This window comes from Amblyomma maculatum, chromosome 10, assembly GCF_055883805.1.
Source record: "Amblyomma maculatum isolate TAMU_Amacu chromosome 10, ASM5588380v1, whole genome shotgun sequence".
NCBI classification, from domain to species: Eukaryota; Metazoa; Arthropoda; class Arachnida; order Ixodida; family Ixodidae; genus Amblyomma; species Amblyomma maculatum.
In genome coordinates this window covers 17,780,567-17,908,959 of record NC_139353.1, presented here as the reverse complement: position 1 = coordinate 17,908,959, position 128,393 = coordinate 17,780,567, and the positions used below count along the sequence as shown (strand labels likewise).

Sequence of the window (128,393 nt, the reverse complement as noted above, 5' to 3'; positions counted from 1 at the left end):
ACTTGTTTCCTTGTTCAATCTTTCAATGTTTCGAAAGGAAGATGCCAGGTCACGTCCTAAAATGAATTGCAGAAACGTCCGGTTAGCTATTCACCTTGTCGTAGGTGCGGCTACATCATTGACAGAAGAGACAATAAAGGTATGCGGTGGTCACGCTTTCCCTTTGTAGCGGGATATATACTACTGTGCTGAGGCGTTACAGAGACCTTGGCTCTTGGAAGGCCTATGGCACAGCAATTATCTCTCTAGGGAGTGCGTGGTGTGCATCACGCAATCCCTGCATACGTTGTTAGTGAGAAGGGGCGTCTTTGTTGGTTTTAAGCGAAAGCTGTTGACAAAACCAGCCGTGGTGGATTATACTTACCGCGGAGCTGTCGGGTGAACACGTGCTTGCGTTCAAAATGTTTAGCAAGCGGAAATATTCTAGCATTTGTTATTCGGCGTTTAGTGAGAGGCACGTCCACCACAATTACCAGGTTGTGTGGGGCTATAATATGAAATCGTCGCTGCATACAGGACTATTCATTATTAGCAAAAACGTTCATTAAACAAGAAATAACCTTCGGAACCAAAACGCCAAGCTAGTACAGTCGTGCCTCGTTAATATGGACACTTTGGTTCCCGACCAAAACTGTCCATAAAGCGAGTCATCCATAATAACGAGTCATGAATAAAAACAAAAAGGATTTTATTGAGAAAAGAGAATTGTAATTAACGACTGCTTTTGTACATAACGGTGTGCACTGGACTCAAAATTTCACAGAACACCGGCACATTTGAGTGCATTATCCTTGTCATTGTTGTCTTCGAAAAATTGTAATGTAGCCTGAAGTGACTCGCTTACCATGACACCCGTGATGTTGGGCTTTGTGTTGGTCGAACTTTCGAGCACGAACTCATCACTGGCTGATGAATCAGAGTCTGATTCTCTACTCACCGCCACTTCCAAAATGTGCTCTTCACTGAGCTAAGTAGCCGCTAAGTAGCTGCTTGAGATTCTCCTGAGGCGAGGAAACAGCTGAGCTGTCGATACTAGTCCCTTGCAGCTTGGATTGACTGAGATGGCTTTTGCCGCTTGTATTCACAGATTTCTTCGCGCCTACGTTCAGCTCTGTTCTTTTGCGTTTAACTCCCGCCATGCCAAAAGCCAGACTCAAGTTCAGGGCTACAGGCTCCTGATGCTGTGCACTTTTTTTGCCTAGTTAACCTTTCTGCCTTTCCGTTCTTCTGATTCTTTTTTTGCCTTGTACTGTTTCTGTAAGAAAGCGAAGGAGTCAAGCTGGCAAGCTGCTATGCAGAGGTAGCAGAGGGCTATCGAACATCCCATCTTCTTGGAGCCGTTTTTATGTGTTTCCATAAAACAAACACTGCAAGCTGAAGTACAGTTTAGAACGACGGCTAGCCGACTACGAAGAGCTCAGACCTCGTCAAGGCCGCATCGTTGACTCAAAGCGGAGCCGACATACGGACCGCCTAGTGGGCAAAGTTTGGCCGTTCGACAGCGCAACAAGGACGAAAACCAGGAGCATGAGAGGGAAGCGCGTCCAGGACGGGACGCCCGGTCCGGGTTGCGTGTTCGTACGTCGCCTCTTTTGTCGCTGTACTTTGTGAGCGTGTCTTAACTCTCACCGAAAAGCGTTAACGGCTTCATGGAACAAACATTGCGCTTTGGGAAAGAAAACTTCAGTTCCCACCGCCACTGTAGGCACTTGTCTTTTTTCCTGTCATTTCTTTTTTACGCTTTTACCGGCCTCTCTGTTCACGTTCAGCAGAATTTATTGCAACCACATGTTGTTGCTTTCCCGACTGCGGCGGCACTTCCGCTGCACCCAGAAGCCTCCTGGTTCCCCCTTTCGGGGTCTTTCTTACGCTGGCCCTCGGTTTGCTATGTACGCTCCTCTCCGCTCTTGCGCTCAACCCCCCCCCCCCCCCCCCCCCCCCCTTCCTTAAACGGCGACACGCCGGCTTTGGTTCTTTCCAACTCCACAGGACTCGTTCAGGCATCCCGCCGTTTCAGCTGTCGGGTAGGTTCGCGGGCGGCGCGCCCTTCTTTAACTTGCGTTCAGACTCCTCTGCTTTTTTTCAAGCACTGTCCATATTAACGAGACAAAAATACATGGGCCCAAGTGGGGCGCGTGCATTCTTCCCCTGTCCATTGTCCGGACAGCGAGTTTCCATATTAACGAGGCATAAATACATTGAAAAAGTTTCGTCCCCAGAAAAACTGTCCATAATGCGGGTCGTCCATATTAACGGGGGTCATATTAACGGGGCACGACTGTATGTCTGTTGCACCCACTGTGTTAAAACGGCAGAGAAGCAGCAGTCCTGATGTTCTTGGAGCTTAGGGAAGCACTATCTAGATGATTAAAGAAAACGTTCGGAAATTCTTCTCGCTGTTGACACGTGAAGAGTTTAGAGGGGGAGAGGACGGAAGAGGTGAAAAAATTAGCGAAAAAAAGTTTGGAGGCGGCCTTTAAAGGTATGACGCCAAAGAGGTGATGCCACACGCCTGCGGCTCCACTTGCGATCCTGGTACGGGCGCTTGCACGTTGTTACCCGCTTAGTCCCTAATGCCATAATTCGCGCTTCTGTTATCTCTCACACACTCGCCAGGATAAAATCGTAAGCTACCTTGTTTTGCGAGCCACCACCAGACATAGTTAAAAGCGCCGCTGTAACCATGCTTTTAGAGCTGGGTTGCGTCCCCCGGAGGAACACCAGGGGTTGGCGCCCGCGGGGGTGTGCCAGCCAAGAAAGGGGGTAGTCCTCCAGGGGTATCTCCGGTTTGACTCTCCTCTAATAGGTGCTACCTAAGATAGGAGTTGCTGCAAAATAAGTCTTGTCACGTGGTACCGTGACGTCGCACATCTGACGGGTCAGTCAGTGCACGGTCATCCCTACCAAAGTCAGATTCGCATTTTTTTTTTGCTCTCAACGCCCCAACGCCGACGGCGGGTTTTCGCCTGAACGAAGAGCTTATTAACGCTATCGCGTGGAAAGGAGCGCTGTGGGGGCGCACTGCGTAGTATAGTTTTGTTTACCAATGATAATTTACAGTATAAAGCAAAACACTACGTACATGCGTTCCCAAATTGCCCCTAAATTGCAATGAGACCGGAATGACTCACAATCACGTTTATATGCTGGTTGCTACTAGATTATGTAATTGTTAGATTTAAAAGCTAAAAACCCCGTTATTTTGTTTGACAGACTCAATAAACATGCCTTACATATATATCGTTGTAGAATAGTTTTTGTTTTCAGCACCAATATTTTGACAAAATTTTGAATCTCCCTTTGTTAATTGAGAAGCTTTATGAATGTGGTGATGCCGACGGGCCGAAAATAATTTGCATGGGATATTTCGTATACGGTCTCAGAAACTATCTGCTCCTATCGTCACAGAAAGACAGGCCTCTTCTTCAAGTGGCTCATTTCTGCTCCGGGGAATGTTTGTGAGACATTCTTAGCTTACGTTCGACTTGCCCATGCAATATACCACGCATTTGCCGAGTGTATATTTTTTTTTCGCTCAGACAGACTTTCTATATTGTCGCGTAGTGGTGACGAGGTCGACGACACAAATGAAGGGGTCGATAATTGCACCAAAGAAACTCTTTATTTGGGCTGACTTGCGCCCGCAAAAGAACTAAGCAACTCGGCGGCGGCGATAGAAACATGCTCGTCGATCGTCGAACGAAGAATGCTCGTCACACTCGGCAACGCTCAATTTAAATGCTGCACAGAACAATCTAGATAACGTCGCAAACAGCTACCAGCACGGGCTGGAACATTGTGGAAAGACACCCGAGTGGCTGGAACCTTCGAGACAGATCTCGGTGAGTCTTGCGCTACAACAAAACTGATAAAGGTGTGACTCGCGACATCGAGCAGTAACAAACAAAGATTACGGAACTGATACGCGGTCCGGAATCAGAGTGATAAGCCTGTATGCCGGCGGCTGTTAAAAAACAACAAATACTGTTTTGAATGTTTCGCGGCATTACTCCCCCCTTAAAAAAAACATCGCCTCGATGTTCCAAAACAAAGAAACTTAAACAAACACTGCAAAGTTTAAACACCACAGATTCTTTAACGCGCGTAATATGGCTTCAGTCGTACAACATGTACAATTTCTGGGCATGCGCGTCGCCGTTGTGATGCTGATGTTCCGTCGGGAATGACTTCATAGTCCCGTGGTCCGACGCGGCGAAGGATTTTGTATGGCCCAAAGTATCGACGCAACAACTTTTCACTTAATCCGCGACGGCGAATTGGTGTCCAAACCCACACTTGGTCTCCTGGATTGTACTCTGCGTGGCGTCGTCGTAAATTGTATCGTCGGCTGTCGGTGCGCTGTTGGTCTTTAATACGCAGCCGTGCGAGTCGTCGGGCTTCCTCTCCACGCTGCAGCTAGGCGGTGACGTCAAGGTTGTCTTCGCTGGTTACGTGCGGCAGCATTGCGTCGAGCGTCATCGTGGGCTCCCTGCCGTACACAAGCTTAAACGGGGTCGCTCTGGTCGTCTCCTGGACTGCCGTGTTATACGCGAAGATCACGTACGGCAAGATGGCGTCCCAGGTCTTGTGTTCAGCGTCGACGTACATAGCGATCATGTCTGCGATCGTTTTGTTCAGGCGCTCCGTAAGGCCATTGGTCTGGGGATGGTACGCAGTTGTTCGTCGATGGCTTGTGTGACTGTATTCCAGGACGGCTTGCGTCAACTCTGCCGTAAACGCCGTTCCCCTGTCCGTGATAAGCACTTCTGGGGCGCCGTGTCGCAAGAGAATTTGTTCGATAAAAAATTTGGCGACTTCTGCCGCGGTACCATTTGGTAGTGCTCTTGCCTCGGCGTAACGGGTAAGGTAGTCAGTGGCCACGATGATCCACTTGTTACCCATAGACGAAGATGGAAAGGGGCCGAGGAGATCCATCCCAATTTGTTGAAAGGGCAGGACTGGGGGCGGAATCGGGTTTAGTAGTCCCGCTGGTCTGTTCGGCGCCGTCTTGCGTCGTTGGCACTCACGACACGTCTTCACGTAGTGGGCAACTTCGGCAGGCAGTCGCGGCCAGTAATACTTCTCCTGGATTCGACGCAACGTGCGCGCAAATCCGAGGTGGCCTGCTGTGGGCTCATCGTGCAACGCCTGCAGAATTTCTTGCCGAAGGGTTTTAGGCACTACGAGAAGCTGCGCGGTCTGGTTGGGTGCGAAGTTCTTCTTCACGAGGAGGCCATTGCTTAACGTGAAGGATGATAAATGTCGCCTGAACACACCAGGAGGGGAAGCGGTCTTTCCTTCCAAGTAATCGGCTAGCGCTTTCTGCTCAGGGTCTGATCGCTGTTGTTCTGCGAAACTGCCGGCGCTTACCGGTCCCAAAAAGGCGTCGTCGTCATCGTCCTTCGGGGGAGCATCGACCGGAGCGCGGGATAAGCAGTCTGCGTCGGAATGCTTCCGGCCCGACTTAGAGACTACAGTCATGTCAAATTCTTGGAGTCGTAGGCTCCATCTGGCAAGGCGTCCGGAAGGATCTTTCAAATTAGCCAGCCAGCAGAGCGCGTGATGGTCGCTTACCACCTTGAATGGTCGGCCGTATAGGTATGGACGAAACTTAGAAGTGGCCCAGATGATTGCAAGGCACTCCTTCTCGGTCGTCGAGTAATTGACTTCGGCTTTTGTGAGGGACCTGCTAGCGTAGGCGATTACTTTCTCCTGTCCGGGACTCTTCTGGACGAGAACGGCTCCTAGGCCCACACTGCTCGCGTCGGTGTGAATTTCGGTCTCGGCGTTTTCATCAAAATGGCCAAGTACAGGAGGGCATTGCAGGCGGCGCTTAAGTTCGTCGAAGGCTTCTCCTTGCGGCGCTTCCCATTTAAAAGGTACGTCAGCCTTTGTAAGCTGCGTCAACGGTTCGGCGATCCGAGAAAATTTTCTGACAAATCGTCGATAATAAGCGCACAGCCCAAGGAATCGGCGCACAGCTTTCTTGTCGGCAGGCGGTGGGAATTGTGCGATTGCAGCTGTTTTCTCCGGGTCTGGGCGAATACCGTCCTTGCTAACGATGTGACCTAGGAACCGGAGTTCTTCGTAGGCGAAGTGACACTTCTCTGCTTTTAGCGTTAGTCCCAATGACTTTATGGCTTCAAGCACTGTCTGTAGTCGTTTTAGGTGGTCTTCAAAGTTTGACGAGAAGACAACAACGTCGTCCAAATATACCAAACAAATTCGCCACTTCAAGCCTGCCAGGACTGTGTTCATTACTCGTTGAAACGTGGCTGGTGCGGAGCAGAGGCCAAATGGCATCACCTTGAACTCATAAAGGCCGTCCGGTGTGATGAATGCGGTTTTCTCACGATCTCTGTCGTCGACCTCAATTTGCCAATATCCGCTGTTCAGGTCCATCGATGAGAAGTACCTTGTATTGCAGAGTCGGTCGAGAGTGTCGTCGGTGCGGGGAAGCGGGTAGACATCCTTCTTCGTTATGCCATTCAAGCGGCGGTAATCAACGCAGAAGCGAAGTGCACTGTCTTTCTTCTTGACAAAAACGACTGGTGCCGCCCAGGGGCTGTTCGAGGGCTGGATTACGTCATCACGCAGCATTTCCTCAACTTGATCGCGAATGGCCTGCCGTTCTCGCGGCGATACACGATAAGGGCTTTGGCGCAGAGGTCGGGCGTGTTCGTCCGTTATAATGCGGTGCTTGGCCAGTGGTGTTTGTCGTACCTTCGATGATGACGAGAAGCACTCCCCGTAGCTTCGAAGAAGACTGAGAATCTGGTCTTTCCGGCTGTGGGTCAATGCCGGGTTGATGTCAAATTTGGGCTGACGGAATTGGTCCGGTGCGTCTTGCAGCGTTTGGTCGTGGAGGGCGAATACATCTTTGCAGTCGGCTAATTCGTCGAGAAGTGCGATCGTCGTGCCCTTGTTGAGATGCCGGTATTCTTCGGTGAAGTTTGTTACCAGCACCTGAGCTTGACCTCTCCGGAATTTCGCGATGCCTCTTGCGATGCCGACACCTCGTTCTAAGAGCAATTGGATATTTCCTTCGACGATGCCTTCAGCGGTTTCGATGTTTGCGCTACCTACGCAGACTGCGATGCTTTATCGGGGCGGGACGGTCAATTCTTCATCGAGGACGTTTAGAGCTATGTGTTGCATCGACGTTGTCGTAGCAGGAATGGCTTTGTCTGCAGAGAGCTTGATGAGCTTGGATCGCAGGTCGATGATAGCACTATTTTCATTTAGGAAGTCCATGCCTAAAATCACGTCGCGGGATCACTGCTGCAAGACCACAAAGCTGGTGGGGTAAGTACGCCCATTTACGGTTATTCTTGCAGTGCATCGTCCCGATGGAGTAATCAGATTGCCACCTGCGGTGCGAATCAGCGGGCCATCCCAAGCGGTGGTAACTTTTCTGAGCTGAGAGGCTAACGGTCCACTAATGACTGAATAGTCAGCTCCGGTGTCTACTAGGGCAGTGACTCTGCGACCGTCGATATCAACTTCAAGGTCACTTGTTCGCGTCCTCGCATTGCACGTGGGCCTTAGTGTCCGATCTGGGCTCCGTCGTTTCTTCAGGTCATGGCCGGGGCATACCGTAGTTACTGCGCTGGGCGGCGTTGTCTGCTTGCAGTATGGTCGTGATGTCGTCGATGACGTCGTGTGGAGCGGCGGTGAAATGGCTGCGTCGTCGTTAGTGGTCGTCGGCGGCGGAGGATGTTCGTCTTTTCGCCGTTGAGCAACCTCACCTCCAAAGGTTGCTCTATTCAGTTTCCCCTGCGCGGGTTTGGGGACCTTCCGCGCATACTCTCATCATAGGTACGGCCTGGCGACGTAAAGCGGGCCCTGTACGGCGATGGAGATCTGAACCGACGGCTTGGTGGCGCAATCTCACCGCTACGCAGATAGTTGTCAATTTCTTGTGGTCGTTTACCTGGGCGTGGTCGTGGAGCGTCGACTGCAAATCCGCGGAGACCGATTCGTCGGTACGGGCAGTGTCGCAGAATGTGGCCGGCCTCACCGCAGTGGAAGCATAATGGCCGGTTGTTTGCAGTCCTCCAGGCGTCGCACTTCCTGGGGCTTGGGGGTCGTTGGTAGGCTTGGCGGGCGGGGGCCAAGGGGCGGCTTTCAGGAACAGCACGGTAGCGGCGAGGGCTCGGAAAGTCATCACGTCGGGGCGCAGGGCGACGTAATGCACCAGCGTAGTTCGTTGCTGTTGCCATTTGAGCTGGAACAGTCGCAGCCGTCGCTTGAGGAACGCCCAGCGCCTGCTGAACTTCTTCACGGACGACGTCCGCGAGCGTCGCCACCTGGGGTTGTTGCGGTGGTGGCAGCATTCGGTGGAGCTCCTCTCGCACGATCTCCCGGATTGTGTCTCGAATGTTCTCTCCGCTTGCAGATGCGCTGGGGTAGTGGAATGAGTAGTCTGGTTGAAGTGGCCGCTCGAAGTGGCGCATCCGGGTGTCCAACGTCTTCTCGATGGTCGATGCTTCACTTTCAAATTCTTCCACAGTTTTCGGCGGGTTCCGGACAAGCCCCGCAAAAAGCGACTCTTTAACTCCTCGCATTAGGAATTTCACTCTCTCACCTTCGGTCATGTTAGGGTAGGCGCGGCGAAACAGGCGTTTCATCTCCTCTACGTAGACCAGGACAGGCTCGTTTGGTAGTTGAATTCTTGATTGGAGGAGGACCTGAGCTCTTTCCTTTCGGACAGAACTTGTAAAGGCCATCAAGAACCGTGCTTTGAATGTCTCCCAATCCTTGAAAGAAGTCTCGTGATTTTCAAACCAAATTCGGGCAGGTGCTTGAAGAACAAAGTAGACCTGCCTGAGTTTCGCAGCGTCGTTCCAGCCGTTGAAATCTGCCACACGGTCGAAAAGGTCCATCCAATCTCCCGCATCTTCATCCGGTAGTCCATGGAAGCAGGGGGGCTCACGGGGTTGGACGAAAACAACCGGTGCTGTAGGCTGGGCCATTGTCAGCGTCGATGCCTTCCGAGATCGAATGGGGTCAGGCAGCAGACCGTGTTCAGGTTGTAGGCCTTGACGTCGGCGGCTGGCTCGGTGACCTGTAGGCTGGTCTTCCAGGGCGTTAGGAACACGGCTTGGGTGTTCGCTTGAAGGATCAAAGGCAGCACCTCCACCAGATGTCACGTAGTGGTGACGAGGTCGACGACACAAATGAAGGGGTCGATAATTGCTCCAAAGAAACTCTTTATTTGGGCTGACTTGCGCCCGCAAAAGAACTAAGCAACTCGGCGGCGGCGATAGAAACAAACGTGCTCGTCGATCGTCGAACGAAGAATGCTCGTCACACTCGGCAACGCTCAATTTAAAGGCTGCACAGAACAATCTAGATAACGTCGCAAACAGCTACCAGCACGGGCTGGAACATTGTGGAAAGACACCCGAGTGGCCGGAACCTTCGAGACAGATCTCGGTGAGTCTTGCGCTACAACAAAACTGATAAAGGTGTGAGTCGCGACATCGAGCAGTAACAAACAAAGATTACGGAACTGATACGCGGTCCGGAATCAGAGTGATAAGCCTGTATGCCGGCGGCTGTTAAAAAACAACAAATACTGTTTTGAAGGTTTCGCGGCAATATTATAGCGTTTTCTGAACAAATCAAATCGAGACAGATGAGTCGCTCCTAAGGATAAAATGAATAAGGTAATGCAAATAAACGTAGGAAAAAATTGAAATTTCATTTGCAAAGGTGGTAGAACGGCTAGTTGGTAATTTATATTTAGACAAAACGGTGCGCCCTTAAGAAACTGGCTCAGAAAGATGGGACACCACTGCGCTATAGTGTACTTTGACTGTCCGTATTTTAAATTTTTTTCCAAAGATGCCATTTCTAAAGCAAGTCGGAGAAGAAGGGCGCGAGAGCGATTTAATTAGACAACGCTAGCTGAATTTCAGGAATAAAGAAAGCCATATCGACTATATAAACTGTATTGGCATTGGTCATATAACGCTCGCCATCAAATGCATGCAGCTGCCGGCGGTTGTGGCGCTCGAGGAACGGGCTTTTGAGTGCCCGCTCTCTCAGCGTAACTCTTTGCACCTAAGCCACATGCGTACGTTATCATTTAGAAAAGAAAATAGCTAATAATACATTATAAATTGTCGAAGGTATTACAGAATTTGCTAAATGAGAATTTTCAGTTATTAAATAACACTTCTTTTTTTGACGTGTCTGGGCACTATTTTCTGGTGCGGATGAATTGCGTCTTTTCGAGCTTTTTTCAGTGGATGAACTTGTTAGCACTCGCACTTTAATCACCATCTCAGAGGAAGGCACAGTTCAGCTGTGATAGTTCGACATGCTGAGGAATTCCTTATGCCGGCTGTGATTTTGAGTGCTTACCTTGGCTTGCTGCAAAGGTGGTGTAGTTTAGACGTAAAACCCGTTCGGTTTTCGTTGCTGCCGTAAATACCGCTAGGTAGAGATTAAAGAGAAATCGTTTGCATTATGGCTAGATGACGAGTTTCGGTCGAGATAACAAGACACAGCCGGACGTTTTTGTCTTTGTTGCATTATGTTCTGGTTACATTTATACCGTGCGTATTTATTGGAATACTTACAGACTCACAAGACTGTATTTTTGCCTGCAATACAAAAAGAGTTCAATAGAGAGCTGGTTTGGAACACTGTCAATTTTATGTATGGCGCACACGTAAATAGAGCATACGAGTGAGCGCTACTGCTCATGCGTGAATTATGTTTTTCGTCATGCAGACGAGGCCCATTTCTTATATGAAGACATCCTCAAGGATACATCGTGCGTGGGTGATGCTTCAGGGGTCAATGGTTCCTTGGCTCATCCAAGCCAACGACAAGGCGTAGTTCCTTCATAGTTGTGAACTGTTGGACGTATTTACCAACGTATTAATGGTCCAACAGCTAAGAAACGAGTGAACTGGCCATTAAGCATAGGCTGTGATGTAGCAAGGACATTTTGCTAAATGATTTCTGTGGATGGCGGCACTGACGCCAACGCCAACCTGGAGCACATCTTCTACAAAACAATAAATTTTCAGGGTTGGCGGGGTCTCTTTTGCCTCTTGTACCATTAACAAGCACGAGAACATGAAATTCGGTGCTGAGGTCGAAGCAATCTTCAGTCTGAAATAGAAGGCTCATTTGTAAAGAAGGCGAACTTTATATATATTTAAGACTTTAGTACAATACGTACTTCGTGCCCTTGGTGCAGCTGATATTATTTATAGTCATCATCATCAGCCTGACTGTACCCACTGCAGGGCGAAGGCCTCTCCCATATTTCTCCACTTAACCCGGTTCTGTGCTAGCTGCATCCACTTGACCCCTGCAAACTTCTTAACCTCATCCACCCACCTAACTTTCTGCCGCTCCCTGCTACGCTTTCCTTTTTTGAGGGCCGTGGTTTTATGGAGCTTATCATGAGAGGTTACAGCCAATTACTGCACCAGGGTGGCCAACTTCTGTTCTGGTGAGGGAGTGCGTTGCCGGAGGTGCTCACCAGCATCAGGTCGCACTACAAACCTGTTTATGAAATAGAAGGCTCATTTGTAAAGAAGGCAAACATCATAGTAAATAGCATGAAATGCGACAAAATGCCTCGATTTCGTGCTTAAATACAGGTGTAAGTGCGTAGTTACTGTTGCTCTTCCCACAAGTGTCGACAGGGAGGCCCCACATTTCCCGACGTCACAGACCAATCACTCTAATGTTGTGTTTACATTGAACACAGGTCAGGTGCTGTAATGCCTTCTTAAAGCTTTTATTCGCCCGTGCGACGAGACGTCTCGCTCTTCTCTCTTTTAACCACCCCTACTGGCGTCACATTGCTGACTACCTGCATCTAAATAACGTCTTTGAGAGCCTAACGGTCGTGAATCAAGTCGAGTACGCTTCGTGCGGCATTTGGATAGAGAAGAGCGCATTCGCCACCACAGACGACTGAGCGGAAACTCGCAGTTTTGTGGACAGAAAATAAACGAAATCACTTCTCCACAATGAATGCGCTTGCAAATAATTTTTATTTCAGCATTAAAAATTCAAGAACACATATTTGAAATAATGAACAGCGCAATTGTCCATGCAGCCAGTATGTTTTCACTGCCTGAATCCTTAAATGTGCCATTTTATTAAACTGTGAAGAGTTTTCAGAAACAAAATTACAAAATTACCCTTCAGCGCTGCACTTAATTTAATTTTCTAGCTTCTCTCACAAATAACAGTAGCAGTGTTGGATAAGTGTTGCGAAGATATTCACCAAAAGCGTAGTTCAAAGAAGCTGGCAAAATTATTCGTTTAGCCAGTGAGGACGGAAACGGCTGAGGCGCATCCGTTACATGTGTAGCCGCCGTTCTGGTCGACAGTAACTATGCTATTGGCGCCGCAGGGGGTTGTCGATTTTCGGGTGACACCTGTGTTGCACAGAGTGAACAAAAACAGAGAATAAATGAGTTAGACAGAAATAGTTTGGCCAAAAAAAGGCTGCAAAAAGGTGCATCTGTAACTGTTTTGCGCGTCTTGAGACTTGTGGTTAATGTAATGCTTGTTTCCATTGTAGCACTCAACAGGAAACGATGTAGTTGAAAGGCGACGTTAACGATTGCATTGCGTCCGGTTAAGGTTCTGGCCGCTGCCGGGTTCCTGTCGCCATTAAAGCTTTAGGTGGTCATTTCGGATTCGGCTTGATAAAATTATTTTGTTCTTCATTAATAATGTATCACACACATATATATATGTGAGCTACCAGGGTGAAGCATCCCCTCTCATCATGTGATGCTGGAGACTAAATAACATGTTTGCCATCAGAGAAGATTAAGCTGCCCACTCTCGCCCCCCCCCCCCCCCCCACCTCATCGCCCCCCCCCCCCCCCCGAAAAAATTATGCCCGCTTTTAGCGCTTCCTAAGCGACAATTTATTTTACATTGCTGTTGACAATGGGTCATACCAAGTACCATTGGGGTGCTTTATGGTCTAGTAATGAAGGCAAAAAATTTGTCACTTTCTGAATTGGATATTTAACGAAAATATTGGCCCGTACATATGAGATCTCCTACATTAAATAACTTTCAAAACAAAAATGCAGCTCGTAAAATACAAATACGATGTGCTTTGAAAAAGACAGCGTACCTCACAAAATGACGTATCCACGCAGTTAACAAAGTTGTTCTCTATAGGAGGTAGCGCCGGTGACGTTAGGAGCGCTAGACAAAAATCAGTGCTTTACATAAGCACTTACTACCGCACTTAAGGTCTAAACTAGAGACGTTTTTTACCAGTGCCGGAGAAAAAAACAACAACTGGAGAAATAGCAGCTTAAACAGGATGCAGCGCATCTTCAACCCGCACCATTCAACATCTTAGCCGCACATGGCAGCACCTACATCAAGGGACACAAATATCCGTAGTGCGATAAAATCCATCTGCACACAAAAGCACTCATTAGAGAAAGTGAGGAGCCATCTCGCTTTCTTGCTGCTAGCAAGCCTGCCTTTAAGCAGCATGAATCATGTCGTACGACAGCATACTTCGGCAGTGTTCAACACGCGATCACGGCCATCGCGGAAAGATCACGAACAAAATTAATCTGATATGCTGTTTTGCACCAGAGTTTCTGTTGTCGCCGTATGTTGTGTAGCAGTCGAGCAGCCTGAACAAACCCCCTTTCGTGCTATGAATCCGTGGCTGAGAAGGATAAAATGCGCAGAATTATAACGAGAAATATGTATCGGTATATATAAGGTGTGGTTACTCATTAGCCTTTACCTAAAACAATGGACATGCATTGGCACATACAAATCGCATGTCGAAAGCCTGCACTATAAACTCAAATTACACTAATATAAAGGAGTAAAAAGGAAACAGATTGTGCTTTAGCGCACACTCTTGTAGCGGCGTCGTATTCCCTTCACGTCATGGCTAGATTATCGCCACTAAGTGTACTCAACGCTGCTCTCTTGTGAACAGAGGCATATTTCCTCCTCCAATCATAATTCTTTGACGTAATTAGGCATCGAAGAAGAATTTCAATTACCGTACAAAAAGGTAGGTACCGTACCAAGAGGCGGATCAAGTCCGTCCGTCCGTAACGCTTTCATTATATGGGAGGAGATAGCTGGCAGGTGACATGGCCGAGCACTGACTCGACGAAGGGTTTCTTGACATTACGTATGGCAGAAGCTTCCAACTCGGGCCTCTCCTTTCATATGAGAGGGTGATATCAGAATCAGCCTGTCTAGACCCTTGTATTCACGTTATCCCTAAGCAACGCAGGCGCTTACATACGGCTCGGTTAAAGCGGGGCATTATGTGTTGGCTAGTTGCCTACTCTATCGCGTCATACCTTCTCCGTGGACATCTTAATCGTATCGTAAGAAAAAAAAGAAGGAAGGTGGAAGTGAAAACAAAAAAGAGAAAAAGAGGTGCCGCAGTGGAGGGCTTCAGACCACCGCGCGATAGAGGCTTGAGCCTCATCGCAGTTTAGTCATTTAGGGTGCCTCCTAGAATTTCTTGATATTAAAACATAGAGGGCCTTGAAATATCAGTTAAAATGTTATTATTGCCAGACCTTCGCATGTTTTCAGAAAAAGTACGATTCCTTTTCTGTATGTAGTATTCCGCAAATCTTGTTATGAAAATCTACACCATCAATTGGGAAGTTTACGTTGACCCTAACAGGGAGCGCAATAGCAGACAGGCTACATTTTGTCGCCCCCTTACAGTGTTATTGAACGAGGTTTAGATAATTAGGTGCGTATTGTGTAAATAATTTGTGTCCAGCTTCAGGCTCACGAAAAAGTAATTTCTTCACTGACGATCAACATGCGAGTAACGTTACACATTTCAGTGGGAGCAGCTCAGCTTCACTTTTATCGAGGAACTTACAGACGGCTTTGTGCGTCCCGTAACAGGGGCACCTGATGCAAACCCGACCAGTTAACTTGTATCCGCAGATCTGTGTGCTGAGGCACGTGGGAGCCTGCATAAGACACGGAAAAACGCACATGTTAACTGAAATTCTCCACTGTGAGTTTCATGGTTCTCGCTGTAGCTGTGGTCTCAGCCACCACAGTGCGTGCGGGTCAGCGGTTCGATTCTTAGTGCCGTCGGGTTCTGTTCTCAACGGTAATCCATTTAGGGCAGACTTTCCCCTGGCATAGTGCTGAGCTACTTTAGTTTTGGAGCAGAATGCTTGACTCCCAGACTGTCTAAAAAGAAACTCGCTCCCGATTTGACGCTCTTCGGCCAAAGCTGCTCCTGCGGCATAGAAATTCAGTCATCATCAATGTAAATGCCACGCTGTTTTTTAGAACAGAAAGCCACGCCCAATGAGTAACAAGACAAAAGAAACAGGAACATGCTCTTAAAGCGCGAATTACTTAATAGTTTGCTTCTCGGGCAGCGGTTTCTTTTTTTTCTTAGTGGGTAAAAACTTCAAGGCTCCCTTCTTCTTTCTTTTTTTCATTCAAGCACAGCTTTCCTTAATGAATGGATAGGAATTAAGGAATCCTGAGAAGAAATGGATAACGAATGATATACTGAAATTATCTCATCAAAAAGACAAACTTTGGAGTGCGTATAAACAAGATGTCGGGAATCTAGCCTTGAAAGAGCAATACAGGGCACATCGTAATAAACTTACTGCTGCACTGAGGCTAGCAAAGAAGCAATATTTTTCTGCGGAATTTTCTAGGTGTAGCAAGAATAAAAGGAAAACCTGGAATCTATTAAATGGGTTATTAGGTAGACAGAAAAAACCTAATTTGGATGAGAATTTGCGTTGTACTTTCGGAGAAGTGGATTCTGCGATCGTTGCGAATTCTTTTAATGACGCGTTTCTATCATCCATTAGGGAGCTGAAAACGCGAACTAATGATTCTACCATCCCCTACCAAGGCAAGAAAACAATCAATTCGGCTGCGTTTCCACCTGTTGATGATGAAGAGTTGTGGAACCTTATTCAGACGCTACCAGATAGTAAACCACCAGTATACGATAGGATTAGGTTGCGTGATTTGCGGAGCAATTACTCCATACTTAAAGAAGTACTTTTACATATACTCAATGGTTGTTTTAATACAGGAGACATACCGCCAGGTCTTAAGATATCAGTTTTAAGACCAATTTACAAGTCGGGAAAAAAGTCGGATCCAACCAACTACAGACCGATTGCCATACTGCCGGTCATTAGCATCCTGATGGAAAAAATTGTCCACCAATATATGACATCTTTTTGTGAAAAGTATTCATGTTTGAGTACTACACAGTATGGTTTTCGTCGTAATATTGGTACGGTTGAGCTTCTCGAAGATTGCTGCGATTTTATCAATGGTAATTTGGATGAGAATTTATGTGTTTTTGGGTTATTTATGGATTTATCGAAAGCATTCGATACCGTAGAACACTCTGTTTTGTTAAAAAAATTGGAAAGTGTTGGATTCCGTGGTCCATATCAAAAATATTTTGCAAGCTATCTGTCTAATCGTAAACAAGTAGTAAAAATTAATGAATCATTTAGTACCTTTTCTGATATTCAGTACGGCGTACCACAAGGTTCTGTTTTGGGGCCCTTCTTGTTTAATATTTATGTAAACGATATGGTTGACTTAAAATTAAATGCAAGGTTATTTCAGTATGCTGATGATACGGCATTAGTAATATCCCATGAATCAAGCCCACAGGCACTGAAACTACTTCAGTACGATGTCAAAAAAATAGTAGATTGGTTTTCTGGAAATCAAATATACATAAACAAAAAGAAAACTGCGTTGATATGTTTCCGAAATCCGCACAAGAATGTTGATCTTTCCGCGTCGATTCTTTTGCATGGTAGTGACTGTGCCAATTGTGACTGTTCGCTGCTGCCCTACTCGAACAGTGTTAAATATCTCGGCCTGTATCTTGATTCTAATATGTGTTGGTCGTCTCAAATTGACCACTTATTAAAGCGAATGCGTTCCCTTTCTGTGCAGCTGTATCGTATAAAATACACTGCACCTGTAAAGTTGCGTCAGACTGTGTATAAATCTTTGGGAGAATCTATGCTTAGATACGGCATTTCTGTCTATGGATCATGTGCGCCCTGTAAGATTAGGAAGGTTGATAAGTTGTTGTGCAGAATCTCCACTAATTTGCTGTATGGAACTGCTTATGAGAAGGCTGACTACAACACCAGGATGGCTGAAGCAGGTGTTAGTCCCCTGCATGACTTGTACGTGCAAGTGGTAATTCTAAGAAATTACTTTTCAAACCAGTTCAAACAACCAGATAAAAAACCAGAGTCCCTTAGGCACATAGCACGTTACAAGGTACCAAGGGTTTATACCAATTATGGCAAAAAAACACGACAGTTTTATATTCCTTACTATTTCAACAAACTACCAGCACATGTGTTGGGTTGCGATTCTATGAAGGCTACTAAATCTGCACTGAAAGCGTGGATTGCAGGTCGCGAAGAAAGCTATCAAGCTTCTTTGTAATTTATGTTCGTTTTTTTTTTCTTTTTTTGCCGATTTCATTACGTTTATTGACTACAGGTTTCAGTGTCTTTTAGCTATTGATTGTACTGAGAAAACTATATATGCATTGTACCAGTTTTTGTTTGTTTTTCTTTTTTGACTGACTGTGTACTATCAGCGTTTTTATATTGAATGCATACCGCTGTGACTGCCGTTGCCCGCCCACAAGCGCTTGCGCTTCTGCGGGCACCCGATATTTTTTGCATGTATATTTCTTGCAATAAAGTTCATGTATGTATGTATGTATACATACATGTTACAATTGTAATTGTAATTGTAAAATAGGAGCGTCCCATATGAAACGGGGTGATGCATTTCGCCACCTTGCTTGGCTCCCATAACTTTGGCTTTTTTGTTTATAAATTAGACCTATACACTTGTAACCTTATGCCACCTCAGTGCTTTTGAACCACAAATCTTCCCATCGAATTTTGCGAACTTAATTCTACCGAAGCAGCTCACCTTATGATTCTTACCTCTAAACCCTAGGGCCTCTTTTTTTTTTTTTTTTCACATCTTCATTGCATTTTGATGTTGTGTCTAGGCAAGTAGCTTATAATTTAGTTTATTTGATAGGGTTTAAAACACCAAAGTGGCTCAGACTATATAAGAAAGCCCGTCACGGAGGGCTCCAACTACTTTCGGCCACTTCCTTGGACGTGCAATGACATTATACAGTGCACGGGCTCCTTACTTTACGTCTCCATCGAAAAGTGCCGAATGCGGCCGAGACCGAGACTACGTTTTCGGGTCCAGCATCTACCAAGCCACTGCAGCGGGGAAAATGGGCAGCTTACAATAACACGCACTGTGAAAATAAATTTTGTTATAAGTTTGCGCGTTTCGGGGGAGGGGGGGGGGGGGTGCAGTGTCCTCCAATCCGCCACACCCCCTGTCATGCTAAGAGATCCTTCGGCTTTGAAGTTACACTATCGCCTTCTAAATCACACCCGGATATCTTCATTCACATCACTTATCAATGCCATAGTTATATTGCGAATTTCTACAGATTGCATTTATTCACCTTTTTCAGCAATAAGAAATATGCAGAAATGGAATTTGCTGAAGTGGTGATTGCAAAAACGCATTTTCACCAGGATACTCCATCCCGATAACTTTGAAGTTTTGGAGTGGCTAGCAAAGACATTCAATAGACAGACAGCACCAGTGGCATAGGTTTTGCCAAAACCTAACCGCCCTTACCATGCCTTTTATTTGCGTCATTTGGGCACATAAGTGAAATCTAACATTATATGTGCCCTTTCCCCCTGCTTTATAAAACTGTCCATTTGTTCGAGGAATTTCTGTTAGGGAAACTGCTTAAATTTGCGGTATTTCAATGACGTGATCTACTTTTGATGTTACTCTATAATCTCACATTTGTTTACACGGGCAGTCGATGTTACCGTGTTTGTAAATAGCAGCTGACTCCCAGGGTGTTGCGAAAACCGTTGTTTTACGTCCCAAAAGATGTACAATGTTAGGTAAATATCGACGTCAATCCGTATCCCAAATTTGTCGTTCTGCTTGATGCAACATTTTTCAAAGTGTCCGGCGAAGACTCGCGCCTACATGGCTGTAATTGTAGTGAATGGACTTCCGAGAACAAAGAAAGGAACGTACCTGGGATCCTTCACATCTGGTATCCTGGTTCTCAATAATCACGCCTGCGAAAATACCATAAATTGATTCAGAAACATATATTCAACATGCTGTTTAGAACAAAACAGTGTTGCGTAATATTTCCTGCGTAATTCATAGCAGGCCTTTGTTAAACCGTTCTGCGATTTCTGTACCAACATGCTTTCAGTTTTAGAGCTCAGAATAGGAGATTTAGAAGGCATGGAAATATTGGAATACTGCCTTAACGATCTCAAGACAAAAACAGCTGTTACCAAAGTGTATTCCAGGTGGGTTGCTTACAGTTGATGACTGTTATGCACTGCTTCTCCAAAGTATTCAGATATCACGACCTGGCGAGGCTAACAGAGGAGCACAACGGAATTCCGTGCAATAGTTACATGCACTTCTCCACTGACCACAGGTTAAGCCTGTCATCGCTAAGAAATATTCAAATGCGGGACAAAACATTCATCATCCTGAACAAAGCAACGTACTATATCGGCGAAAAGAAATTCATATAGCGGATTGGGCTGTTTCCCGTGTAGTCAGCGCAGTATAACGTTGGCCCGCTAGTCAGCAGACCCGCGTCCCACTCGAAAATGTCTTGGGTGTCGCTAGGCGAATGGGTATTTTGAATAGTGGCCGTCGTGACACTGTAACCGCGTCCAGGGCACAAATAGCTTTTATTTATATTTCTTAGTGACACCATCGCATTCCCTGCGTGTACCGAGAGTCAGTTTTGAACAGCTTAAGATAACCCTTCCAATCGTCCGGAAAACCACGCCGTGAGTTGCTTGTATCAAGGAACGATACAATCAACGGCCTCCGAGCAGAATATTGCCGCTCTTTCCGTTAATGTTTGATAATATGTAGTGCGCTCTCATGTGGTGTTCATTAATGCAGAACGTATTGTGAAAACAATTGAGGGAATCGAACGCCACATATGTGGATTTTGGCTTTCTAACACAAAATTAATATTCGTTAGTAACTTTAAATATTAAAACGCATGCTGCACTACAGCACTTACATTCATATGGCGAGGCTGGACAGTCCTTCAGTCGGCACGTGTATCCAGCTTTGCACTGTTCAAAACGCGCAGAAAAATATTCACTCAGCTATTGCAGTGTACGCTTTAGAATTTCCCAAAGTAAAGCGCCTGCTTCTCGTTTAACTGTTGTTGAGATTTGTTTAGATGGCATGCGCGACTAAAGGAAGATCAAAACGTCATGCAGATATGTGTCCTAGAAACAACGTGTCCTGCAGCCAAGCTTTTATGATTTCTGTCAAACGCTATATAAGTACAGAGAACAGCCCACTTCTATTCTCGACACTCATATGCACAAGGGAGCCAGATGCCATGTCAAACAGGCATTAAATGAAACGTGCCACAGCACTCGGACATAAAGAAGGTCAACGGCTGCAGAACATGATGTGGGGCTGACGACGCTAAACAGTTTTTTTTTTTTCAAATATTTTCAGAGCGTGGAGTGAGTGGAACGACGTTGAGGCTATAAATGAAGGATATGAATACGTATGCGGATGGTTCGGGTTTATGGTCTATGAGGTTTAACGACCAAAAGCGACTAAAGCTATGAAAAACGTTGTACTGGATGGCTCCGGAAATTTCTACCACATGGGGCCCATATAAAGTGCACTGCGTCACAAAGCACACGTGCGCCTTTCTTTTCGCCTCCATCAAAAAGTCCATCCCGCGTTCTCGGGTTCAGCAGTCGAACGACCTATAGCCACTGATCCACCGCGGCGGGTATCTCTGAAGATGATATGAACTTGCCATGCCCGTGAAATAGTAAAGGCACGCCCGATGAATTCTTGCCGATCGATTGTTGGCTGAAGTGCACGTTCAGGAAGATGAGTACGTCGCTTAAAACGACGACGCTGATAGCACACAAGTCTCGTTATTCTCTTTATTTTACCTGAACTATTATTATTTCAACTTTATTTTTATTATTACATAGGCAGAATATGACAGTGCGCCCGCCGAAAATAATTCACAGCGCTATGAGGCATTATGAATCACTTCGAATATGTACCCATACTTGGAGGCATGGTATATTAACTGACTGTGTATGCCATATAGTATATGGAATGGTATATTATTATGCCATGCTTCCAAGTGTGTACATCTGCGTACATACCACGGGAGCTCACTGACAGCGTGGTATTCTATTACTACTGTTTCTCGGATTTCGCCACTGATGTGGCGGTAGTGTTCTGGTGGAAATACAATGCTAAATATGGCCGTATAAGAAAATTTCGGCGTAATTTAAGGACCGTCAGTACACGTGTACATGAAATAAGTGGTATCCATACCTTCATTCATACATCACACACCAGGTGGGTGCAACATTATAAATCGGGGAAGAAATGTTAAACAGAATAGACGCGCAAAAACATGTGTTTCGCTTTGTCAAATCCTGGCTTTGATTCTTGTTCAGAATTCGACGAAGACGGCGACGTACAATAGAGAAAGGAGTGGAAGTAATACATTCGATGTAATCGGCTGCGGCGATAGCTATATCGCTCAGTGCTCACTTCCAAATAGAGTTCTTTTTTGTTTGAGTGTTGCTATGCTATTGCTATGACAAGCTGACAAGGTCACTTGAAGGACAAGCGACGCACCGTACCGGTGAGCCGGTCAGACATCGTGAAGTTGTGCTTGCTCGCTAGTAGTAGTAGTAATGCACTTTATTCAGGACTCAAATTAAGCGTCCAACAGAAAATAAATGCATTGTTTTACCATTCCTACCGCCACCCATCACTTTGCGGATTCTTCAATTGGAGAATGGTATGTTTACAAATGAATTTTTTTAGATGTTGATATATTGTACTTGGAAGTTTGCATAACGAGGTAAAATAAAATGCCTTGCACATGCCCACGAGTACGTTCCTAATATATTTGTCCACCCCGCCGTGTATTTTGCTTGCTAATAAGACCTTGACTTTCTGAACATCAGCTTCTTGAGCTGAAGGACGAAGCTTACATTTTTGTTCTTAATCATATCACAGCGCTCGGCCGTGTTCTGTTGTGCGCGAATCCATGATGTACGTTATGAATTTAGAGGCGTGCTTCAGCAGACGCATTCCAGCCGCATAGCAGGTTTGGCTTCGTGGAATAGGACTCCAGCGTCTAAAAAAATTCCACAGACCACGCGTCACTGCCGAATAGAAATTAAAACAGCAGAATAAAAGCTGTGTGGATTGTAGCATTTCATGCAGTCGTATTTCTCTTGAGTTTCCGATAGTTTTTAAAGGGAGAGGGTGGGGATCAGCCTGGTTTTAATGAAAAGCGTAACAAATAGTGGTAAGCCAGAGTTTAAAAAGTAAACAATAGTAGCTTTTTAAACAAAAAGGCATGCAAAGTAGTTTAACTGCAAGGCTTAACTAACTTTCTGGGCTACATCATGCATCACTGTCGTCGCTTAGTTGCGGCGCGAATAGTTGGGCTTCGCCCCTGTATATCAAGGACGACTACTTACGGAGCACGACGTCTGTGATACACTGATGCCTGAAAGAACAAAGAGCAACATCAGTGCGTGAAAGTGAAAGTGCATGACAATCCGACTCGGCAAGCCACTAGTCAGCTGCCTTTTTCTATAGAGTAGAAACAGCTAATTCGTAAAATATGCTTCTGACGTTCTCCTCGAAAATACATTTCTGAATGGCGCAGGTAGAACTGGAATACGTTTTGGAGGTAGACATAGAAAACCGTCAGATTACAATGTCTGTCTTCAAGCCATTACGTCAAGCATCAAAATACCTTAAAGGGCAGCGTCAGGTTGAGCCTCATTTATATATAATCCAACAGAACTACTGGACGATGTTAGTACCTCATTTATTTCTGGTGCCAGATGTATCGCCCTTATTTGCAGCCTTCTCAAGTTGCTTACTTTTTCTGTTCTTGTTCTCTAATTGGAGACAATAAACAGGTATACATTTCATAAATACTGCATATATGAATCATTTTGTTTTCGGCACTTAATACATGATTGTAGCGGAACAAGAATATTGAGGTGGGTTAGCCTTCAGAATTTCATTAATGGAGAACAGAAGTTGCACTGACTTCCGACAAAGTACTGAAGTAACGACTAAAGTGGTGTTACAGTTCACCTTTGTCGGGAAACTGTCGGAAACTTAAACTCTATTGAAACCCGCCCTTCGGCAAGTTGTCCTCACGCTTGTTTTGTATACATCTCTTTATAGAGAACAAAGCTTGAAACGAGTCATGTTCTTCAGAAAACGCCAGCGTGACATAACTGTAAACGCACTCTAATCCTGGGAATTTATTCCACTAGCCCTCCAAAGTTACACCCTAAAATGATCTATGAAATGGCGAGAGTCGTTTTGTTTGTATGCTTGTCTTTGTAAGGAATAAATGTCGCGACTCCTTAACAGAGCTCACGTGCGCTACTTAAAGAACATTTGCTTTATAGTTTACGGCTAACAGCCCATATTGCTTTAATACACTTGAACAACATCAGCAGTATCACCCCTGAAGGAACAATAATAGAGTTGAACGTTGAACTAGTTGGTCGCACATCTTGGAAGAAGGCAGCAGAGCAGGTAACAAAACAAAACGTAAGATGTTTGTGTGGGCTTCTTATGTTTTGTTTTGTTGCCTGCTCTGCTGCCTTCTTTCAAGATCCTCTGAAGGGACTGAAACGAGAAATGATGAAATCGAATATGTAAATATTGATGAAAGCATTGATTTCAACTTACAGTATTTGGCTGATTCGCAGTTCGCACTGGATGCGTAGTTATAATGCACAACGCAACGCTTCGCGTTAGTGCAGTCAGCATCCTGCATTCAGTGTGAAAGTTCAAACGGTCACAAAGTAAATCATCTGCACGAAAACCGAAAACAATTCCATTAAGTTCATATGTCAGTAAAAGAAGTGCGACACTCCATTCAACGTTTAAACGCAATTCTATCAATGAAGACAGACTTGATGGCGACATAGTAAAGTAGCTGCGATCCCTCATAGCAGCTACCAATACTTTGTCTAGCTGTAGCAGAGTGAAACGCACTGCGACTCGAGGTTCTGAACATATCATTCAACGCAGCCTTGAATGCCGTGAAAGTGTTTGAGCTGGTGATGCATATACTGTGGGATAACATCGCTTTCCATTTCGCTTCTCGGAGAGTCTACGAAACCTTTCTTGTGGTAACGTTATTGCAGACGGTACATTGCTATGTTCGGCATTTGTATTTTTCCTTGTCTTTTCAGCGGGTTCTGTGCTGGCCCATGCACGTTACCACCCTACCTTCCTCTTATTAATAATTTCCGCTGTCATCTACATAGAAATAGCTCGTGCTCTTCAGCTGATTTTTATTTTTTAATTTTAATTTTCATTCCATTAGGGGCAGTCATTTTATAATTGGAAACTGAACGAAAGTAGTAATTTGTCGCTTGTATGTACACTTCAACAATGGCCGCCAGAAGGCAACCGCTACATTCAGCTAAAATAAATTGGTTCGTAAATTACAGCACCTGTCTTTCAACTGTTCATTGTGAGCGCCTTTCCGAACTTGCGGAGCTCAAGTGATGAAAGCAAATCACAAGCGCATGAAGAAAAGCGCCTGACTAAGGGGACGTGCACATGTCCGGTTTTAAATGTACTTAGCGGCCTTCAAACTTTCCATCACCAGAACTGCCAGCTACACGCCTCTTCCCTCCCCGCGTTTCCAGGGGACGTAATATACGCCGGCACATTACCGTTGGTGTTACATTTAAATCGCAGCTTTGGTGGTCGTTTTTAACTGCACCATTCAGCGCTCAGCTCATTTATTTACAGCTTAAACAAACCTACAATTAACCAAAGAAGTTTACCATCCTGTTTGTATCACAGGATGCCTGCACATAATCTTTGAACACTTGTGCAAGATTACAGTACGCTGTCTTTTTGCGCCCAATTAAATTGTTCTAATACTCACGGTTTGACACGTGGTGACCAGTGAGCAGAGACAGGACGGGACCGCCGCTGTCAAAACAAAACAAAGTGCAATAAAATGCTCTGTCAGCTCATGTAGAATGAAAACGGGAGACAGGAAGCCACCGGCGGACCGGGTTCGTTCAATGCAACAGGAACATAAGTTTAAGCGCAAAAGTATTGACGCCTAAGGGCAGTCTCTTTAAAATCACTCAGGATAACGACAGGACGATTATAGACACTTAATTAAGCTTCCGGTTGTCACACACAGAATAATTAGTCGCATTAATTTTGAAAAATGTGCTTTTCTTGAGAGTTGTATGCTGCACCCGTGATAATGTGATAAGCGGAATATTTGAACATAATCCTTCTGTAGCGGCAACGTTCATTCGCAAGTAGTAGGATAAATATTATGATTCGTTTGTTTGCTGTTTCTTCTTCAGTGGAGGCAACAGATGAGAGCAGAAAATGTTGTTCCGGAAGAAAGGAAAAAATCTTCACCCAATTACGAACAACAAAACCTACACGCGCATTTAAAAGCTAATGATAGGTGTGGACAGCGTTTCACCCACCCCGTTAGCGAAGGGTTCGAAAAAACAAACAAACAATAAATCTAAAAAAAAAAAGAAACCGCAGTTGCTAAGTAGAAGCAAGCAAAGCTAATTAGCGTTGGCGTTACAGCACGCATAATCTAATATTGATTCAGGAATTAATTAATTACCATCGAACGTCTTGGAGGCGTGTGTCCAGCTTCAAACTCAACGACAAATGGCCAGATTTGAAGTTTCACTCAGAAGCATTTACCTGTACTCAGACTAAATCATCAAAAAAGCAACAGCGGTTGCGCACAACCGTACGGGTACGTCAGAGGCCAGCGAGAGGCGCGTTGATCAGAGCTGACGTGCTTTCTACAGGCATGCTGTCCGTTTGCACCGATTGCGGAAATACAACAAGATGTGCGGAAAGTGCATTTTTTTTTGCTCTACCAGAATTGTTTTGGATAGGGGCCTTGGCTACTCCGTACAAATTTCGGGCTTTAATGTTTCGCGGAGTTCTAGCACATCTACAGACGCTTCAGTACATTTACAATTTCTTAGGCTTGAATGAAGTAAAAACACGCTTCCTTGATGCGACCGACAGCAATAATGCGCCAGTTTCATTCCTGCAGTTTGCACCTGATTTTTTAAATACGCGGACCATTTGAACATGCAGTATCATTTCTTGTTCCTAAAACTAAAGATCCAGGTATCCATATTATCAAGAATGAACCATCAAAGATATAAAAAACCTGAGAGAACAGATCGAAGGAGCTAATGACCACAAAATATCAGCATACATTCTTATATGATTCTTGTAATTGACGCTTTGGTTTCCGTTATTTGCTTCATAATTGTATCGTATTCTTAAGACTATAGATCAGAAAATATACAAAGAAGCGGAAAAAATTGAGCTTTGGTTGCAGTCTCATCACTGGCCCATTTCTGATCAACATATTTGGTTTAATTGCAGACTGTTTTCGACTCTGGACAAATGCAGTTTTTCATGAAGTCAGTTAGTCGCATATTAACGCTTCTATTGCGTTTATCTGAGAGCCCCTTACTACTCCCTTGCGTTACAGTGAACTGGTATCCAGGTGTCATCAACATGTCCTTGTTTCACCACGCTAAGCGACGAATTTGTGGCTGCTGCACGTACAACGTAGACAAGATTAGTTCACCAAGCGTCATGGTGTTCTGATTTTCAACACCATACTGATCACACACACAAAAAAAATCAGCCCTAAGAGCTCACCAATTATCTGCAAATAGTTAAACGGTATTAAATTGTCTCAAATGGTCCCACTTCACACTGTGCGCCACTCACATGACCATCTACGCTTGCTGTGTGCCCCGCCGGTAATAATGCCAATCTGGCAAACTATTTAGTACAGTGTCATGTCCTAAAAGAATCGAGACATTTGCAGGTCTTAGTGAAGCAATAATAACTTTTGCGATTTTAAGTTAAGCATGTACTATGTGTCATCATCTAATAGATATTTCAATGAGATTATTGTTCAGTTTAAACATTTTTCGACTGTGTAAAATTGAGACTTACCATAGGCAAACACGAGAAACACCAACACTGACACAGAACGGGACATGACTACCGAACAACTGAGCAGTGTGTGGTGATGTGCAGGATGTGTAGGGACTATGCCTTTCCGTAATGGTTTTTAAACAGGGCTTCAATTCTAACGGAGCCCTTTTCGATGTGTTATGGCTTGTTCGACCAAAAATAAGCTGTGATACGTAGTTTCACTTTGCGCGCATGATCTTTTTTGTTATTTTTGTAGCTTCCGCACTACCACGTGCGCGAACGGGCTCTCACGGCAGTTCAGTTTTACAGGAAGCCACACAAGGCCGACGCCCGAGAACTGCGCAGAACTAAGCTGATGCGACTACCTTTCTTTCCAAAAAAAGATTTAGCCAGATGTCTCGCACGCGCTGCAGACCATGCTCACTGGAAAAGAAGGTTACTACTGTAAACAAAATCGGTAGAAGGATATAGTTTATTGAGGAAGGCTGAAGACAGTATTCCCTTACGAGGGTTGGAACTATGAGTACCCTTTTAAGCAGTCATGACACTGTTTTTTTTAACGATATTTATTGCCTCAGGGCATCAGTCGGGTATGAGATGAAGGATGAATGAATGATTAAATGAATGAAAAAAGTTTGGCTGATTCTAACTCTAGTTCGTGCTCATGATTTATGCGAGGTAAACACAGCGACATTTTTTTATTGACGTTTAGGGCAGGAAGTAAACGGGAATGCAGAAAAAGTTTATAGATTGGAGAAGTTGTTTTGTTTTTTAGCGCAGAAGCATTTTTTATGGGGTAAATTGAGAAAACAGGACGTATCGGTGAAGCATTGACCTTTGACCATTGACCTTTGAGGAGGCCTCTGGAAATTGGTATTTCGCATATGACACAGCCGGGCAGTGATTGGACGGCGGTTTCTGTGAAGTCACGAAACCACATGTGACGTCATAGATGGCAGGCGCTGCCAATTCGGCTGCCCTATTGAGATGGGAGGGCGAAATCCAGTCTTTCAGCACCCTTGCATTCCTGGTTAAATACTTCAGTAGAGTTAGTTGTTGGGATAGTTGGTATTCTTCTTTCCTTTGGCCGCGTGCCTTTGCGCTGAAAACTATGTCCTTAAATCTGGTTAAATACGTTGTTCCTAGGCCACGCTGGCACGTTCATGGCTTGGTTAAAGCGGGGCTTCATATCTATATCACTCATGGCAACTTCGGATGCATAACTTGCGGTCCTTCTCAGGACGGCACCTCTGTCCATTTGTAGTTGTCTGGTGACATGTACGAGCCCTGAATTGCCTGCAGATTCTACACCACCGGTCATAAAGTTGCTTCCTTATGTTTGCTATTATGAAACTTGCGCGTGGATTCACCCGACTCGCGTGGTGAGCCGGGCGAACTCGGCTTGCTTCGAAATGGTTACCGAGCCTGGCCCTTCGCGGCATTTGACGGAGGCTAGAATACGTATCTCAAAGCAGCGTATATAACAGCGATCGAGAAGGTTGCTACAACGTTATCTACACCTATCAGGACAAACTAAGCCAAACTAGTGATTTAAAACGTTATACTAGGTTCAGCCACGTGAAACAGTTGCAACGCTTTCTTTTGGACTCTGCACAACAATATTGGTAATTTAATAAGAAATTTCTACGCGCTGAGCGCCTATTTCTTGCAGCATAACCTAACATAACAAAAATCTACCTTTTATAATACACACAAGAGCAGAGAATTTTAACAATACCGGCCGCGCATGAAATTTTCGAGCTTGTATTGAATTCCTATTCTTTTGTTTTTACCATATTGTGTTCGCCGGTTTTGCCCCTTTTGACTGCTTTTGCTGTCCAATAATATTTTTTTCATAAGTTTATACATCCATCCATAGGAGGTCCCGATACAGCCTTGAGCTCTGGGACCTCCTTCTGTATTATTTATGTAATACCTGTTTCATGAATAAACAAACTTCTTCTTCTTCTTCTTAGAGAATGTCAAAAATTAGATCATAAAAAATGCCAAAGCTGAAATCGGTGGCTGAATGAAATTGTCTGTGTGATATACGTCGGGGGCGTCGCAAACATTTCCAGCCAATCTTAGCCACGAAGACTGTTAATGACCTAATAAGGACATTATTGATGACCTGATCATGAGTAGCGTAACATGACTAAAAACAAACCGCATTGTTTTCTTCGCACCACAATCCGGAAGCAACTTCTACTACCGAGAGACGATCGAGCGCTAGGTTACCTGTAAAGTGCATGTGTGCAGGTATGTAGTGGGACCATTTCCGGTGCACATCATCACTGCGCTCCATCACTACTATATATAGAGACAAGTTTACAATTTTTAACCTCCATTCGCTAAAAGAAATTGGGGCATTATACATGTCTTTTTGGCAAAGTTGCAGTGAAGTATTGTTTGTTTACAAATTTGGTGATTGATTTTGCCTAATAAGTCGAATATCAACATAAAAGAACCTCGCCATTTGCATTCCACCCGATAGGGCAACATCGTTTCGCATCTAGGATATTGGAGATAATGGTGTGTGTGTCATTGACGCATGTGATTGTAGCAGTGCCGACGCAATGGCAACTTGGCCAAAGAGCACAGCGTAGGTAACATATCATTTTACACATTCGTTTATTATCTTGAGCCTGCTTTATTGTCATGGTTGTTTACAGCCAGGTACTTGTTTAAAGAGTACTTCTGTTTTTCAGTGCTTCAGTGCCCAGCTCTCTTTCATTTATCGCGTACTAGCTTTGAGCCCAATAATGCCCTTCTAATGGATACCCTTATCTTTAATTTCTGTCTTTCCTTCATAGAGGACTAATAAATTGCCTAAAATCCCCCCCCCCCCCCCCCCGCAGCACGCATATACTCAAACCGAAAGGCCACTGCGGTGGTGTGCAAAATGAGACGCCTTCAGAACTCAGCCTGACCAACCATGAGAAAACAGCTGGCACTTATCCATGAACGTATATGATATGCGACATACCAAAATTTGAAAAAAGAACAGCTTATATGCTTGAACTTATGGGAATTAACGCTCGGGCATGGTCCTGTGATGCAAGTTTCATAGTGCTTTTGGAGGATCTAGTGCGTATTAAATGGGAGCACATAGCATTTTTGTTGTTAGGAGGACAGAAGAAGTGTAGAAAAGGGCATGTGCGTACTGGTATATGGTAGTTTGAAGGAACTGTGAGAACTAAGTGTGGAGTTACGGGTAATTTACTGCCCGCTAACATAGCTAATATTATAGTAATAATGATACGGTGGCGATTTCCATATGTTTGATAGGAGGCATAAACTGAAGGTGACACCGTACTATGTACCTCTCTGCGTTGTTGAAACATCAACCGACATGTGAAATCCACCATTAGTGTAGTAAGAACGCTTGATACTGTACTCTTGGATGATCTCAATACTATGGTAGGCAAAACGCTGGTTGATGAACACGCTGTAAATGACTATGCCAAAAGCTCTAAAAACAGGAGGATGGAGTTATTGCAAGGGCTCGCTGAACAAAACATTTTGCGGATCATAAATGACATTTTCCGCAAACGGAAAAACCTGACATCCACGCCGAAGAGCCCCAATGAGAATACTAAATTAGACCTCATATTGTGCGCTCGCTCTGGCACGTGCATGATGCGGAAGTGCTCGACAAGACACAGTGTAGAGTCCATGTGGTGGCGAGATATCGAGTGCAGCGCAGAGAGGAGTAGAGTCGTCTTTACTTCATGACGCGCTCTAAACGTCCTACTCACGCAAAGTCAGCGAAAGCTTTTCTCTGCAGATGCAACGCAGTCAGGATTATAGATTACAGCGTTTGAAGGCGCAAAGCTGCTTATGAGAGACGCTGTATAGGGGAATACTTTTGGATAATTTGGACACCTGGGATTCTTAACGAGCATTGAAATCGTGCAGCACACGATTGCATTGTTGACTTGCGATTTACCTCTATCTAAACTCGGCCGCTGATTCGGATCGAACCATGGTCTCCTCGCTCAGGAGTCAAGTGTCCTAGTTCATAGGTCACCGCAACCGTGCAGTCAGGATTTCCCTCAAATATCCTCAAAGCAGGGGCTGAATCATTGCTAAAAACAATGAAGCTGAAGTAGAGAACGCGAAGTGTGTGATAGGAAGCCTGGTCTTATAAACACGTGTTTGCAAAGTTTTGCACAGCCTCAAACAATTAGTGTTCTGTTCCAAGGTGATCGTTATGTTCAATCCTCCTTGTAGGCTGTCAGACCTGAGCGCAGTAGTGAGAGCAAAAGAGAAGAGGCGAAAAAGTATTATAAAACCAGAATGCACCAAGAGAGATCCATATTCGTTTAATAAATTCACCCTGTAATCCATGGAAGCGGGCCTTCTTTCAACATTTTAAGACATCGCTCTTCGCGCTTCTTGTGCACGTCCTCTGCTGCTTTATTCTGTGTCGAGTTTGTGAATGATGTCGTGCGACACTCAGTGTGCTTACTATCTCTGGATAATCGCCTGCTTTGGTTCCGAAATTGTATTCTCATAATGTTAATGATGTTAATGGGAGAGGAAAACGTGCAAATTTTCTTCCTCTGAGAGGAAAAATCGAGTTGAAGCTTTATTCTAAGTGCACTTTCATGCACTTTATGAGTGAGGCCCAAAAACAAACATTTGCCGTTTCTTTCAAAAGAACCACTTGTGGTGTGTACTTCAGTGTTTCGCATTGCGGCGGTGCTTAAATTTGACAGTAATACGTCTCCTGATAGCCCGCCATTCCACACTTTACAATATGGTGCTTTTTTTACACCAAGCAATCACTTAATAAGCATTTTCACTTTACTGAAGCTTTCAGATTATTGTTATATGTCAATTGATCTATCCAGAGGTTTATTCAAGGGGTGCAACTAAGGGGACAAGGGCACTGAGATGTCCAGTTGGTGGCGTTGTTGAATGGCAGCTGTTTTTTCAACATTCTCTCAAAATTTGATTTTGGCTTCCGTTTCGTGTTCTTATGGTAAGTGGGCTTGCAGTGACGGAGACCTTGTGAAGGTTGGAAGTAGGTGGAAGGCAGCGTTTCATAATGGGTAGAGATCTTGTAAAAAGCTGATGGATGGCGCCTATGGAAGGATGAGCGATAGCGAGGGTGGGTTGAAGATATACGTAGGTGGGCACCTCCCAATCCCGGAAGTGGTGAAATGGTGTCTGGTGCTGCTGAATTAAGTATAAAATGTGAAGCTGGTATGCTCATTACTACAACCTTCGCGGTAAAAGGATTCAATGAAGTTTTGGGTCTCCTAAGCTCATCCTTCATTCAAGTTACGCGGTAACGTTTATAACTCCCATCTGCGACTCCCCTTGCGGGTACACTTTTACGTGCATGCAGTTTCCACCTAACTTGTTCACTCATTCCTTATCTGTACCTGTACGGTCTCAAGCATAATTAGCATAATGTTGTCAGCTACCCCATTGTGCGCAAGTGCACGCTATATAGATATAGATAAGATATAAAGGCCAGTGCCATTAGCCACTACCTGTATTCAGAACGGGTAAAGACAAAATGCCTTCATCCACCCAATATAACATGTTGATTTTGAGAAGACGAAATCGCAGATGCGGAAGGTATCTGGCTTTCTTACATACAATCTGAACTCTACTTCGTCCCCTCCTTTACGCTCAGATGCTGCTCTCCTTCCTTGGTTCATCGCACATACCCGCGAGGAGGAATTGACCTAGGTTAACTGCACCCTCCTTTCTCCGATGCACACCTCTTTTTTCTCTATTCTACCATGTTTTCGATTACGTTCCAGTATGTCTAGGGCTTTTTAAAATCGTTGCTCATAACGCAGGAACACTTAAAATCTATTTATGTCACCCGCAAGATTACCTGTTATATCGTGACTTCTGTTTTTCGGTTTCGGTTTCATTAAGTTCATGTTTCGCTTTTCAGGATTGTATTTTACCTATATATTGGTTTCTGTGTATTTATTTGATACGTCTGGTCACGTGAACCGAGCACATGGACACGTGTGTTCGCTCAATAAATGTCAGATTCGTCCTCTCGCTTGTCGTGGGAACTCACGACTGACTCCCGGCTCCATTCTTCACGGCCGCCCCAGCCGACAGGACATTACCGCCTTGTCTCTTTTATGACGTCGGTTCAAAGAATTAAACAGCTAAAAAATAGGCACAGAAGACCATACGATTATATACTTTCGCTACTGAATGAACTGTAACGTTATTTGATCACATGAAACTTGAAGCCATCCTTAAATGTCCAAATAATGACCGTCCGGGCAGCTTCTCCCCTTGGCTTCCACTGATATTTATTACCGAGGAAGAAGAAAGCGACAGTGGGCGCACGCTCTAATTGTGTTCTCAGGGGAAGAAGCACTCATGCCACCGAAGAGCAGGGTGTTGAGTCACGGCCGCTCAGCTGCGCTAATTTCGCAAGCAGCATCGGTGAGTGGAACAGTTTTTTTAAAGCTTCTGTAGACCTCGTATTCAAATCAGGAGCCAATAACCTATAACTGGTGTCCATAATGAAAGCATTGAACCGTTTAGTTAGGTAGCGCTTGACGGAGGTTGCCAGCAAGCAACGCTGTAGTACCTTATTGTATTGGTATTTTGCGACTTTTACCAAATGCTTTGCGCATCTATCTTGTGGTAGATAGGAAAGTAATCTGTCATTCCTTTAATAGTTCAGTAGGGTAATTGGTGGGGGGTCACTGGGTTTAATGTTTACCACGCCATTCCGCCAAACACAATGCTTTGCGCGCCGGTGCTGTCGGTAATCATGAGATTGGTTTTAAGCCCTTTGGACACACCAGTATTTGTTCTCACTTGATTAATTTTCCAGGAATGCTTTTTGGACAGGGCGTACTTGCAGCACTGTCTTTAAACCGGTCTTTTTCTAAAGTGAAGCCTGCCTCTGAGACAAACCCGTAAATTACGTAGGTGGTGGGTTTATATTATGGCTCCGTTTGGAATATCTTTCTTTTTTTGCGTCTTCTTCTGACTACTGTCACCTGTGCCACCAGGATTGGCTGGCTACAACAAGCAGTGCTGACCGCTCCAAGCAGCTTGAAAGGCAGCGCTGATGATTCATGGGGGCGTGGCCGCGCTGCTTACACCCTGTGATTGGCGGGTTTCGACTTAAGTCGCTTGAGCTAGTTACAAAGATAACAAAATAAATACTCAAATCAGGCAGTGCAGTCAAATAGATTAGGGTGTACCTATTCTAGAGTCGTAGCTTGCAACGTTTTATTTTGTCTTCCTTCATTTCCTTAATGTGTCATCCCTCCCGGCTTACTGGTGATGTAGGCCATTCTGGGCGACGCCGTGTCTGGACACACACACACAAAAAAGGACAACCATGAAAACACAAAAACCGTATTCCGTTGTTCTCTACGATAGCACGTATTTTTTTTTTTTTTACGCGCTTTTCTATAAGTGCTCCGTTAAGACGCTGTGGGCAACAGTCTATTCCTATTGGTTTCACCGCGCTAACACATTGAACGACAGAAAAGACAAACACCACGGAGCGCGAACTAACAACTGGTCTCCGTGGTGTTTGTCTTTTCTGTCGTTCAATGTGTTAGCGCGGTGAAACCAATATGAATAACCAACTAGGCCCAATTCTCGCCATTTTAGCAGTCTATTCCTAATTTTGAATATAATCTTGATTACACTCTCATCTCGTTAATAGTCATCAGCTTTAAAAGGAATTGTAGCATCTTGCGCTATTGAAATTGGAGCTAAAGCTTATATATTTCTTTTCTTGCTACCGCGGTTTATTGGGCCTACGAAGTTCCGCAGCTATGCGCATTTGGGACGCAGCTCTATTCTACTTTCGTGCCGCAACTTCAGCCTAACGCTTTTACTAACGCTGTTTTGCGCCGAGCTGCACTTTTATTTTTGTGATTTCTGGACGTGCTATTTCTTAACCTTTGACGCTTTTCTTAGTCGTACGTAACGTTCCAACGGTGAATTTAAAATGTATTCACAGAGCACATACCGTGTTTCATGGAACTCGGTAAGTTATAGCTATATGTTAGGAAGCCTATTGAACTAACGTACCCCGCTACCTGTGGCCAATATATCACGAACCCAGCCGATATAAGCAGTGTTCCTGCAGTGCAAAAGGGCACTTTTTCTTACTGGCTTACACCCTCTTATGAAAATGATGCGTGTTTTGTATTTTGTGGTACAGTTTTATTCCTTCACAGGTGTAATATTTAGGCGATTTCATTCAGAAAGTACAGTTTCCATTGTGGTAATCACAAAATGCACTACACCGCATTGATAAGAGTAATAAATTTAATTATTCGTTACCGCATCCCAGTGCCGTTGTGGATGCAACGCCTAAAGCTGAATAGAGGCTCTTCACTGGAAATGTTTTTTTTTTTCCAGTGAATTCGGTTCTCGCGCTCAACTCTGTCAATAAAAATTATGTGACACTCCCAATGCATTAACTTTTGTTATCGCCTTGATCCCAAGGCGATCAAAGGCTTGAATCTATGGAGATAAACTAGATTAAAATTATACAATAAATTCTGAATTCAGTTAGAGTTTCCGGCAATATTGCTGCCGGGAATCTAAGCATGATGCTAACGGGATATGTTACAAATGTTTCACAGCAAAATCTCGCATCGGGGATAACCGTAATCCGGCCGTCATGCCCCTGGAACGTCACCTGCGTTCTGTGCTTCCTGATGGCAGCCGCCTCCGGTTCATGCGCCGCATTCTACTTCGGCGCAGGCGTCTTCAATTGGCTGCTGCCGATGCGTGTCTGCCTCACTCCCGGATGCATCAAGCTGGCCGACCACATCGCAGCTTCTATCGACATGGGTACCGATCCGTGTGACGACTTCTACCTTTTCTCTTGTGGTGCTGCCGACCTCACGGTCACGTCTCCGTCGTCCAGGGATCCCCGCGAGCGCATCCTCACTAGAGTACGTGCTGTACTTGCTAACTGGGCGCTTGAATATGGAGCGCCAACGCATCTTCAGAGCTCTGCTTCCCTCTACCAGGGATGTTTGGCCGTCGTCAGAAAACAAGTGAAGGACGTAGGCCCTCTTTTGCAGTTCTTGCGGAAGCAGAAGATTGACATCGCCAAGGACTATGCCTTCGCCGAACCTCTAGGCCTAGTCTTGAAGCTAGCCGTTCGTTACAACATCAACACTCTGTTCGAGCTGGCGGTCGAAAAACGGCTGCTCGCCATACGCCGTCGACTAGCGCTCGGTGAATGGACCTTGCAGCGCCTGGTGCTTATTAAAAACCAGACGTACGACGACTACATGGCAAATGCATTTTCTCTACTCGGCTTTATAACTGCCGCTAGGAATAAAGTTGTGGTCGGGTCGGTCTGGCATGCTGAGGACGTGGTTCTCCGGCTGTTCTCCAAAATGAAGAAGGATGATGAGACGTTGGTGTTCTTCAACCTCACCGAACGCGGAATCCTTGACCGTCCCGAGTGGAAGGTCCACTTGGGGCGCTTCTGGGACAGGGTCGCTGTCAAGGGCCCATCCATGGCCGCGTTCCTCAACCGAATCTTCGGAGAAATGACACCATTGTCGGTCACTCAGTACGTCGTCTGGGAGATAGTACGACAGCTCGGACCATTCACAGACTTCCGCTTTCGAATGCCGAGCGAATCCGATGCCGACACCGAAGAACGCTGCTTTAACGCTGTTTACGGCATCGCTGGTCTTGCACCCCTGGCGGTCGTCATGGCTCAGGACATCAGCTCCGACAGTGTGAGAGCAGCCGCCATGTTCTTGAAGAGGATTTTAGGAAACTTGGGCGCCGCCGATGTGCCCATACGAGTACTCGACCCGAGACAATTTCTCGAAGAGGAGTTGTCCACCTCTGCACCAACTGTTGATATCGCAGAACTCAGCATCAATGATTCCTTTTTGACGTCTTACCTCAAAGCACTGATGGCCTATAAACAAAAGGAGCTGGACTCACTCGAGTCCATTCAGCCCGTCCTTACAAAAGAACACGTTCTTTCTACCCGGCCCATAGTCGAAGGTGGTCACGTCACAATTCCGACCTCCTTACTCAGTCGACCTTGGTTTTCGCCCGATTTTCCAAGAGCTTTCAACTACGCCGGTCTTGGCTTTGCAGTCGTCGAACAAATGACCCAAGCCGGTATCAAGCTCAGAGTTAAGCACGCACCACGACCCCGGATGCCGTGGATTCAAATACCAGTGACACCAGCTGGTTGCAGATACAACTCTAATCCTTCAGCTCGAGCAATTCAAGTTCTGCTGCAAGAGCTTGAAGTAGACAACGACGATCGCACTCAGTTGCTACCTGGATCACTGGAGGCGTTCAACGAGCGGCAACTTTTTTTCCTTGCCATCTGCGCGAGTGGCTGTGAGCGAAATGCCACTGCCAGCCGGTGCAACGACGTGCTCCGAAGCACGTGGCAATTCGGCAACACATATGAGTGCCTCGCGGGCGAGTACATGCATCCCAGAAATGTGTCTCGCTGCTCGCCGGCGCCACCAACCACCTTGCAGTCGCTTTTCACGGGAGAGTTAGTGAGAAGTGCTGCTCAAAAGCTGTTAAAAAAAGCTGCTACTAATAGAACCTTGCAGTACCTACGGCCCCTGTTGAAACATCAGGACTAATACGTGGGCTCCACAGGACGGTTTGTAAGTGCGGGGCAGGTCGTTCGCCTTCGATGTTTTAGTTCACAGATTATGTTAGCTTTGTAATGTCTTCATTCACATCCTCGTTTTGCTTCCACTGTAACAACTTTCAGAATAGTGATGGACTGTGCGTCAACAGAGTTTTTATTAGGATATCTTTGCTGTTCTCCCAATTCTTATTAGTTATCTGCCCAGTGAAAGTTTACATAAGAGAATAAAATAACTGCATACATGCTTTGTGATGTTTGCCTATTGACCTGTGTTGAATTACGAGTATATAAGTATGAACTGTTATCTTTAAAATGGTATGTCATCCTTGGGAAGTGAGTGCACTCTTTAAACATTTTCCTTCAACTGAAAGGCTGCATCTAATAAGGATTGGGAACACTCAGTTCGTTTTGTGTTGTAAACGATTAGACGCTTGTCACATTTGTTTTATTGCCAAAATCGCCTGTCGAGTGGTGACGCGCTCATAAGATGGGGAAGCACTTTAAGGGGTGCTATCAATCGTCTATATCTTTCCAGAGTAAAATCTGCTCGTGTGCTGCACATTTTTCAAGACGCTGCCACATTGTTTTAAAGATCCTAACTTTGTTAAGTTACGAACTTAATTTGTTAAGGTAATTTGTTAAGTGGACGGCCGAGATGTGCATGGCCTTCGTCGAGTGCATTGAAGCGGTGACCTTTTTTTGTTCAATGACATCTCAACTGAACCGAATATACATTTTCAGTTTTGCTGGCAAGGTAAGCGTTGGTCCAGTGGTGAGCAAGTTGCAGCTAAGCTTCTATATTCTTGTAGTAGGAGATCAGTGAGAATACCTTGAAAATTTGTGCCCATCACTGCTTTTAACGGTGTGTACAAAATATCAGTGTGTGAAATGATGTACTACGCATATGCCGTTGGTATTGAAAATTCCTTGCTTTTTGTTTAATTTTGGGTTTGTTTAAAGCGTTATTGTAGATTGGTAACCTCGCGTTCTGTGGCGTGGTAGGAGTGAAAATAAACATGCCCGGTGCAAAGAAGAAATGCCTATTGGTTCCTTTTCTTTTCCATAATGAGAAAGCAAATAGTGAACGATTACGCGCGAAATGGCTTCGCCTTCTCGTTAGATATTTAAAACTATTGCGGTGCGTAAAACGGTGTAAGGGCTTCATTTATGGGGTTTAACCTCCCAAAGCGACTCGGGCTATACGTGAGGCGCCATAGTGGAAGACTCCGGAAATTTTGACCATCTGGGGTCTAACGTGCACTGACACCGCACAGTACACGGGCGCATTGCTTTTGCCGCTGCCGGGATCCAATCCAGCATCCTTGGGAACAGTAGTCGAGCGCCCTAACCACTGCACCACCGCGGCGGGACAGAAGGTATAAGTACCTGGAAAAAACATTCTGGCTGCCGTGAATTTTTTTCCGAAGCCATTGGTTTCATTAGTGCGCTTCATAGCGGCTCAACTCCAGTAGCCAGAAGTCCAATCTAAAAAGCCGCATTATCATTGCGTCTGGGCAAATGACAACTTTACATAATTCCTGCTCGGTTGTATGTAATCTCACCAATAGTCAAACTGATCTAGTCGCTGAAATTTCTAACCCAAGTAAGATTCTGTACGTTTCCTTTTCTTTTACCACCAAAATGAATATATTCCATTTGAGTTTGTGTTTCTCAATCCCCGGGATATTGTTTTGGAGCTTAAATAAGCTAAATTGGGATTAATGGAAGATTGGATTTGTAATTGCACCTACCTTGCCTATTGTTCACTCCATGTAACTGACATATTAGAAATTTTCTATTAATCAACCCGGTAACTCTACTCGCCAGCTTGCCGTAATCAACATTTGAAAAAGATTAGAGACGAGGTTTCTGGGCACGTTTATTTAATGAATATAAAAATACCCACTTCCCACTATGCATCGTGAGCTATATCCTATGCTTGTTTTGCGAACTATTTTCACAGCTGGTGCAGTTTTCTTGACAACAGGCAAAGACGACAAAGGAGCCGAACACGGCACTTGCATTCTGGCTACCTGCAATGTTGTTCGTAGGAGAGTAGTAGATTAATGGCGCGCCGCGTCAACTCACATTATAATACATCAGGCATTCAGTAACATATACCAGCAATGGTTAACAACGCTAAGGTTGTCAATGCCTACTCGAAGGTCCGCTAATATATTTGCATTGGCTAATACATGTAGACTCTGACTTCGACTGTTTTCCCTTTAAGTGGGCGATGAAGGCGGACCGGTGAGAACCGAAGCGGCCGTCACGCAAGAGTCGCAGGTGTACCCGGTCACGTTATCGACGCGCACAATGCTGTGCGGACTGCACAGGCGATCGGACCGTTTGAGAACACCTGGAAATAATATTAAAAAATAAAGATTGGAGATTCCGACATCCGGAGACCAAATGCGATATGTTTAGCGGACGTGAAGTATTACTGTCATTGTTTTTGCCACGATGGTTGAATCACACTACTTCAATGCACCTACATCAGTTTGACTATTGCCAGTTTGAAAACTGTGCACCAGCTACTATAGCTGTCTGCTATTAAGTATGTAGAAATAAGCCGACAAATACCCTCATCACTCATACACGAAACCCAGGCCAAATTTGTTTGCACTGCAAAGGTTTGCATCGCTAGAAACAAAGGTGTGATTTCTGCTCACATCAAATTCCAGTGACGCTAAGATTACTAGAAACCTTCTGGAATATGAACTTGAACATTTTAAACGCAACGGTTGGTAGCACGCGTACGGGCAGCACTCCATGAAGCACCCATGAAACAATCGGTTGCCCGTAAAAAAACAAACATGAAACATACGTAAATTTAAACTTCCTGACGAACGCTATAGTATTTAAAAAATAAGCGCTATTTTCAGGGCAATTAAATAAATCAAAGGCAACCTCGGTACTGCTTCAGTCGAAATATCACAAAATTATCTCTCTCAAAACGATCTTGTTGTCATCGGTAGTGAGGCGTAATATTCAGAAATAATTATTTCTCAATTCCTGACCTATTAGTGACCCAGGTGTGTGGCACAGTGGCTAACAAGTTCTATAGTGCCAAATTGCACGAGATAGTAGCGTTCTTAGATGTGGTGGAAAAGTGAATGCATTGTGCGGTTTCATTCAGCGTGAAATGAAATTAAAATTTCGCAGCATTTTATTGCAGCCTCTCTCAGAACTAAGTTTCAGCTGGGGCGTTGAACACCATATCAGACTAAAATATACACTAATTAACGTTGCCATCTGAAGATCTTTTTGCCATCGACAACAAATTATACGGGATGAGCAAATAAATGATGTCGTTATACAACGAAAATCTACGCAAAAGCTTCTGCAGCATTTCAAAGGTTGCAATTGTGCAATGTAGCACTTACAGTAAGCCTGGTGCATTCCGTAGCAAGGACACTGCTCGCATTTTCGCTGGACTGATCCGTAGGCGCAGTATTGGCTGGTTGGACACCTGGGACCCTGCGTTTTGAGCATCGGAAATTGTGACAGGCTAAGCAAGCTAGCCTTGTGCAAGCAGTCTTGTTTAAGCATTGTGATGCCTGAGGAGTCGCTCAAAGAAATGGCGTGAATGCCAAGGTTACCTGCGAACCGCCGCACTTCGTCTCCTCGTTTTCAAGGATTAGGCCTGTGTCGGAGAGAGGAAGACAAGAATCGCCAAATGTTTTGAAAACGTAACCAGCGCTGCGTTTGTTTTGCCCAGCAGAAAGGAACTTTACGAAATCTGATGTGACAGTAAGCAAACACCTTAGGGTAAGCATACGCATACGCTTCGTTTCTGGGCATATAATTGTAGCGGGTTACCAAGATACTTTGTTGGGCGAGTTGGTACTTATTCATTAATAATTTAAACAGCGCGAACACGAAGACAAAGGACAAAGTTGTGAGTCAGCGCTTGTACTTTGGCTTTCTTTTATCTTGTCCTTTGTCTTCGTGTTCGCGCTGTGTAAATTAATAATGAATTGTAGCGGGTGTCATCCTTGCTGCTACGGACTTCGCGGTGGGAGTTACTGTCTTGGTGCTACCCGGCTTGTTCGAATTCTTAACAGATGCTACCTGATTTATGTTGTGAAAATAAACACAAGGGCCCCAGCTGCATATCTCAATTTAAAAATCGTGAGATACGGCCACCAGATCGCCACTATATAGCGTTATTGCATGGTTGGCACATCGAACCGTTTTAATAGGGTGACGCTGGCGCCCATCGGCATATGTTACATGCTTATTTAATTCGAAATACACACATATATACCCAACGTAGGAGCACATATGTTGAGAAGGGATCGTTAAGTTGTATACATGATTCAACTGGCGCAAAATATACGGACATAATGTATTACACAACGGTACGAAATATAAAAGTAATCCCTAAATATAAATCAAAAAATGAAAAAGGAATGCTGAAACTGGTCGAAGGGTGATGCGAAATATGAACACAAATTAATGGTCAATAGATTATCTCTAGTCAGCATCATATGTTTGAGTGTTGCTCTAACTGTATACAGCATTGTGCGATGGCAATTAATTTTTTTTTAAACTCACACTCATACGGCGCTTCGTTGCAGTCTCTTATTCGGCACTTGTAGTCATCTTGGCACTGGAAAAACAATGTGAAGCGAAAAACAAGTTTATTTTACAAAAATCACGTGTACGAAAGGAGTCCGAGTAACAGTCATTGCCAGAGCATTACCAATTTACATTCCAAACCGTTTCAATGCCGCCTGGTAGATTTTCTATACAATATGCTCTTTGGTCCTGACCGGGTAAAAGCAATCAATAAATATCTCTTAAACGTTCTTTTTTATGGCTTCTGTTAACTTAAATAGTATGACACACACCATTAACCGCCAAGCGCACCATACGATCAGGAAGCGTTGTGAACTCAATTGGTTGCTGAACTTATGAAAAGGTTACGACACATAATTCTTAGTTCAGACGGTAGCAGCAGGACAAGAACTTTCAATGACTGCAGAGCCGCTGCGTTGATAAGGTAAAACGCACAAACTCTCTACAGTCGCTCACATAGGCTAATATGCGGCGACATTCACTTTGACGAACACCAGTTGCTGTAGGAGCGCTGTGCCTAGTGTAGGTTGATAGGCGCAAAAACCAAGGCTCAGACAGCAACGACAAACGTAGCATTTTCTAGGAAAAGCGACATTTATCTGCGAAATCCAGTAACGTGCGGGAGTGTTCTGCCTACCTCATGCATCCTGTATGCATATATCGCGGGCGAGTTCCTCTACTTATGTTGGCCATTATCGGCGCTAACGATTCTGATTTCAATATTTCGAGGTCATTAAAAGTACCAGAATATGTTAGCACAGCTGCAGGTTACCAAACAATTTTTTATTTGTGATACTTTCAGCGTCGCTATATTCCCGATGCTAGCACCATCGCCAGCTTGGTTCGGTAGCCAATAGAATATGAATACTAGCGCAGGACTTTGTTCGTCTTATGATATTGCTAAAAAATGGCTTATACTATAGTGCCGCGAGACCTTCAAAACTAGCTGTATTTGTTGTTTTTTAGCAGCCACCGGCACGCGGCCTTATCACTCTGATTCTGGCACACGTATCAATTCTGTATTCTTTGTTTGTTAATGCTCGATGTCGCGAGACGCACCTTTTTCAGTTCCTTTGTCGCGCAAGATGCGCCGAGATCTCTCGAAGATTCCGGCCACTCGCGTATATTTATACAATGTTCCAGGTTGTGCCAGTGACAGTTTGCGACGTTGTCTAGACGGTTCTGAGCAACCTTTAAATTGAGCGTTTATGTGTGCGACAGGCATTCTTCGACGATCGACGAGCACGTTTGTTGCTATCGCCGCCGCCGAGTTGCATAGTTCTTTTGCGGGAGCAAGTCAGCCCAATAAAAAGTTAATATCAGTACCATCACTCCTGTGTCCTCTTTTGTTGTCTACGGCCTTGTCACCACTACGTAACATCTGGTGGAGGTGCGGGGTATTACTCCCCCATTCCTGCTTTCGTCTCAAAAATTAATTTTCAGCAAATAGGTTCCAGTATACATGAATGAGACGGAAAGAAAGCATGGCGTCGGCGGCCGGAAGCAAAGATTTGTTCTACCCATTATGAATCACTACCAACTAGCCCAACTGACCATTCTACTAAAGCGATTTCTGAGTCAGAAGGATAATGCTGTCGTCGCAGGACTTTTCACGGGTACGAGAATGTCTTTAAAAAAAAAAAAAGAGGATATTTTAGCATCACAAAACGGCATGTCTGGCCAGCAGAAACAGGCTCAGATATTGTGCGCTTTCAATATTTGCGCTAAAAAGAGCACATGATGCGTTTTCTACTGAATCAATTTCTGCCGGTTTCATTGATAGTACCGCGCAGGGTTACGAGATGCAGTCGAAGGCAGCATTCAGTTGCACAGACGAATGAGTGATAACAGACAGCGCAGGCACTGAAAAAGCAAATATATAAGTAGTTTCCTTACGGAGCATGAAGTCATGTTTACGTGAATGCCTGAAATTAGAATGCAGCGATTCAAACCTTGCTCCTGCTAGCACGCCCCTTACTACTAGAAGACGAGCGACAAAATGCACCCTAATCCTAGCGCTCCCTCCTTCCCTCCCTCTTGATTTGAGAAACAGACAGCCAGTATACTGATCCGTATCAGTACCAAGGAAGATTGTTAGAGCAAAACTGACTTAGTTTCGATTTCGATTTTCCCATTACATAGAGAGGGCAGCACATTCTATTTAAGGAGGTTTTACTGGGACATGATCGCTTTTATCTTTCTGGAGTGCGCATATCAAAAGAAGCATGCTACAAGAACGTTTAAGGTTACCGAGAACTTCATACCTAACGATACCTAACATGTTTTTACTTACACAGAAATGCATTAAGAATTTGTTGACTGCTTGTTTATAGTTTTAGTTATGTTGCAAAGCTGCAGATGAAAAGTGATGACTACTAAAAAAAATGTGCTGCTAACCATGGGATAATTGACGACAAGTTTAGGTTTTCAGAAATCGATAAATTGCCCTAGTCGAATTAACACGAGGCTATGTCTGCTTAAACTAAGGAATAGGAAAAAAATAAAAACAAAATATTGAACCCCATTATTCTTAGTGCCGCTTTATTTCAAAGGCTGACCTCAGTGCCATAGCTTCTTTCGCGCACATGAAGATATATATCTACAGAGTGCACTGAGTGCGATGTTCGGGCTTACAGTATTTTTTGGTGTCACACTGTGAATTTAATGCATAATTCCAATGAGTGACGCATCTCCTCTGGTTGGTGCAGTCAGCGTCCTGTGCAGAGAAAGAGAAAAAAATGGTAATGCTAAGCTGTGCGACATAGCGCATCAGGAAGTGCGAGCTGACTCACATTTGCTGCCGAATGGTCGGGAGCTTTTTTATTTCCTTTGCAGCAACGGAGTATCAGCAACTGGGCTGCTATGCATAAACCACAATGTGAAACTTCGTGTGGCGACATAAATCAGCAGAAGCTTTAGCATCGAACAAATTATGGATTTGTGTCGCCATCAATGGCACCTTTTACAATGGTATATTTTAAGTAATTGTTACAGATTGGACATTTACCGCAATTCACTGTTACTTCGAAATTCGAGTATAAAAATGAAACGGCGAGGCTTTCGCGCCATACATTTCGCCGATCCTCCACAATGTTAAGACAGAGTCTGGCTGGTTGTAAAAGTTATCTGCGACACAGAGCATCATAGCAATAAGATGACACACAAAGTTTTGAGTGAGTACTGTACCCCTACTTTGCAAAAGGTTAAGTTCCGTGACTTGCTTGTTTTGATTCTAAATGAACTGTGATGTCGAAAATCCTGAAAAAGGCGTTTGTTGCAGCAAACTATTTGTGAAAGCGAAAGAGTTGCGCGAAGTAAATTTATCAACATCAATATTGTTTTCCTACTCACTCTTATGCACGAGATGAAGTCTTCGGAGTGTTGATGCACTGCAACTGTTAGGAAAGATTTTTGAGCTTTTAATTTTTTTCTTTCCAACAAAATATCTTACATGCAGAATGTTAAGCTCTGGCACGAAACAGTTTCCGAAGGAAGTGAAAAAATTGCCCTAGACACACGTGTTTCAGGACTGCGGAGGGCGCGTTATGTACGTTGAACACACGTACCTTACGGAATGCTACAAAGTGCGCCGCGTATGCATGCGTGCCGCAAAAGACTCTTGTAAAGCTAAAACCAGTGCGTACCGAATACTTCGATGGTTTGCGCTATCTCGATCCTATGGAAGGAAATAGTGTTCCTCAACTGCAGCCTGTGCGGCATACTTCACTCCTCTGATACTGCAGTTTGACAGTTCTAAATAGTTATCTCGTTCAGAAAAAAAACGAATGCGTTTAAATAAGTCATGAGAGGTACGTAGTCTTGGCCCTGCGACGTTAAGCTACGAATTCTATTCAGTAAGGTCCATTTGGTTTATTATGAGAGGTAGGTAACCTTTGCAATGAGACATCTACCTAGGAATTTCTTTGAACCAATTTTTGTTAGGGTTTATTACATTAAAGTCACCTTAAAGGTGGATGTATGTATGTATAAAAACAACAAATACGTCGTGATATGCAATCATTTAACAATATGTTCACTTAAAGGTTTTAAAGGCGAAGATGGGCAGGTGCCAGTCGTATGCCATGGAGAAGCCCCTAAACGGAATTACGATAGCGTACTTACGGAGTACAGTTAGTGAATTGACGATTACTACGTAGCCTAGCATGTTCTGAAGATCGTTGTCGGCGTCTCGTCGTTAACGCCGCCCCGAACTTCTTCTTCACTGAGTCGTAGAACGCGACAATGATTACATTCGTCTGTGGCGCCGCCCATAGGTCGAAGAAAAGGTGTGGTGCACTGAGCACTAGATCTGACAGAATATGAACGGGAAAGGGCATTATTTTCGGAATGGCTCACACAATGAATTTTGAAGGGCGACCGCGTAACTGGGGTACTAATCGAAGCGTGCGATTTGGGGGATTAGGGTTGCCTTCCTTCCATTAGTGATTCTTGTTCGCGATGATCCTGCCAGTGAGTAAACCCGAATCCATTTGTTTTATTTTGCAGTGTGGGTAACCTACCAACGGCGCTAGACTGTACGCATGCGCATTCGATTTATCTGCCGATGTGCTCTTGTTGGCACCGGTGGTTCGTGTAACGTTCGAAGTACATAAGACAGAAAAGAGCGCAATAATGGGTGACATTAAACTCAGTTCTTGAATTCGAAAGATGCGCGAGAAATAAGTAATATTTGGGGCACAAGTGCCGTTTACTGGGCGCTGACTAGCGGTCTGATGTAGCGTTGCAAATGACGTTATAACTGCATAAGTTTTTATGTCATGTTCAAGAAGTGTCTCCCGAGTGTTTTAAACCAGGGTGACGTCACCAGCCTCCCACCCTCGTTTGTTTTTATTGTAGCCAATTTTAGTCATACCGATCAATTCTGACTGTGAAGTTGGAATGATGGAGTATAATAACCTCGATCGTGGTTACTTACTAAAGTGAAAGGAATGTAATCAACACAAGTTCCTCGTGAAATTCGGTTAGAGGAAGGAGTTGCTCCCAGTTATTCCACCATGTGAACCATCTAGTGGAGCGCGCTGTTCACTTCAAATGATCCATGTTCGAACTGCCTGTAATGAAAGCAACCTACTGCTGCTCATATGCGACATACTGAATCAATAACTGAATTAGTGACTTCCGTAAAAGGCAGATAAGGTTGTTTACATAATGAGAAGTTAGAGCATGAAGCACGTGACCTGCTTTCCGAGTACACAGCGCGTGTCAGGTGCTCGATGTTTTTTTTTTTTTTTTTAACGAAACAGCTTGCGGCGATTATGTGAATCAAGCGCGCTCTGCGGGCGGCAAGAAAGGCCGTCATAGCTTCGCTGCACCTCGCCAGCTCTGGGACTAAAATTAAGAGTTAGTCACGTTTTCTAACATATATTTTTTTTTTCGGAACGAACCTGATTACAAGCTGCTATAGTTTGCATATTGCTATAGTTTCAGTAGTATATATATGGTGGTGGCAAGAAATTTAACCCAAAAATAATAGGCATAACTGTTCCATCTCTGCTGCTCCTTCGATTAACCTATAGGTAAATAAACACGGTCTATACATAGCCGATCTGGGCGAATGAAGGTGAGGTACGCGAGCAGAGTCTCGGGCGAATTCACGAGGTGGCGTGACAAAAGAAGGGAGCGTGGGATAGACGAAGCCGCTCTCGCTAAACGCAGAGAACGCAGCTGTTTCGGACATAATAATAATGATAATAATAATAATAATAATAATAATAATAATAATAATAATAATAATAATAATAATAACTTTATTTACCATCAACGTTTACATGATGGCGGGAGCCTGGAGTAAAAGCTGCCTTACGGCAGCTTGACAAGGCCTCAAGCTCCCCACTTTGGCAATGGTACATCAGCGGTCTTATCACAGTTGATAAAAACATTTGCGAAGCAATTAATCAATGTATGATAAATAATCGCGGGTAGAATTGAAAAAACAAAACAAAAAACAACAACAACACAACACTGCCTGATGTATACAATGCATTGTTTTGGATTATGGAATACGGGAAATAAATACATAACACAAGCAATACATTCGAAGCAATACATAGCACAGAAATAGATAGCGGAAGCATATGAAAGAGAAAAATCGTTGGAAGAAATGTTCACATTTGAAAGCAATTTTTTTTAACACACACACACACACACACACACACACACACACACACACACACACACGCACGCACGCACGCACGCACGCACGCACGCACGCACGCACACACACACACACACACACACACACACACACACACACACACACACACACACACACACACACACACACACACACACACACGCACGCACGCACGCACGCACGCACGCACGCACGCACACACACACACACACACACACACACACACACACACACACACACACACACACACACACACACACACACACACACACACACACACACACACACACACACACACACACACACACACACACACACACACACACACACACACACACACACACACACACACACACACACACACACACACACACACACACACACACACACACACACACACACACACACACACACACACACACACACACACACACACACACACACACACACACACACACACACACACACACACACACACACACACACACACACACACACACACACACACACACACACACACACACACACACACACACACACACACACACACACACACACACACACACACACACACACACACACACACACACACACACACACACACACACACACACACACACACACACACACACACACACACACACACACACACACACACACACACACACACACACACACACACACACACACACACACACACACACACACACACACACACACACACACACACACACACACACACACACACACACACACACACACACACACACACACACACACACACACACACACACACACACACACACACACACACACACACACACACACACACACACACACACACACACACACACACACACACACACACACACACACACACACACACACACACACACACACACACACACACACACACACACACACACACACACACACACACACACACACACACACACACACACACACACACACACACACACACACACACACACACACACACACACACACACACACACACACACACACACACACACACACACACACACACACACACACACACACACACACACACACACACACACACACACACACACACACACACACACACACACACACAGAAATAGAAAAACACACACACACACACACACAAAACATATCATGGGATGAACCTGTGTTTTAAGAAAGAAAGTATGAAAGTAATTCTTGGAATGATGCCTCTGGAAGGATAATATTGTCTTGCGATAACTGATTAAGTAAGCGGGGCAATCTATTTTTCAATGTGTGCAGCCCGTATGTGGTCCGGTATGTGTTAAGTGTCCAGGGATCTAGATTGTGGATTGCGTATGCTTGTCCTCGTTTTTGTAGATTAGCCAGTGAGCGAAGAAAACATGTATTTTGGGAAATTTTTCTTTCGCAAGCGCGACATAGCGCGTAGTCAGGTAGCTTTATTACTGGGATTATTTTGTGCTTTAAGAAAAATTGACTGGTGTGATGAATCTGTGGTACACGTTCAACTATGCGTAAAAAGCTTTTTTTACAGCACATGTAGATTTCGCAAATTTTCCTGTGTTGTCGAGCCCCAGATTAAAATTCCATAATTTAGGCGAGAATAGAACATGCTGCCAAGACCTCTATCCCCCCTCTTTCCCAACAACGAGCAGCCAGACTAGCCCGTTGCCGAGAAGCTTACCTAGCGTGGAAGCGACCATGCAAATATCGAAGCGGCAGCAGCGAGTGCGGCTGCGGCCGATAACTTACGCTCGTGAAACTTCGTTCAAGGATAGTTGAACCTTTACATTTTTTTTTTAACAAGACGACCTCGTGCTGTTGGTAACAACTAGAAAATGGTGAGTATGCGTGTGGAAGCCCGACCTCGAAAGCCTCGCAGTAGTTCCGAGGACGCTTTCTCGAAGCTACGATGATTGCACTAATTGACCCACACCGCTTTCTCCTTTTCGTTGTTTTCATGCAGCGTTATAGACGTTACAGAAAACAGTAATTAAATGCGTTACTTGTTACGCTAAATAAAGAATGCTTGACTGCCCTACGCTAGCTACAAAAAAAAAAAAGGTATCGCGTTACCGTTATCGTTACCGAAAAAAAGTACCGTACGTTACTTTGGCGTTACTTCAGGCCATAAATTTTAATCGATTCATCTTCGTTGAAGAACTCAGAATAACAATTTTAGAAAGCTCATATTTCCCATGATAAGTATGCCCAAACAACAATTTTACCCGAAATCCTGATTTACGGGGACGCTTTGAACAAATGTAGAGGAGCTTAGCTATGTTATAGGGGTCTAAAGTTGCCTGTAGTGTTGCATGTGATAGCTTCTAACAGTGGCACATGGTGAAGCCATATTATGAATGTGACATTGAACACAAAATAACACTTCATCAGCAATTCTAACTTTACAAAAAAAACAAAAAAAACATGGCTGAACTCTCCGCAAGTTTACAGCAATTCTGAGAGTTTGTGTGTGAGTGGTTTGGAAAGGGAAGACAGGGGAAGGTAAGAGTATGTGTGAATGCGTGTTCGTGCACTTGTTTCGTGCTATATGGATGTTCTGCCCTTTTTTTTTTTAGTTTTGTGCGTCATCAAGGACAGGTGATTTCTGGCCTGCATGAGAGCCGGAACAAGGTTTCTAGAGAGCACCTGCACATTTTATTTATTTGCAACATCCCTTTGGGTGCTGTGCGCATTTTTTCCTGAAAAAGTGGGGCGGTGGGCTGGACAACTGTAACAAAAAGTAACAAGTAGTGTGACACCTCACGCTACCGAAAAATGGTAATGTAAGTACGTTACCTGTTACAATTCTGAAATGGTAACGAGTACGTTAAGTTACCAAAAAAATCACTCGCTACTGGTAACGCCGTTACTTGTAACTCGTTACTGCCAACGCTATTACCATGACTCTGCATGTGTTGATAGCTATGCCTCGAAATCTTGGCTTACAAGTAAACATTGGAAAATATGAGGCACTGAACATAACAGGAAAAAACCCTTTTTGATCTCTACTGAGAAGGTAGCGCCTAACTTAAGTTTTTATTGAGAGGTTGATATTGGAATTTGTATAGTTGCTTTGAGTCCAGCCGGCTGCTTGAGGGCACAGATGTCCACTGCAAGTCATTGTAGCGGGCACTTCAGACTTCAAGGCTTATAAAACTTATAGCGTAGAACGTTTCGCCGTGCTCTTCACTTTATTGATTTATATCTGCCGAAATGAGCAGCCACACCGGACAATATTCGCTGGTAAAGAACTTAGATGTATGATTTATTAAGCCGTTAAAACGGAAGTGGCCGAGGCACACCCCTCACAGGTGTAGCCGCCAGTGCTGCTGACGAATGCTATGCTGTTGACGCCGCAGGGAACCTTAGGATCTCGGGGGACACCTGCAACATTGAAGATGAAATTATTGAGTTATTGAGATCTCACTGCCTGATTAGAATTGCAAGCTTTTACAGTTGTACTGCTGGAAAATCAAGAGGTCTAGGGGAATGATCTGCTAACATCAATACAGAAAGGGGATTTGAGGGGAATGAAAAGAATCAAGCAGAGTAGTACTAATTTCCCATATACCGCCGTCACAAGACCACGTCGTTGTAGCTGTCTTTTATAGCCACAGAAAAAAAAAACAGCTTAAATCAAGACAGAAAGAGGGAGCTGGAAGTATGAGAGAAGTCAGAGAAGGCCTTAGTTTCAGTGTGTTTCCTTCAGACGATCATATTGTGACTTTTATTTGATATACTGTCCACCCCAATGGGGTTTTTACAGAAGTGGACATGAACTGCATGACATGAACATAATTGCAGATATGGCAGGTGCAATATGGAAAACCTTCATAGAATGCTGATTTTTTTTTTGTCAAGTGAGGATTACGTTTAAAGCACAAAGAACCCCAGAAAATCAGTTATACAATAGAAATCATATATCACCGGAGCTTTGACACAAATTCAGACAGCTTCATGACGACAAAGTAGACTCGGCAAGCTCTAAGCACTTTTGGACTGTAGGTTGCCTTACTTAAGGTGACTTAATTTTATAGTTAGGCAAAAATATATTCTAGAACGACATTACCACCTACTGACATTGATGTGTATTCAAGACCTTCAGAGCGATCTAGTACATTAGAGCAACCTCTAACTTTCTTGAATATGCTCTATAAGGCACTAACGCCTGGGCGATGAATATTACCAATTTTTAGAAGTATGTTGCAGAAAAAAGGGCAAAGGGAAGAGTAGATAACCTAACATAAAAACGTAATTCATTTCACAAAGCAAAACGAAATGGTGATTTTCTAACAGCTAAACGAGAAAGCGAACAATCACACCGCTAACCAACGCTTAATTTGAAGTAATGCGCATCTATTTGTCACCTTCTGATCTGAAACGTTTTCACAAATGAGCCAAATGAGATACGACAAAAAATGCAGGTATTACATTACGGTGCTCTCGATTTAAACATTCGTATTTTCCTGTGTTTTACGCCAGATAATGTTTGATGATAGTATCGGCGTCAATTTTGAAATAAGGTAGCGACAGGAGCCAAGTTGCCTGGAGTATTTGAGGACTATTCGTTTGTTTATTTATCAGATTACCCACAGCGGTATTTGGCATTATAAGGGGGTGTAGGAAAACTGTTATTGCATAAGCAGTACAACATGTTGACAAGGAAAAAAAAACATGCAAAAGACGTATAATGGAAAAAAACACAAACGCAAGCCCACATATCACAGCATTGCCGGTAAATGTTTCATTACATTTTGTTATGACGACTTCTTGGGAGAACTTGTTTCATTCATTTATTGTTGTTGTAAAAATGACATTTTTATCAAATCTTTTCCGTATTTTATTTCTCTTCATTTGGTGAGCGTGGTCTCTTCTTGATGATGTATAGTTTGCTGGCAATAATAATGATCACGCTCAATACCTGGTTTAGAATGAAATATGTTATGCAAGAAATTCAGCCCAAGTATATATGTGCGTTTCTGTAGTGAAACCCATTGCAACAAAGTTTTCGCTGTTAATATGCCGAAATTTCTGCTGTAGTTATTTAACCAAAAACTAAAGCTATATATTGAACCCTATCTAATTTTTCAATATTATTTTTAGTTTTAGGATTCCTTACTACACACATGTACTCTAGTATAGGCTCTACGTCAGTGGTTTTCATTGATTCGTTCGTTTTTAAAGAAAAGCACCTGGCATTTCTGCGTAGAAAACCCAAAACACTACCCGCTTTCGCAGTCATGTAATTGATATGCTGATACGCACACATTAATTTATTTAACCCTTTAGGAAAGAAGCGCGTTTAGCAATTATTTTGTACTGATTCGCCAATGTCTCCAGACGATTTATGTGCTAAGTTTTCGAACATGACAGGCAATTTTTTTCATAGTTCAAGGAATTTCAGGCTTCTATAATGCTCCTGTCAGTCCAAATCTGAATATTTAGCATTTTAAGATATCGTCTTACCCTGTCACTAGCTGTACTATTTAAATATCTCTCCCGAGCGCCAGCAAGTAGCAAGCTTAGGCTGCCACCCAATGACATGATTGCTCCCTTTGCTGCGTAAACATGTGTGCAAAACGCAGGGAAAAGTGAAGTTTTTGCAAAATGCGTTAACGTCATAGCAACTCGACGAAGCTGTACGTAGACGTACCGTTTAACCCAGCAAAATGTCTTCCGCAAGTACCGACATGCGCATAGTTAACACATCATCTGATGACAAGCGTTTTGCAAAAAGCGAAGTCAAAGTGAGCAAAGGTAAATGTTTGCACAGTGCCTTTTCGTTTTGCTTGTTGGTCCATTACTTCAAAAGGGCGTAGCGCAACAGAAGACGAGGAGACAAGAGCAGAAAAGGACACCAGGGGCGCTAAACTCTTACTATTAGTAGTAAAGGCTACTAAAAAGAGATCTTATGATCCGATACTTACACACAGCCTCATGCGTTCCGTAGCAGGGACACCTGATGCAATTCAGGCCAGTCGTATTGTATGCGCAGATTTCCTTGCAGGAACACTTAGGAGCCTGCATTGGAGGTAGAGTACACTAAATGCACTGACGCATATGAAATCGCCATGCTGAGCTTGACGGCTGCAGTGCTTATACCAACATCACAAACCAAATCAGCGGCAACGTTTGATAATTATTCTTTTGCAGATTCGATCTATCGTATAAGTGTAATTGGTCGGCCCTGACATCAGTGCTAACGCAAGTGAACTGCAATGCCTGCCTGCAAGGCTTGTGATGTAGGTGCTGATGTCACAGGCGGTAAATGTCTCTGAATGTGCACAAAAGAATGAGCGAACAAACAAATTGCTAGAAAATTCAGGACTCCATAAAACCACATCTGCTGCGAGTGCATAAAAATGAACAAAATACTGCCACTGAAATTGGTTTTAGCGCTTACCCCTCCAAAACAGTTGTAGCAGAAATTTTTGTGAAAGTTCTCTCTAGGCTCGCTACGAGCAATTAACACTCCCATAAAAATAATGCGTTGCAGTTTACGTAGATGCGAGGCAAATCTGAAAAATTTAATTGATAATTATGATCTGAGTTGCAGATGATTAGCAAAAATTTGTTTCTGAAGTTTGCTCTGCGCTGCCATAAAAAAAGACTCAAAACACTGGCATAAAAAACAAATGGGATGTTTTTGAAATGTAAGGTACAAAACCTACGGGACTTTCAGGGAAGGATCTGAGCATATATTGATTGTTGTGACGACGTTATAGAATATGTGAATTGAAGTTCAAGAACGCTTTTTTAAAATTTATTGAAAATTCCTGGACATCTGAGCCGAAAACTACACAGTATTTGAACTCCCCGCTGCGCATTAATTCTGTCATGGTCATCTTTTCAGGATGTTCACCACGACTGAGGCTGTTTTGCGATCTGTAGCTATAGAACAAGAAATTAACTCAGGCGTTCTTCAAAAGAGTGATTTCATGTGTGCATAGCTGATATCATTATCGTTGAACTGAGCGCAACAGTTTAACTAAGCCCAAATGCCTCCCGAACTCCCTACTGTACTACTGTTCGGCCACCCTTACTTCCTCCCCCCCCCCCCCTCCACCCTACCTCTCCCATGACCCCCCTTTAAACCATTACATGTAGTGGCAAGCGTCGCTCAGTACAGCGATATGAAAAGCAATAACGCACGGAACATGTGAAATGGGGACACTTGTGACCTCTGCGTTATGGATTATGGGTGATGAGGTTCAATACCCCAACAAATGATTATTGTGACCACGTCGAGTATTCTAACATGCACTAACGTCGCATATTACACGGGCGCATTGTGTTTTGCAAAAAAATATCAAGTACCCTTTCCACTGCCCCCCCTCCCCTGCAAATTAAACGTAAAGTCAAGCAGAGAAATATTTTTAAAATTTGAAAAAATATTTTTATAGTCGCTAAATAAGGATGAAGGGACAAATAGTGATGACGCTCAGCAGTGGTAGCCTATAACAAGAGCAACAAAATTACGTGCTTTTAAGATTACAAAGCTAGTTGTTCTGCGCTGTTGTGGTCGGGAACGAAGTGTTAGGTCAGACAGATTAGCTCGTTTAGAATGCGTCAGGAGGTCATTTTCTTACTCACTTATCTGTGGGAAACCTCGAATGAAATAACCGAAGGCCTTACCTTAGATCCTCCGCATCTGGTGTCTTCATTTTCAACAAATACGCCTGCAAAATTAACGAAACGAAATCCAGGATGCCCGACTTAAATTACAGTAGATAGAAAACATTTCTAAATAGTAGACTGTTGGCGAATCGGGTTGGTGTATCCCTAAACAAAATATTACCTTACACGCCAAAATTTATGTGGTCGCAAACACTTTTCTTAGGACGGAGTTAGAAAGCCCTCGCTTTATTTTCGGAATTGTTTGGGGCTCTTTTTTCAGTAAACGTTGCCTTAACTAGGAATAAGAAAGGTAAAAATGCGGCCCTTTTATCCTATTCACGTGTTTCCGTTTCCTTTTCCGGACTCCATCATACATCTCAAGGAAGGTCGAGGCAACTAAATCTCCTAGTGTCATCAGTTAAGACCGTGAATTAAGAACAATAATTCGCAGGGCACCTATTACAATAAGTGCTGGCAATGTGGTAGCATTAATAGCGATGCCTATGCATCGAGTTGTATTTGCGCTCTCCAACACGTTTCTCTCAAAACAACTATACCAGATTTCAGATCAGCTATCTGGTTGTTAGCTGTTTCCCTCAATGTGTGCCGAAGGAACGACGCGTTTACAGTGAAGATGCATCAAAATGTACAATTGTCACTCATGGTCTAGGGACGTCACCTCCCGCCTACCAACCGGCAAACTTTACGGCAGACAACGCATTTTGTCGGCTGAGCATTTTAGGGCCGCCGCATTCAAACATCATGAATTCTGGTTCAAGCTTCATTTATGGGAAAGGCCTTGTGATAGGCAGCGAAGAAAAAAGGAGCAAGTTAATGGCTTGCTTGAACTCATTTCTTGTGCATGATATTCAGAAGTATGGTAAGTGCCGCGTGCATATAACTGGCCTATTTAAACTTTAAGTTGTCGACCCAATTGTCTATATACGGGTAGCTCTTTCCAGTAAGGGTTTCTTGGGAACCTGTTGCTAACGATTCATGAGTGTCGTTTCGATATAACTCAGACGTGATGTAAAGATAACAGAGTTTACACTTATAATAAGGGTCATGTTGGAACGCCGTTAAAATGGGCTACCGAGTGTTCAGAGCAATGGAGTTAAGAGGACTGGCACAGAGTATCGTAATATATGGCTCACTTAGTGGCATCGTAAAAAATATTTCGCAGTAGTCAGCACTGCCTTTTCGCCCAGCTCTAGACGAGTGTAAGAGCGTACAAGAGTGCGCGGGAGAATAAGCGATATGCAGGCACTTCGTTTCGTCATTATACAGCAAACAACATGAACAGCTGCAATATCATTGATACTGTGTATTAAAATTTGGTACTTATCGAGCAAAATGAAAATATGTTAACCCAAAAAACTTCAAGTTATATGCGTGTTTTAAAATATACCCCCCCCCCCCCCCCCCCATGCTGGTGACGAAAAATATTATGATCAGTTTTAGACCGAAAATGCTCCGAATGAAACATGACTGCTAATGTTACATTACTAGACATTACCTGAAAAATTAATCAGTATTAATTATTTCTAGGTTGTGTCCTTGAAATCTGAACATATACATGTTGGATTGCATGGAAAGAATGTATTCCACGGAAGGGCATCAAATAATCCTGACAAAACTTGCTTTGCACTTAGGCCGCCTTAAATACGTGTAAATGTGGTGAGCATTAATCACGACTACCCTCGGGACGCAGTCATTTCCAGTCAATTTCGTTAACGAAATTCATGCGCTAACTGTAGAAGCAATGCCGACAGTTGTGCGAGTTAGTTCACGCTCACGATGACGAATAGCACAAAGGTAACACGTTCCTGTCCGCCTTGGTGTTCCCTTTCAACTATTCTTCAATCAGAAATGCAGGAGCGTGGAATTCATGGATTACGAATTATGCACTTGCGAGGCTTCAGGGCTTAGTTAATGCCTCTTAGAAAGATTTTTAAAGCGCATCTTATTATGCGGGTGACGAAGTGATCTACAAGTGACCTACAATAAAAGAAATTAAAGTGAGAATCGAGTTGTGTCTGTGCGCATTGGAGAGCGTAAACATGAATATCTCTGTTTATAAGGGGCTGACTCATTTTGAACAAAAACTCCAAATTCACGCCTTCATTGGAAAGTAGGCGATAAGATTCGTTAAATATGTATTGTGTAAACACTTCAGTAGCATTCCATCATATAAGCAATAACCACGAAGTTAAAGCGCAAATTGCTCCTTATAGCTTATGCGTTGCAAACACAAATTACGACTCTCAAGCGCTTACATTCGTACGGGGAGTCAGGGCAGTCTTTCAAACGACAAGCCAGGCCGTCTTCGCACTGTTTAGAACGAGATAAAAATAAAAGCAAGATTTTGTTAATTCGCAAGGGCTCTACATTACCAACGATGAGAACGTAACATTCTGAAATTACAGAATCTAGTTTCTTTCGCCCAGATAGTCACCACTGGTCGAAATACGTTATGTCCCATATACCGGGTGACCTACTTTTTTTTTCGTTTGGAGATATTTATGTTCGCACCTGCGAGTGATAACTGCTAGGCGGACATTATACCCGTCCAAGAGCTTAATGATTCTTAGACTAATCTACTTAAACAAATCAACTTTTTATTTCCAATATTATCGGGCAATATTTTATGGTGAAGTCGAGGGCTAACAACCCGAAATTTGATCCCAGTATTCAATGTTTGCAGTTGGAAATATGGTAAAATATCGAATGTCAAAAAAACTCATTTGAGATGTCGATGCTTTGCTTTTGCCTCATTGCACGTTTGTAAAATTTAACTTCTGTAAATTATGTTACCGTATTTTATATCATCAAATAAACAAGCGACCTTTGTATATAATTTACAAGTGACGCAAATTTATAACTATGCATTCCGGAAAAGTCCACTCAAGTTTTTAAACGCGCGTTATTGATATTGATATTACAAACCGCCTAGCCGATAGCAAAAAGATATCGGTATAACCATCAGTGTTGACGGCCACCAGCTTCGCAGCACAATATTATTCCAGGTTATCAACTGCAGATAATTATGTTTCTAATGATTTTGTCACGTTTGTGGACAATTCAACGGCACAGGTAGGAGAGAGGTATGTCGTAATTATCTTGAAATACAAGTCACTCAACGCCAAAAAAGCGGCCCAAATCACAACAAGCGACTGCTCACTATGACTGCACGAAATGAAGGCACCTATGGCAAATAGGCCTAACACTATTTTTGTTCACTGAAATACCAATTCTATGAACTACAACCATTCTCGAGACGAGAGAATTTGAGAAAATTGAAGATAGCCACTTACCGAGCACGATGTATCCGATACATCAATACCTGAAAGGGTAGAGGAAGGTTAGAAGTGCCGCCTAAAATGGCGTCACACTCACGGTTAGCTCCCAAGAGTTTGACAAGATTGAACACAAAACTGCACAACAAATGATTAAAGGGACAAAGAGGACAAATAGAAAAACGCGTTTATCGATTGGATAAACATTGCTAATCACAAAAAGGCAATTATGCTTCGAAACGTCAGGCCTTACAAGTTGAGAAAACAAAATCATAAACAAAATGGCGTCAATTTTTGAGCGCGGACCTCGAGGGAAATTTTCTTAGCGTTATTACCGCTATCAACTTTAAATATTAAGAGATCAGTCCCGTTGGGAGATGCCCTCATGGCTTGGGACCGAGTGTAAAAAGAAATTTTCGGACTCGGTTTTCTTTGCCATAAATACGTCTTTAGCTGCCCGCCAAGCGTCACCGTGTGCAGAAACAATCCAGATCATTTTTCCTAAGAACAATATTCACATGAAGTAGTGCTAATCGACGATTTAAAACTTTAGCTTGAAATAAATGCAGTGAGACAAATATTAGAGGCCTTATGGTAATTTCTTTTTCGATGACAATAATTTGAAATTCATCAATTTTCGTCTCTGTCACAAACCACTCATGGCAGACGTGAGTCGCGCTTCTAGTTAAAATATTCACTAATGTTTTTAACGAGGACCAGAATTTGTTTGCTTGTTCTGTAACTTTTTCCTGCTTTCCCTGCTGGCAATGACAGGGATACTTCCATGGGATGGTGTAAGGTAGCAACATGCATCCAGTAAGTTTTTTTTTATTTGTAACAGCATGGACCTTTAAGCGCGTTTGTAATAGACAGATAGGTATCCGTCTCGTATTACCCGCCTGCTTTGCTCCGCCAGTGTGACTCAGAGGTTAGGACACTCGACTATTGAGCGGTGACACGCGAGTTCTATTCTAGCTAGGACGCTCTAGTCCTCGATGAAGTTGAAACTCAAGGTATCCTTGTACAATGCAGGCTTAGTGCGCTTTTAATAACCCCAGGAGGTCATGACCATCCGGAGCTTTCAATAATGGCCTCCCTTGTAGCCCGGGAAGCTCCGGAACTGTAAACGCTTAAACCAAACCGAAGCAAATCTACAACGGTCTGTGAGTCTGAGTTTTTGCGTCAGCTGAGACCGCTTCTCACGTGAACGACCAGTCTAAAGGAGGAATAAATTAATCAAGGAATAGTAAAGGTTATTTGTTTTCACTCACAATACTTGACAAGGTTGCATGACGAACTGGATGCAAAGTTAAAGTGTTCCACGCAGCGCTGCCCCCCGGTACAGTCCGCATCCTGAATTTTCGAAAGGAACGTGAAAAGAATCACAGGTCGAGTCGAATGGAAAAAAGAAGTAAACGTCGGCGCTCTTCATATACACTGCAAATAACGCTGGGCGCAATAGTAAACGTTCATCAAGGTCATATTGTATAAAAAGGACGACCTTGCTCTTGAAGTGAGACGGCGAAAACACTCGGCACAAGCTAGCTGGCTGTACCTATTAAAGAACAGCGTGCTATGACGGCCATGCTGCTACCCGCCTCAATTTCCCAGCTCAGAACTTGTGGGTATGCTAGCAGCTAATTGAAATGCATGAAAAAACCTATTTCTTTTCGTTGCATACAGCAACGTGTAATTGCGCGACAGCCGGTCAAAAAGGCCACATCATCAAAGAATGGCGCGTGAGTTAAGCGCCATTTCCTTCTTTCCTGTGTCGACATTCCCTGTCATAATATTCTGTTCAAGATAAAGCTCCCGAAACACCGAAGACAACTTTGTCCCCCTCTTTACTGCACTGCTCACTGGCACACTACTCCTGTTGAGAATAAGGGTCCGAAAACACTCACAATAGTTTTGAAAATGTTTTTTTTTGTGTGTGTGTTTTGCTGCCTTACTCACTCTCACAAGATATCTGTTCAAAATAGGGATCCTTGAACACCAGCGGCGATTTTCTTCTTTTCTTTACTATTCAGTGTCACAATATTCCTGTGCAAGCCCTATAGTACAACCACGACAATCTTCGCCTTGCTGTATTGTCACAATATACATCTTCAAGATCGTGCTCCCAAAACTACCACGACAATTTGATCCTCATCTTTATTGCATTACTCACTCTCACAACATTACTATTCAAGAAAAGGTTCCCACAACACTTGCGACAATTTTCCGCTTTTCTTTACTGTATACTATCCACGGTCACAATATCTCGTTCGAAAGAACACCGACAACAAATTTCTCCCCATCTTTACCATTCACGGTCACACTATTCACGTTCAAGTTTCTAAAACACTCACATTACTCGAAATTTAACAGAAGCGGCGAGCCTTTGGTTTTAACAGCGCTCTTAGTGAAAAGGGAGGGGGAGTGGGGGGGGGGCTTTGTCACATTGCTGCATTTGGGCTGTAATAGACGGCGAGGTGGTGAGCACCAAATTTTTTTCGACCACCCAGTGTTCTTTAATGGGTAATGACATCCAAGTGCATGCAAGCGTCTCTACAATACAAGCACGCTTTGAGAAGCGGCCTCTGCGGCCGGTAGGGGTTCCAGTGATTTTGGCTGCAGCAGCCCAAGGCTATAGAAACGATGTGACCGCAAATGGTGCACAGCAACCTAGTCGCCCTCCTTTAGTAAATAGAAAACCGCACTGGGAAAGAAAAGGATAAGGGGGGGGGGGGGGGGGGGCTCCCAGATAAAAACATAACCAGCAATGCTTCATAGCAATATGGAGAAAAGGTATAAAAACATTTCTACTAGAAGGGTGTGAAAACAGACCCCGTGCCTACTCGATCATCTCGAAGCAGTCTCGAAAGACGTCTGCGTCCGCTTCTGCTTTACCAAGCTAACATCACATAGCATCCGCGGCGAACGAGTCCTGCACGCTTGAGTCAGACTGTGCTTCGTGCAGGATTGCGACGAGATTACTTCTTGAGTACTCACGCTTTCGCAAGGATTACTGGCAGCCCCTGTATGAAACACCATCACTGTAAAGAAAAATACAGAGCGAAGTACATAAATTGTCGCCTCGCACTTGGTTGTCTGAAAGCGAAAACACCCTCGCAACCAATTTATATCTTCTTTGTCAGATCGAATCATTTTTATTTCCTCTTAGCTGGAGCTGTACACAAAAAGCGTGAAAATATGGGAGGTGGACGACGGGCGTAATGTTATGCGAAAGAGGTGACCACCTCAGAATTCAGATGTCAGACGTGTAACAATGCGCTTCCCGGAAATTCCGCCTCTTCGAGCAGCGAGCACGTCAACGAAGGCAAAAAGTTGCAGTGCGTGTGATGTTATTTTCTCCTGGCTGGTAAAACTGGGCGCCCGCCTTTGTAGCCTTGAAGGGAATTTATGTTGATGTGCAGTCTACGCTGAAGAGTCTCGGATTATAAATGTAGAAGTCTTTCATGATCTCACAAATCATTGGCCGCAACGTTTTTGAAACACGTACACTCTCAACAGATGGGGTAGGTGCATGTCTAGTGCGTTAATTTTTTTTTTTTATTTTCGCTCCTTAAAATGGCATTTCGCTTTTTCCCACGAACATTTTTACGCTGTAGGCACCAATCAGAACCAGCTGTCGTGACTAGTGTGTATGATGTGTGCATGTTTATGCCTGTGTCTGTGTGTGTGTGGGGGGGGGGGGGGGGGGGGGGGGACGAAGATAGGACGAAGATGGGAGCCAATAACCTATTGGGTCATGATGAAAAGCGAAGCTTAAGTGTTCCTCAAAATTTTTATCTACTAAATATGCAAGCAAACTTGATCCGCTTCCAGAATATAGAAAGCGGTTTGTTTGGTTTCTGGAGTTTAACGTCCAAAAGCGATTCAGGATATAAGAGACGGCGTAGTGGAGGACGCCGGAAATTTCGAGTACCTGGGGCTCTTTAACGTGCACTGACATCGCATAGCACACGGGCGCCTTGCTTTTCGCCTCCATCGAAAAGCGGCCGCCGAGGCCGGCATTCGATCTCGCATCTTTGGGCACAGTAGTCGAGCGCTGTAACCACTGCGCCACCGCGGCGGGTGAATGTAGAAAGTAGGGTCTGTGAAGGGAAGATTATTGCAATTGACCAGCGTAGTCAGGCACTTGGACGCAAATGAAAGTTGCGTATTTTTCTGAAGTGACCTCAGCTGGAAGAAAATTCAGTTTTTTTGTGGAGGTGGGCTTCAATTGATTGCCAGATTGTACGGCAGCTCCTCAACCGAATAAGTTTATCACAATGGCAGCAGTTGATAGGACAAAAGGAAATCGCCAAAACAGCTGATGATGTGTAAATTACAATCTGCCTGCTAATACCCACAATTAAAATACTAGATGAAGAATTGCTATTAACATCACTACATAGACGAATGCAGGTTCTAATTTTTAAATAATAATTGTACGAATCTCGCTGATTAGAGATCTCTGTGCACAGCCTATGCCAGTGGAACTTAACTGAAATACACGCTCACCTAGGACGAATGTCAGAACAGCAAGCGCCAGAATGCGGGGTGACATGGCGATTGACGGTCAGAACGCAACAGAGTGCGGCTAAAAAAGACGTCTGTTTTAAGCACGTCTTGGCGCTCAGTGTTTGTATTCGGAGTTTTAGTTCGTAAACAGGCAGAGGTTGTAAGAGCCAATGTTAGTTTTTGTCATTTGATATTTGGTGCTTTGTGGCTTGGTGGAATGAAAAAAAAAAAAAAAGAAAGGTTGCGTGCATGTAGCTTCGCTTTCTGACAAAAGTTGCTGTTGAAAAAGGTACTTTTGCTTTTTTTTTTCAGCAGCCGCTCCACGCGCGGATACCGCCGCATACAACAGCACGGCAGCGCAGCTCGACCGGAAACTATTCAAGGTCAACGTTCGCAAGCTAGGAAAACACAACGGCGGCAGAGTTTATTTTTAAAAATATCTTTCCAAAACATGCTCTGCACGTGGTCTCAACTGCCTCTCTTGTTTGCGCTAACATTTTTTCTATACTAAATCGGCACATATAAACTGAAAGTGATACGTGGCAGGTAGCGATAACTGAGGCGGCAATAGCGCGAAACAATTTAAAAATATAACCTAGTCATCTGCTGATGTGTATAACTACAATAAAATGGGCTTGCTATACAGTAAACTGTTTATCCATTTAATTGCCTCGCGGGAATAAAAAATGCACCCAATACCCTATATATGATACAATCGGGAAAGCATCTTGATTGTTGGTTTAAAAGGCTAAAGAAATATACGTCAGCTTCAAAGCTTATGCCGTAATGTTATTGCATATATTGATCCGCTGTATGCAGAAATCGTATTTAAACTGACGCTACATAGCCCAGTGGGTCCGCGATGATCAGCATTTAGTGAGCGGCTTCTAACGAAATTAGTATTGTATATAATTGTCTGCGGTACATTGTTATCATACGGCCATCACTCAATGACCTGAAAATGTATTCAAGTTCTTTACTGAGCTTACCGCACCCCGCTTCCTCATGACGACCACACCTCGTTCAGCTGGTGGCCTTTAGGGAATCTTATACACCCGAGCCTCCCTGCCTTTCCTTCTCATCTTCCTCCTCCTCCTATACACCCGAGCAGCGTTTGCTACAAAACCTGCTTTCCAGCGCCTGTACAACATTGCTTTAGTGAGTTTAAAAGCTCCTCTTAAGGTTTATGCAGTCTCCTTAACATTCTGGTGCAAAATGCTCCGAGCTCAAACTCAATCAATACTTCTTGTGACTTTTTTTTATTAAATGAGACCAGATGAGGGATCAGTTGACACAGCATGCGACTTTTACCCGACTGTCGAGAACGTCGTTGTCGCTTGGAAATTTATTTTAGATCGCTCGTATTGTCGACGTATAAATTTTCACATCCTACATCACTGTACAAGCGCCTGTGGCTCAAAACTTTGACATACAAGTTGCGCTGAAAGCAGCAAGCTAAAATGATGAGCGCACACTCAGGTTTAGCAGGTGCCTAAATAACCCGTGACGTCGGCAGCACAGGGTGGCCAGTACAAATAACTCGATTTTAGAACATGGTTTGTGTCAGAGGTCGGTTATGTTTAAAATTGAATTGAGGAAAAATTATAACATGTTCAGTAACCAAATGTGATGTGTGTGATCGGAATACCGTGAGAAATAAGGTGTAAAAATTTCTATTTCTCTTGTGAACGTAAAAACTTAAAAAGATCGCCCGAGTTACCCTTTATTTCAAGTTTGGCGGCATTTTCCGCATCGGGTGGTTCAATGGCTCGCGAGCCCAGTTACAAGACTTTGCCTTCAAGGCCTTTTCGTTACTTTCTAGGCTTCTGTCTCAAAGTGAACTACTGGCAGCCGCCGATTGTTGTAAACTCTTACTGAATACAAGTAGGCGGTTATTCACGACTTGACAGTACTATCTAAACACACTCCACACATTCCAACGCATTCTTATTTTCTTGGTTAAATGTTTTGCGGAATCCTTGTCAGTGCTCAGTGCCTCTCTCAGGAATACAACTATAAAAAAGGAATGACATAGAAAAAAGGAACTCGGTCAGCCCTGTCTTCAAGAAATCAATTTAGGAATAATATAATTGCTAATCCAGTGAAAGTCAAACGCCTGCCCCTTGTCCTAAACAGGCAAACAATAAAGAAATTGCGCTACCAGTAAATCTAGATCAAAATATTAACGCACGTAGTGCTAACAATAAGAAAATTTTAGCTCGAAAACCCACGCAACGCACAAAGTCATGCATCAGCTCAGGAGCAATATACATCCTAGAAAGCAGCACAGTGACGAGGCGTGGATTGGGACCTGAAATCAAGCAGAGCATATCAATTTTAAAGCTACTACAAATGCAGAAATGTTTACGCATTTTCGTGCTTGATATAATTATTTTCTTCTGCGTCTAATGAAATAGTTGGAAAGTACCGTGCATTGAACACACGTTCTCGATTTTGCCTTGGTTATGTTTTCGTATTTTTGGAACCAAGAAAAAATAAAACGTTTTCAGTCTCTTTTAATGAAAAAAGTCACAATAAATATTACTTGCATTTGGGATGCTCAGCCATAGGCAGGCCGAGTAGGCAGTGCTCCAAGTAAAGCCTAAATCTTGATCCAGGTTTATATCGGTGATGTGCCGTCGTTGCTCCGCTATTTTTGTCTACACGTTACTGTTGTATCGTTACTTCTATGAGGTTCCACACACACACACAAAAAAAAAAAATGTTGACCAAAATGGTTTAGAAACGAGAAATAAAAACCCTACGACAGGCACGCGCAGGTTATTTTGAATGTCTTCGTGCGCTATAATGGTCTAAAACTGCCAGATTTTAAATTATTATCGCTTTCGCAAAATTCGGGAATTCAAGAAGCTTAGCCGGTAGAGCCAGGTTTGATTCGAGGCAGCGTACTGCGGCAACTACCTGTCCTGTTACTGTGCGAAGTAAAATTCACTTCATTAACACAATGTTATGTCGCCTGAAAGTATCCACGGGTGTACATTTAGAATTGTTCAGCTGCTCTCTCCCTGTCTACTATTGGCTTCCCCCATCAGCGACATCAGGGTTGTTAGTTAAGAAACAATTGAAGCTCAACTTTAGTAGCACCAGTGGTGGCTCTCATCAGTGACAGATGACAATGATGGACAACAGAGATAACCATGAAGAGCGTTGCTCAGTACTTTTCAACTCCGGAGATGTCAATTTCGGTATTGCTGAATGTGTGTCCCGTCGGTTCTGTCTATTGTTGCCTCATTCGCCGCTCCTATCACGTGGAGGTGATCTGTGCCAAGTTGGAGGATGAAATGTACGATAAAGTGAAGAAACAAAGAAGTACATTGCAGAGCCTCGAATAGTGGTTTCATGCAGAGAAACTACGGCCTGTCGCTGAGAGCACACACATAGTGTTATTATTATTTCGATGCTCAGTCAAAGTATAATGCTCTTTTTCTTTTCGTCAGACATACGATTAATGAATTCTCGTTACTCCTACGATACGACATTCGGTTAATGTGGCTGAAATTGTCCCTTACGTACGTCACTACTAAGCAGTCAGGACAAAACAACCCAAGTAAATAAAAACGATTCAAAAAACCTCGCCAAAGTACAGCCGAATGCCACAACAACACAGTGGCCCACTGCACTAGCTCTCCGATGATGCAGCAGCGCTGGAATGCGTATAATAGCAGAGTTACCAAAGAGGACCGCTACCAAACAGCGCCACGCTGCAACACTAGAGGACGAGCATACAATAAAATTTAATTGGGAAAGATATAAGCACACTGCACCTACAGATGAGATCTTCACCTTTTTTTGTTACCGTCATTTAAGATCTCTTATAGACAAGAGCTCATGGTCTGGATGAGCAACTTTATTTGCTAAATAAGAAACAGCGAGCAAACACATGATAGATATTACCTTGCACTGTTTGTGGATTGAGAGCGGACGAACACGCTGTGAAATAATCTTTTATTCCGGACTACACTCTGTATGGACAAGAAAGGAAGACATAATTCGGAAAACACATTCAAAGCAACGTCTTTGTTAAGGCGTTGCAAAACAAATAATTTTTATTACTTTCTTTCAAGCTGCACTTTTTGGTTTTAGATTCTTTGCAACCAGATTTTCTACAGGTCTCTGATTGGCTGTTTGCACGATTTAAGCGAGCCTAAGGTTTTATTGAATTGGACGCATGGATTCCCTGTATTTTTATTAATGCGCCTTAATTATTGCGATTTCGCTGATCTGGCCACCGCTGCAGTCATGGTATCTGAGCCTACCGCTTAGGCATCTGTCTGTCTAACCTATGTGCATTTGACTGCACAATACGGGTATCCTAATTGCTGCACCTACATAGCAATCAGAGAATTTATAGCGTGCCTGACACTGCTGGGCACCTCCAGCCTAGATTCGTCGTCTTCGTTATCTTTCGCACATATTCTTCTTGATTTCGTTTGGTGCGGAATAAATGACTAGCAACTTTCTTCCTTGTCCGCGAAAGTGCTTGGTTATTCAGCCTAATCACAAGTCTTCGGTGTGCGTTCATTTATCTTTGTCCCTCGCTGTAATCAACCTTTAACGATTTTTCTGCTACCGCTGCAGGCATTCCTTGCCCTATCAGATCACTTAAGCACTTTCTATGCTTCTGGTGTCGGGTAACATAATTTTTACTATCTTTTAGCCTGCATTGTCACAACCGTCTTGCATCTTGTTGCAGCAGCATTCTCTTACAGTCTGTTAGAATCTGGATGCGATCATATATCGCGTAATCACCTTTGAGTGAGCGCAGTCGCAAGTCAACGAGCTCCTATCTCTGTGCGCTCTGTACTCCCGCCATCTCCCAGCGCAAGTGAGGTTTAGAATGGAAATAAATCAAGGAAACCAGATATAACACACTGTAAGAACCTCATGCGTAAGCCAGATGTCCGAGTGAGCTATTTTGAACTATTTTCAGTGATTTCCTGACCCCGCTGGCTGTTACTGAGCTCTTATTTGCAGATATTAAAAATACTCAAATTAACAAAAATACTTCAGGACACCCACAAGCTATAATGATTTCTTCTAGCTTTCTCTCTCGTGTCGCTCAAATAAATGCCAATGTTTTCTTCCTAATGTCATACCCAATTGTTCTGACAGCCTTGAAACAGTATGAGCTGGACTGACCGAAGTCTCTGCTGCACAAAAGAAATCGCCCTTTCCACCTGTACTTTACTCAAAAAGCTTCATGGCAGCAGCGATTTACGCATTCATCAGCTGGCCACGGATCTCGCGCGAATTTTAGCATCTTTATGAATGCTGGTCTGGAATATGCGCCCATCAGGACGTTATTTGAGCTTGCATTAATATCAGAGTTCGGAATCATCCGCAGCCGTGGGTAGCGTGGGCCGCCATCGATGCCAGCCGGTTTCAAATGTTGCAAATACAGTTTTTATCCTTGAGCTCAAAAAATTGCAGTCGATTTACAAGAGCTTGAAGCGTACAGCTTCTAGGATAGTTTGGTTTGGTTTATGGGATTTAACGTCCAAAAGCAACTCAGGCTGTGAGAGACACCGTAGAGGAGGATCCCAGAAATTTCGACCACCTGGTGTTCTTTAGCGTACATTGACACCGCACAGCAACCGGTCGCCTTGCTTTTCGCCGCCATCGAAAAGCTGCCGCCGAGGCCGGGAAACGATCCCGCAGCCTTGGGAACAGTAGTCGAGCGTCCTTACCACTGCACCACCGCGGCGGTGTGAGCTTTGAGCATAATTCGTTAAATTGTTAAGGAGGTTGCCGAATGTATTCACCGCATGGTAGCTTTCTTTTCCAGCCATTTGCTCTAGTGCTTTGAATACAAGTAACAGGAATCCGAGAAATGTGTCTGGTTTCTCAGTGACGCATTGGCTGACAGGCGGACGCTCTTTGCAGGAAAATTTCTAAGGGCCACATTTTGAATTATAGCCAAACGATATTAATTAAATGGCACTGCTGAACGCCTCGTCTGCAACGTATAGCCCTCACTGTCGGTTGACCATGTAGAAAACCAAATTGGTTCTAGAGTTCATCCCATGTTTCTCTGTCTGCGAACTGCAAAGGTTTTTTTTAATTAGCAAAAACTGAAGGAACTTAGATCAATAATAAAAATGGGTGGGCCAGGCATTAGTAATTCAAAGTCTTAAAAAGAATAGGGAACAGAATTCCATCTTCTAAGGTAATCTGATTCGTTTTTGTCAATCATTTAGTTTTGGTCTTATTACCAATTCCAACTCGGAAGATTACGACATTGTTGTTGCTTCTGTTTGCGGTACGTATCATCGTTTCTTGACAAGATACCTGAAAAGATAAGTCAGATAAAAATAACAAATATTTCGCCAAGCTTGTCTGGCGCCACGCTGTGTTGAAAACGATGGTCTATGGTACAGCCAGCGGCACCTAGTGTGGCATCTTCGAGAGGGAACACGACATTTCATTTCTAGTGTGCAGAAAAGTACGACATTAAAGGGAGAGTTTGCTTGTTATCCGTTGAAATTATAGAAAATGCATAAATTAGCTTTTAGAAAGACCAAATTTATACTTCCGTTTCCTGAAACCAAAAAATAAGAATAAATTTGCGGAAAGCTTTGTCCCGTGCTGCAGGCATCGCGCACCTTCCGTTCTATGTCTTGAGGAACTTGTTATTCTGAAACCTCGTATTGTTTTCATGGTTACGCAGTTCTCTAAATTGTGTGAGCCCAGTGGGAAGCTAAACACGTTCCACGCAGGGTGGGAATGTTTTCGCTCAGAGTGGCGATAGCACAAGTACTTATGGTAATTACTGTAACGTAGACTCTGCGCATGGGGCTTGTTTCACTTTATTGAGGCCACCACGGGGGACCGGTGAGGACCGATGCGGCGGTGGCACAGGGGTCGCAGGTGTACCCGGTCATGTCGTCCACGCGAACAATGCTGTTAGGGCTGCATAGGCGGTCGAAGCGCTTGGGGACGCCTGAACAGAAGAAAAAAAAATTATAGGGATACGTGAGTCAGTTCCAAAATGTAATGCTACAGCGATAGAAGCAACATCGCTGCCACAGGTTTCTGCCATTGCGCCCGACATACGCATTGTCAATGTCTTCATTGTTTCCTTTTAATTTTTTATCGCCTTTAGAAGGTTTTGGTTCGAACCCAGCGACTTTGGGTTGTTTGCCCATTGTGGCACATAAGCGGCATTGGTTGAGGCACCATATTAACATGGTACATGAAGCTGTATGCAGACCAGACCCCAACCAAGCGCAGCTGGCAACTATGAGCGCACATGCAAACTCGGCCATGCCACTTTGTCTTATGACGTCACACACTCAGTGCCCGGGCATGTCGCCTGTCCAAGTCCTCTGCCTATGTCATCATCGTCATAATCATAATCATCAGCCTAACTAGACCCACAGCAGGACAAAGGCCTCTCCCATTTTGTGGAAATTAATTCGGTCGGTCCTGCGCTAGCTGCTTCAACTTGACCCCTGCGAACTACTTAACCTTATCCACCCAGCTAATTTTCTGCTGCCCTCAGCTATGCATTCCTTCCATTGGAATCCGCATAATTGTTCTTAGCTATCATTGTTTATCCTCTCTCCGCACTACATGTCCTGCCCATGCCCATTTCTTCTTCTCGATTATACGGCTAGATTATCAGCAATTGGAGTTTTTTTTTTTTGTTTGACCAACTCTGCACGCTTCCTATATTTTAACGTTACACCTACCGTTTTCCGTTACGTCTCTCTCTGCCTGTGTGCTGATACCAATTTTTATTCGGTATCCGATGAAAGTGCACGTTAGAGTACTCCTTGTAATTAAAAATAGTCCGAAATACTCAAACTGAGTCTTTTACACACAAAGGGCAGATTGTTGGCCATTGATTTTACCAACAGTACAGCATCGATGTACTTTGCGTCGTGATGAGCAAACAAAGTGGAGAACAGATCACCACACGGCGGGCGGATAGGTTCCGTAGCATATAAACAAAATATCTTCGCAGCAATTTTTAAATATTGCACGTTCTTATTGCGCGCTGTAGCACTTACAGTAAGCCTGATGCATTCCGTAGCACGGACAATGCTCGCATTTTCGCCCGACGGACCCGTAGGCACAGTAGCGGCTGATTGGGCACTTCGGACCCTGCATTTAGAACATGAAATGTTTAGAAGGAAAAAGGAAGAAGCTTGGGCCAGCAAATTACTTAAACGTTGTGATGCGTGTGGAGTCGTGCAAAGGGATAGCGTGAACGCTATGATTACCTGAGAACCGCCGCACCTCGTCTCTTCGTTTTCGAGAATGAGGCCTGCACCGCAGAGAGAGAGAGAGAGAGCAATTGACATCATCGCCTATTCTGAAATCGTTACCAGCTTTGCCTTTTCTCTAATACAATAAAATTGGAGTTTAAGAAAGATGTGATGACAATGTTGACAAATTAGTAAGAAAGTAGAACTTTCATAAGTAAATGGGTTTTCTTTCTCTAAGGATACAGTATTAACTGGCGTCGTGTGTTGTTAAAAATTTGGAAATGGTCGGAAAATACAGCCGTTCGTGCTGACCTAGGTAGTACTGAGCTTGCTAGCCTACCCCGAAAATGTGTAGAAGCTTAGGTATGGTGATTTAGGAGACCTGGTCAATAATATTTAGTCAATATTCCTCAAATTCCCTTGGTAGTCTAAAGAACACCGCGCTAACGTTTATTATCCCGTGGTTTGCACGTTAATATAGTTCACAGCCTGCTGTTAATGCATGTTTTTGACATTTTTGTTCAATTGAAATAACTTCCTCAGTCTTAAACACCAGTCGTGGCCATACAAGACCAGGGCCGGTAAAACCCAATGCACGCAATAATAGAAGTGGTTGGTGCCATACAATAAAAGAAAAGCAATAAGCGCTATAGCTTTCTACATGTTATAAGAAAGCTTTAAAGAAACATGCTCAAGTAAAAAAGGTGAAGCGCTGCAGGAATTTTCCTAAGCTTGATGTGCAATTGGTCTAAAATATACGTGAAGTATGGATTATATACGGCGAATATAAGCTTCATGAATTTATCAACGCTAAACCAAGGTTCTGGCAGTGTACTATGGCACGTTGCTCCAATCGTGTATTGCACCCTCAGCAACGAGTGGCCAAATACTCTAAACATGGATTCAACTTTACATGCTCGTTTGGTCTAATCAGCGAATTTTATTATTTGCTTACACTCGTAAGGCGCTTGTTCGCAGTCTCTGATCCGGCACTTGTAGCCGCCGCGGCACTGCAATGACACAATGAGTTGAGCAGTAGAAATTTTCGTAAAACGAAAACACCTTCACGTTGCAAATAATTGGTCATTGAGAAGAGTGATACAGTCATGCATTGACTCGAGGTGAGCAATCTGGAATGTAGCTGTATCAAGAGTTGCGAGTCATTCCTTTCCGGAAATGAGATTTTTCTGGTCGTAACCTTACCAGCCTGTACGTTGAAGAAAACAGATCAGTAGGTTGTATTGTCCAAAAAATTTCTGCGAATTTTTTGATGGGTGCACAAAGGTGTGCACCAAGTACTACAGGAGAGAACACAGAACATTGAAGTGACTGAAATTTGGCGCATAAGTTCTCGAAGGATCATTCAGTCGGTATCGTTTGTTTCTGCGCACACAATACCATACGGCTATAATAAAAGGCTGCCTTGTTTCGAGGATTATGAATTTGGGCTGTAAAATTATGCTACAAAATGTGACCTAATGCTCACGGTTTCGAGAAATATTATTTACTGCTTTGTAATTGTGATTTAATGGTTAAACTGTTTCACAGAAGTAAAAAGGAACTCCACAAGTGTGTCAAAAGTGCGGGCAAATATGCTGCAATTCTGTCATGCCATCTGACTTTTCTGTAGTATTTGCTTTTAGTACTTTTAGTAATGTTTAGTACTTCTTTCGTAGCCCGTGGTTCAGTAGTACTTTTCTTTTTTAACCACATAACAGTTTTTATATTTATAAGGAAAATTTCTGTTTTCACAAAACCGCAGAGAAATTCCCTTGCAACGACAGAAATGTTCTGTACTTTTCTCGACTGGGACTCGTTTAATGCAAACGTAGAAAGCATTAAATTAGTAAAATTGCCAACGCGTAGTTAATATGAAACCAACAAATACACGCTCATCAGCGCAGTGAGTTGGCTTGCACAGCATTGTCCACACAGCGTCTGCAGGAGTCATCAAGTAATGCATGTCTCAAGGAAGATAGTAGTGACAGCAGGTAATTATCGTGATACGTAGAAAGTTGTTTAAAGCTTTCATCGGGAGTGCAATCTGTGATGCACGGACAATTAAGGTAATGTGCACAATAAATTGCTAAACACGGGTGAAATGAAACCGATCCCCCGTCAGAATCCACAAGCAAACTCTGCTGGCACAAAACCATTCACTGAAAATGAACTGAAGCAGCATGTAAGTGCAACGCAGTTAGCTGCATTTCAAACGAAAAAATGGCGGTAGAGAAATAGCTGCCTTTAGAGACAGAAGCTCTAAACAATGACGATTCATACCGTGAAATTCACCATCGTGTAAAGTGTCTTGCAGTACGATTTGAACTCTTTATCGTGAATTAGTTCCAGCCAAGTTTATTATTGATTTTGGTCAGCGTCAGCACTAAAGTTGCTTGTTTCAGTAATTCAAATCCATTACTTCAGTCAGGAGTCAGAAAGCCAAAGAAAGCCAAAGACAAAAAGCTAAAGCCAAAGTCAAAGAAAGCCAATAGAAGGCAGCTCTCATTTAAACAAACGACGAAGAAGCGTTCTTGGTCAGAGCCCACTTTTATAAAGCAAAGAGCAGAAATGGTGTTCTTACGGAACAAGACGTTGTCGTGACGCTGGGGCTACGTCGACCCGGCCTTCACTTGGTAGCGTGCAGAGACTCGGGGTTGAAGTAGGATTGAATCTTCGAAGTTGGTGAAATATGTACAAGCAGGTTTAATGGCACTTTGAGAAACTTATTTACAAGATTATTTACACGAAAAAGAAGGGTACATCAGCAAAATGGCAAGCGTTAAGAGTTCATAGCGAGAAGCGACTGGATGAGCCGTTTACCCAGGGCCCAGAGCGACATTTCGTGCTCTGCAGCGTCCTTAAAACCCCCTATGTCCAGCCCCTCTCTGAAGATGCTGACCAACCAAATCCAGGGCACGCCCCTCAGGTATCGGCATCCAATCGAACACATCACTGCACTGATGGTCTGAAGCACTGACTGGTCCGGCATTCATTCGTTGGGCGTGATCACTTGTTGGCGGGAAAAGCTTGGGAACGGCGAGGAGAGGAGGTACATTTCTATTCTTCAGCAAAGAAACCACAGGCTGGTTCTGACAAGGGGTTTTACTTCTCAGAAACCCGAGTGCACGTGGCGCCGCATAGGGCTCCCAACATTGTCCCTTTTCGACAATTGCAAATCTTTCCTGCATTCCCGGGAAATCACTTAATGGCCGTATGAGTCATGCTCCTTTCTTGTCCTGCACGTCAGCGGACATGTCACTCTGTGGTCTCCTTTGGATAGGAGGCATTCATCACTGGAGGATAGCACTTCTCGACTGGAAGGGTGAACAAAAGAAAGAAAGCACTTCCTGCTATTTCCCGCAGGGGGACGTTTCTTTGTGTTTTTCCAGACGTTCTCTTGACAGGGTCAATTTAGCATTTGCAGGTTGTCCACAAAGCAAAACAGGCTTACAAAAACAGAATTCCTGGAAACAGGCTCACTTAGAGCCATTGGACCATCACCACATATTCACAATACTTTTCCATGCCCACAGGCGAACAATAGAGCGCGCAAATGCGGATGCACGGTCGTAACAGCCTCCTCCCCCGCCAGAAGAGTCACGGAGGGCAGCAGTCGCCGCTGCTGCATGAAGAGACGACTTAATGGCCTGCACGTGAACGCTTGAAGCTCGCTGTTGCTTGTCGCGTTGTCTTGATTGTTGTAGGCCAAATTGCTCGAGCTGTCTGAAACTCAACCACATGTCTAAACAAGCACTCGGCTCCCGTCTGAAGAGACCAGGTTAAAAGAAAACTGCCATTGTTGTTCGAGAAAAGCCCACTCTCAAGACGTTCAGGACCCACGTATGCCTAGAAAACCAAACGTGCTGCTTTACATAGTCACACATATACAAGCGCACGAAAAAAAAAAAAAACCTGATTATCAATTTGGATACATGGTGAGGAACATCTCGGACCGCTTAGAAAGAGCGGCTAAGCGCGTCCGCATTCCCATTTAACTTCCCCTTTTTGTATCTTATTTCAAAATTGTACTGCTGTAAAATCAAGCTCCACCTAAGAAGGCGACTGTTCTTTGATGTCGCAGTTTGCAGCCAAGCCAGGGGACAATGGTCCGTCTCTACGGTGAATTTGGCCCCTCCAAGATAACACTGCAATTTTTGAATGGCCCATACAATGCAAGCGCACTCTTTCTCTGACGCGCAATAAGCCCTCTCTCTAGAACTCAGTTTTCTGCTCAAGTAGAGCACGGGGTGCTCATTACCGTCGTCATCTCTCTGGCAGAGAACAGCACCTAACCCTCGATCACTGGCATCACACTGGACCGTGAATTCTCGGCCATAGTCTGGAGCTCGCAATACCGGACGGCTAATCAGCACAGCCTTCAGGTTTACGAAGGAGGCTTCCTTTTGTTCGTCCCAGACTACATTTGTCGGTTCTGTCTTGCGGAGAGCGTCGGTCAGAGGGCTAGCCAAAGCTGAATAGTTAGGGATGTAGTGATTGTAGTACCCAGTCAGACCCAGGAATGCTCGAATTTCCGTCTTCGTGCTCGGCCGCGGGTAGTCTGCTACCGCAGAAATCTTAATCTCGCTGGGTTTCCTGAAACCTTGACCTACATTGTGACCCAAGTAGTCCACGGTCGCCCTTGCCAGGCAACATTTCTCGGCCTTTACGGTTAGTCCAGCTTGACGCAAAAGGCTCAGTACAGCTCTTAGATGTACCATATGGTCCGCCCATGAGTCGGAAAAAACCGCAATGTCATCTAAATAAGGCACCGCGAATGTTTCACACCCATTTAAAACCCTATCCATGAGTCGGGAAAAACAAAATGGAGCATTTTTGAGCCCGAAACTCATCATTGTTGGCTGGTAGCTGCCCGTCGGAGTGACGAAAGCCGCGTATCTGCTGGCGCGTTCAGTGAGCGGTACTTGCCAGTATCCTCGAGTAAGGTCCAGCGTAGTCACATATGCCGCTCTACTGACCTGTTCTACTCTCTCCTCAATATTCGGAATAGGACACACTTGATCCCTGGTGAGAGAATTTAGCTTTCGGTAGTCTACCACAGGCCTAGGGTCTTTACCTGAAGCTTCTACTAAGATCATAGGCGAAGCATAATCGCTTTCCGAGGGTTTTATTACTCCCAATTCCAGCATGCGAGTTACTTCCCTATCCAGAATTTCTCTTTGCCTTGGAGAAAATCGGTAGCACCTTGATCGCACTGGCACGTCTGAAGTCAGCTCAATATCGTGCTCAGTCAAATCAGTTCTGCCTGGCCTGTCCACGAAGCAGGCCTCAAACTCTGTTATTATCTCGCCCAGATCGGACAGCTGGGATTTCTTTAGTTCTCCTCTCTGCTCCGTCTTTTTGAGAAGCTCCTGAGCGTTGCTTCCTTTTCCGCTGAGGCAAATCAAGTTGTCCCCCATCTCCTCGGGAAGGTTTAACGTTAGATTTACCACGGCTTCCCTCTGCACATAAGGCTTCATAAGATTGCAATGATAAATGCGCACTTCTTTACGCCTACCGGGAATTTTCACTGCGTAGTTAGTGTTAGAAAGCTTTGCAACGACTTCAGCCGGTCCTTCCCACTGTACTTCGAGCTTATTCTGCCTTGAACTTCTCAGCAACATCACCTGGTCCCCGATACAAAACGTCCTTTGACGGGCTGTCTTATCATAGTACACCTTGGAACGAGCCTGGGCTGACTTCATGCTGGCCTCAACGAGTTCCTTAGTGTTATGTAAGCAATTCAAGAGGTTCAGAATGAATTCTACTACTGTTGGGTCTTCTCCGCGCCCCTCCCAGGCTTCGCGCACCATTCGCAAAGGTGAGCGCAGTGACCTTCCGTACACCAACTCGGCTGGGCTAAATCCAGTGGATTCGTGCGGCACTGACCGCAAAGCGAAAAGCGCTGCAGGCAGGCAGGTATCCCATTCGCGCTTGTTTTCATAGCATAGTCCCCTCAGGACTCGTTTGAGAACAGAGTGCCATCTTTCTACGCTGTTGCTCTGCGGATGATGGATCGAGCTATGCACTACCTTAATGCCGCATCGCTCGAGAAATGAGGTGGTGAGGACACTCGTGAAAACGCTACCCTGATCACTTTGGACCTCGGAAGGGAATCCAACTCGTGCAAACACTGACAGCAGCGAATCCACTACACTCTCGGACGTCACCTCGCGCAGCGGAACAGCCTCTGGAAACTTTGTGGCTGGGCATAACATAGTGAGGATATAACGGTACCCTGACTCTGTCACAGGAAGTGGCCCCACTACATCTATTACTAACCGGTGAAACGGCTCGGTAATGATTGGTACTAACACCATCGGAGCTTTCCACTTATCTTGTGCCTTTCCAACCCGCTGGCACGTGTCGCATGATCGTACAAAATTTTCCGTGTCCTTAAAACATCCAGGCCAATAGTATTCTTGCAACAGCCTCTGCTTTGTTTTCCTTATTCCAAGGTGACATGACCACGAGCTGCCATGGGAAAGTCGCAGTAAGTCTCCGCGGTACTTTTGGGGAACGACTAATTGGTCCCGCTCTACTCCGCGCTTATCCTTGAATAAGCGATACAGCACTCCCTTTCTCATCTCAAAAGAAATGTTATTTGCTGTCTTAGTGGCGCGGTGGCGCTCTCTTATCTCCTGTATCTTGGGATCATTGGCTTGCTCCATAGCTAAGTCCTCTCGAGTTCCACTTAAAAGTCTCGTGAGATTACTAGACACTGGCGGCAAGAGGTTACTCTCAAGAACGTCCTCATTCCGCGTCTCATCAAGCTCACTTTCAAGTTGACATATCTGAGATGCCTCGCTCTCAAAGTTTTCTGACCTGCTATCTTCCGCATTTACCACTGTTTTAACTGCCGTTTCCTCCGCTGTGGATTTTTCTGGAATGAGCAGTGTAGCTAGTTCTCGCGCCTTTGAACGTGTTAAGGCTTGCACAACTCTGTCTCCGAAAAGGATGCCCCTCTTTCGCAGCAGCATGTCCGATTTGTTGGAGAACAAATACGGATAGCACTTAGGAAGCTTTCCTGAAACGGCAGCCTCGGTTGTTAATTCGCCGAAAGGGCCCTCGATGACCACGTTCGCGATCGGCAAGCACACACTCTGTTCCTCAACTACCTGTCGGATCCATGCACACTGTCCTGTATAGTCGGAAGGCGATACATACGCCGGATGGACAACATCCATCGTTGCGGCCGAATCGCGCAGTACCTTGCAAGGCTTCCCGTTGACTACTAGGTCATGCAGGTAGGGTTCTAAAAGCTGCATATTTTCATCGCAGTCCCTGACATACGAGAAAGCAATCTTTTCTTTCCGGCAGTTGACGGCAATGTGACCCTGCTCATTACACCTAAAGCATGTGAGCGGCTTCCTAGCCCCAAGCTTGTTCTTTGTGTTCTGCGCGTTGGTCACTTCCCCACTTTTCTCACTGCCGTCCTTTCTAGGGCGTTTGCCTGAAGAAGCCTTCATTTCTTCGTTTCCCACTCTAGCAAAGTGCCTTTCCTGACGGTTTTTCACACTGAACTTGGGATTGCGGGGCCTATCCACTGCTGGGTTGCTGAATTGTCGGCGCGAAGCATACTCCTCAATAAGTTCGGCAGCTTCAGTTGCCGACTTAATTTCGCCTCGGTCCTGTAACCAATTTCTTTCTTTTTCTGGGAGGCAGTTATAAAACTGCTCCAAAAGAATTCGCTCGACTACAGCGTCCCTATCACTGTAGGAATCTGTGCTCTTTAGCCACTCGCCCAAATTTACTCTTAAATTGTACAGGAATTCAGGGTAACTCTCGTCCCTGGACTTAGTAGCTTTCCGAAAACGTTGTCTGAACGCCTCGGCGCTAAGCCTATACTTTCTCAGAAGGCAAGCTTTGACCTTCTCGTAGTTGTCCGCGTCCTCCTTGCTTAGCCGCGCGACAACCTCCGCTGCCTCGCAGGGCAGAACCGTCAATAATCTCTGAGACCAAGTGTCTCGCTGGAAGGACAGTTTTTCGCAGGTTCGCTCAAAGTTAGCCAGATACAGACCGATATCCCCTGATATCACATATGGCTGCATGTACTTTGACATCTTGAAATCTGCCTCCTTGTTGAGACGAGGTACCGCTAGCTGGGGACAATCGCCCGACCTCTTGCTCAACTCTAGTTCTAATTTCCGGAGCTCAATTTCTAGCTCCAGCTTTTTTGCTTCTCTTTCAATTTCACGCTCTTTCTGCTGTCTGAGCTGTTCCTTTTTTTGACCGATGAGGTTCCATGCTTCACTGAGCTCCTCATCATCGGTTCCTAGATCAGTGATTGCCTTTATAATCAAGGGTTTTCGTGCCAAACCACTTGTATCAATTCCCAATTCCTCACACAATAGCAACAGGTCCGGTTTCTGCAGCTTTTGTAGGTCCATGATCGCTCCGAGTGTCGGCTACTTCCAAAACAACTGTGCAAACTACCAAACCTAAAGGCGTTTCAACACTTTTTACCAGTTCTAAAATCTAACCCTGTTCTAGAACCTGGTCCACATCAGAAGAAAAGCCAAGCACTCACCCACACATGCGATCGATGTTCCGAGCTGCCCTCTTGTTGGCCGATTGTTGCTCCTGCTTGTTGCTTGAGATGCCACCTCCGATCACAAGATGTTGTGGCTTGTAGCTTCAGATCCACCTCCAATCACCAGATGTTGTGGCTTGTAGATTCAGATCCCAACGCTGGTCACCAGTCGTTGTGCTTGTAGATTCAGATCCCACCGCTGATCACCAGTTGTCGTGACGCTGGGGCTACGTCGACCCGGCCTTCACTTGGTAGCGTGCAGAGACTCGGGGTTGAAGTAGGATTGAATCTTCGAAGTTGGTGAAATATGTACAAGCAGGTTTAATGGCACTTTGAGAAACTTATTTACAAGATTATTTACACGAAAAAGAAGGGTACATCAGCAAAATGGCAAGCGTTAAGAGTTCATAGCGAGAAGCGACTGGATGAGCCGTTTACCCAGGGCCCAGAGCGACATTTCGTGCTCTGCAGCGTCCTTAAAACCCCCTATGTCCAGCCCCTCTCTGAAGATGCTGACCAACCAAATCCAGGGCACGCCCCTCAGGTATCGGCATCCAATCGAACACATCACTGCACTGATGGTCTGAAGCACTGACTGGTCCGGCATTCATTCGTTGGGCGTGATCACTTGTTGGCGGGAAAAGCTTGGGAACGGCGAGGAGAGGAGGTACATTTCTATTCTTCAGCAAAGAAACCACAGGCTGGTTCTGACAAGGGGTTTTACTTCTCAGAAACCCGAGTGCACGTGGCGCCGCATAGGGCTCCCAACATTGTCCCTTTTCGACAATTGCAAATCTTTCCTGCATTCCCGGGAAATCACTTAATGGCCGTATGAGTCATGCTCCTTTCTTGTCCTGCACGTCAGCGGACATGTCACTCTGTGGTCTCCTTTGGATAGGAGGCATTCATCACTGGAGGATAGCACTTCTCGACTGGAAGGGTGAACAAAAGAAAGAAAGCACTTCCTGCTATTTCCCGCAGGGGGACGTTTCTTTGTGTTTTTCCAGACGTTCTCTTGACAGGGTCAATTTAGCATTTGCAGGTTGTCCACAAAGCAAAACAGGCTTACAAAAACAGAATTCCTGGAAACAGGCTCACTTAGAGCCATTGGACCATCACCACATATTCACAATACTTTTCCATGCCCACAGGCGAACAATAGAGCGCGCAAATGCGGATGCACGGTCGTAACAACGTTACGTTCACTTCGATGCCTGAAATTAAAACACAGCAATTTGGCACATGCGCTGTTTCAATGTGCACATAGAAGAATCGTTGAGAACAAAGTGAAATTTGACTGCACCGATAGGATGCCACGGCACGCGCAGGAAAAATGGCGCTTTTGAAAGCCAGGAAAATGCCAGAAAATAATCTCTAGACGATATCGCAACCGAACAATAGGGCACGTAAAGAGCTCTTTTTCTTTATTGATATCTGAGGCTATAAGCTATATCACGATTAAGTTGACAATGATTATCACAAAGGTTGTTTTGGGTTTGACCGAAGTGGTTTTCATTTGGTGGTGGGCAAACTTTTAAATTCAATTTGCAAAGCTATGAATGTGCCCTTTGTTGCCGGAATCCTGGCCGGCAGCATAGCCAGCAAGAGCCTGAGAATTAGGTTTTACTGAGAATAGTTGTTGGATGCAGATGCCATCACTGCTCGAGTAGACGGAGCACCGAAAGCGCTCTCATCGAAGTAATTTTCCAGAAAAATAAAACGCATTAAAAATCACGTTTTAGGCATCATAAAGACCTAAAAAAATAGGAGGTTGTGCCGCCACCACCATAGCTCAGCTGGTAGAGCATCGGACACAAAATTCCGAGATCGTGGATTCGGATCACCTCATGTGGTCATTGTTTCTTCTTTAAAAAAAATAATCTTCGTAATTGCATTAGTCATTATAACATTCTCATGCTTCAACATACTCATCGTAACAGTGCATAATTTTTTTCAAGAATTTGACTCTATTCTAAATAACTCTTATCTGGTTGTTTGGATATCCAGCTTTCTGAGCAAGCATTCTCAGTCCGTACACTTTAATTCATCTATTTTTGCTCTTGTTAGTGCGTCATCCGGCATTCAACAAGGTCCTGTTTTAGGCCCGCTTCTTTTCTTGCTATACATTGAAGACCTGCCACATTGCGTATCAGTTAGAATTAACGTTTAGGCTAATGATTGCGTGCTGTGTCATTGCATCAACACGCCACTTGACCATAAATTGCTCAATGACTCGTTCATTAAATTTCGTAGTTGGTGCAAGAAATGACAAATAATTATCAATTTCTCTAAACTTGTTTTGATGTCTTTTACTAGAAGCACGTCTCATTCACTTTTCAAGTGCACTTCTCACGGTGAGCATTAAGAAAGAGTCACAGAACCTAAATACCTCGGTCTTCAATGTTCTCATGACATCTCAAGTCCAAACACAATGATATCATATGTAACAAAGATTTTGAACGTTTAGGTACCTCCATCGTACATCGCGCAAGGCACCAAAGGATTTAAAACTACTCACATATAAAACATTTATCCACTAAAATCTTGATTATGGCTGCATCGTATGGAATCCTCATACGAAATCCGATATTAAAAACTCAGAATAAGTTAGTAGAATAAGTTAGAAAGAAGTCTGTACGCTACAACTTCCACAACTACGGCAGTTATTTTGCTTCTTCTCATTGTGCAGATTTAGATCTCAAAGCACCATCATCTCGCCGACAATTTGAATGTTTGAAGATTTTGCATACACTGGTTAAATCTCCATGCCTTCCTTCACTGAATAACTATTGAACTTTACCAATTCCTTCTATCACTAAAAGTTCCCATAGCCCCTTTCTTCTCCCGCACTGGAAATTTCAAACACAGTTTCTTTCCCCTGGCCATTGAACTCTGGAATTCGCTGTTGGAAACTAACTAACTAACTAACTAACTAACTAACTAACTAACTAACTAACTAACTAACTAACTAACTAACTAACTAACTAACTAACTAACTAACTAACTAACTAACTAACTAACTAACTAACTAACTAACTAACTAACTAACTAACTAACTAACTAACTAACTAACTAACTAACTAACTAACTAACTAACTAACTAACTAACTAACTAACTAACTAACCAACTAACTAACTAACTAACTAACTAACTAACTAACTAACTAACTAACTAACTAACTAACTAACTAACTAACTAACTAACTAACTAAATAAATAAATAAATAAATAAATAAAAATAAATAAGCTATTTCAACATCGAAAAAAACATCTCTGCTTCTCTTCGTAACCCTGGCTGCTGCCTCCCTTTATATGTGCCTTTTAACGAGCTACTTAGTTTCCCTGCATTTATCTGCTGACTAACTGAAGCAGGGCTTCAAATCTATCGATCTTGATGTCAGTGCTGTACATTATTTTCTACATTCATCAACACCAAATAACTTTTTTTCTTAATATCCCTGGCTGTTCACTGCCTTCGTATGTACGTGTAAATCATAACGAGACTCTCATATTCACTACATTTATTTGCTGAATGGCCGTTGAGTAGGATTGTATTGGGATAGAGTGGTAAGCCCTTACTACCAGACGATATTCGATATTGTCCTTCGCGGCAATATGTTGGCAATATCTTCACAGAGTAGAAAAGAGATATCCTGCTTAACAATTGTGTAAAAATATTTATCTTCTCTTATTTTCACAGAACAGATAGCAGCGTAATAAAATATTTTAGAGTTATTCTAATACGATACCCAAGGCATCTTAATTCACATAACAATACATCAAAATTCGCAGTATTTGTAGTATTTTCCCTTTCAGTCAATTCACAAAGCGGCAGTCAACAATCACACACGACAGATGAGATATTTATTTCTTAAAAACAGGCTGCGGATAACTTGAATAAAGTGTTATAATGGAAGTGAGAATACCGTCACCAAACCCGCTGTATTCGTAAGCCATAAAAATGCCTGAAAGCGAAACACAGATTTCGCGGCTACCACATGTCTTTACATACAAATTGTGAAAACGTCAATGTAATCCTTTCTTTTTTTTTTGCGAATTTGGGTATTCATGAAAGGTGTTTAAATTCAGCGGAAGAAGAAAATGTTTGTTAAAATACGAATACTTCGGCCATGAATGAGCCTTTTATCGATGAACAAAGGCGATTGTAGACGCTGCAGCCACACTATCTATTTTTTCCCAACACAAGAATTGAGTTAAGGTCAGCGCAGAGTTGCCTAAAGGTTGACCTTGACAGCGCTAGCCCCTCATGTACTCCTGAAAACACATAGTGCACTCAGCGCGGTGCTCGAGCTTACAGTATTTGCTGGTTTCGCACTGTGAATTTAGGGCGTAATTCCGATGAGTGACGCATCTTGTCTGGTTGGAGCAGTCAGCATCCTATGCAGGGAAACACAGAAAAAAAAAGTCAAATCACGCCCCTTCGAAGCCGTTTCCGAATAATTATGATTTGCGGCTACTTTACTTTCGACTCTCAATTATGAGTCTTGCGCTAAATGTGTTTGAAATAGTTCGACCAACCCACTGGACGAGCACTAGAATAGAAAATACCTGGGCCTGTATGACTGCGTTATGACCCAAGTAAAGCTTCGTCCCAGCCCAGGATACTCGAACATCGTGTTGTTAATAAAAAAGGCACTCTCAAAGAAACCATAAAAAAAGAACAGCATTGAGCATGAAATTCCCAATAAAAGATTTGCGAGGTTTAGCTTGGCCCTATAGTCACATTCGAAAGGATAATATTGTTTTTGCCATGGCACGACTTAGATGGCTGGATTTTCTTCATATGCGGGACGAATCGCACGGTAACATGGTCATACCGCTTGAAAAAAAAATTATTTATGTTCTATCAACAGTGCAAACCATCACTTATTCTGCCTTAATGGTTGCATCAAACAGGTAGATCATAAAGCTTGAAAATATAGGCAACTCAATTTATGCAGCGCAAATATGAATGCCAGTGCCGTTTTAAGATAACTATTTAAGTATCCCGATTTCTTTCAGTGACTTTGATAACAGACTTTCATATACGATGTCATTCCGTGTTATAGCAGATTTCAAGAGTCGAGAGGTCATTTCAGAATTTAGGTAATGCGGACATGAAGCGTGATACATAATAAGGATGCGACGCTAAGTCTCGTGTGGACGACAAGGATCGAGTTTGTTTTACTGCTTTTGCTGAAGTTTCTTAGATAAACCGATGAACAGGTGCATAGTTAATGATAGCTGGTACGAAAATGGACGATACGGTTTTCGCGATGAGAAAATTAATATTTTGCAGCAGAATATTCGATGTTTACAAAATTTGCTTAGCAGATATAACGTGAACAGTAATATTGAAGGCCCACGAATAGGCGTTCAGTTAACTTCGAGCTCTTATAAGAAGAGAACGTTTTGTTAAACGAATGTCGGAGCATCGTAAATCATTCTTACTTACAGTCGTGCATGGGGTGACGTCAGCAGAGTGATGAGGTATTGCCACTGTCAGGAAGTATTGCCGAGAACATTTGAGATGGTTATTTCGATCACATGAAATTTAAAGCATAGATGTGGCAAATGTAGTCTTGGACACTGTATTGCATTCAGCTATCATAAAACAGAGCACTAGACAGCTTCGAGTTCAATGGACAAGGGCAGAGGGCTACTTTAAGTGAATGCACTCTGAAGACCCTTGACAACTAACTCTGAGAGCACAAAATTTGAAACTATGGGGTTTTCACGAAATGTTATAGAGTATTCCGAAACAAGCCACATATGACGAAAGACTCGTTTCTTATTTTTGACAAGCGAATTTAAACCTAGAATAAATATTGCATAGAATAGAGAACTGAGGCGTGTGTTTTTGTCCCATTTATTAGATTTCGCTACATAGTGCTGAGGCCTACAATGAAGCGACTCTCTTTCTGAACGCTCATTTCTTGTAGTGAACCGATAAAGATGGTAATCAGAACGGTTTGATACCATTCTAACGCTGCTTCTTTGATACTGTTAGATAATTTCGTCTTGTCGTGAAAATATTTATTGGTTTCGGATATTCTTCATGCCAAAAGTGTAAAAATGAAAGTTTGGATCCATAACCTACAATAAATGTATCCACAACTACTGGGAGTACAATCTCAATCCTAAGCACTTCTGCTGCAGCGACAGCTACAACGAAGACCAAGAAGCTTGTGTCGATGTATGCAGGAGCACATGAAGGTGCAATGTCATAAACCTTTGGCACCAACATTGCTCCATTCTGCTCTCGCATTGCACACATAATGTGACTTAATGTTGGCACAAATTGTCGTCACCCTTTTTGTATTCTTTTTAGCTAACTCTGTCCCCCTCCTCATTTGTGGACAAGAATAAGGAAATGAGTGGCATTTTTCTTGATTTCGCTGACTTAGCTTGCTCCATTTGTATCCGCATGAATGCTGTAGCTAAACAGTAGTTAGCCTGGTTGACCTTCCAGGATTTCTTCATTCTTTTTTATTTGACTTTCTCAACACAGACGCTTTGTTACTGTGAAAAAACACACTGAAAACGGGGTTACACTTGCGCCATCTGAGCTATTTGTTTTATTGGAGCTAAATTTTGAAGCCAGCCAAATGTTTAATTAGCCTATGCAACCGCAGTTTTTTCTGGGCTGATGCGCCTTATAACTAAACGAACTTGCTCCAAGATCAAGACTGAGCACTGGGTCGTGAGCCTATGTTCGCTCTGCCAAGCTGAAGAAATGGCAACATGTGCGCGACCTGTACCTCTTCAGCGTGCTTCTGTGGAGAGGTTGGTCTTAATAGGAAGTGCGTAAATGCTTACTTACACAATGCGGTCAACAAACTGACGAGTGCTGCGTATCCAAGCATACTGCAAAGGTGGTTGAGGGCTTTTCGGTGCCAGTGCCGCCGCGGACTTCTTCTTTACTTCCAAGCGGACGACGATGATGCTAAATCGTTCCACTGCGGATTACGTATACGGCCGGTGTGATATAGAAATAGGACGCGCCATAAATTCGAAAGTTTCAACGCGAGAATATTAACGATCCCGTATCGCCGAATACCTGGTGCCGGCATAGTTGGCCGTAGGCGAAAAATTCAGGTTGATCAATTGGTTCATGACGTCACGGTCTCATGCCGTGGCGCCAAATTTCAAATACCCCGAAACAGTCTCGTTAAGCTTAACGTCACACGATCAGCGCAATGCAAAATAAAGGGACAACTTGTCTAAACTGACCTAGTTTTACTAATAAATCACTTGCACTAATGAATAAGTTTTTGTGCGAGATTCGAAGCCATGACCGCTGCGTTAAAGGTAAAAGAAAGGTAACAATTACCTTATAACTAAGACTGTAGAAAAGTACAGATTGGCATTTCATATTCTCTTTGCTTGAGACGGACAATTGGCGTTGTTTGAGTCATTTCACACTGCACAATCCCCTCAGAGGAGCACAGGCAGGCCACTTTCACATCATATCATTGACACGATGTTTAAGTGACTATCTAACATTTTGTTTCAGCCGCGGAATATATCTGAGCGTCTTATAAGCGCGTGCGATACAATAACAGGTGCTATAAAATGGTGAGGTGGCAGAACATTCTGAGATCCAGATTAGAGGCAGCGGTGGCATCTGTATCATAGCAAAAAAACGTTAATAGCAGAAGACTACAAGCCACTCGAGGGAAGATGGGTGGATATTTTGATGGATTTCCTGGAAGTGCACGACGTGTGGAAAAATACGTATCTAAAGAACGTGCCTCTGAAAATGCGATTGTCTAGACATTGAGTATGTTTGTTCACTACACTACTGTTGCTGATTAATAGGGGTCTCTTGACAAATAATTAGCCCTTTAAGTCCCTCTGCGTATGCATTGACTCGGACGGGTAGCGAGTGACTGCCCTTCGTGCCAAATTACGTCATTTATGAATATATAGAACGAACTCTCATAAAGGAATAAAATGTATTATTGGTACGCTCAAGCTACTCATTTAGAGTATGCGAGAAAGCGCTTATAAAAACCCAGTCTTTTCATTCCGAGACTTTTTGTATATTCTAGTTTAAATAGGCTTCTTTGGGGGGAAACGAAGGCGCAGTATCTATCTTACTTTTCGGTAAACACCCGCACGCAATTTGTAAATGTGGCCTATTGGAAAGTGAATGTGCAATCTCTGTCGCAGTTGTCGACGGACACCTGATCCGAGCCGTAAGAGAAGGGACACCACCTTAACCACAGGCCTCCATTTTCCCTACCACGTTGCGAGCTGTTGTATTTTCTTCTTTTCGGGGATGGAAGTTTGAGCGTGTAAAGTGATTTACAGTTGTGCATTCCTCTCTCCTGTGTTGTGTGCGAGGGGTGTTGCCGCATCCTGTGCGTGGCGCGCCGACGGGAGCCGAGCCGGAGTAAGACGATGCTTCCCCACCGACCCCTCTGCTGCTGTACCGCGTGATCTGGCGCCTGGGAGCTCAAGGTCGCGACATGCGGGGGACCGCGCCCCGGCGCCGGGAAAGAGACTCGCCTGAAGATCATGTTCTCGTTGTTTTCGTGAACTGACAGAAAGCGTGAACTGACACAAGGCAGACGCGTGTGTGCGGCGCCCCCTTCGGCGCCGAGGGAGGGTGGCTCCCCTGCGGGTCAGTCGGTCGGACCTTTTGCTTCGGGAACGGAAAGAAAGAAGTCGTGCGTGTGTTTATTCCCTTGTTTAACCTCTCCATGTAATGTAAAGCTCAATACAGTTTTGTCGTTTGTTCTCATGAAAGTTTCACCGAGTCGTCATTGACTGACTGTCAACTCTCCCACAACATGGTGCCGAAACCCGGGAACTGCAATCTCCAGGACTAGGAGAACTTCGGAAACTCGCAACCAGGCTGCGACGGATAAAGTAAGTGACGGCACGGTCCGCGGCGACGCAATTATGCAGAGGACAAGGGAAAAGAGAACGGCGCGTCGACAGCAAAATACGAAACTCATAAATGAGGCAAAGGCTACCCTACCATCGACAGATATCGGAGCGTTGCGCTCACTCATTGAAAGGCTTACAGCCAACAACGATGCGCTTCTGAAATTGAACACAGAGTTGGAAGACGGAATAGCTGATGAAGACTTCACTTCCGAATTCGAAGCCGTCATGCGATACGAGGATGCAGCCACGGGTATGCTTGGTCAACTCAAGGCAAGAGAGGCTGAGCTGCTCAGATCGCCGCACCTCCTGACAGCGCAGTCAGCAGAACCACAGCGGGGGAGCCAACATATAGGCCGTGAAGCTCCACATCGTAGTGCAGTAAAGCTTCCCACTCTTCAACTTACAGCATTCAACGGAGAGCTTCAACAGTGGCGCAGATTCTGGGAACAATTTAAAGAAGCCGTCCATGACAATGCGGAGCTCACGAAGGGCGAAAAGTTTCAGTATCTGCGAAGCCTACTAAGCGGAGCTGCGGCCTCATCGATAGCCGGTTTACAGGCGACGGGAGAGTGTTATGAAGACGCTGTGGCCATCCTCTCCAAGCGCTTCGGCGACACCCGAAATATTATCAGGGAGCACCTGGCCCAACTTCGAGCGCTACCATCGGTTACTTCATCGGACGACGTGAGAGGCCTACGAAAGCTACTCGATCACGTTCAATGCCATGTGCGCGGACTGAGGGGACTGAACGTGAGCTCGAACACTTATTCTACGATGATGATCGACATTATTTTGAAAGCTTTACCTGCCGACATCGTCGTGGGATATTATAAGCAACTGGCCAATCATCCGAGCTCATCTCGTTCCGAAAACAACGCCCCGAGCAGCGAGGAACCCACATCTGCCACGGGTCTCACAGACGGTGAGTTTGAACAACTTCTGACTTACTTGACTGTCGAAGTGGAAAGTCGAGAAAAGACTGGAACTGGCCTCAGGCGAGACAAGCCAATGAGACAGGGAAGTGAAAGGAAGCAATTGTCCTTACCTCCTACATCTGCGGTACTGCACGCAACTTCCCACGTAAAGGAGCAGTGTCTGTTCTGCGGATCTCTGACACACAGCACTGCTGATTGCAACAGTGACATAGGCCGTGAGGAGCGATTAGAGAAACTGAAGAAAGAAAATCGCTGCTTCCGATGTACCTTACGAGGACATCGTTCGAAAGATTGTCGCCGCCGATTGAAATGCGGAAAATGCAGCGGCAGGCATGCCGTATCGGTATGCGACCCTAACTGGAAGCCGAACAAAAGGGAAGTCACTCCAAATTTGGATGTCAGCAGCTTGCATGCCAGCAGCCGCAATTTCATGAGTAGTGAAATTCTGCTACAAACTTGCCGGCTTTGGGCTGTTGGCGACAGTCGATGCGGCTACATTCGAGGCATCGTGGATGGCGGCAGTCATCGCAGTTTTATTCGTGAGGACACCTCGAAATTTCTGGGTCTGAAAGAAAGCGGCCAAACCTCTCTACAGCTGAGCACATTCGGGACAGCCACCTCTTCAACTAAAAGATATCGCCTTGTAGAGGTTCGTCTCCGCAGCCAGTACGATGACGAGGAATACCTAATCGAAGCCATTGAAGTTCCTTTCATCTGCAACGACTTAGTTCAAGTGCCTGTTGAGGATGAGTTTGTCAAGATTATAGAGCAGACAGGACGTCCCATAGCTGACAAACTTTTGTCGCCAGGTATGCCAGCGGTACCAGGTATCGGTCTTCTTATTGGCTCTGAGCACCTGTGGAAGTTCATGACAGGCGAAATTCAACGTTGTCAGCAGAACGCTGACTTGGTTGCCCTAGGCTCAGTCTTCGGTTGGATGTTTCAAGGCCCAGTATCAGTGCATACCTCAGTTGACACTTCATCCAACATCTGTGTTCTGAGGGTAAGCACGGCGCTTAACACTACCGAAAACATAGTAAAAGGCTTCTGGGACTTGGAAAGCCTCGGCATCATAGATCATAAAGGAGGACCTGATGAGGAAACAGAAGCGACCATTCACCAACTTGAAAGAAACATCACTATGCAGAACGGCCGTTACGAAGTCGCCCTTCCTGTGACAGAGAACAGCGGACAACTGTCAGATAACCGATCCCAAGCTCAGAAGCGATTCAAGAGCCTCGGAAAAAGAATTCAGCGTATTCCGGAGTTCGGAGCCGAGTACCAGGCTACTATGCAAAGCTACATACAGATGGGCTACGCCGAACGGGTGACCACTGACGAAGAACCCACCTCGCACGTGTACTACATGCCTCACCACGCAGTTATGCGCAGCGACTCAACAACTACGAAGATGCGTATTGTGTTTGATGCATCCTCACATGAGCAATGTGCTTCTTCCCTGAATGAACATCTAGAGAAAGGGCCTTGTCTTCTCACAGATCTGGTCAAACTACTAATCCGTTTTCGACTGTATCACATCGCTTTGACAGCAGACATTCAGAAGGCATTTTTACAAATCAGTGTCAGAGAGGAAGACAGAGACGCTTTACGTTTTCCTTGGTTTAAAGGCCTGCCTTCAAATGCTGAACCGGACCCTGAAATCGAAAAGTGGTGTATGAAACGTGTGCCGTTTGGCACCAAAGCTAGCCCATTCTTGCTTAATGCCACGCTGCAACACCACTTCGAAGCTGCTGAAGCCTCTAGCCAAAGAACTGCTGCGCTTTTGGCGGAATCTTTCTACGTCGATGACCTGTTGGTTGGAGCTGACGCGGAAGAGGAGGCGGAGGAGATTTTCTCTCAAGCCAATGATATTCTTCAGGCTTGCGGAATGAGTTTGCGAAAGTGGTATTCCAGCTCCAAGCGCTTGCAAGACCTATTCGCAGCGCAGGAAAGTCAGAAAGACTCAAACGAAACTGTGACGATTCTTGGCCTTACCTGGAATATTGAAAGCGACACAATTACCGTGGCCACAAAGTCACTTTCAACCATTTTGGACAGTCAGCACAGCTGCAAAAGACGTATTCTGCAGACAATCGCCAGAATATTTGATCCTCTTGGAATGCTAGTGCCATTTACAATACAAGCCAAGACACTCTTTCAAGAATTATGGCAGCGGAACATTGATTGGGACGATCCACTGCCTCCTGACATTGCCAAGAAGTGGGAAGGCTGGGTGTCAGAGCTAGTGGACCTTTCTTCACTGACAGTGCCACGATGTGTTGCTCCGGTGCTCAAACCGCAGAGTGTTATACAGTTGCATGTCTTCTGCGATGCCAGCCAGCGAGCGTACGGGACCTGCGCCTACCTACGAATAGATGGCCACGTTAGAGCCTGCGTCGTGAAGCTGCCCAACGGAACCACACTGTGACGGCCGGTTCAGCTTCTCTACCCCCTCGAGTTGTGTGTTTAGTACTAACCTAGGGATCCCACAGCTGGGGCCCGGGAGGTTGTTGTATTTTCTTCTTTTCGGGGATGGAAGTTTGAGCGTGTAAAGTGATTTACAGTTGTGCATTCCTCTCTCCTGTGTTGTGTGCGAGGGGTGTTGCCGCATCCTGTGCGTGGCGCGCCGACGGGAGCCGAGCCGGAGTAAGACGATGCTTCCCCACCGACCCCTCTGCTGCTGTACCGCGTGATCTGGCGCCTGGGAGCTCAAGGTCGCGACATGCGGGGGACCGCGCCCCGGCGCCGGGAAAGAGACTCGCCTGAAGATCATGTTCTCGTTGTTTTCGTGAACTGACAGAAAGCGTGAACTGACACAAGGCAGACGCGTGTGTGCGGCGCCCCCTTCGGCGCCGAGGGAGGGTGGCTCCCCTGCGGGTCAGTCGGTCGGACCTTTTGCTTCGGGAACGAAAGAAAGAAGTCGTGCGTGTGTTTATTCCCTTGTTTAACCTCTCCATGTAATGTAAAGCTCAATACAGTTTTGTCGTTTGTTCTCATGAAAGTTTCACCGAGTCGTCATTGACTGACTGTCAACTCTCCCACAACACGAGCATTTCGTTGAGAACCCGAGCCGGGGAACGGCAAGGGCTTTTCGACCGAAAGAGCTGAATACGCTCTCGCTTGTAATATTTTCCAGTTTTGTGAACAGTTTATAAGGCAGTTAACTTACATGTATGTTGATGAAAGGCGTTGAGGCATTCGTGTTTTTTTTTAATTTTATTTAGACCTCCAGGAGAAACAACCTGTCTAAAAGCTTACGACATTCAGTCCATTAGTATTGTTTGTCGCCAGCGTTGTGACAGTACATGACAGCTGCAGTTTTTGTCCGCCACATGCCCGCAGCTGGTCCTCAGCTGTGGCGGTCGGCAGTGAGAACGTCGGTGTGGGAGAGACACCCCTGGCATCGGTAGTCGACGGCACCCAGTGGAACAACTGCAACGCTCCAATCATTGCAGGGATCAGACTCCTTTTCACGAACGCCTGTGAGGTTAACGTGGTGTTAAGTAGGAAGAGGAACAGGCAATAAAGCTACGTTTTAGGCCAGTTACAATTCTAAGAATAAGAATGACACTAAAATGTTAATGTTATTACCAAGATTACACCGGAATCAGGGCTACATGCACTCTCTGAAATGTCGTTTTTAGCATGGTCTTAAAAGATGTGAACAGGAACCCCGCTGATCAAAATACAGCGCTTTCACTATGGTAGAAGTTCTAGGGGGAGTGATATATGTAACTTAAGGGACAGTACAAAGAACTCGGACACCGCTGCGAGAGCTATATTTTCTGGTTTCCCATTTCGCTTCTTCCGCCCTCCGTACCATTTACTGAGAAGTTAGAAAATTAAAAACTCCACAAGTGTCCCCAAACGCGATAACTTCAGAAAGGCCCGGGCTGTATTCTCTATGACTTCTCATGCACGTACAAGGTAACAGAGGTAAGAGACGGCCCTGGCTAGCCCGCGATATTGCTTTACAATCTCGTTGCACCGATGAGTGCACTTTAGTTCATAAGACATCGTATACTAAGTCGCTAGCTAGTCATAAATGGGAAGTTTCATTATGGTCTAGTATAAGCACTTTGCCGTCTCAAAGTTTCACATGGGACAATGAGAGAAGCCTTGCATAAAAATTCAAATATTTCGACGAAGTCGAGTGTTACGCAACGCGCAGTGACATCATATAACGTATGAATGGGGCTCTTTTGGGCTTCCATCGAAATACGGCCGCTTCGTCCGCGATTTGATTTTGTAAGCATTAGTGCCATGGAACAAAGTTTATACAGTGCAGTTTTAGAAGCATTTGGCCGCTTTAGGCACAACTTGCCGTTTCTTTCTTTATTGATCTTTTTTCTGCAAATAATTTACACAGGCCTGCAAGGAAGCCATATACACAGTATACTGTAGCCCCCAAAACACTTTTTTTCACATCTTTACAGGAGGCAGGAAGTTTACATAAAAAGCTGCCAAAAGCCAGCTTGAGAGGTACGGCATGATATTGAGAATCGCTTTGCTCTGTTCACGTTGTGATTGAGCACCAAATCACTTTCGGTTTGAAGAATTCGGAATATGAGGTGTTTTAAAACAGAAAGCCGTAAACGGAAGAAGGACGCAAAACCTGCACTGGCGTTTTATCAATGCGCGATGCAAATACACTTCATCATCATCAGTGCTTTTCAACTCGTTGAGGGACCTTGTTACTTTCACCGCCGTTACCGGCTCATTTCCAAATACTGTGTTCTTGATGCCGAAACGCTTAATGACTCCTCCTCCTCCTCCTCCGCATCACCATCAGCGCCACCATCACCATCACCACCACCATCATCATCATCATCCAACCGCATTCGTTTTAGGACGTGATAACCTTGTATAGTCAGTTTCGCAGCGCAAGACCACAAGGAACCCTCCAAATTTTTTTCAAAGTGCCGCAATAGTTGTAAATGATAGTTGTCTCAAAAATACTCAGTCTCAAAAACGCAATAGTTGTAAATGATACTGCCGCAATAGTTGTCTTAAAAATGCTCAATGAGCCAGGGTATGGCATCATTTAAGAAAATGCGCACTACATTGAAACCGAAAAAAAAAAAGAAACAATGTTATGGTGGCCAAATCTATTTTCACGAGAATGTCGAAGGACACTCTACTAAGTTCATTGTTTAGGAAATATGCCCACTCTGATTGCTGGGAAACATATATGTCACATTCATATAGCAAATCTGTCAAAATGTTTAGCTTTCAATTCACATAGCTTCCACTAGAATTTTTATGACTGCCTATATGCTACTTTTTTCTTTTGCACTTAGGACTTTCTCGTGTGCATTGCGTTCTGTATACAATGCATACAAGTCGTGTTTTTATGTGCACTGCGTAGTTAGTTCTTAATTAAAAATTTGAATTGTAGGTTCTAACGTCTCCATGTGACTGACAATTATGAAGTTTTCCATTTTCCATGTGCAAATAGAAACAGCCGGTTACACTATCGGTCGCTAACTTTTCCTCATATGTCAAGACGTAGACAAAAGTTGGCACTATGTACGAGCGCAAATATATATATATATATGTGTGTGTGTGTGTGTGTGTGTGTGTGTGTGTGTGTGTGTGTGTGTGTGTGTGTGTGTGTGTGTGTGTGTGTGTGTGTGTGTGTGTGTGTGTGTGTGTGTGTGTGTGTGTGTGTGTGTGTGTGTGTGTGTGTGTGTGTGTGTGTGTGTGTGTGTGTGTGTGTGTGTGTGTGTGTGTGTGTGTGTGTGTGTGTGTGTATTTCTGCGCAGTCAGGTTAACGGTCAAAAAAGTGTATAAATAACAAAAAGTCATGTATGTTCCATTCCTAGAAGGAGATAGAGAGCGAGAGAGAGAGCACAGTCATTACCGTGTTCCATAAATATGCGTAGTACCTTCTTTCGTCGGTCTTTTGGCAATCTTTTCTACAGCCCTGAACACAAGTTTACAGGTTGCGGGTTGGGGAAAACATATGGCTGTGCGAACGAAAAAAGGAGAAGAAGAAAAGCATAGATGTGCAAGGGGAGTGGGATTCTTTGCCCTCTCAAAAATATTCTCCGAACAGCCGGCCGAGGTAACAGGTAATCATTTATATTTGCAGTCATTCCTCATACCGCACTAATTTTTTACGATGTCTGTATCCGTCGCTAATGAAAAAATAGCTGCTGACTATAAACTATTTCTAGAAAACATTATTAACTAATAATGAAGAGAGAGAGAGAGAGATAATGAAAGAAAGGGGGAAACCCTGCTGGGCGGCTCGGACCACACCGACCAGCATCCGAGCGTCACTCTAAACACCGCTCAGTCCTGGAGTCGAGGGGTGGAGGAGCTGCGCATCATTTCTGTTGGAAATAAAAGTTTATTCCTCTTGCTGAAGCCAGTGAGATAACCCTTCTTACACATCATCGACTATTACTGTGCTAGGTGATCCCGGAAATAGCTGTGGTAGGCAATAATACATCTGGCTAAAGATTTTTCTAAATATGCTTACTGATCTCCTTTAAAGTGATGTTTCATTCATGGGCATTCGTAAAAAACCATTGTAACAAAAGATGCTTCAAGCAAGCCCACTTGGTTGCACCAAAGCCTTAACAGGTAACCGATGTGTGCTATACATTATCGCCGCTGTCGGTATGCTGTTCCTTTAAAATGTAGAAAAAAGAAAGAGATGTGTGCTTGCTTTATCGACGTTTACACGATCGTGCACGCGGTGTCAGTATCTTCACTAAATCTATGCTGTGTGTGTAAACGCAGGGTGAATGTAACCTTTTTGTCTTAGTGAGAAACTTGCACTGAGTTAAGTGAAAATCGGGATTAAGGAAAATACCTGGGCACGAGCTTCTTTCATCGAAAAAGGCCCTTCAGACTATATTCTAAAGTTCTGAAACATGGCCAGCGCCCGAGGTCGTAGTGACTCACAGAGGGAAACAGCGAAGGCCGATGAATGAATGTGCTGGGGCCATAACAAGATGTGAATAAACAGCATTATCCATGGTATCCTAAAAGCAAGTTGTATGCGACTAACGAGGCTACGAGTGTCACGTTACTAGTTTGCAGTAGGTGGAAGCGTTCTGCTGGAAACTCATGCAATGAAACTCCAGCCCTAAAAATTCTGATTGTTCATACTCAGCTAATAGTGTTTGTATCTTTCTTCGCAGCTCCCAATTCTTTTAACTCGACCCATTGATCTAGCAGTTCATTATGATGCATCGACCACTTCTTAAAAGCAGCGTGATCGTTGCAAAAAAGAGAAAGCAGCACTAAACCATGACATGAATTTCTTCGTACAGAGGCGGTAAATAATCATATGATACCAGCAATTACCATGAATAAAAGCAGTATATTTTTTCCTTATTCATGAGGGTACGCTTTCACATCAAAGTCTCCTTGAGTGTTGTTGTGATCCGTGTGCAGATTTTGCAGCTTTATATTCATCTTTTTACATGTAGAACTGTTTCTCATCTCGTTTCTGATATTCTAGGCGGCTATATATTCATAGATGTTTTTATGGCTGAAAAACATTAACATTCTTATCAAAGAAAAGAACGCAAGCTTACACACAGCCTTGTATTCCCCGTAGCAGGTGCAGGGTGAAAGGCATTTCAGCTCTGTCTTTTTGTAAGCACAAATCTCCCCTGCGGCGCAATAAGGGCCCTGTGTAACAAAAAAAAAAGGAAGGAAAGAAGACAAAGGATTATGATCTGTATATGTATGAATGCATAGGCAAATAACCTGAATAAAGCAGGAGACGTGTGCGCACGCACGCACGCACGCACGCACGCACACGCACACGCACACACACACACACACACACACACACACACACACACACACGCACGCACGCACGCACGCACACACACACACACACACACACACACACACACACACACACACACACACACACACACACACACACACACACACACACACACACACACACACACACACACACACACACACACACACACACACACACACACACACACACACACACACACACACAGCGACAGAGTCTGAGCCGTGTGTATATGTCCTTCTGTGCTGGTCTTTTTGGTCTTTTGTGTCCAATTGTTATCAGTGTAAGTCAGCAAGTGTCTTTGTTTGGGGAACGGTACGACATAGGTCAACATGAGTCAGCTAGACTACAAAAATGTTGCACCTGCGCTGTTACTCGCATTGCCGTCATTGAGCTTTAGTAACGAGTATCCTCCACACGCCAGTGCGGCGCCATCTTTCGGGCTTAGTGGAATTCCCGTTTTGCTCCTGTAGTGCGTGCCTCACAGCAAAGTTCCCGTCCAACCAAATGGTGACGCAGGCGGACTCCAACTCCTGGTGTTTTCGCATTTTCGCAGCGGCCTTGCTCATGGTGCATGGTCAATCCTCATAACCGCATTATGAGGCAGTTGTTTTAATCGTCTTCGGCTTATTTATTTGCGCAGATATCTACAGTACCATTGTAGGTATTACTGAAGGGGCAAGGTCTGAACCCTGACGGGTAGTAAACATTCGGTGCTGTATAGAAAATGCATTTATGACATCAGTGAGAAATATGCTGTTGAACATATAACGATGTGAGTATGATGGGCTCAAACATGGATATTGACAAGAATGTGTGCGTTAAGTCCTAAACTTTTCCCGTTATTAAATGGCAAGATATAAAGCGGAATTTTTCATACTGAAGGTCCGATGACACCGCGTGCATTACGAATAACGATTGTAGGAACCTCGTGCCACATTTGGTAGGCGCTCTTCAAATCTATACAAGCATCAAACCGTAAACCTTATACGGTCACGTTCTGGGATAATTAGAAGGGTGACAATAAGCGGTAGGAGTCTATTCTCACTCCAAGAGGTAATTGTACCCATGGGAAATTTTGGTTGCCTTCTAGCCGCCTTTAGAGGCGCTCTTCAAATTTAAGCAGGCATCCGAAAGTAAACCTTATTGCGATAGCGTTCTGTTATCTTTAGAAGAGGTATAATAAGCGGCTAGGCTTTTATTATCCGATACCTAAAAGAAGAAGTGAGGGACCTTTATCCAAATACTAGGGCAGCTGACACAAGGCCAGAATTTCAGTATAAGGACGTTTAATGGAGCCGTAGGCTATGACAGAAGTTTGTCAAAGGGGTTGTACTAACTCACTCTGAAGGAATGACACCTAGTTTCCAAGTTCCTGACTTTAACACCTGCGGACGGATAAGAAAATATGGTTAAACATAAAAGTCTGCCCCATTACCGTGTCTTGGAGGCAATGTTTCACAGGCAGTGCATTTCATTACTTCTAATTTTTTCATTCGCCTAAACCGACAGCCATGTGGAGTAAATTCCTAACCCAGAATATTTATATGGCCTAAATGGTCGAGCATATAGTGCCTCCTTTTCAGAAAACATGAAACACTGCTTATATGGTTCTTAACGTTAAATCAGAGGAAAACGAGGAGTGCGGTTTCTACACTGCTTCTAGAGCATCAACTCAAATCAAATTTCAAAAACTATGAGATTTTCTCCTAGGAAATGACCTAGAGCTTAGAGCCAGATCATTCTGTCAAGCCCGAGTTCTCGTATGTGTACAGCGGTATGATGTGGTATGGGGCTTTGTTGTTCCCTATGCCCATGGTCATGAGAAATATTGTAGGGAAGCTATACTCCACAATAATTTCAACTGTTCAAGGTTGTTTAAAGTGTGCAAAATGACAAACTGACGAGCGGTTGCACATCTGCTATCTTTGATCAGTGCGTGCAAGCCGGGACCGGGCGTCAATACCTGGACTTCATGACCACTAAAGCACGCCTTGTTCTCTAAACGTTATATTAAGCTGGCCGCAACGCACCAGTGCTGGCTCAGTAACGCACTCCATAGCTGAACGCCTGCGCAATGTTGACAAAAGCTTTGCCAAGTTTCAAGGAGAAATGAGCACAATGGTAGATGGAGATTAGAGCCTAGGGAAATGGGAATCTGTTATTTCGGCCTAATAAAGAAGGAAGGGAGGGGCGTTTATGAGCAGCTCATTGTCTCAGCGAGAATTGACCTCGCATACTATTTAATAATTTATGTCGGCTACAGAATAACAGGTGTAATTCCCCATCCAGGCCACCGCAGCCCCGTTTTGATGAAGGTAGGACGCGAAGATACTTCTACACTTTGGTTTCCGTGTCATTCCATAATCGAGAACAGAGAAAGTTATGCCGAACCTTGGATCCACTGCACTGCTTTGCGGTTGCGAATTGAAACTCGTGTAACTCAGAATCGCGACGGGAGTGGTACGGGATAAAAAACGACGAAGCATTCACTGCTAGCCAAATGACTACTTCGATAGAATTACTTCATCTTTCACGCCGGGTCTAACAAAGCTGGTGACATCTGTACTCTTGGTGCAACTTGTTGGCTGCATCACACAATTAGAATAATTGACTTCCAGTTTCTACTGAAGGCTTGCGTAGTACCGGCAAATATAATTTTGGTCTAACCAGGCGAGAGCCGGATATCAAGAAAAATGCCAAAATAGCCTGACATTTTCGCATAAATGCTATAGTTGAGAGAGCCAACAAGTCTTACCTAGGACGCAGATAGGTTCTATATCAGAAACTCTCTTACAAACTATTTCAGCAAAATAATTTGAAGAAATTTCCTGCACTAAAGTACTTAAAAAGTAAAAAGAAGAGTGCTATGAATATAATGTGTCGCTTTAAAAAAGGGTTAAAAAAGTATTTGAAAGACGGTGTAATCGATGGTCTTCATCTCTAGTAACAAAAATCCACATTTCTCCACCTCCCCCCTATTTGTCAATTTATGGTGGGGAACAGGAATTTTCTTTTCAGGCCCCTCCAGCATAATATATCTCCTTCTTTTCCGTAGTTAGGGGTCGGAACCCTTGCCTTAATTGTGAGGTATATTTCAAAAGAAAGGCGGAAAAAGAACACGAGAAGGATTTTTATTTTTATCATTTTTTTGCGATAACACTGTTTATTACCCTTACCCAAGGACATATAAATTCAAGAAAAATAGAAATGAGTGTAAATGAATGAAGAAAATTTGGGTAATCTAATGAAATTGATGAGGGAGCGATGATGTGGCCTCTGCGTCTACGCAATGTACAAGACAAGTTTTTGGAGGAAAACCCGCTGCTGCCAGCTGCCGAATTCACATTCGCTTCAGCGCCGAGCGAGCGCACAAGTAGTGAATATCTGCCTCGGTATTCTGGCAGTTGCAAGCAGGGTACTTTGAGCAGTAATGTAAGTTTTGAAAAGGAGTTCATGTCTGAGCGACGGCTGGAGTCCGGGCAACTCAGACCGGGATCCTCTAAAGTGCAGCCTGCTATGCCAGGGTGTGACAGCGGAGGGGGAGGTTTGCCGCACACGGAGGGACGAGAGCCCGTGCCTGATCAGTTTCAACTGCTCAATACTTTCGGAATTCGAGAAAGGTGAGAAAGTTGCAGTGTTCATAGAATGTAGGGCTTTTAGAAATCACCCGGAAGTAAGGTTTCTGATGTTTCTTATACACTCATTCCAGCTTTCCTTACACCTACTCGTTGCTGCCTTGACCTTATAGACTTTGATTACCGCTTCTGACGGTTCTGCTTTATTTATTTCTTTGTGATTGCAAATTCTGTTCTAATAGATCGACTTTGAGATATTCCTCATTATATTTTATTCACCACCAGAAAATTACAGCAGAGAGCTAATATTCTGAAAAAGAAACAAAAATTTCGATGACCACAACTTTTAGAAGTTTCGATCGTCAGTGAAAACACAAATAGATAAGATGACTCACACTCGTATTCTGGCCAATAGCAGTTCATTTTTCGGCAGTAGAAACCCTCCAGGCACTGCGAATGCGGTAAGAGACCTCGGGTCACAAAGCTCCCTTATCCGCTAATTAGAAAGACTAGCGCATAAAGGAGAAATAGAGAAGAAGGAAGAAATAGACAAAGAGAGGACAGATGCTCTTCACGCTTTTGTCTATATTTTTGACCTCGTCCTATGTTTTGGACGTTTTAAACAATTATGAGACACTAATTACCACAGCTTACTGCTTTCCTGGGGCCTAGGGTTGTTTTGAATAGACGTTATGATAGACGGAAGGTGTGGTAATAAAGCCTTTCTTTTTTATTTTCAATAATCAAGCATTGAATCGTGTCAAGGTTGGGAATAACTAATGTACCGAGAAAAGATGCGAATTATTTACCGGTTTTTCGAGCACAGCTGTGGTGCCTTCTTCGCAAAGCGCGCCATTCAGCCTGCTTTTGTGGTCACAGTTATTTTTCTGTGCAGAATTGTGGTACGTTATAAAACATATGTTTAAAAAACAAAAGTTTATTAAACATTCACATTAAAGGAAAAAACATGGCTTCTAACGTCTAACATGACCTCAGGAAGGTGAGAGATAGAAAAAGAAAATGAGAGGAAACATGCTTCAAAGCGATTCTTGGCTAATTAAGTTGAGTGATATAGAGACAATTTATTTTGGCCCAGAAGTCTGTAAAACGACAAAGTCAATAGAATGCAAGAAGAAATTTTTCTGTCTGAGAAAAAGCTTGAGAGATTCTGTAAAACAGTCATTTTCGCACATGCAGTTAGAGGGCTGAATTGAATATTTGCAAAAAAGGGGACGTTTTTCCACCAGAATTATCAGAGGAGTAAAAATATCTGCCACTGCTCACCGAACAGTTATATTCTTCCGCCCAAATGCCTGCAAAAAGAAATGACGGAAGCAATGGGATAGACAACCCTTCTAATACAGCCAACTAGCTGATCTTTCTTTTTTAGAGTGATTAGGTCGAAATTTGCCAAGTAACAGTTTCATACTTGGAGGACGCATACGTTTATTGACCAGCCAAAACTTTGATTACTTAACACAGAATTCACGCCATGTTAACTGGGCCTTACCTCTAGCTTCGTTAAACCACTGTGGTGCGAGGGATTAAGATTAGACCAAGGCATATGTTTCTGACCGTACACTGTAATGGATTGCGTGCAGCCTTATGTACTTCCCGTATGCGTACTGCAGTTGGTAACAAACGTAAATTTGCTGTCTGAAATTAGGTTTAACTGAAATGCACAGGCTGCACATGAAAACGAACACGTGTTCTATACAGCTGGACGAAGCGGGCTCCAGTCAGAAAAGACCTTTAAGGCCCGTTCACACTTGCGACCAGCAGCGGTCGCGCGACCGTTTTGGTCGAAAAGCGACAGTCGCAAATGGTCGCATCGGTCGAAAAGCGACTGCCGCGGGCCGATCGGGCACTGCTCGAATTTCTAGTCGCGCGACTACTAGTCGCAAACCATTGCACCAATCAGCGAGGTTCCGGAGTACTCGATCGAGCACCTTCTCAATGCAATTAAAGAATACCCCTACCTTCTCAACAAACGGCACCCAGAATTCAAAGACAGGGAGAAGGATATGGCCTGGGAGGATATTGGAAAGATATTCGGACTATCCGGTAAGTACAATGAACTTTTGAGAAATGGGTTTTTCACGCAGGCGCAACATTTTATACTGACACCGTCTATTCGTCGTCGGCGTTCTCGCCTGAAAAAGCTGAAGTGGCTGGCAAGCGGCCGCTACCGACGTTCGCTGTCATCGCCCTGCAGCTCTCCTACTCCCAACTCGTTTTTCGGGAAGGCGACAGTCGCAAGTGTGAACACGGTAGTGGCGAGCTCCTCTCCTCTGGTCGCGCGACTGGTAGTCGCGCGTCCTCATCTAGTCGCAAGTGTGAATAGACCTTTAGTGTGGCAGCTTATTTGACCAAACTAATAATTTTGTTAATATCAGCGCATAAATATGAACACACTGAAGCACACGTAAATAGTCATTCCAGATCTTGCTATAGTTAAGACGTTTTCGCGTTGGCGCCTTATATGTCATTGGCAGGAGAGTACCAAAGATGCCGCACAAGTTCTGAACAACTCTACTGCATCTAGGCTGAAGGAAGATCCAGGGTAGAACGAGAGAAAGAAGATGGCTACATGGGATGAACGAATGCAAGGGTAGAGGGAGGAACCTCACTTCGCAAGTCGAACCCACTAGTCGAAACGTTAGCTTGACTTGCGAACTGAAAAGCCCCCCCCCCTCCCCCCCCCCCTCCCCTCTTCCCTGTCCCCTTGTTCAGTCCTCTTTCATATGGGCTGAAAAAAAAAAAGAAATACACGTAGACGGCAGTGCGTACTCGGATGTTGTGAAATCTTCCCATGAGTCTCGAATGTCTTTCAGCGAGCAGCTTGCTTCCTATGCGGCAGTGTTGTCTCTTTCACACTATATCACAAAATTCCTATCTAACCGCGATAGATTCTTCCGACAGATTCAGTGCCAGTGGATACGCATCGTAATGTTATCAAAAGTACATAGTTTGCTTTTCTGTAACAAATTTATGCAGTTGGGCAACGATCCAAAGTCAGCCTACGTGCTGAAGTTAAAATTGATTTCAACCTAGCTTCTAGCGGACAATCACTGGACGTTCCTTGAAGCGGTTTAATTTAGGTTTCTTATGTTCCTCGAACTTCCTTTCGGGGTAGTTTAAACATAAAGATAGAAAGCTGGGCATTGAAAAAAATTTTGTTGTTTAGTCTGTCCACCTTTCTCTCAATTTTAGATCGCTGGGCTTCCTTTGGACAGTTTTTTGCTGAAAAATGAAAGACGTGTCAATTTTTCACAGTGGCAATGGTTCTTTCGTGCGGGCGCGCATCCGCTTGCTTGCTATTACTTTGATTCCGCAGCAAAACGACTCACAGAAATTCGCTTTCCTGCAGTTGACTGCGACGTCGTTGTGAGGCACACATTTTTTTATGCCCTTGCAGTCACTATCCTGGTAGAGGTGAGAGAAAACCAGCACATTAGAGAGTATTTCAGTACTTTTGTGAAGAATCATAGCCTCGTATTTGGTCGCAAAATGTTTGAATAGTAGGGACTAGACTGCAAACATTAATCAGTATGGGCTGAATACTGGCTTTAGACTTAGCACGTGTTGTGAGCAATATGCGCAGATACCATCACCGGGATAGAATTGTCAAAACTCGCTCTTTTATTGTTGTTTAAAGCACGTTCTACCGTGCGTAATTACCCGAACATTTGGTTGGTTGGTTGATTGATTGATTTATTGTTACGTTTTGGAAGTCTTGAGGGCGCGCTTTGCTTTCTAAGCGAGCATCGGGCTCATCGCGGCCACGGCGGCTGAGGCTGATGCTTGTTAGTTTGCCTTCGACTAACGAACCCGAAAGCAAAGCTGCCACCTTGCGATAGCGTCGTAACAGCTCAATAGCGCTTAAAAATAAAATTAGCAAGCACAATTTGCACTGCTCAGCACTATCATCACGGCGATACGTCACTATTCAGACTATCTGCATGGACATGCTTTGCCTGCAGTCGATGATATATACTAACCTCTAGCAGTACTTTTACTACCATAAACTTACCTAAATGTTCCTAAAACATCAATGAAAACCGGTTGATGAAACGTTTTTGTTTAAATATTGGGAAATTTTAGGAGTTTAATGAGGAAACATACGGTAACGAATACCTGAGTCCAAAAGGTCGCAAATCGTTCTCTTGTGCGGAATAAATACATGGTTTTCAAAAAAATGGCTTCGCGAACTGCGAATTTTAAAAACGGAAGCTTCGTTTAGCTAAATTTGATGCCTTAAATTGCTATTCGGAAACTCATGCTGTAGGTGCGTGAAGGGAGCAGCCATTTTTTTTTTTTTTTGTACACAAAGCGAAATTTTTATTTTTTCTAGGTCATCATATATTACGTACTTATTTTGGCATAATACTGCAGTTGGAATGTAAGCGAGTATCTAAAGGCAATGGACTGATTACCAAGGCAACACAAAACTAGCACGGGGAGTCAGAGGCAACGGGCGGGTGAAATTACGCGCGGGATAAAGGAGACGTAGCTAACCAACTATATGTTAACAAGTTAATTGAAGACCACTGGGACACGTCTTCGTTGACGCCATTGGCCCATTTATGTTAATGATTATTTGAATAATGATATTGCGCCATTAAGTTCTACAAGAATGTATAGCCGGAAAATATAGAAAATTTTGTATTGAGGAGAAGGATGGATCCCTTGACGCCCCAGTATAATTCACCACTACCTTGGAAAGATAGAAACGTTGCCCAGATACCTTCTAATAATGCCTCATGAAGACCTATAAATAAATATCGAATTCAAACAAGAAAGCCAACACGTTAGTCGATACGCAACACGACTAATAATAAAGTGTCCCATTAACCTCTGTCAAAATGCTGGCATCAGACATGAAAATCGAAGTGATGAGCTAATCGCTGCAGTGTTCTCCTTGTCTTTATCCATTTAATAATTTACACTACCTTAAGGATAACTGCATTATAGAGAAGAGGGGCGAACACAAAATAATAAAAAAAATATAAATCATAAGACACATGGTAAGAGCTCGTTCATTTGGCAGGGCCACTGGACACTTGGCGTCATTGTGCATGCAAGCTCTGTCTGTGTCGGCTAGGTTCTTTTTTTCTAGGCTGAACCGCTTTTAAAAATGCGTAGTTGACACAAACTCCCGCCTAACAAGAAAGAAGAAATTGCATTAGCCATTGGACTTGTCGATCAAACTGCCCTTATGGCAATGAAATCCGGTCCTTAAGAAAGCATTCTCTTTCAAAGCAATTTGTGGCAACTAAAATACATAATAGAATACGCATTGAAATATATCTGCTCTGAAAGAAAATATTTTCGAACTGTCCCTAGCCGAGATGTCTGACTGACCCTAAAGGTAAAGCAGATAAATATTGACAACCAGTACACTGGCCCTATAGCGCCCAATGAAAGCTAACGAATTTACCAATGTGCCCTGAAAGAAAAGTAATCAACAGTTACTATAGCGGTGATCGTGCATTGCTTGCACAATTAGGTGGTTTACACAGGCGAGAGTTCGAGCAGCTGTTTCATCTCAAATAAAATAGAAAAATTAGGGACAGTTCTTTGTCATTTCTTCTATGTTTCTGGCTTCGAAATTGAAATTGTTATCTTGACAGATGTATAATAAGTTTATTTAAATGACCTACAGATCCGCGCATACCTTATCGCACCTTTGTGGTTGCGGGTGTTCCTCCGGGTACGTTTCTGAGTAGAGAAATAAGACGTTATTTATATTGTAAAGCCATTGAAAAGATTGCAAATTTTAAAGAAAAATGTCAAGTCTAGGCGACAAGAAGAAAGGTACATCGTCTGTCTGCCTGCCTGGCCGCATGCCTATTTACGTATCTGCCTTGCACTGCGCAGCCCTGCCCTGCCCTGCCCTGCCCTGCCCTGCCCAGCCCTGCCCAGCCCTGCCCTGCCCAGAAAGGTCACGCTGAGACTGCACAGTGGCCACTGATCCAACTAAAGCAATGTTAGGCAGTGCTGAGCCCTCAGACAGTAGAGAGTTTAATTGGTCAAGACAGCAGACATTGATTGTACACATACGCGCTCATTGAAGCCAAGGACACACAAAGCAAGCGTGCATACAGAAAAAGAAACGACAAAGCTTACGTGTACTGACAGCAGTCACAAAATGTTGAAAAGCGCCTACGCTTACAAAGATGCTCGCGCATATTGTTAGAGTAATGAAATACACCGTTTTTAACGAGTTGTAAAACACTATTACGCACTTAACTCTTCATAAGTAAAGTGAGATTCAGCGCAGTCAACCCCAAAAGTACAAAAGAAGCGCAGTACATACAAATGTAAAAAAACAACAACTAAGAAATGAGAAACAAATTTTTGAGTGCGACTCATTTTCGAGAACCTATTGGCAACCGTATTCGACGGAGGAGACAAACACAGGAATTGGACGTTGATTCAGACTACTGGAAAGATTCATTTTATTTTCCGCATACAGACGAATGACCTAAGATTTGGCAAAACGAGAAACGGTTTGAATTTCTTCCTCCGAGTTAGTGAACCTTTAAAATCGGTGTACACCATGTCTTAAACTGTCTAGGATGCCCTATGGCTCTGCTTCGTGGTTAGCTTGCCTTCGTCTTGACTTGTTCGTTTGCATGTCCTCTGAACAAAACATAAAGCCAAAATTATTGACGAAGGCGCCCCCAATGAACTCTAGTGCAAAGGTTAATGACGCAGCACGTATATTTAGAGTAATACGGAAAGTTGAGCTAGTTGGTACATGATTGCAAATTACGAGCGCTGCGACGGAGAACAACAACGAGAGAGTAGTGACAAGGACAGGCGCTACTATCAACTGAACGTTTATTCGAAGAACACAGATTAAATACTCGCAGAAGACAACCAAAGGCACATGCGCTTCACAGAAGTTTCCTAGCTATCCAAGAACCCAGCTATTCGAAGAACACAGATTAAATACTCGCAGAAGACAACCAAAGGCACATGCGCTTCACAGAATTTTCCTAGCTATCCAGATATACAATCTCACATTCTTGGATGCTTACAGATGGTGAGCTCACGCACGTGTCACTGTTCTTATGGATGTGATATGACTCTGACAGTTCTCTAGTCATTTGATTAAGATTAACCGAGATTAAGTTTAGACACAAAGATCAAATAACTAGAGAACTGTCAGAGTCATATCACATCCATAAGAACAGTGACACGTGCGTGAGCTCACCATCTGTAAGCATCCAAGAATGTGAGATTGTATATCTGGATAGCTAGGAAAAATCTGTGAAGCGCATGTGCCTTTGGTTGTCTTCTGCGAGTATTTAATCTGTGTTCTTCGAATAAACGTTCAGTTGATAGTAGCGCCTGTCCTTGTCATTACTCTCTCGTTGTTGTTCTCCGTCGCAGCGCTCGTAATTTGCAAGTATATTTAGAAGGGCATATTCCAAGTGTACGTAAAGGCACCGGTCTAAATAACAAATTTCGTTGTACAACCACATTAGATAATTTAAAATTTCACTCAAATAGAATCAAAGCAAAAATCATCACTGTTATGCTTTTTGGTGAAGGCCGTGAAGAGCCGTTTTCAGACCACATCGCAGACTCGTCTGCAGCTTCCTCGGTATCGAGAACCTTTTTTTTTTTTTTGCATGAATCAGTGACTCGACCATATTTTAGGGAGGTTCCAGTCTCAAGGTTCAATTCAGAAACAGCGGAAAACACAACTCCTTGCTTTTAGCTCAGTGGCTTAAATGACAAAATATTTGCAGACTGATGTTCTTGTTTGTGTAAAAGGATAAAATTTCTTTAACAAAGGACTTTACGTGTTTTATATTCCGAGCGGTGCGTGGCGCTGTACGCTCTTAGCGCCACAAATAGTTTCAACACACTCAAAAGAACTTGTATGACCTCTTGCATAAATTCTCTTGCACCGCTTACGCCGTTCAGAACTGGCTTGAATCACACGATTACATCAAACCAGTTTCAACAACATCAATGTTTGAAATTTGATCAGTATCTGAGCAGGCCACATTATTCGTATTCCTTCACCAATTTCTTCCTTTCAAACAGGCTCATGCTCTGGCGGAGGAACCGTCGCGACACGTTGTATTCTGCATCAAACGTAGATCGTCTGACTGCTTTGTGATACCTCTCTCTACGCAGATCGTTTTGGTTTCACTAGCCAGACTTCGTTTCATGTACGTTCTTTAAATCATACACACGCACTACTGAAAACGAGTTGAAAAAAGGTGGAGTCTCGTTATATTTACTCTTTTTGGTGGTCAACTTTGGTGTTCCTCGACGCAACACTATCTATGGCCTACAACAATTCGTTCTGCCTGGCATCTATGGTTGCCACGTTATGACAATTTCCTAAAGGTATTTACATGAAGGCGTTCTCCTGAGGTTCACAAGACACATAACAGCTGTGCGCAGTAAGCGAGTGGTTACCGCTCGCGTGACCTGTGGTCTTGCGGTAAGGCTAAATGTGGAAGGGATGTGAGCCATTCAAGGAAAGAGTGGTCAGCGGTGCGAATGATTCAATAGCAGTAACGCGGCTCGAATCCGCTTCTCCAAAGATGCTAGAGATTTGGGTCTTCTAACGTGGAACATTCCCTCTGCGAACCCACTGTAGCGCTGCTTTCTGCCTTACTCCCACGAATTTCTTGTGCCTCAGCTTGCCTTTCAGCCTGCAGCCAGGTGCTTCATCATTAAACTTGACTAATTATCAATGTTCTGTTATGTTCCACCTATAGTCAGTAAATAAATACTGTTCCGCAATATTTGGGTTTTTATTATGAAAAATACTTTTGAGCAATGTTAATTTCTAAATTTAGTCGTTATTCGAATATTGTCGATTTTCAAAATTTATTTCTTGCATTTTCAGTAATTTGAAGGTTAGTCTTCCTTCGATTACATTAAAAAGTGACTCACCAAAGCAATAAGAAGCTGTAGCATATTCTATAAAATTTGTGTTTTAAAAAAAATGTAAGCAATGCTTTTCGATCACTTGTAAATAATCGCTAAGTTCATGGTATTGCTTGCGAGGGAAACAATCGCAAAAGATATCAAACTGCATTCGAGTTAGCGTTTATGCTGGCATACTTCTCCAGCTTTCCTGACTATGTCAGCTTAATGGCAAGCAATTTTCTTTTTTCTTGCTACCGGTCGTTTGTGCCTGTCCTAGATTTCACCCTGCGCTCTATAGCGTCGTTGATACATGCTTTGATTTGACTTTCGCATGCCGCTTTGTTGTAATCCGCCGTATTGGAGACTAGTGCTGGCTGGACCAAACTAGTGTGTGGAAACATGTTTAATACAAAATTTTCGTTATCGCATAACGCAGAATTATCTTCAATTACAATACGCACCATCCGGACTGTCGAAATTTGAAGGACTTAGTTTTATGCTTTCTGAGCTAAACTATTTATTTCTAACGCCGTTTAAAATAGATTAGAATGTCCATCGGTTAATTCATATTACACGTACGTGAGCACATGAGAAGCTGAAGAGCAATTATTTTAAGTGTCGAACAGAAAGATGCACAACCAGCATCCTAATCACTCCAAGTTATACTTGTTCCTGCAATATCGGCATCTTGAATACTTCAAGGGTCCTGCAGCGTCGGCTCGTACAGCAAGCAGTTGACAATGGTGCCGTCTAAGCATGATAATAGTCTCTCTGGTACTTTTCAACGTTGCTTTCTACAACGCCAGTGCCAGAAGAGCTCCCATGAGAAGGCCAAAGTGGAAGCGAAACATCCCAGCGCGTACACCCCGAAAAAGATGGGGAAAGGCTCAGACGGGTTCTCCTTTTCATCAGCAGGAGGGACAGCCAACTTCCGGTATGCTGCGCCGAGCCCGGTTTCGACTACGGCCCTCAAGAGCCTTACGTGCTGGTACCTGCGCAGTACGTTTTTGCAAATATTGTCTTGCACCACAAGCAAAACCAAGCAAAAAAAAAAAAAAAGGCAGCAATTTTTGCCAGTATCGTGGTAGTAAATGCGCCTCTGCTTTGCTGCCTTTCATCTTAACACTGCAAAGTGTGCCCGATATAAGCAGCAAGATTATGAATAGTTAGCATTCAATCTGGCAACAAAAACGAGAAATTGGACTTTCTCGTCCCATTTTTCGAAGTGCAGCGTGATTTAAAGTGCCCCAGATGCTGGAGGCCTGCTAAAGTATCACCCGCGGCTAAGGCTGTTCCCGCAAGAAAAAAAAAAAACAAACAAACAACCGTAAATTTGAACAGGCACGTAGCTAACTAGACACATGGCAGAATGTTTTATGGATTGTAATGTGTAGGTTTGCATTTGAGTCTTAACACCGCAAAAACGGTGGGTAGATGGTTATTAACAGTGGAGTTGTTACGTTAAACTGTCCACCGGCAAGGTGGTGGACGAAACGGTCACCGTATACTGCACCATATCTCTGCCATTCCAGCACATGTTCTGCGCTTTCTGGGTTCACCTGGCAAGTTTTATTGTTCTTTAAGGCGCAGAAGTGTGACATTTTGCCAATCATTGCTTAGAGGAAAATCGTAACTGTTTATAACTCTAAAATGTGTATTAAAATTCTCTACGAATTTCTCGACAGAAAAAAAAAAACATGAGAAAATTCTAGATCGATTATCGATACCTTCCTATATGATACACGCTCAATACGGACTGCGTGAACCGTATATTGGAGAACAGAAAAGAGCGCGATAAGAGGTCGCACGAAAAGAATAACTATATACTACTTCAAGTCTGAAACAACCTCTGTCGTTCGCACTTCAATTTCAGCACACGGCATTCATCCTAGCGGTTTCCCGGGAACATAATTTCAGTTTATGAAAGCCCTGCAGGAGAAAAGCACAATGTTCGGGAGAAGCCAAAAAAAGGCAGTATTGGGCCTTCTTTATACGCCCTCTTTCCCCTGAATCTCAGCGCTTGCATGAGGAAACGCCAAGGTTACGCAGCTGCATGAAGTACGCTTGAATGCTTAGAGTTAGACTTCGGGGACAGTTTGCAGATAATCTGAAGGCAATTTAATTCCTATATTTAGGCGAAAGCCTTTAATGGCCCATACTGTTGACGTTTGTTCGGTCGCACTATAGCTGTCAATCAAATGAAGTCATGATGACGTCATACAAAAAATAAAAATCTCATCTCCACTCGTATTCAAGTGCACGTGACCGGTATGGCGCTTTAACCAACTGCGCCACGTGCGGGATCGTGAAACGCACATTATGATTCTCCTTGTCTAATACGAGCAAGTTAGTTAAAATAAATCCTGTCTCAACGGAAGTCGAATCGCCATCCTTACATCCCCAGCCAAGCGCTTTAAGCAACATGCGGCGCGCTCGGGATCGCGGAATGCTATCATAATTTTCCTTGTCTACTGCGATGATGAGAGTAGCGGTGACAATGACGCTACAATTAGCGATAACGATTACATTAGCAGTGACAATGACGCTGCATTAGTTGATAATGATAATGAGAGCAAACATGACGCACCATGCGTACCAGCAACGCTTAGGATTTCGCATCCCTGCAGTGTAGATTTCACACTGTTCTCGAAACTTTGGCTCTCAATGTAAGCGCACTCAGGCCTTTTCCTATTATGTTAACATTATCACAGAAGCAAAACAAAAAAGAAGGTATTTGTCAGTGAGAAGATTGATTTTGAAAATTTGCGCCCCACTCGATTCGTAATTGTGATATCCACGCCGAGACTGACTAGTAGCCGCATTGTGAAGCTTTATGTCGGCTTATTATAGTTAAGCAAAAAACAAAGCAATAACAGATACAAGAGAGTAGAAAAAAGACGGGACCAGCGCTGACTAGCAACCGAAGATTTTATTGAAAATATCACAAATATATACTCCATTCACAACCAAGAACCCGCATGGGCAGAACTAACAGCACTGATACCTGAAAAATGTGAAACTTAACAATCAAGATACAGCAGTTCACAGTCATGAATGAGAACAGGTGGGGTGCTAACACATGTGTCGCGGTTTTGTGAATGTGAAATGCCTCGCTGGTTGCTCAATTACCGTTGTGGGCATTCCAAAGTAGTCAAAACTGGCATAGCTGTTTCTTGCCTAGCGTCTGCGATTGTTAAATCATGTGTGCATGCTGTCGGTAAGAGCTTTAAACATCAAGTTCACAGGCTCAGGGCAGCAGGATTTAAGCCATCTTACTAGCATGCAATAAGGTAATTAAAAAGGTAAAAATATCCCATTTGCATGAAGCACCCGAACCTCAAAGTAAAGAGAAAAAGAAAATAGCTGTCCTCCCCTTCGTTCACCAGCTGTCCCATCGTTTAAAGCAGGTAGGCCGCAGATATGGTGTAGAGATACTATTTTCTGCCCCTAATAAGCTAGGCACAATTTGTGCCATGGTGGATAGGATAGCTAAGGAAGAAAAAGCACGAGGACTGAAAAGAGATAAATCTAAGAAAGAATGCCAGATAAATCATGACATGAAGTTTGTCCCCTGTGCCACGGGCCCAGAGTATGATGTTCCTTTTACCTGTGGAAAAAGATGTATAGGCCAGACGGGCAGGTGCGCGAATACCCGCGTACGTGAGCACAATGCTTCTTTGGATGGGGCCCTGTGCTCAAACTTGGCCTTGCACTACAGGGAATGCCGTTGTAACCCTCCTAATTCTAATGCAGATCCATGTAGTCCGCTCTTTAATGATGTCAGGATTCTGTACAAGCACCGCGATAAATTAACCAGGAAAATAAGCTACGCATTTCACATTGGCAAAACCACGACACATCATGACTATGAATTGCGGTATCTTGATTGTTAAGTTTCACATTTTTCAGGTATCAGTGCTGTTAGTTCTGCCCATACGTGTTCTCGGTTGTGAATGGAGTATATATTTGTGTTAATTTCAATAAAATCTTCAGTTGCTAGTCAGCGCTGGTCCCTTCTTTCTACTCTCTTATCTTCGTTATTGCGCTGTTTTTTACTTAATTATGTACCAACTCGCTCAACTTACCGTTTTACTGCGGCCTATTATAGCCTGCGCAATCGGCGCTATGTTTACTTACTGCATGTGGAGGGGAGTTTACATGGTAACTCAGTTTATATCCGGCTTGCCGTGGTTGTGCAGTCATTAGGTTGCTCGACTACTGTGTCTAAGGATGCGGGATCGAATCCCAACCGCGGTGGCTGTTTTTCGGTAGAGGCGAAAAGCAAGGCGCCCGTGCGCTGTGTAATGTCAGTGTATGTTGGAGAATCCCAGGGGGTCGAAATTTCCAGAGCCCTCAACTATGGCGTCGCTCATAGCCTGAGTCGTTTTGGGACGTTAAACCACACAAAACCAAACCATTTGGTTCTTATTCCTTTCCAGATTAAAAAAAAAATCGTTATCGGTGAGACTAGCCGCTTTTCATTAAGGTGCCGTTATCTATAGAATCAAGTCAAATTCAAAAATTTCTCGATGTCTTTTTAAATCAAGCAATAGGGTCACGAGGAGTCGGACACGACTGAACTGAACTGAACTTAATGAGGCACCACAAAAAAGCAGTGTGAATACGACGATTATGCCCTGTAGTGAGTGTGATAATAGAAAGCAATTACTGTAAATTGCATGATTAAATATATTTATTTTCTCCCCCGATATATTCGCAGCTGTCAACCTGCATGATTATGTTGAAAACTTCGAGCTGGTAGCGTTTACATGGCGTTGTCGCTGACTACTCTATGCCGCCCTTATGAAGCTTGAGATAACAGAGACGAAAAACTTATGTGATTAGGGATTCGGCGAACAGCAAGGTGCATGTATCGCGGATGGGAGTCATTAACGCTGTCGGTTAGAACCGTTTAAGGTGGAGCTAAACAGTGCTCTCTATAGTTTCAAAGCGAAAGCACCATATTTCATGACCAAAGCTGCTAAAGCGAGGTGGGATGTGAACCCCGCGTAGCAACAGCCCAGCACGGCGCCAAATTGCACTTAGCTTCACTCAAGAGCTTAATGGCGAAAGTCTTTTCCCCTAATCACTTCTTTTTCAATCTTGCGTGTTTATGTGCTCGTTACAATTTCTTTACTTTCTTTCTTTCGGCTTCGTCGTCAGAGCCTATTGCGACGTCCTTACCGAGGCAATTATGCTGACGTCAGAACGTATTGCGACGTCCCGCTGACGCAGCTAGCGGAATCTCGAAGACACATCTCGCAGAAGCGAGATATTCATCATGAGCCTAGACAGGTTTTCGCCTTAAAAAACCTGTAGAAGTGGAGCCAATTACAACTCTATAAAAAGGTGTGGTTTGGTTTGATTTGCGGAGTTTAGCATCCCGAAGCGACTCAGGCTATGAGAGACGCCGTAGTGGAGGACTCCGGAAATTTTGACCACCTGGGGTTCTTTAACGTGCACTGAAATCGCACAACCCACGTGCGAATACTTTTCGCCTTCACAGAAAAGCGGTCGCCGAGACCAGGATTTGATCCCGCATCCTTGGGCACAGTAGTTGAGCACCGTAACCACTGCGCCACCCCGGCGGGGTTCTAGGAAAAGAAGGTAGAATCTGCGAAACTCTGCCAAAGTTTTCGCACACTTGCAAACGCATCTCAGGGAAGATTTTGAACAGCGGACGATACACGTTCAAGCATACCTGATTGGGTTCGAAGCATGGATCCCTGAAGCCCGAAGGAGCAACAGGAAGGTGTCGCCAGGGACAAGGCCGAACTGTGAAGCGGTCGATATTTCTTCTTCACTACACACTGAAACTGCAACATGAGTCCCTCTTCGTGCCCTTTTGTAGCACTCCGATGTTCGTTCTGGGAAGTAGCACATAGGCGCGCAGCGCATCAGCGCCCGCTCAATGCTAGCGAGTACAGGGCAGTGCACGTTACCGACTTCATAACTCGATTTCAGCCTGAACCAATGAGCACTCGAGCACGGCAAAATGGTCTTTCTATCCAAGTGGAGCTTCAGTTCTTCCATACTACCGATGCTTTTGGAAAATACCGGAACGCTACGAATGGCCGTCGTGGTAGTCTGTATGTAGTTGGCTAGAAAGAACATGCCGAACGACCAGCACACAAGGACGAGACACCGCGGTGATGTGGGTGGACTCTGTCCGAGCAGCGTACAGAGTAAAAAAAGAATTACCTGCGGTGTCGTTAGCCTGGGCATGGCGAGCGTCAGCTTTGAGCGCAGTCTGAGGATGAATGCTATTGAAGCTCCGAGGAATGCAAGGCCAAGTGTAAGCGAGAAGAAAGACAACCAAGATTCGACAAAAGTGAAATGAGCTACAACCATTCGGCGAGTGAAGAAGCACAGAGGCGCTGGCGGGTATTGGGCGTATGTGAAAATTCTATCATCCTCTAATAAAGCTGTCGGTAGAGGGACCGAGGAAAAGTCCACCTTTTTATGTCGAAGAATGTGATAATCCCACTGATTGTGCACAATAATGGTGTTGTTCAGTGTTCTGTACGCGTCGACTAAAGCAGATGCTTCTGGCAAAGCTCTGAGGCTGTCATTCCTGTTATCATCGATATCCACGTAAACTATTAGGAGATGATCCTTTGGAAAACGAGTGTCATTGCGACCTTGATTGCTGAAGATTTGACCAGGAGGAACGTTAACGCGGATGTTGCATTTTCTGTAGTAGTCCTGAGGCACATTGGCGTCGACGGAGCTTACGCTTACAACATTGCAAAGTTTCTGAGAAAATTCTCGCAGAGTTTCTTGGTGGGTATTCGATGAAATGAAAAACGTCCAGGGCAACCGATATGGAACGAGATGCGGTTGTATAACGTTAGATGCGTTGCACGAGGACCAGTACCAAGGAACGAAAACAAGTCGTCGAATGGAAAGGAACCTTGCTTTTTCGTTCTCAGTTACTCCACAACGCATTGGGTCCCTGACCATAAAAATTGAGAATTCGCAATTCCAGCTCTCTTTAGACATACTCATGAGCTTGGCAGGCACAGGCAGATGCTTAGCGCTATTTCCAATGCATTCAGTCTGTAATGGCGAAAAGAGAACTATTGTTCGATCGGGCGACTCTTTTGTAGCATCTAAGGCTTCGAGCATAGTTGGGTAAAGAGAAGCTGACGCGGAAACTGTTAGCGACAAACTCAGCAGAATAAGCATTGCAGATGCACCCCCCTGAATAGAACGAAGGCAATGGCGAAACATTTGATTCCGAGAGTAGGATTTTTCACTTCCGAAATAAAGTTCTTTATGGCACGTTTGCTGGAGGCTTTTCAAAAGGCGATGTCTTCCTCAGCACATTGCTTGGCAGAAAGGATTCTCTATGCACCAACTGAAATTTGCTTGGAACTCATATACGAGTTCGAAGCAAATTTCAGTAGTGAAGCAAATTGCTTCCAATCAAAAGGCTTCATACCGATAAGGTACCTTCAGTTGAGGAGAAAGTTTTAAAAATTTTCTGAATATTTCTTATTGCTGACAATATCTCTCACGCTCGGAAACTCGGCTCCATTCTGTTGGTTTGTGGAGCTCGAAACGTTCGCAACGTTCTAAATGTTACAAGAGTAAGAGCGCTTGCTTTTTCCATGGCCTCAAGCACCGAAGCCGTTTCTTTTTTTCTCAGCATGAAAAAGTCAACATTTTGGACAGCAGAAGAAACTTCAATCAGTGTTTTGTTTAAACGGTTCCGCCGCACTTCGCCGCGATGGGCGATGATTAAAACGAAGAAGCATTACAGTTAGACGACAAGCCTTTAAAATAGACGGCTCTCAGAAACAACGCTATCGCGATGACGTGTCCCTTTTTGCACTCTACAAGCAATCAAATGGAGTATGCATTATCGCTCCCTTCTTTTCTTTTTGTCGCGTGCGTCGGAAAGAGGTCTTCCGAATGCGGTGATTTATTTTCTTGCATTTCACCTCTTCGCTTGAATGCAATTCTCTAAAGTGCGGTCGATATTCTTTCTGCTCCTTTGGAAACATCATTGGCGATAAGAGTAGCGAATGTGTTGTCCTCTCCTGTGCCGACTCGCGATGATTTCACGCATTCTAGCACTCATGGCGGCGCTTTCTGCCTGTACCAAAGTAGGGTGTCTAAGCAGGGGCCAAGTCACGCGAACACTGCCGGGTGTAGATATAGACACGTTATTCAAGTTTCAGGTGCGCACACTGCTAAACATTCTTTTGAATATTGGTTTTAGCAAAAAGAGTAAGGGTGTTTTCTAGGAACTTCAGTCTTAGGCAAAACAAACACTTGCCTTGCTTCGTGTCCTGATAGCGGGCGGGTTGCTTTTCAGAAAGTTATGATTGAAAACATTGAGCGAGTGAATCAACAAGATCTTTCCCTCTGGAAATAAAAGCTTGTTGCTGGTCCCCCCTCCCACACTTTCACGCGCACATGCACGCTCACACGCACGCACGCACACACAGCGGGAGATCCTGGAGCATGTGTTTCTGTTTATTTCGTTTATCTCCCTGATTGTGGAGGTTCTCCCCCCTCTGCGTTAGTGCCGCCGGGGAATATTGATGTTATTACTCTTCCTGCTTCAGCTCAAGAATCGAGATCATTTAGAAATAGCTATTAGAAGTTCAGCGAAGAAAAGCAGCATTTGAAAAATAATCCTCATAGCGTTTTGATGAGAGTGAGTTCCTTTATGGGTTACAACGCCATTTGTCACCCATAAAGGGAACCAAAAGGAAGACACACGACATGAGGCAGACCAAGTGCTCTAATAATACAGTAGAACGTTAAGCAAGTTGGTCAGGCATGATGAAACATGTTGCTGAATAGACAACAAAACACAGAAGGCACACACACACGCACGCACACACACGCGCACACACGCACACACACACACACACACACACACACACACACACACACACACACACACACACACACACACACACACACACACACACACACACACACACACACACACACACACACACACACACACACACACACACACACACACACACACACACACACACACACACACACACACACACACACACACACACACACACACACACACACACACACACACACACACACACTGTGTGTGTGTGTGTGTGTGTGTGTGTGTGTGTGTGTGTGTGTGTGTGTGTGTGTGTGTGTGTGTGTGTGTGTGTGTGTGTGTGTGTGTGTGTGTGTGTCTTCTGTTTTGTCATCTATTCAGATGCTTGTATCATTATCGTACCAATAACTAATCTATTGTCACGTGCTTTGGGGCGTCATGGAAACTGTGATGAAGAAGAAGCAGCAGCTGACGTTCCTTGGGGAAGACGAAGAAGACTCCATCTTGGCTGCGTTGGCAAGGTATCGTGTCTGTTGTCTGATTGAGCCAGTGAGCGGAGATAGGCCAATATTTAACTAGTGTAGCTCATTAGGCTACGTCATTTCCTTCCGCCTAGGGCGGTTTCTTCGCCTGACCAGGGCTCTTCGCCCTGGTCGGCTAATCGTCCGGCGGAGTCGGTACCTTTGGATTGCTTCGTCAGAAATGAGGTTTACTACTGTCCCGGTTGCTCTTAATTGTTCCTGTTAATGGTGGCGCCATTCGATTAAACGATTCTGAAGGTATCCAGGAAGCGGTTCGCTCTATTAGTCCACATTTTTAGACATTTCGGAGGTGAAGCGATTTGGCAAGAGAGGCATCCCATGCAGACCATCCCATGCAGCAGCAAGCGCGGTTAAAAATGATCGTTGGCGGCTGCGAATTTCGACTACGCGTGCTGTGAAACCTAACCTAACCTAACCAAACCTAACCTTGGGAGTGTGAAACCTAACCTAACCTAACCTAACCTAACCTTGGGAGTGTTTGGCCGTAAAATTTGGTGGAAACACTGGTAGCATAGTCTGGCAACAGGTTAAGTTACGCCAACCGGAACGCAGCCCATCAAACGTTGAGTGTCTGAGTGACCTTCTGGCGTGTGCCAGGTTTGGCAAATCAACTCTCCGCACCTCCCTTGCGTGTAAGGCATTGCCCCTGGCGTTCCTGCAAACCTCTCCCCGGAAGCACTTCTAAAAATGCTTGTCCCCATGCTGGCGTGGTGCCCGTTTACTGGTGTACTAGGCTCGCAGGTGATTCTCTCATACATACAGAGAATGCCATTTTAACTTTCGCCGGCCTCACCTGCCCGTCTGAAGTTAAAGCGTGACCATATTTGTTTCCAGTTGAGCTCTTGGCTCCACGTCCGCTGCAATGCCACAATTGCTGGCGTTTTGGCCACAGTGCAAGTGCCCACAGGCCCGCAATTCGCTGTGCCTCATGCGATGGTCCCCATTCTGCAACAGAATGTGCATCTAAAGTGTTGAGTCTGCATCTGCTCTGCCGCACACGCTGCTTCTAACTTTAGTTGCCCTGCCCGTAATAATGAGACTGCGCTCTTTGAAACCATCGAAAAACGTCGCTATTGACGTGGGGAGGCGGCGGGAATGTTAAAGGGTCGCAACTCGGGTTTTGCTGCTGTGACTGCGCGTCAGACAGCTTCCTTAGAGTCTACTATTTATTCTGTTTTAACTTCTGCCATTGAAAAGTCTATAACGGTTGTGATGGTTCGCTTCCTTGCTTCTTTTGCTGAGACCATTTTTCGGATGCTTGTGGCAAGAATAGAAACGTTTTTCCAAACTCTGTAGTCCCTGATTTGCCCGTGGACTTCAACATGAATGCGCCTCCCAACAAAGAAACCTCTGCTACAACCCATGTAATAAATTCTAAGGCATCTGGCTCCCTAAACTCTTGTGCTGCTAGTTCAAGAATCGCTGGAGCATGCAGTAAGCGCAGTAGTTCCCCATTTCAAAATCTCACGAATCAGCCCTCTAAATCTCGACCCAAGATAAATCCTGAGGGTGAGCCGCAGCAGACACATGGTGCATGAGACACATGAGAGTGCATCGTTGATTCAACATAGGTTTTTTAAAAGTTTTGCAATAGAACTCCCGCTCAACTAATTCTGGTTTTGATGATCTCGCCTGCTTAGTGCTGAAAATTCACCCTGATATTATTTTACTTCGAGAGTCCTGGCTTTCCTCTCAAAAAGGATTTTCGCTTAACAACTTTCGGGCGTTTAGATTAGATCGGCCAGGCAGGGGCGAGGGGTTATTGATTTTAGTTTCGTTTAAGTTGTGTTATAAGGTTTAAGGTTTGTATGAATTGGTTTGTCAAGGTTGTGTGTTTGGAGCTTATGCTGCCCGGTTGTACCCTTTTCACTTTGGCTCCTGCGTGCTTCCTAAAAGACGTTAGTTGTACTCCGCTGCTGGATTCTTTGTTAACTGTTCTCAGAACCTTATATTAGCGGGTGATTTCAATTCGCATCATATTTCTTGGGACCTGAAAACTGATTCCTGTGGGCTTAAGTTGGGGGACTGGATACAGGACAATGGCCCCCATTGCCACAACTTTGGGGACATCATCTTCATGCGGGAACAGTGCTTCTCTGCTTTGTATCTTACTTTTTCAACTGCGGGCCTTCTTATATCATCGTGGGCGACCATAGATAGCGTAACAGGCAGTGATCATCTTCATATTACCTATAGTTTACTTCTTCAAAAGCGGTCTACAGGGCTCACCAAAGGCGCTTTGCAAATTAGGGTAAATACGAAACCGCTCTTCTAACTTCCCTTTCCTCTATTCCCTTTCTGACTCTCATTCACGGGCGGCGTCCGTGGTGTCATGGTTGCACGATGCGATTGAACCGGCTGAATTTTCTGTTGCCTCACCTAGTCAGCTCTCAAATTACTCTTGGTGGAATCCTGACTGCACTCGGGCTTATCGGTGCCGAAAAGCTGCATGGAAGTGTCTGCGTCATAATCAGTACTCTTTTAATTGGTTACCATACAAGTTTCATGCTGCCCTGTTTAAACGTGGCGTATCATCAGCCAAGCAAAAAGTCTGATCTACATTTCTATTTATCTGATAATAAGCACCGCAATGCACTGTTCCGTTTCCTGCGCTGTGCTAAATCTCCGCAGCAAGTAGTCTGGTCTTCATCTGTGGAGATGAGCCTTAGCCAGGTGGCTGATTTATTGAATAGTGTTGGTCGCGTTCTAGAAATTTGCTTTTCGTCGCCTTGCCCAAAGCCGCTCGCATTGCCGGCATGTGACAGATTTTTCCGAGGGAACTATGTCAGAATTGGCAACGGCTTTTCAAAAACAACAGCTTCAGCTCCAGGCCCTGATGGTATTACTGTTGCTATGTTAAAAATCCTATTCCATATTTCTTCACAGGAATTATTAAATATTGTTAACTGTTCGCAAAAGTACTCCTAGATACCTAGTTCCTGGAAGCTTGCCAAAGTGGTTCTACCACTAAAGAATCAAAGCCTTGGCTATGTAATTGACATCACCAGACCAATCTCTTTAATTTCTATTCTAATGAAAACAACAGAGCGCATAATTTATTCGCGTTTGTCTCAGTTCATTTCAAGAAATAAAATGTCTTTTCCCAGACAGATTGGCTTCCGTCCAGAATGCTCATTATGATCTGCTCACGTTGAGTTGGAGAGCAGAATTTGTGTGGCTAGTCGGTCTTGGGAAATATGTGCTCTAGTAGCTTTGCATATTTCAAAAGCTTCCGAACTGCATAGTCGCCTGGATTCAAGAATGTTTATCAGGAAAATTTTTTTACTGTTATCAGGAGGGTGTTTGATCTCTCACATTTTCTCAATCGAAAGGTGTTCCTCAAGGTTCGGTCATGTTTCCTCTTTTAATCAATTATATTTTCCTTTCTTTAATACTTTTGCGAGACGATGTTCACCTCTACGTCTGCGCGGACGCTATTGCCGTTTCTTCATTTACGGATATACATACCTTATAATATACCTTACAAAATTACTTAAATGCTCATGAATCCCGGCTAGATAGTCTTTCGTTTACTCTAAATGTCAATAAATGATTCAGTCTAGTCCTTCCGGTCAATCAACCTGTTTCTATTCCTCTTTCATATCATCAAGAGCCTTTAGTTTAGGTTACTACTCTTATGTACTTGGCCGTTTTCTACGATTCGTGATTGCGCTGGAGACCTCATATTGAACATGTTAAGCGCAAAGGGGAACGTGCCTTTGGTCTACTGCGTCGCATCAACCACAGGAGATATGGAATGATAATATCTGCCCTCGTTATGATCTACAAACTTTATGTGCTCCCTATTCTGGAATTCGGCTGCGTCTAGTTTACAGGCTGCGCGGCTTACAAACTTCGGCCACTTCTCTTGATTGAACGGCAATCATTGCGGCTTTGCCTGGGCCTTCCCAGTTTTGTTGCATTAAATGTCTTGTACTCTGAGGCTCGGGTACTTCCTTTAGATTCCCGTTTTCAACAACTTACGGTACAGTCCATACTAAAATCATATGATTCTTTCCTATCGTGTTTACAAACAATTTTCATTACCTCACCTAATTTATTGCTTCGTACTCATTGGTCTCCCTATCAAAGAACGCAGGTTGTATATGTGCCTCAAGTTAATTTTGTCCATGATGACATTTATCCCAATCATGCCAATTCTTTGCCAGTATCTATCTTGGTTTCCATTTTGAATGGCCATCTGCAACATTTCCATTTATATGTTGTAATTGCCACTGATGCTGCAAAGCACGAGGAAAAACCTACTGCGCATGCGCCGTAACCATGGTAACTAGTTGCTACGAGGCACAGAATAAGAAAAGAAGAAGGGAGAAGTGGAAGCCGGTGAAATGGAGCAAGATTCGAAAGACACCAAGACGACGCGCCGAATCTCCGATCACACCATACGGTTTGCAGCCAGTGCATCGGCGACAAGAACGTTAGAGTCGGACTTTGTGAACAATCTGCTTGGTAGCTACGAATGTCAAGGCTTAACCGGGTCGAGCTGCCATAACTTTTTTATGTTAGAAATTACTGGATATTGAAACTTCACCTAAAATCTTCGTAACTACTAGAACATCGCATATTTTCAAGTGAAAATCAGCTTTCCTTGCCGACCGTTGGGGCTCCGTGTTTCTAGCAATGAAACTGCATCTTTGGGCTCGGCCAGCACGCCGCGACCCTATTAGGGCATGCGCTTAAAGACATTCTACTCCATTTTTCTTTCTTATAGGCTTATTCGTGCTTATGTACAGTTTGCTTGGAACCACTTTTTTACCGCCAGCGCGCGTTTACCGCGACTTTGTTGCCCTCTCAGTTTTTAACTTTGTTCGACATAGAACTAGAGTGAAAATATGGATGGCAGCAGCTAAGTGGTAAGATTTCCACACTCAACGAAGCGCTCCTTCTCGGCTTTTGGGAGTTCGGGCGACCATTTCGTAGCTCCAAGTGTCTCCGGCATGGTCGTGGACATGGAAGCTGACGTGGCGACTGACAAATAAGGATTAACGAGCACTGCTGTAGCACATGCCCGCAGGCAAGAACGGCAGCTGGAAAGCATCAGTTTCCCGTAGTGGGCCTTTTCTCTTCTTAATTGCAGTTTTTATTAAACCGTTGCCGGATGCGCCTCAAGGATAGTGGCGGCAAAATAACACTTCTGAACAGACAGAGTGAATTATTTTCTGCGCCCTTGCTGGATTTGGCGAGGAAGTTGGAGGGAGGACAATAAAATCCTTTCAGCAAAGAGAAAATTTTCACAGATTTTCAGGTATTTTTATATCGCTGTCGCTATTCCTTTCCCTCTGAAATTAGGTTGGTCTCGCTTTCGCGAGTCTAAAAGCGTTTCGCCGGCACTCAATGTAGCAAAAGATTGTATACTGTGAGCCTCGAGCAAAGCTGTGCTCTGTTTTCTGCGGGAACGGAGAGCAGAAGGAACTCTAATGAAAATTGTTTTAAAGTGCAGAGTCTTATTTTACCAGGAGGATCACTGAATAAATGGGAAGATATCTCGTCTTCACCACGAGCACTTAATACTGACGGCTTTCACGCAGGATATTGGTGCTCTTGCGTAGCTATTTGCACTTCCCAAATGATCGGGCGGAGAGCGCATTATCGTTGTTGGAGATCTTCCAGTTAGCGATCGCTATTTTTGCCACCTTCGTACTAGATGACTCCTAAAAAATCTCTCTTGCGGTGATTGTTCTCCTCGCGTGCATTAGAATTAAAACTTTCGAGTGTGGTGTTTTTTTTAATCACACCTTCGCTTGGGCGAATTGCTGTGATGTGCGGTCGGTATTCATTCACGTCATTTTGGACGCATCACGAGCGATAAGTATGTCGAATGTGTAGTACTCTGTTATGAAAGATGACGGGGCATGATTGCGTACGTTTTAGCACACACGGTTGAGATTTTAGACTATACTGAGAGAGGCTGCTTGATCCTGTCTAAATACATTTGATTTGATTTGATTTCCCCATGCCTCTCTCCGCACATCTCTCCATATGCCTTTATCTTTCTGCCTGTCTGTATGTGACGGCTGAATGATGACGGGCGCAGCAGAACAGTGTTACAGACCTCAAGAATCAAGCGTTGTGAGGCCATACTTTGTGAGTTAATAATAAAGTAAACGCTTAGACAATACACTTTATACAGAACACCTTTTATTCAAGTGTCTAGCACCCCTATTATGAGATTATGTATTGAGCTGTCTCGGCCGAAAGAAATGAGATATCGCGTAAAGAACGTGTCGGAAAAAATCCAGTGGCGCCGACATGTACCACCTACCGGAACTTCATCGTGACCTGATACATAATTGCCAAGGCAGGCGGCGCCTCAGCGTTCTAAGCGGCTTTCCCAGTGTAAACTGCTAGTTGGTGTCAATTTCTCAATGCGAAAGCAGCTCGGAGCGACACAAGCCGCTATTGCGGTATAGCCTTAAGCGGAACTTAACAGTGTTCCAAAGTTTCATAGCCCTCTCCATTTCGAACCCTGTTGCACGAAGGATTTGATAAAAAGCTATGATGGTAGCAATAAAATGAGGAACTTACCATACTCCAGAAAGGGCTGCACTTGGACTAAAGTATGAATGCAGAATGAAGACATAAGACCATGCTCATAAGATTATTTAACAGGAGGGATAATATTTAGTGTATACAGTAAGTTCGGCTTCGTTGTGTTATCAGCGTCAAATTTTCACCGCCAGCATCAAACTAAGCATACTATAATTTAAAAAAACAAAACAAAAATACAATGCCACTATAAAATTATCTGAACTTATTTATTTGGCTTGGCAATTAATTGTACAGTGAATTTTTTGGGGGTTGATAGTTTAACAATTGAATGAATTACATTAGGGCAGTGACCCTGATACATAAATAAACAATGCCTGCGACGTTACTTCGCTGAAAATGCAGCCCTACTGCTCTTTTAGTCAGTCATTCTTAAGGTTTCATTGCACTAGGGCGTATTAAAAAAAAACAGAAAAAAGTGCTAGGAAATCCTGGAATAACCGATTGCAGAAGCAGCGCAGACGTCTCTATATGTTCGTTTAGCTGATGAAAGGAGTAGGTTATGTAATAATAAAAACAAAAAAGAAATAGAGAATCGCACAATGCGAGTTTATGCACTGCAGCACTTAGCTGTAATACCTAGTCGCAGAAGTGGAAACATAGCACTGCCGTGGTGTGTTGAGCAGAGGTTTAGTGGCAACAGATGGATTAATGTACCTGCAACCTTTGATTGTGAACGGGTTAAAAACAACACGATTCGATTGGCAAACAATTATCACACTGGTAAGATTCGTCCCACCTCAGCGCCGAAAATCAGTTATCGATGCGGTGTAAACGTACAGCCACGGGTCAAAAATACAACGCAGAGCTTCAGCTGCAGGAGCGGCTGTAGGGCTGTATGCCATCAAGCACGCTGCGATGGTATAATGCATATTGACGACGAAAATCGCCTGCGCTTTCTTTTGTGCGTGGACGTTACATAATTGATCAACTGTGGATTCCAGCTTAGTGGCCGGCGGTGGTCAGTGTCATGGTTGTCAAGGAAACGGTAGCCGACGGTACAAAAACCTTATAGTCATCGAGTTTGATTCGAACAGATGGGGAAAATAGCAGCTTCGTTATAAAATGCCCAAATCATTATGGTCACCACCGCAGCAGCTCGCGTTGGGGGCATGCGGGTTATTTATATTTTAAGCATTAATATTTCGCCAGCCACTAGGCACGCTGAGGTAGTTGAAACCGAAAGTAACTAGACTTACGTACCTCTGGCGTGACTATCCAACCCAAAGTTAAGAGCTCCATTGCAGTGCTCGCAGTTTCATTTGCAGGCTGCATCTCTAACGATAGGCTCTGAATAATGTGGCGTATTCATAACGTATGCAAAGTCTAGTCTTTCGGCACTGACAGCATCTGCTCTGCAGCGAAAGTAAAATCTGTCAGCAATGAAATGATACACTATTAAAGTAAGGCCTTGCTGGATTTAGGCTGAAGATCGTAACGGCTTACCGAGAACGTGCGAAAGAACGGCAATGTGAAAAATCATTTCGCCGTGAAGAGCAATGGCATAATAAGCAAAACAACGTTTCGCAAAAGAGTCAGCAGCTGTTTCCAGCCTTTGGAAAAAGGCGGAAAATATTAAAAGATAGTGTCAAAGAGGAAAGTGAAATTTAACGCTTTACTAATGATTCTTT

The 128,393-nt window shown here is 44.1% G+C and overlaps 5 protein-coding genes across 5 annotated transcripts; 1 reads left to right on the top strand and 4 right to left on the bottom strand.

The window, feature by feature from the left end:
• Nucleotides 1-12,300: 12,300 nt before the first annotated feature.
• On the bottom strand, nucleotides 12,301-23,968 carry LOC146175707 (uncharacterized). The gene is made up of 6 exons (XM_084581191.1): nucleotides 23,881-23,968; nucleotides 22,641-22,669; nucleotides 20,171-20,225; nucleotides 19,144-19,187; nucleotides 14,888-14,981; nucleotides 12,301-12,416 (listed from the first exon to the last, which is right to left on the bottom strand). Exons 1-6 carry the CDS (start codon nucleotides 23,966-23,968, stop codon nucleotides 12,301-12,303), a joined length of 426 nt encoding a protein of 141 aa, XP_084437317.1.
• An 11,773-nt stretch (nucleotides 23,969-35,741) lies between these two features.
• Nucleotides 35,742-37,778, top strand: LOC146175706 (endothelin-converting enzyme 2-like). The gene has a single exon (XM_084581190.1). It carries the CDS (start codon nucleotides 35,742-35,744, stop codon nucleotides 37,776-37,778), a length of 2,037 nt encoding a protein of 678 aa, XP_084437316.1.
• Nucleotides 37,779-39,654: 1,876 nt separating this feature from the next.
• On the bottom strand, nucleotides 39,655-43,019 carry LOC146175705 (uncharacterized). The gene is made up of 5 exons (XM_084581189.1): nucleotides 43,011-43,019; nucleotides 42,350-42,404; nucleotides 41,392-41,435; nucleotides 41,176-41,269; nucleotides 39,655-40,148 (listed from the first exon to the last, which is right to left on the bottom strand). The coding sequence occupies exons 1-5, from the start codon at nucleotides 43,017-43,019 to the stop codon at nucleotides 40,015-40,017; spliced, it is 336 nt and encodes a 111-aa protein (XP_084437315.1). The 3' UTR covers nucleotides 39,655-40,014.
• Nucleotides 43,020-51,782: 8,763 nt separating this feature from the next.
• LOC146175704 (uncharacterized) lies at nucleotides 51,783-64,004 on the bottom strand. The gene is made up of 6 exons (XM_084581188.1): nucleotides 63,959-64,004; nucleotides 59,468-59,496; nucleotides 58,430-58,484; nucleotides 56,172-56,215; nucleotides 54,464-54,557; nucleotides 51,783-51,920 (listed from the first exon to the last, which is right to left on the bottom strand). The coding sequence occupies exons 1-6, from the start codon at nucleotides 64,002-64,004 to the stop codon at nucleotides 51,805-51,807; spliced, it is 384 nt and encodes a 127-aa protein (XP_084437314.1). The 3' UTR covers nucleotides 51,783-51,804.
• Nucleotides 64,005-70,785: 6,781 nt separating this feature from the next.
• LOC146175703 (uncharacterized) lies at nucleotides 70,786-117,051 on the bottom strand. Its single transcript, XM_084581187.1, has 12 exons — nucleotides 117,028-117,051; nucleotides 102,318-102,372; nucleotides 99,689-99,732; nucleotides 98,110-98,202; nucleotides 93,889-94,032; nucleotides 91,013-91,117; nucleotides 85,036-85,117; nucleotides 73,393-73,487; nucleotides 73,145-73,199; nucleotides 72,205-72,248; nucleotides 71,992-72,085; nucleotides 70,786-70,919 (listed from the first exon to the last, which is right to left on the bottom strand). Exons 1-12 carry the CDS (start codon nucleotides 117,049-117,051, stop codon nucleotides 70,786-70,788), a joined length of 969 nt encoding a protein of 322 aa, XP_084437313.1.
• Nucleotides 117,052-128,393: the final 11,342 nt, after the last annotated feature.

Bases quoted from the DNA above. Each gene is read 5' to 3' on its own strand.
- LOC146175707 (XM_084581191.1), bottom strand. From the start codon at position 23,968: ATGCAGGATGCTGACTGCACTAACGCGAAGCGTTGCGTTGTGCATTAT. The intron at 22,670-23,880 runs GTAAGTTGAAAT...TTGTTCTTTCAG, and splicing joins CTGCGAATCAGCCAAATACT to GCATCAGTGTATCACAGACG. The intron at 20,226-22,640 runs GTAAGTAGTCGT...CGTTTTGAACAG, and splicing joins TATCACAGACGTCGTGCTCC to TGCAAAGCTGGATACACGTG.
- LOC146175705 (XM_084581189.1), bottom strand. The intron at 41,436-42,349 runs GTGAGTTTAAAA...TCTCCGACACAG, and splicing joins CAACGAAGCGCCGTATGAGT to GCCTAATCCTTGAAAACGAG. The intron at 40,149-41,175 runs GTAAGTGCTACA...TATTATTTCCAG, and splicing joins CGGAATGCACCAGGCTTACT to GTGTTCTCAAACGGTCCGAT.
- LOC146175706 (XM_084581190.1), top strand. From the start codon at position 35,742: ATGATGCTAACGGGATATGTTACAAATGTTTCACAGCAAAATCTCGCA.
- LOC146175703 (XM_084581187.1), bottom strand. From the start codon at position 117,051: ATGCCCAGGCTAACGACACCGCAG. The intron at 102,373-117,027 runs GTAATTCTTTTT...CCGCATTCGCAG, and splicing joins CCAGGCTAACGACACCGCAG to TGCCTGGAGGGTTTCTACTG. The intron at 72,249-73,144 runs GTAAGCAAATAA...TCTGCGGTGCAG, and splicing joins CGAACAAGCGCCTTACGAGT to GCCTCATTCTCGAAAACGAA.
- LOC146175704 (XM_084581188.1), bottom strand. From the start codon at position 64,004: ATGTCACCCCGCATTCTGGCGCTTGCTGTTCTGACATTCGTCCTAG. The intron at 54,558-56,171 runs GTAAGGCCTTCG...CCTCCAATGCAG, and splicing joins CCAGATGCGGAGGATCTAAG to GCTCCTAAGTGTTCCTGCAA. The intron at 51,921-54,463 runs GTAAGTATCGGA...TCAATGTTGCAG, and splicing joins CGGAACGCATGAGGCTGTGT to GTGTCCCCCGAGATCCTAAG.